At 37.7% G+C, this 144,179-nt stretch overlaps 2 protein-coding genes and 1 pseudogene across 16 annotated transcripts in view; 1 reads left to right on the forward strand and 2 right to left on the reverse strand.

The window, feature by feature from the left end:
- Nucleotides 1–1,663, forward strand: part of ST3GAL6 (ST3 beta-galactoside alpha-2,3-sialyltransferase 6) — a 102,741-nt gene extending 101,078 nt beyond the window's left edge. For 11 of the 15 annotated variants that reach the window (XM_029214041.1, XM_029214034.1, XM_029214035.1 and 8 more), the window contains one exon: nt 1–1,663. This exon is cut by the window's left edge. The gene's annotated coding sequence lies outside the window, so the exon portion shown is untranslated. The other 4 variants (XM_029214030.1, XM_029214027.1, XM_029214028.1 and 1 more) reach the window with 4 other exon arrangements.
- Nucleotides 1,664–3,113: 1,450 nt separating this feature from the next.
- DCBLD2 (discoidin, CUB and LCCL domain containing 2) lies at nt 3,114–90,211 on the reverse strand. Its single transcript, XM_029214023.1, has 16 exons — nt 89,664–90,211; nt 71,528–71,755; nt 39,040–39,177; nt 26,804–26,855; nt 24,444–24,516; nt 23,989–24,122; nt 22,298–22,338; nt 21,198–21,413; nt 20,290–20,414; nt 15,557–15,707; nt 14,665–14,751; nt 14,393–14,518; nt 10,961–11,054; nt 7,169–7,218; nt 5,093–5,230; nt 3,114–4,383 (listed from the first exon to the last, which is right to left on the reverse strand). The coding sequence occupies exons 1-16, from the start codon at nt 89,881–89,883 to the stop codon at nt 3,914–3,916; spliced, it is 2,343 nt and encodes a 780-aa protein (XP_029069856.1). The 5' UTR covers nt 89,884–90,211; the 3' UTR covers nt 3,114–3,913.
- LOC114890509 lies at nt 40,374–41,536 on the reverse strand (annotated as a pseudogene).
- Nucleotides 90,212–144,179: the final 53,968 nt, after the last annotated feature.

A 144,179-nucleotide genomic window follows, 5' to 3' on the forward strand; every position in this document is an offset into this window, starting at 1 on the left:
CGGTAGGCACTTCCCTGGTGGTGCAGTGCGTAAGAATCCGCCTGCCAATGCAGGCAACACGGGTTCGAGCCCTGGTCCGGGAAGGATCCCAGAAGACGCAGAGCAACTAGGCCCATGTGCCACAACTGCTGAGCCTGCGTGCCACAACTACTGAAGCCCACGCGCCTAGAGTCCGTGCTCTGCAACAAGAGAAGCCACCGCAATTAGAAGCCCGCGCACCGCATCCAAGACTAGCCCCCGCTCACTGCAACTAGAGAAAAGCCCCCGTGCAGCAACGAAGACCTAACGCAGCCAAAAATAAATAAATGAATTTATAAAAACAACAACAAAAGAAACCAAACCCCCCAATGGTGGCATTTTCAAATGTTACTGTAAGTACTATAATATTGGCCATAAAAACCTGATCTTAAAATTGAGGGATCTGGCATTTTGCATGGTATGAGAAAGGTTACAAACCTCAAGGTTGTTTTATTTAAGCAAAAAACAAAAAACCTGAACAAGACATATATACAATTTATTAAAGACACATGAACACATTAAAATCTCACTATTTATACAGTCTAAATTCTAGCAACATATACAAATACTGAGTGACTACAGTACATGCCGAGGTAAGAAAAGTACATTCTGGGAGAATATCACTGACACTCAAGCCATTTTTATTTCCAATACGTATTTCAATACATGTTTTGTTTCTACCTTTCCCAGTGCCAAAAAAGAGGAGGAGGAGATGAGAAGAAACTAGTCAGTCACAAGTTGGATTAAATGAGAACTGGTGCCACAATTGACCTAAAAGTATCCAACTCTTCCTTAGATTTTGCAGTTTAGGGACTTCAAGTTCAGAACTGAAAGGCAGAGCCAGTAGGTAATTTTTTTTTTTTTTAATAAGCAGAGCTTCATTGATTTAAGAGGGGCTGAAAAGCTTTTATTGTCCCACCTAATCTATTCATTCTTTCGAATTGTATTATCTGACATGGTGTTTCTGTAACCCTCTTGCTCTCCAGGTAACAATGTGGAGCCCAGGGAAAGAAGTTCAAGCTTTATCACATTCCATAGAATTACAGCCACATTCATATTTAAACGAGCTCATTTTCTGCTCCCTCCAGTGCGAGGGTGGGGGGGAGGTGTGTTGGGGGGGAGGGCAAGTGTATACGTAACATCCTAATTTCAGTTACTGAATAAATCCTCTGCTCGAACCATTTCAACAGCGAATAAACCCATTGTTCAATACAAAGTGCAAACAGTGAAACGTGAACTTAAATAACTGGGCTAGACCCTGCATACGCAATAGGATCTATTTAGATTTACAGCTTTCAATAAAATATAAATCAGCATTCACAATATCTTCCCTTTAACTGTGCCGGTTCCCAAGATCAAGTAACAGCGAAGCCAGTGTAATTTTATGAAACCTTAAGGGCCACATTTCCTGCACCACTGTCTGATTCTACTTTTGTAACTGCATTAACGGGAAAGAATTTAATCCAATAAGCCACAGTGAGTTAAATCTTTTACATGTTTCAAGCAAAGAATAAAAATTCCAAGGGAATTTTGTAAAAAATGGTTACTTTCACATTTTCAGTTGTTACTTGATTGTCTCCAAAGCTGTATATATAGCAGACATAGTAACATTAGGAAAAAAAAAAAAAAACACCCCAAAACAAAACTCTAACATGAAAACATACGAATTAAAAGAAAAAGTTCAAACCAGTACAACCCTTTGTATCAGGCTCAGCTCTTCATTTGGAAAGTAAAATATATAATAGTAGTAAAAACTAAGTATTTTATAAAAATTATTGGTAGTTCAAAAACAGCACAGTGGCAATATATGAATCAAGTCTTAAAACATGCATTACTTAAGAAAACATTTGCTTCTCAAAAAAGAAGTTCTACGGGAAAACAATCAGGTACACACAAACAAAAATAGCAAGCATCTTTGGAAAAATGAAATAGTTACTGAAATCATTTCTCTTAAAGCTTCGAACAGGCATATGATTTGAGAAAAAGTATATTTTTGTATACTAAGGACGAATAAAAAAATAAAGCAATTGGTTTACTCTCTTCCCACCTGAAAGGGGATGACTGCATTAATACATGTGCTTCACACATTCATAGGTTTTAATAAAAGTTCAACATCTGTGCTTTTTGTTTCAAATATTTTGAAACAAAATGTGTATTGGTTTTTCAGTGAATAAAATTATGCCTCAAAAGTCTGTTGGAAAAAAGGAAACGCCACTGAAAATAAGACCAAGAAAATCATACAACTAGAAGGCAGGGAGGCCGTAGAAATAGGCAGTTCTGTTTTGAAGCAACGTTTTACAATACTGATAGACTCATGGAAGCAAGCAAAATGAACACTGTACATCATTAGTCAAATTTAGCATATTCTGCTATCATCTGGTGGCACAGGCTAAAAGAAACAACTAGAACCTGATGGGGAAGTATATTTCAATATTAAGTCTGCAAACTAAGGTTTATATTGATTGACAGAAGAGGGGATGCCAAGTTTCTATATTTTAATCATATGGTCAGCTTCCATATCATCTGACCAGTCTAAAGACTTTTAAAGATGGTTTCTACACTAACGCTAATAAACTGCACATGGTTTCTATTTCAGTCATTTAAACTAGTTCTGGGCAAATGGTGACTAAGAAGTTGCCCAGAGGTATCAAAAACAAGACAGGAATTTTCCCTTGCTAGGATGCTGAAACATTTGTTCCCTAGGTATAATATGAAGGACTGCACCCCCTACCACATAGATGGCATAATCACACAGAGCTGAAGAATACATGCTGGGTTTACATTTCTTATAGTAGTTTACTGTGGAAAACAAGTATTTCTTTATTCGACTAAAAACAACAAATTACCTTGAGATTCAAAGAATAACCTGTATACGTAAAACCAAAGAGGACAAATTCGGTTACTTTTTTTGGCGGCGGGGGGTGGTAATTTATATGACTCCCGAGGAGTCATGATTTTGCCTTTCACCGTGATAAATATAAGTGGGTATTGTTTAGCGTTCACTTTTAGAAACCCTCAACTTTTCACAACCCTCCTAGGAAAAATTCCATTGCAAGTAAAGTTCGGGGCGGGAGAATCTCCTTTACAGCTTTTTTAATTTATAAAGTTGTTCTGTTTCCACATGGAAACATTAGGGGATCTGAAATAATGAGGTTGATAAAGCAAGCATCACCCACTGAAAAAACTCAAGCATTTATAAACACAAAGAACGGGGCTGGCCACCAAGGGCCCCAGGTGGAACAAGCAGGGATGAGGCCAAGTTACGTACTATGAAATGTTAAAGCTCGTTAGTGTCAGAAAGTGAAAAATCACTCTGCTCACTACAGGTCAGTTTCCCAGCTATAGCTCTTCCTAAGGAAAGATGTATAAGTATATATGACTGCAATCAAAACAAGGATTATGTCACTATTTTTTTAAAAAATTCAGAAAGCAATATAGGAATAGAAGAGGAAGAAGTCATGATAGTACCCACCTTTCACAAAGAGCAGAATTTCAAGCCATCAGACATTTTATAACAGTACCGTGCGTTATTGCCAGAAAGGCTTACAGAGCCATCTCGAGTTCATCAATGTAACTGCAGCATTGGTAATAAATACTCTCAGTGATTTTTAATTTCTTTGAAGTGCATAGTAGGGAGCTTTTTCTGTATAAAATAGTGTTTTACAGTAGTAACAAACAGGATATTTGAAATTTAATAGGCAAGCAGTAACTGTGCTACAGTAACACTTTTAAAGCAAGATGGCAAGACTAGTAGTTTCCTGTACCTCGGTCATCACATTTCCCCCAACCACGTCCGTGACAGATATGTAATACGTTCTATATATTACTACCACTAATACAATTTAAAAAAGGCCATGTGCTTTAAAATGATGCTTTGTAAAAGGCAGCATCACCTTCAAAGGGTTTCTTTAGAAACACCACACTCGCCAGCCCTCCCTGCTCCTGATACCCCCTGTGCGCTCTGTGGCACTTGGTATACCAACTCGTCTGGGGCACTTGGAGCCGGCTTCCCACCTTTCGGTGTATCATACTGGGCCTGGGCTGAGGAGCAGCTGTCAGTCCTGGAGAGAAGAGTGTTGTATGTTCCCACCAGAGGGGGAGGTTGGTTCCCTGCAGCTTTGAAAGTGGACGCTGAGGGCAGGCCAACCGAAGCTGCGGGGTGCCCGGACATATCCACGACAATTGGGGTTGCGTACTCGGGCCCAGTAACCGGGAGTGGTTCAGCATAGGCATGATAGACTTCCTGCACAGGGGAGCTGTAAGGGTCTAGGTCAGCATAGCCTGCTTCTTTGCCTTCCTCTGGTTTAAAGGTAGATCTCTGATGGAGTGTGCCAACAATTCCTCCCACAAGTGGCTGTGCATACTCTGTGGGTATCGCAAGACACAAGACAACAGAAAAGTTACCTCATTAAGGCAGGGATCCTATAATTCAGGTTGGCAGCTGCAGGCTTGCACCGAAAACAAACACCTCTTTATGGCACATTTGTTATCAACGGAGACTGATGGATCTTCCTGCAACAACTAACTTCAAAAATTAAAACTAAAGACGTTACCCTATATCTCATGGTAATAAGTCGATGTGCCAGAAAGCTTCATTCATGGAAGTCTGCATAAAGAGTGTATATGTTCTTCAGATTTATAGACAGTACTTCATTGGAAAATAAATATTCCATTACTGAAATAATATTCGTCTTGGAAAATAATTTCATAGATTTTTCTTTTTCAAATATTAGGAAATGTTTAAAATATATTCTAGGTTAATAGGATAAATACTGTGAGGCCACTGTGTCTTTCCTGCTCTCCTTTTAAAACCCCCAAACGCCCAATAAAACCAAATGGAATTTCAGGTAAGCAGACAAAATGCCCAAAGTTTTTAGAAATGAGTACCCCAGTTTTATGGATAGAACATCTAAGACACAGAAATGACTCTCTTGAGGTCTTTTTAAAAAGTGGTTCTATATTTGGAAACTAGTTCATCTCCTATACATGAAACAGATAAAGGGTACTGCAAATCTCACAGCACTTTACAGTGAGCGCGGCAGCTTCTCCTTCCCATGGTGGCTGCACTAGTTACCTGCAGAGTCAGCCTGCAGCACCGTGGTGACTTCTCTAGGACTCAAGTGATTCACTTCACTACTGCTGTAGCGAACTGGGGTTTCCTCGTGCTCCACTGATTTGGCAGGAAGAAACTGCTTCATTCCTTTCCACCAACCTTCATTGTGATCGTAAGTAAAAGAGACCATTACATAGAAAGCTATGTTTGAAATGATAACAGTATATGAAGGGAGAAATCCTGTTGCATTTAAGCCATTTCTATAACAAATATTTATACAAACCAGCCTTTGTGTTCAAGGTTTTTTTGGTTTCTTTGGTAGTTGTTCTGGTGGTAAAATACACACAACATAAAATTTCCTATCTTAATCATTTTTTTTGGCCACGCTGCACGGCTTGCAGGATCTCAGTTCCCCGACCGGGGATGGAACCGGGGCCACAGCAGTGAAAGCCTGGAGTCCTAACCACTAGGCCGCCGGGGAACGCCCTGAACCATTTTCAGTTGAACAGCTCAGTGTTATTAAACACATATTCACATTGTTGTGCAACCCTCCCCACCATCCATCTCCAGAACTTTCTTCATCTTGTGAAACTGAAATTCCATACCTAGTAAACCGTAATTCCTGATTCTTCCCCTCAGCCCCTGGCAAGCACCACTCTACTTTCTGTCTTTATAATTTTGAGTACTCTAAGTACCTCGTATGAATGGAATCATATGCTATTTTTCTTTTTGCGACTGGCTTATTTCATTTAGCATAATTGCCTCAAGGTTCATCCACGATGTAGTATATATTGCAGAATTTCCTTCCTTTTTAAGGCTTAATATTCCATTTTATGTGTATAACCACATTTTGCTTATCCATTTATTTTGGTGGATAGATACCCGGATTGCTTCCATGTTTTAACTATTCTGAATAACGCTGCTATGAACACGGATGTAAATATATCTTTTCAAGACTCTGCTTTCAATGCTTTTGGGTATATACCTAGAAGTGGAATTGCTGGTTCATATGGTAATTCTATTTTTAATTTTTTGAGGAACTGACAAAAAATTCTGTTTTCCACAGAAGCTGTACCATTTTACATTCCTGCCAACAGTGCACAAGGGTTCCAGTTTCTCCACATTCTTGCCAACACTTGCTGTTTTCTGTTTCTTCCTATTCTCTATTTTGTTCCTCTCTTCTCTAATCTTTATTATTTCCTTCTTCCCTATAGCTTTGGGTTTAGTTTGTTCTTCTTTTTCTAGTTCCTTAAGTTGTTCAAACTTATTTTTTGCTTTGATAAGACTATCCAGTGCAAAGCAGAACATGGTAGAAATCTCTATCAAAAGCATATACTGAAGCAAATCACGGCTATTATAGTGCAGCCAGATATAGTTTGTTATAGCAGTGGTCTTTAATAAGTTTTAATAAGCTTAAAAAATTCGAAGATCAACCCTGCGGGGGGCGGGGGGACGACGGTGAGAAGTAGCAGCCCAAGACCTGCCCCCATCACTGCTCTTTTCTACCCTCGTCACAGTGAATTCTTTTGACCCCTAACAGTCATTCCAGTGGTGAGACTGGGAAGTGGGAGACCCGCCCGCAGAAGGCCCCTGGTGTCACCTGCAGCAACCTGCCACCTGCCACAGAGAGTAGTTATTCGGAAGATGACAACTCATGGCAGAGATAGCAGACTTCACTGACTCGTAAAACGCTGAACTCCACTGCGGTAAATATCCACAGCAGAGTGACACACACATACACACACACACACTGTGTCACCAGGACTGCAGTCCTCTGCTTCTTACCTAGTGTTCACGTACACCACACAGAAAGCTGGTCTCCTCAAGACCGATACATACATGGGACAAACCAGACAAATTTTCCAAAAGGAAAAGAACAGAGCATGTGTTATGAGAAATTCTTACTTCCCATTTCATTACTTACAGACTAGAGACTTTATAGAAAAGTAAAAATGATCAGAACAGAAGAGGAATGCCATTTTTCTAACAGTGCTAGGGAGTTTACGTGGGCCTGAAAATGGCTTTCCTCTTTCACTGCTGCCAGCTGGTGGGCAGAGGCTTCCCTCTGATGGAAAGAGATGTAAAGCCACAAATTACCTGCCCGGTCCCAGTAAGGTAAGTCATAGGTGCCTTCAGCTTTTTTCTTTCTGGAAAAATACAGAAAAAAAAAAGTTACCAAATAGAGTTAATTCACTAGTAAGAAAGCTCTGAAACTGCAGGATAAACACCAAAGTTAATAATTAGTCAAGAGTACACATTTCTACTTGCTGATTTCCCTGGGAGACCTCTTTCACTCGACTTCTGAAGTTGCCACTGCTGAGGCTCATGAATTCTGGACTCTCAATAAATATTAAACTATCTCCTGAGACAGTTATCTTGTTACCCAACTATTTTCCACTCAAATGGATAAAGGGATAAAAAAAAAAAAGACTATGTAGATAAAAACCTTGAATCAAATCAAAGACCCAACCCTGACACGTGGATTATTCTGGGGAAATCATGTTAGGTTTGTTGTGGTTTCAAATACAAATTTCACAAATCAGTCAATTCACAAAGTTCACAGGACACAACAAGAGCAACAAAACCCCCATATTTTCTTCTACATTGTTACTTTTTTTTCAACTTACTTTTTTTCTACAGTCCTTTGCCCCTGAGAAGTTTAAAGTGTCACACACCCTTAACTGCATAGACCTGATTCCTCCACCCTGTGCAAGATAAGCCAACGCTGTCACTAACAGTGAGGGGACCGAGGGCCACGTGTGCAACGAAGAACATTCTCCCCCAGCCTGCTCCTCAGAATTCTGACACATCCTCCCCTGGAGAAACTTCTGTCCCTCCCCAACATTAAGAATTGCTATCTACTGTGAGCTTTTTAAAAAGAAAAAAATCAAGCACGCAAAAGGACATTTTCTGATGTACACCTAATTAAAATAATGCACTGCAAGCTAAAGAGAAAGTTGTTCTAGTGTTGTCAACGAGGAAAAGAGGGTTATGTGACTTGCTGAAGATCACAAGTGGGGCTTTCTCAAAGAGCCCAAGCTATGTGCTTTTCCTGCTTCGAAACATTCTTCTCTAGTATAAGACTATGTTTTTATTATTGATACTAAAAGCTCCCTCATTTTAAAGTCTGGCTGTATTTAAAATATAATACTTCATTATTTCAAAGTAAGGTATAGCGTAAAATTTGTGGACGAGATGGTAGGTGCTGAAGCTGTCCAAGGGTTGTACTATAAAGGATTTCATATTCTTGATCTCCAGTGACAAAGCTGCAGGTGATTTATTCGTTACATGTAAAGTACTTAGAACAGTGCCCTGCATAGGTTAGGGATTCAGTAACTTGCAGCTGTTTTTATTATTACTTTTCTCCTGGCTATTTTCCATAAGCCCCTTAACGGCGCTTCCTCTTTACTCCTTGTCACAAAGCCAGTCGTCAGCAATTTCATCCACTACGTTTGTAGAAGTAACCTCAATTCTGCAGCTCAGACCTTTTGTCCTGAACAGGCTCGTGTTCTATCTTGCCTCTTGGGAGTCTGAATGTCCAGAGTCCTTTAAACGTCATCCCACACTGACCTCAGGACTTGCCTCCTGCCTCTCAACAGCTCTACTCCCCTGTCCTCACCCCCACGCCCTGGGGCTTTAACCGCAGAGTAGTTAGACTTGAACTGCCGATTGATCAGAGGCTGCAGCGGCTAACAGCACGGCTCTGAAGCCTGGACCAAATCTCCACCCTGCCATGTGCTGACCAGGTGACCTCGGACAAGTTACCTGTGCTCTCTCAGTCTCACTTTCCTCTTCTATAAAATGGGATTTATAACAACACCTGCTTCACAGGTTGTTTTAAGGATTAAAACATGTAAGGCATTTAGAAAAACGTGTAAAACCAGCATTTCATTTTATTTTCTATGAAACTGCCGTTGCTACTGTTCTCACCACTACTACTGTTGCTGTCCGGTTCCCTGAAAGCATCGTGAACTTTCCTTCCTGGACTCTCCCAGAGCCTTGTTCCCTCCTCCCCCGCCTCATGCCCTCATGCTAAGTTGTCAGTTCTGTACAGACAGCCCCCCAACACCAGGAATCCGGGACCCACGCCTCCTCCAGCTTACTTCCACCCGTGGAACAAACTGTGGTTGGCACGGTTATGATTCCTACTCATCTTGGGTGAAACTTAGAGGATTTAAGCTATTTAAGACATGTTACGTAGTTCAAAATGGAGTCCCAGTGGCCAACACGAACTTGCCTATGAGTTGTTTTGAAACATCCACTGTAGGACTGCCAGTGTCCTCGAATGATAAACTGAGAATATTACTTTAGACAAGAAGTTTGATGGGCCATGTATGGCACGGGAACAGACAGCAACTGAAGGAGTCCAGACTCTTCCCCTGGGGTAACAGTTATTCCTTAAGAGGAGACCATTGAACAGAGTGACCTGAAGGATCTTGGCTGGAGGCCCCCATGCTGCTGAGAGCTGTTCCAGGTGGAGGCCGCCTGCGGCCCTGCTGGAGCCGGGGTGATTTCCCACTCTCACTTGTCATGTGCTGCTGTTGGTGCTGAGATGCCTCCTTCAAGGCTTCTCCTTGGAGTGGTTCGTTTACATCCTCCTCCCCTGCCCCCACCCCAACACTTTGCCTAACCTGTGTTGTGCGCTAATTATGTGTAGTAAACCGAGTGAGTCGTGAGTTGAATATTGGCTACTGTTTTATCTCCAATCCCGTGATCCCTACCTGCCCATACTGCTGGGCCCTGCAACAAACAGATTCCACGGTGGAAGGTTTTCTGCAGAGTATCCTCTCCCATCCATAGACTCTGGGGTTCACCACTGGACTCCCAGCACACGGCTCAATACTTGGCAGGGAGTAGGAGGCTCAAATATGTGTTGGATGGCTAGACAAATGAAGTCCCTCCAAAGCTGTCAGTCACCAACTCTGTCCCTCCTACTCTGTTACCTCTACTCACGACATCTCTACCGGTCAACTGCACAAGCCAGAAACGTGAGAGAAACTTAGATCCTCCTGTTCCTTAGCAAGTGGCCAGTCAAGCCCCGCACTGACGCCTCTAGGAAACCTCTCCCCCTTCAAGTCTCTCCCTTTCCTAGAATTGCTGTATCATGTTCCTGTGTGGCCTTAATAGTTTCCTAACTCATCTCTCTGCCTCTTCTAGTCTCTCTCTCCTCTTCAATCCACCCTCCTGCCACCATTTTTCTACAATCATCTGATAATATCACCTGTCTGCTGAACCCTGCTCAAGGATTTCCCCATCTACAGAAAGTCCTTCCTGGTCCCAGGCCCAGGCTGCATTTCTATGGGTCTCCTAGCGCTCCCGCACGCCAAGCCCCTGTGGGATGACTCACTGTTCTGCCTACATTCCACAACTCTGTGCCTTCCTGCAAGCCATCCCATCCATCTGGGCCATTCTCTCTTCCTCTATCTCGCCAAATGTAATCCCTCCTTTAAGGCAAACCATGCCAAATTTGAGGAACTCTTTTCTGAAAAAAAGGTTTCAGGTAATTCTCATGGTTCTTACGTCTGTGTTCCCCAGCACTTCATATACAACTCATCATGCCAAAGTATAGTGGTCAACCCTGCTAAACAATCTGGAGATAATAATTGTGTCTCATTCTTTCAAAGTGCTACTAAGTATCTATTATATCTTACTGATGTGTGTAACCCGTTGTATAATACAAAATTTGATACAATAAAGGTACTTAGTAACTGATTATGGAATTGAACTTACTCATTTTTTACAGGAATAAAGGAGAACTATATATATTTTTATTCTAATGACTATCTTAACTCTCCCTCTCAAAAAAGTTCATCTTCTATATTTAGTTTCTATTTCACATTTGGAAACATCCCCTCTAGGACCAGTTAGGTGAACTAGTTTCGTACGAACCTGTTTCTCCAATGCCAAGCACACACTAGTATGAGAATGAGAGTGGTAAGGACCATGACCAGCACAGGGACAAGGACGGCGGCCAAGGCTACATCTGAAAAACAAAAACAAACAAAAACACACATTAATACCAAAGGCATCATTAAGGAGAAGAGTACATATTAACCATATCACCATTCAAAGCTTTTCTATCTTAAAAAAATACCATAAACATAATTTATGCAATGAGAGTGGGCACGAGTGGTAATTGCAGAGGCCTTCATGGATACATGGAAGTGCATCACATTATTTGCTCCACCTTTGCAGTTTTTAAATCACCAAGACAAATTAAAAGACAAATGATAAACTGGGAAAACGTATTTTCTGCATACGTGATAAAAGGTTAATATAGTTAATCTATTACAGAATTTACAAGTAAAAAATAAACAACAGAAAAATCAACAGAGATGAAAGAGCAACACATTAAGAGCACAAGTGACCATTAAGAGTGTTCACCTCACTAGTAATCAGAAAGATGCTATTTTTGCTTATCAAATTGGCAAATATTTAAAAGAACAACTAATTGTTGAAGAGGGTATCAGGAAACAGGGATTCTGATGGGACTCTAAATTGAAACTACCTTTCTGATTGGCATTTTGGGACAATATCTATAAAAACCTACTACTTGGCAATTCTCTATGTAGAATTTATTCTTAGGAAAAAATTAAGATGGGATTCAAAGATGTATCTTTAAATATGTTTGCTTCTGTATCTGCAGAAGACTGTAAAACTGGAAGTAATCCAAATGCCCAACAATGAAAGGGAATAAGTAAATCATGGTCTCCTCCTTATAATAAAATATTATCCTTATAATATAATATTAAAATGTCATCCAGCAATTGGTAGTGATGGCAAAATACTCATAGATGCAGGAAGATAATAATATAGTATTAAGTATAGAAACCAAATGTGTGTACTAACAAGGCAGAAACCAACACAATGCTGGAGCCTGCAGGGACTTGGAGATCACTTAATCCCCTTATCTCACTCCATAGATAAAGAATCCTGGGCAGAAATGGTCTGCTTAAGGTCAGTTGGGACACTAGTTTCTTCCTCCACCTCTCAACCTCCTCCTGGCCATGAGGGTGATAACAGCAACAACTGCTGCTATTTACTGGGTGCTAAGCGCCAGACCTGCATCTTATTTACTCCTTATAATCCCACCCAAAGAGAGAAAGAAGCTGAAGATACAGGGAGGGAGAGGATAATCAGTAACACCAGGCCTCTGAGAAGCTGTATGGATGGGAACTAGGTGAGTATGCAGGCTCCACAAAAAGGAAGTGCCCTTCGAATGGCTTCTACTTTGGGAAGCTGAAGATGTAATTGAGAGTGACTGAGGATCTCTGGGTCAAGGGTTTGAAAAATACAGAGAATGTTTCAAACAGCTACTGTTGAGAACAGACAAAAGAGCTAACCAGGGAAACAGAAAGACCACCAGCTGCTACTGAGGGCTCCACTGAAGGAGGATCTGTACATTACAGTGGCACAAATCTGACCATGACATGACTTGCACCAGCATCACTCTCAGCCTGGATGTAAAAATGGAGAAAGGAGAAGTGAATAAAACAGAAATCATGACTCAGGATAGAAAGGACTAAGAAATTAGAAAAGCAAATGCGCTTTATCCCTAAAATTTGTGAAATCGTAGAGAGAATAATCAGGTTCAGATGGATACAGTCTGACTTAATCAGAGGCATTAAAATATATGCTTAGGTTCAAAAAAACAATAAAAAGTTTACATACTACTGTTCCAAAGAAAAGGAGACAGGAGGTCTCCAACCAAAAAGACCTAGATGTTCTTTGTTATTTTAAAGATTACAGGGATCCTAGTTCTGGAAGAAAATGCTTTAAGAACCCTTTTAGTCCTCAGATTTTAAAATTCTATAATCAGATTTTAAGATGAACAACACTTTTAAATGACTGTTTTTCCATCCGGGTATGTGGTCTGGGATTCCACCTGAATGCATGCTTTCTGTAAATGGATAAGAAGCTCTTTGTGGGATGCTGAAATTTCTTGTCTCTGTCAACTCTTGCTTCTCTCTAGACTGGACAAAATAAATGTTGCCCCTGCCATTTCAAAGAGTTGCCACCAAGTCCTCAGCCACTACTCCCACCCCATGACTGTGCGCCCTGAGGGGAATTCAGGATAGAGAAAAACAGAATACTGGCTCTAAACAGTTAAGATACATATCAATGAATAATTTCTATGAGCTCAGACTCTTGCATCTTCTCACACATAGAAAAGCACTAAAATCATTAACTTGAGACGTCTGGTTTTTGTGATTAGCGGTAATTTTTTGATGTGTGACTACATTTTTTCCAGCATAAACCCCTATAAATCCTGGCTCCTCCCTCTTTGGAACAGTTTCTCAGAACTATCTGAGAGGCTGTATCCCAGGCTACTGTCCCCAGTAAGAACCTGAATAAAACATAATTCTCAACTTTTAGGTTGTGAGGTTTTTTTTGTTTTTCAGTCAATACTAGCTTTTCCTGCAGCATGAGAAAGAAATTGGTCTCTTTGGGAATACTTCAGAAGATAGGAAGGAAACTGACATGTAGGAAGTTGTAGAAAGTTATCTGAATCCAGGCAAATTTTCAGAAAATGAGAATGATTAAGTGCTATGTGGCACAAGTTACTCTGAATGAACTGCTTTCCCTTCTCTGCACTGTCCTGAAAATTAGTGTGCTTTTTATCTGTCAACACTGAAATTAATTCCTCCATGCCACTGATGCTTTTTGTTCCCGAATTCAACAGAAATTTTGTTTTCAAACTAGTAAAATAAAAAAACTACTATGTTTTATATATGTTAACACCTTATATACTAATAATTAAAAGCAAAATTTGAAAGTAAATTGAAAAACACACTATTTATAATCTGAAAAACTGTAAACATTTAAAAAACAGAGACCAAATTTTTAAAATAAATGTTAACAGAGTATCTTTTTTTAAAAAAAAGTATGTATTTTCACCAAAACTTTTTTTCTCCTTCTTCCCTTTATCCTACCAAGTTCCCTATCCAGCAAATTAATGTATAATCAGAAAAAAAGTTTGTTTCCTGCTATGGTTTTAGTTATTTCTAGAAAAATTATCTTCCTAAGCCTGAGACTCCACATATTTAGCTATAGAGGGAAAAAAATCATAAGAGGAAGCTTGGAATACAGCAGCCATCTCTAAATATTTAAAGAACCATTTTACATAGTACCAGATAATAGAACTTAGAGCAATGCAGCCAGCTTTTTCTATAAGGTATGGAATCAAATTTTTTGCTATACTTAAAAAACAGAGGGAAAAAATCCTGAGCGTTTAAAAGCTGGAAATGTTTCTGAAAACTTAAGTTAAAAACAGAAAAAACTCACTACTATGAACAGGTATTAATTTTTGGGTTTGCATACCTTTGGTCACATTTGGAGTTATGGTGGTATTTTTGATTTCAGGAGTGGCAGTTGTTTGCTCTGTGTGTGCAGGAAATTCATTGCTACTTCGAGGTTGTAGTGGTTGAGTAAATTTGGGGGCACGACCTTGAAAAAAGTTTTAAAAACTTTTTATTCTTTAATCTATACCAGCTTGATTAAAATAGTTACTTTATAATGCTTTTAATATGTTTATGGAAAATTATACCACAAATCCAGGGAACATCAAATTCTCACATTTAAAGTAGGCATACCTTTGGCTATTTTTGGAGGGGCTGTAGTGTTTTTGAGGTCACTGCTGCTCCGAGGAGGTGGAGGCTGAGTAAGTTTTGGAGGACGACCTTGAAAAATGGTTTAGAAAAGTTTATACATTTTGCTTATAAAAATCATAGTTATAGTAATTTTAAATGTCTTTAACATTTCCCAGAATACTTAATTCTGCACAGTAATTTTAGATCTCAGAGAGAAATACGTTAGAAGGATAAATATACTCTGCATGAAATGCACAAATATATTGGGATTTCTGAGTTTTTAAATAATTAAATTGTCCGAAAAGAATCTTCTTAAGAAGGAGAATAACAGGGAGTCAGATGATGTTGAATGATAAAGCTGTAAAAATGTCGTCACAGTATAATATACTACTCATTCAATTCATTTAATAGATACTTATGGAGGGCCCACTATGTGTCAGGCACTATGGTAGTTTGGGGGGATATAACAGCAAACAAAATATTAAAATATTATATAATTTTGAAGGAAGTTATTCTCATTTTTAATTTATTCAAAGTAAAAGGCACTTAGGCTAAGGTGACTTACAATCACCAGTGCTTATATGATACAAATATTCTACTACATGAGACCTGATTAAAAATTATTAAGGTTGAGACTACATTTGGAAAGCAATCTCATTGCATTATGTCATCAGTGACACCCTCTCTTTCTTCTTCCACTTGTAATTTTGGAAACCAGTTTGATATCTAATATGATATTTAACAGGGATAACTATTTCTTTTTAAAAATCCCTTTAAGAACATACTGTAGAGTATAAACACTTACATTATTATTAATTAATTTCTCAGAGAACAGCACAGTCATTTTTAATTAATCCAGTGAAAACCACATGCCTTAAACATACTGTTGCTTTACCTTTAGGAATAAACTGACATCCAAGCAGTTCCACTTTCATGGCAATTTTCTGCTGCCATTGGGTAGGATTCACTCTAATAAAACGTGCAATAATTGGTGGCAAAAAGTTATTACGCACATCCTGGTGATAATCTTTGTTTCCTTGAAATATCTTTAAAAAACAACAAAAATTGGTACTTTACGTCAACAGAGGCCAGGGCTAAACTGCTCCACTGAAACATGTTTTTGGTTTTTGCTCTGGGCCTTAAATGAGTTCTGTAAAATGTGACATTAAACATTAATTTCTAAGAAAATAAATTAATCGTAATTTGGTATAACTATTAAGAAGCTGCACACTTCATAAAAATTTCATAGGAGGAAAATACTGAATATAGAAATGATTTTAAGATGACTTAAACATAACAAAAGTTCTAACTTGGCAATTTGGGAAGAAGGTTTCGATTGCAGTGCACAGTACCTTGTATTAATAAATTAGTAACTCTAGTCCTGTGGAATCACCAACTATTTAAATATATTAATTTTATTTTCAAAGTAAAGCATAATTGAACATTTGAGGTCTTAGAGGAAATGCTGTACTGTGTACCTTTCATAATTTTTCTCTCAATAAATAGACTGAAAGTGAACATACACTAACAAACACATAACAGATACATAGCTCCGCCTACTGGAGAAACTATATAAACACAGTTCCCATATCATACATTTTCATTTCCTGCTATTTGAACCAGAAAAGTGACGCTGCTCACTGCCTAATTTAATAATCATAACTAAATAGCCACAAATGCATCATATGAATAATCCTTAGGTAAAAATATAATTTCAGGTGACTATTTCATTCCTCAACTATTTCAAGCAAATAATAATAGTATCTCACACTGGAACAGCTCTTAATTATTTACAAAGCATCTTCATATAATTAACTCAGATGTTCTTCATGACAAGCCTACAAAATAGGTAGAACCCAGAACACTGCGGTTTATACAATGTAAGTGGACTACATAGCCAGTCAGTTTACAGCAGTGATTTGAATCTGTGTCTTCTGACTTAACCATAGGGCTCCACTAAGCAAAAAAGAGCCCTCCTCATTTCTTCAGGCCAAATTACCTAGGCAGTTACTAAAGACCATCAATAAACAGATACCTGCCTAAAATCCAAGTGGTTTTTTCTCAGTTAATGTGAGAACAAGTAAATGTTTAACTCCTCAATCAAGTTATTTCCAAATATAGCTATTTTCTTCCTGGCTGATTCAAATGGCATTCGACTATAACCTTCTAAGATGATTTAATATCCTTCATTTTTAAAGAGGTCTGAAGTTACAATAATCTCTGAACTAGTAAGCTTCCATTATTTCCTCAGATATTACTCTCAAGTAAAATGAAGGCGATTCCTTGCAGTCTATTATATTAGTGGAACAGGAACAATAACTAAACATCATCATCTTAGGACATAAAAACTATCCCTGAAATTTTACTCCATACTGCCATCTCATCTTCATAAAAAACTTAAAGGAAAAAGATTTCATAAAAACTAAGTAAAAAGGATTTACATTTAATGTACAAGCATTTATTATGACCCCCCGTGTAATGTGGAGGCTCACAAGGTGCCACGAGGGTGAAATGGAAATGGAAGTCAAAGTTTTCACCCTCAAGGAACTTACATTTTATTGGATATTACCAAACACAAAAATGGCATACTATTAAAAAGCAATATATTATGAAAACAACTTGTATATACATTCCCATTTTCTGAAAACAAAACCAAAAGCAGCCTGAATCTTTGTGTATGTGCTCATGTATGTGTGCGTGCTTAGAAAGGGTATGAAAATGAATACATCAATTATCCCTGAGTTGGGAGTAGATGAGAGAGCAGATGGACAAACATAAGTGAGGCAAAAAATACTGTTATTTCATATAATTCAATGTAAGGACTTCCACTTCTACCCACGACAGACTAACAGGGACTGGATTTATCCTTCTGCCTTAAAGATCTGAAAAATCAGATAAAATATATGAAACAATGGTTTTCAGAGGCTGGACAACAGGCAGCATAGGGCAATACTCCCCAAGTGGAGGAAAACAAATGAGGTGAGCCCTTCTATTGCACCAGTATTGCCTGGAAAGAGCGTGGTGGTCTCCCTGAATTGAGGGAGAGTTCAGAGATGGAGAGGCTAAGGCAGCTAGAATTTGCAGGGCAGAGTGTGGGAGAGACAAGAATTACACAGAGACTTCTAGGGTCTGTTGGGGTTTCCCCTTACACCTTTAACTAAACTATCTGTGGATGGAAAAAAAACCACTAGAAAGGAACAGGAGAACAATTCTCAGGGCCATACAGGGCTGGGCCAGCTTATGTTGCCAACAGAGACTGGAGAAACCTCATATACATGGGACATTGGATTGAGTTCTTAGAACAGTATTGTCTCAGTAGTGGGGAAAAATTAGAACTAAAACTGCTCAGGTGCTGCCTAACAAACCTAAAATGTAAGCTTTGAAAAGATCACATGATTTCCAAGGAACCTAACTGCATCCCAGAATAAAGCTCAAAAATATTTAAAGGAGTAATAATAAAAAAAAAGAAATCGAACACCAAGCAATATGAAGTTCACAATGTCTGGTAACCAATCAAAAATTACCAGGCATGTAAAATAGGACCCATAATATCTAACAATATATAAAGGCCCAGATATGACACGTTAGTATATAGTATTAGTAGACAAGGGCATTAAAAGGGTTATTACATACTCCGTATGTTTTAGAGGTAAAGAAAAGCATGAGCATGTTAAGGAGAGACATGGAAGAAATTTTAAAAGCCAAAAACTGAATATCTAGAAGTGAAAAATACAATGTTGGAGATAAAATACACCAGATAGGATTAATAGCAGATCAGACGCTGAAGAGGAATAGATTAGTGAACTTAAAGATAAAACAATACAAATTTTCCAAACTGGAACATGGAAAGAAAAAGACTGGGAAAAAATAAACAGAGCATCAGTGAACTGATACATCTTCAAGATTCATAATCTTCACGTAGTTAGAATTGAGGAGGCAACATATTCAAGAAAAAAGGGCCTATAATTTTCCAAATCTGATAGAAATTATAACCCACAGATCCAAGAAGCTCAAAGAAATCCAAGCAGAAGAAACATGAAGACAACTACACAAAGGTACATCATAATCAAATTGCTTAAAATAGGGCTTCCCTGGTGGCGCAGTGGTTGAGAGTCTGCCTGCCAATGCAGGGGACACGGGTTCGTGCCCTGGTCCGGGAAGATCCTACATGACGCGGAGCGGCTGGGCCCGTGAGCCATGGCCGCTGAGCCTGCGCGTCCAGAGCCTGTGCTCCGCAACGGGAGAGGCCACAACAGTGAGAGGCCCTCATATCGCAAAAAAAAAAAAAAAAAATTGCTTAAAATAAATTCTTGCTGAAAACAATGCAGACTAGAAAGCAATGGACCAGCATATTTAAAGTATTGAAAGAAAAAAACTGTCAACCTAGTATTCTATACCCAGTGAAATTATCTTTCAAAAAGGAAGCCAAAAAAAGTTTTTCAGAAATATGATTCAGTGTTGTTAGATGTTTTAATAATATAAGCATGGATAATACTTATAATTTCAAAAAATTAACTATATTCTACAAGTATAACAAATATTATTGTACAAATAAATATGTATGTGCTAATAGTAAAAAGTAAGTTTGGGGGCATTAGGCAGAAGTAAGTTAGATTCAGAGACAATATTTTTATCTGCTTCAAGGGGTGGAGGCTCACCAAAGATTGAAGTTCATGTGATATCAAGCAGAAGAGAGGAAAGAAGGCCTTGAGTAACAGCTGAAGAGTTTAGATCCATACGAAAGATTAAAGGGAATCCCTGGAGTTTTTTGAACAGAGAGATGAGAAAAGTGGCAAGTGAAAATATTAGCATATCATGTATATGATAGAGAACTGATAGTATCATAAAACTGAAACAAAACTCACAGGGAGGTTTCATTGAAAAAAATGTGCTCATAATTTCAATTCTAGATGAGAGGCATCCACCTTCCTTGGGGACAGGGACCCCTTGTGGTGGGTGGATCAAGGTCCAGGAGCCCAGGTGAAAGTAACAAACCTCTAGTTGATAGCCACCTCTACCTACTTGCTCTCTACCCCTAAGCATTGTCATTTTTTGCTAACTAGAACAACAGTTCATTATTACCACAGAAGTTAAGGAAATTCTTCAGGTGGAAAAAAAGTTGTTTTCTACGACAAAAGTTGGTGAGGTGATCTTGACATGACCTTTCTATAATATCCTACAATTTAATGCCCTTCTACCTTTAGCTCTTTTGTCCCCACCCCTGCTGGCCTAGAGTAGAAATCTAGGAACAAGTTAGGCTCTACATCATTCTGTGGATTGATAAGAAAAGCTTTTTAAGGACAAGAAATTAAAGTTCCTTTTTATTATTTCTTAATGAATTAGTTAAACAAGTGAATTAAAATGTACTGGAAAAAAAAAATCAGGCAAGTACTTACCCTTACAATCATCAAAAGGGACCTAGAAGTACTGAGAATTTCCTAACCACAGGTAGAAAGGTAAGGCCAATAACTAACACTACCTAAAATAACCAGAAGAGGGCAGAGTAAGACCAAATGATATTTAATTTTTATATCACACAGGAAGAGCTTCTGTGGCTTTTGGCAAAGGCCACCTACCCCCCATCCCCCTTTTTAATGTTCTTTAAAAATACTCTGGTAATCATTTTACCTTATCCTGCTCCACACCAGGCTCTCTGTACACAGTCCATCTCTGCCCATCATCACTGTACAGAATTCTGTAGGCTGACACATAGTAATTGTGCTCCACCATGGTGGAGCCGGTGGTTACAATGCCTGGGAATGGAGAGGTCCTTTTGTTAGTGCTCACGGTCTGATCTTTGAAGTTTGTTCATCATTGAAGCATTAACACCTAAAATGTACTGCTGAAACATTTTTGTCTCTGGCACGTTACCATATCTAAGTGCACGTTTTCATCCTAATGGTAACTAAATCCTTGGCTTTGCTCCCTTGTAGAGATAAGAAGAATGATAGGCACACGTAAGGAAAGGACTATTGTATTTTGGCAGCTTGTGTTCACGACACTGCAAAATATAGTTCACCTACTGAGAAAGAATGACTTCCTGGGAATGAATAGATTAAAGAAGATTACTGGTATTATTTTTAGAACCAAAGCAAAATAAATCTTTAACAAAATTATCTAAACCAATCCTAACCAATTATTCTGACCATTTGTTAAGTTGCTCTAAATAATTAAATTTATACTTGGCACATGTGGAATATTATTTGTAGCACTTAAAATGGACTCCTTGAACACAAATTTCTCTTAATGACTATAGGAGATGGTTATTTCAGATGTCGCAAGATCCCTTTACTGAAACATGACCTTAAAAGAATCTCTTTACAATGAAAAGAAACACTAGTAAGAATCAAATACCAACTCCTCTCCTTTGCCATGCTTTATAAAACCAACTTCGGTCATATTAACACCAGTACACTAAACTTAAAACCATATAATTAAATTTGCAGTGACCTAATTTTCTATGAAATTCTTAGATGTCACTAGGTTTCCAAATGAAATTAGTATTATAAATCATCTAGAAAATTGTGTCTCTTAACCTGTGATCTTCTTTTCCTTATTCAGATCTATTTGCAACCACTGATATTCATCAGTGGCAAAAGCGGCCCAAGGAGGTCCAGGTTTTTTCAGCCTGGCCTTTTCGGGTTTCCAGCTGTTCTCCTGCCCTGTGTGGTCCGTCCACTCCAGCACAGATGATGCCGTTATCTGAGCATCGGCGATCACGCCAGATTCCATGCCCAGTGTTCCATAACAACCTGAAACAAAGAAGAAAGTAATTTGGCTTCCAGATGTAAACTCAAAAATCTCTAAACACTTGCTCATTGGAAACTCTAATCGTTCCTTTAATTAACATACACTATGCTGACAATATACTGTACTAGAGGGCTTCAAAAGTATGCAAATATTCCTTGGGTCTATGTCTTCGTGTCTCATCAGAGAACGTACAGACATATTTATTCACAGCAGTAATCACTAGCTGAATGGCAACACATTACCCTCTCCCTGGGATACTCTCCCCAGAGGGCAACTCACTCCCTTACCTCCTCCAGGTGGTTTGCTCAGATGTCACATTCTCCATGAGGCCTGCCCCAACCCACATTAAACTTCGAACCTGTCCCTTCTGAACTGCCTGTCCTCTTTCCTTGCCTTATTTTCTACATCTTTTATAATATTGTAAACAGGACGTTATAAACATTCATTTACTTATCCGCTGTTTATTGTCAATCTCTCACTTCCAGAATGTAAGCTCCAGGAAAGCACAATTTTGTTTATTCTGCTCACTTTTGTTTCACTAGCACCAGAACAGTGCCTGACAAATGAAAAAAGGCACTCAATATTTTCTGTTGATTGAGTTAATTACTTCAGACATATTCAAAATTCCCTTTTTCTAAGGTAACTTCCATGCTTACATGATCATTTCCCTATTAATATAAAACCTCCAGTTTATTCCATTCCTTAAATTATTAAGCACGTATTTTACCTCATAGAGTTATTCGTGATAACTAAATGAGAAAGTGCAAAAAAACCCCAAAACCCAAAACCCAACCTAGCAATTGGCAAAGTGCCTGATGTACAGTGTTCAAAAAATACTGGCTATTATACAAATTATGATAAGTTATAAAGTCCATGAGAGGCTTACCACTTGTCTTAAATGTAAAAAGACTTGTAGATAAGTGTCCCCTGAAAGAGAGAAAGACTTTTTTGGTGACACTCATATAACCACATGATTTCCTCATATTTGTCTTAGCAAAGCTTTCTTTTGTTTTTATTTCACTAAGCACCATCTATGGCTATCTATTAGACAGCATAATCAATTTTCTCTACAAGTATCTAGTGCCTAGTTTCATATATGATTATGCAAGTGCATCCATGCAACCTTCAATATGTACTTATTTTATTTCTTTTTCATGAAATAAATTGATTCCTAAAGTGTTTCTGTGGCAATTGCTTTTTGGGAATATATAATGAAAAGTGTAATTCTCATAGAAAGAGGCTCAAGCTTCCTGGGGCAAACAGAAGAAAAGCTGGCTACTACTAAGAGAGACTGCATTTGTTACAGGAAATCACTGTATCTAAGAAAAAGTTTCAGTGTTACAATGTAGCACTGCATTTGAATTTCAAAGTAACCGGCAGAATAGGTGCTTAGGGAGAGTGGAGGGGTGGGATTATTATTAGTTCACCATATGGCAGGTCAAAGGGCCCTAAGGACCTTGGAGGGATAAAATCATCAAAGTCATCAGTGTATGCTCCTGCCTTTAGCACAACGCTCAAACCATCACAAATGGATGCAACCTGTCCGTTTTTTTAAATATGAAAGAGAGAACACATGAAAAAAATTCTTTCTAAAGGTATAACAGTGGAAAGGAATGAAACGATCTGCATAAAATCGTCCAGAAGAAACCAGAGGAAGGAAAGGTAGCTGACTCTAGAGCAGGGATGAGCAAATGACAGCCCATGCATGGCCTGTTTTGTATGGCCAGAAAGCTTAGAACAGTTTTTACATAGTTAAAAAGTTGTAAGTAAAACAAAAAAGAATGAGTGACAGGCATGTGGCCCATAAAGTCTGAAATATTTGTTAGCTGGCTCTCTACAGAAAAAGTTTGCTGCCTCCTGCTTTATACTGTCTTGAGTATGGATCACACTCTTGGCCTTCTGAATGAAACTGGCCTAGGACCTGAAGAGAAGCTGGCTTCAATTACGCTTATTGTCTGCAGGACCGAGCATGTCTAAGATGCAAGATTTACAAACAGATCACTCATACTATGTTTCTATTCAATGTTTCAATTTCTCCTGCTTTTGATGCCTAGTCTATGTTTTGTAATACAGTAGATCATAAATACCATGAAAATACATTCTTAAAATATTCTCTTGGGATGAGAGGGATTCATAATACTATCTGATTTATGTCAAAATTTGATTTATATTCAAAGCGTTTCAATTATCCTAATCCATCATGGGCCACACAGGCTATAAGGAACAGAGTAGTTAGTTATGCCCTCTGATCTTTAAAACGAAGTAAGGATTTGGCAATATACTTCTAGACTCACTCTGGGCTCTTTCAACACTTAGAAAAGAAGAAACAAATCACTCTTGCAAATGACTACCAACCTTTCTGACAGAGAACAAGCCAAGATAGCAAGACCTTGCCTGCACTCGTCAATACACTCAGATATCAAGCACACAAAGGTTATTTCATGAACACCATCAACGTCTGTCCTTATCACACAAAGGTTATTTCATGAACACCATCAACAGTGATACTGCTCAGGTCTAACTCATCCCTATCCCACCCCGTGCAACACGCTTATTATAAACAGCATATATACTTACACCACAGACGTTACGTTGTTAGCCAAAGAACTTTCATAGTACGGGATGCCTTTACTAATTACGACACTAATCCGGCCACCCAAAATGTTTGACACTACGCCTGCATGCACACCAGCCATGCATAATGGTGAGGACTTCAGGGAGGAAAGATAAAAGATTAGTTTTAAATTTTGTTTTGATAATTCATAAACAAGACACTTATACTTCTTCCTCTAGAAATTAATTGATCTGGGCAGTTTTCTTAATAAACATGGGATAGATTATTGATAATACAACACAGAACAGGTTTTTAGCAGAAGAAAGACAACAAAATGTTACATATTACTAAAAAGAAGTAATTCCTAGAAAATAAAAATGAAGATAAAGATACACAATAGATTACACATCTATCTATGAAGGAGTTTAAAAAAATGAAGTTTTATCATCACTTTAACATAAGTCTATATCCAACTTACATCTCTATATCCATGAGGGATTGTTCCAGATATCTCAGCAAAAGGAAGCAGACAACCAGCGGGGCAGTATTTGCTGTGAAATAAAAACAAGTTAAAGGGTATATAGTGCTGTACTTTCTGGGGAAAAAGACCAAAAAATGTCACTTACCCAGTTTTCAGTTCAATGTAAATACCATAATCTCACCACTCTGAGAGAACCACCACTTCTAAAAAGCTCTTAAGATTTTCTTCCAACCATTTACACGTCTTCACATACATATGTACAAAAATTATTTCATATTCTACATACTGCTTTATTTTGCTTCATAATGAATGGCAGACATATTTCTACTGTAAGAGCTATTCATAATATTTAATAGCTACATTTGACTTTGTGGATGAGCCTCAATTTATTTCACCAGCTCTCTACTGATCAAATTTAAGTCGATTTAAAAAAAATGTTTGGCATTCATTTATTTACTCACTCACTCATCCACCTACCCACTTAACACATTTACATGAATGTCTATTACATTGTCTGTTAAGTGCTGGGCTGTGCTAGGTACCGGGTTTACAAAGGTCAACCAAGCAAATATGGTGCCATTCTCACTGGGTTTACATTCCCGTGGTGGGAGAATACATTAAATGGATACTTTAGATTAATTAGATTATGATTAATTAGATTTAGATTATGATTATGCTATAAAGAAAAGGCACTCTATGAAATAACCGGGAGGAATCTAACAATAAAAGTAATACAAACATTCAGCAAACTTACTATGTCCCAGGCAACATTCTAAGTACACTTCAAGTCATCCACATAAGAACCCTACGTGGTAGGTATTATTATTATCCTCATTTTACAGATGAGGAAACTGATGAGCTGTGTGCCCAGGTCACACAGTTGTGTCGTGGTAGATGGGCTCCAGAGTTTGTGTTCATATGCAGGGCTCTGCACTGCCTCGGTCAGTGGACGGGGCTCTGACGAAGGGAAGCCTCAGCAGAGAACCACCAGCTGTCACTGGAACAGTGCAGGGATATGCACCGCAACCAGAAGGAAAAGCATGTCCCTGAGGCAGGATGGCCTGTGTGTGTCTGGAACCGAGGACAACCAGTGTAGGTAGAGTGCAGTGAGAAAGGTAAGGTTAGTCTGAGAGAAGCTTGGAAGAGGGGACAGGGATCAGATCATGCAGAAGCCAGGGGGGCTGTGGTGAGGAGTCTTGGAGTATATTTCTAAGTAAAAAGAGGACGTCAACAAAGGATTTTGATGGTCTATACATATCATCTGATTTTTATTTTCTTTAAAAAGTTATTCTGGCTCCTGGAAAGAAAAGAGACTGTAAGGACCATGAGTGGAGGATAAGACACAGTTAGGCAGTCCAGGCGAGAAAGGACGGCAGCTTGCATGTGGGTGGTGATGACGGAGCTGGAGAGTGGAGGGTCCAAGACAGCTGATCCTCTGGCAGGGCCGTGTGACATACACCGATGCCAGGGTTACCTCTGCTGGCCACAACCCCCGATGAGGGCTGAAGAGCCCCACCAGCCCAAAGAGAGAGAACCATTCCTGAAGACAAAATGAAGGTTCTTTGGGGAGCAGTAGCAAGTTGGGGGAGGTGAGTGAGATGGGTCTTCAAAGATGAGAATGAATTTGCTAAACAGAGAAGAATAAAGTGATTCCAGACAAAAGTTCTGAGAGCTCAGAGCAGTATAAATAATCCAGGGACGTTTCAACATGAGTACGTTAACGTGAGACTAGAAAAATGGCCCAAAGACTACTTGTGAAGGACCCTGAAAACCAGGCTAATGAATAGGGATGGCATTTTGTCATAATAAGTAGCTCCTGAAGATTTCAAAGCAGGGGAGTGATCGAATACAGATTTTAGAAAATAACTTGGCAGAATGTGAATGGCAGAAAAAAGCCAGCAAAGGTTAGAAAAGGGAAACCAATTACAAGTTAATCCTAGTCCAAGCAAGAGACAAGGGTGTAAAGCAGGAAAATGGCAGTATTAATAAAAATGCCACCTGGGTAAGAACAGCGAGGAATTCTCTAACAGCCTAAACCATCCTGTTACTTCTTTTTGAGCAAAGATAAATGGATCTTCTACCTTTATTAGGAGTTTTGCCAGATTTTGAAGAGTGACTAGTCCTACTTTTAAAGTATATCCAAATTATACTTCCATTGTGGAGAAGATTCAAATGCTAAAAGTTAAGGCAAAATTTAAACATGGCAACTCAGTGGTTTTACATAAGCTCTGGTTTACTGATGTCTCAGAACAATGATTATGAGTCACACCATGTACATTAATCTTAGGTACATAAGATGAGGATGAAGTAGATGAAGAGTAACATTTAAGAAAAAAAAGTCACAAATATGGTCATACCTGAACTCAGGTTCCAAAAAACTGGATGCAGTGTCTAAACAAGTAATTAGATCTAGGAAAAAAACAAAAACAAAAACGGATTCAATAATAATAGGTTTATTCTTGCTGAAACACCAACTGTTTCCAAACCCATATCATATTGTTCTAAATTTCAAAATCTTAACAGCTATCAAGGTAGCACTTTAACTTTTTATAAGGTTTTGGCAATCACAATTTCTTTAAGTATCTGGACTTCTGGGGCTATGTCTGCCCAATATTGAATACACCACATCGCCTCATAGAATCACGTATCACACACATGGACGGCACACAGATAAGTATAATTTATAGCCCTGAAGTAGCTTCTATAAAATATATTGATAGCTTCTGAAGCAAATATTTCTTGTTACTATATGACTAAAAATGATCCTTTGCTGGTTACGCATGAGGAAAACAATAACAAATGAAAGGTGAGTTAATTCTGTGGCTCTAACTAACTGCAACTCAAAATCTAGTCCAGGAGTAGGACCAGCAGCGGCAGTATCTTCTGGGAAGTTACTAGAAATTCAAAAGTTTGAACACCATCTAGACCTACAGCATCTCTTGGCAGTGGGGCCCAGAAAGCTATTTTAACAAGTCCTCCAGGTAATTCTAAAGCACACTCTGCATAAGACAGAACTTTAAAGTTTTAACATTTCCTATCTCAAAATCAAATCTGTGTAAGAGCTAACCTTGTCTAATTAAGACCTAGGTCACAGGCTTGTGTAAAAAGGTGGCTTCTGGTTCAAACATTTCAGTGGTTTCCTTCTGCTCTTAGGACAAAGGGCAAAGTCTTCAACACAGCCCCCAAGGTCCGACCTCAGTCTGGTTTTGCCCGTCTTGGCCTCTTTTCATACTAGCTTTCTTCCTCTTCCTCTGTGCTCTCGGCCAGGAAGGCGCTTCCACTATCCCTTCACCTGGCTCACTCCTCTCTAGATCTCAGCTTAACTGTAGCATCCCCTCAGAAGCTGTTCCTGATCTTCGCAAGTCAAACTGTGCTAGCACACAGTAGGCGCTTAGGGCTTTTTGGTTTAACGAATGGATGACTATTAGATGTTCTCATAGTACCATGTGTCACATAAGAGTGATCTGTTGCAATCATTTTAGTGTTGATAAGCAACATCATTTTATGATGCCTAGCCCATGGGTAGTGACTGAGGCTGTCAGTCTTCACCTTTGTATCGCCAGCAGCAATCACAGCATATGGCATAACAGGAGGCTTTCTATCAACATTTATTGAATAAATGGATGAATAAAAGCTTCTGATTGTTAGCATGTTTGGCTAAGTCCAATCATGGACTAACCTGTAGGGGGAAAACCTGGAAGAAGGTCCTAAGCCAATCACAAAGGTGAGTGATTTCACGTATAAATGCTAGCCAAACACTGTGCCGAGGGTTCCCAATACACTGACAGAGGTAACACCTTGCATTCTCTCCAGCACACTGAAGGTGTACAAATATTTGTTAAATCAATGGCAAGCACAGAATAATTGATTATTCTATTTTACAATTCTGAAGACAAATTATGTGTTTATTATCCAACTGGTATGTGTCTTGAAAGAACTAGAGCATAATAACTGTTAAACTAATAGGAAAGTGGTATTTTGAGAGAGATTACATGGATGAATATCTACATAGTACAGGTATGATTAAGTTAAATCTGTATTTTAGGAGTTTAAGAGGATACATGCCTGGATAGAGGTTCACTATCACCTGGTTAACTGACTAGGAAAAGCAGACAAACTGAATTACCTGTATATTCTATAGATATTCCTGGCAATCTTTACACAGCATCAATAAGAACTGATTTTCCACTTTCCTGTTCCACCAAAAGAGTTTCCAACTTCTAAGATTAGAAACTGAACTTCTAAGATTAATAGCCTGGGATGAAAAGGTACCTGTGTGGTCCAACATGGCATTCAAGCCATAAGAAGACTGCCAGCTGGCCCTATTACCTTCAGGCTACATGCCAGAATCTCCTAGTCAACTATGGATATACTTGATTAGAAGAGGGCTTTATTATAATAAAGCCCATGCAGTGCTGAAACTCCAGATTTTGCACAAATGTATGCAACTCACTTGACCTTGCTCTCAAATTCCATGGGGGCTCAAAACAGCTCCCTAAGAGGAAAATATGAATTCCAAATGGAAAGCTATAAGGAGAGCCAAGAAGACAAAAGAAAAAGAAAGAAAGTCACGATTAGAGATTTTGACCTTTACAACTCCATGAAGGCAAAGAAAACATCAATTAAGCAGGTAATTGAGAAACTTTAAAACGTGTCTTTCTAGAAAGCTTCTCCCAAGTAAACAGCCTTCCAGAAAATCACTATTACTATAAGGCGCCCAGTTAACAAGAACACAGCCTAGGCAAGATGAATGCAACTCAAAGGGAACCATCTGACTCAAACTTCTCACAGCAATGTATAAGTTATCATAATGAATGGAATAGAACTGAGAGTCCAGAAATAAATCCTCAAATTTACAGTCATTGATTTCAACAAGGGTGCCAAGACAATTTAATGGGGGTAAAAATAGTCTTTTTAACAAATGATGCTGGGACAACTGGATATCCACATGCAAAAGAAAGAAACCGAACCCCTACCTCAGATCATATATAAAAGTTAACTCAGGGCTTCCCTGGTGGCGCAGCAGTTGAGAGTCCGCCTGCCGATGCAGGGGACACGGGTTTGCGCCCCAGTCTGGGAAGATCCCACATGCTGCGGAGCGGCTGGGCCCGTGAGCCATGGCCGCTGAGCCTGCGCGTCCGGAGCCCGTGCTCCGCAACGGGAGAGGCCACAACAGTGAGAGGCCCGCGTACCGCAAAAAAAGCGCAAAGAATCAAAAAAATAAACAAACAAACAAAAGTTAACTCAAGGTGGATCTAAATTCAAGAGCTAAAACTATAAAACACTTAGAAGAAAATATAGGTATAAATCTTGACTCTGGATTAAGCAATAGTTTCTTAGATATGACACCAAAAGCATAAGCAAATACATAAAAACACATAAACTGATTTCATCAAAATTTGAAATTGCTGTGCTTCAAAGAATGCTATCATGAAAAAGAAAGATAAGCCAAAGAATGACAGAAAATATTTGCAGAGCATATATCTGATAAGGATCTAGTATTCAGAATACATAAGGAATTATTACAACTAGACATTAAAAAGACAACCCAATTTTTAAAAAAATATTTATTTATTTGGCTGTGCCAAATCTTTAGTTGTGGCATGTGGGATCTAGTCCCTGACCAGGGATCGAACCCAGGCCCCCTGCATTGGGAGCTCGGAGTCTTAACCACTGCCGGCGAAGTCCCTAACCCAATTTTAAAAGGAGCAAAGGATCTGAATAGACAGTTCTCCAATGAAGATATACAAATGGCTAATAAGCACATGAAAAGATACTCAACATGATTAAGTATCAGGGAAATAATAATAAAAATTACAGTGAGATACCACTTTATACCCACTAGGATGACTAGACTCAAAAAAACAGGTAACAAGTGTTGGCAAGTATGTGGAGAAACTGGAACCCTCATATATTGCTAGTGGAATTGTGAAATGGTGCAACTGCTTTGGAAAATGGTCTGTCAGTGCCTTAAAAGGGTAAATACAGAGGTACCATATGACCCAGCAATTCCACTACCAGGTATATACCCATGAAAATTTAGAACATGTGTCCATACAACACGTGTACACAAATGTTCATCAACTGATGAATGGGTAAACAAAATGTGAAAGAAGTGGTATATTCATAAAATGAAATATTACCTGGCAATAAAAAGTAAGTGCTCATACATGCTACAACATGGATCAACTTCAAAAACATGCTAAGTGAAAGAAGCCAGTCACAAAAGAGCACATATTACATGATTTCATTTATATGAAATATCCAGAATAGGCAAATCTAGAGAAATAAAAGTAGATTAGTGGTAACCTAGGACTGGAGGGGGTTAAAGATTAGCAAATGGGTAGTGATTATTACTTGATTATTCCTGACTACAGGGTTTCTTTTGTGGTGATGAAAACTGTCTAAAACTGACTGTGGTGATAACTGCACAACCCTAAATATACTGAAAATCAATGAACTGTATATTTTAAGTAGATGAATTGTACGGTATGCGAATTATCTCAATAAAACTATTATTAAAATCTTAAAAACAAGAAAGAAAAAGAAGCTATCATAGAAGTAGTAATAATTTCCTTTCATATACAGCATATTTGCATTGATGGATGAAATAAGCTTAGTAAAAGACAGAGCCAGGATTGGCAGTTTGTTTATTTATTCATTTGTTCATGCATTCAACAGTTTTTAATAAGTATGTATTATGATCAGGTGTTCTTCTAGGTGCTATAGATGGAGCAAAGAACAATCAGACAAAAATCCCTGCATATATGAAGTGTACCTCCTGTGGGGGTAAGAAAAAATAAACAATGTAAATTAGAAAAATATATAGTGTATTAGTTGATAATAAATACACAAGAAAAATAAAGGAAGGAAGTTAGGGAAAGTTAAGGGGTTGCAATTTTAAGTAGAGTGGTCAGGGTAGGCCTTACTGAGAAGGAAGCATTTGAATAAAACTCTAAAATAGGTGAGGGAGTGAGGTATCAGGTATGTGGATAACAGAGAACAGTCAAAGGGAATCACAAAGGCCCTCAGAAGGAAGTGTGCCCAGCATTGTTGAGGCCAGAGTGAACAAGGGGAAGACAAGTAAGAGATGAAGCCAAACGAGTCATGAGAAGCCATATCCTAATGGCGTCTTGGAGGTAAGGACACTGGGCAGAATGAGATGGGACCTTCGATTTAATAGGATCACACTGATCACTGGGTTGAGAATAGACTGAAGGGGAGAAGGGGCAGAAACAAAGGTCAGGGAGGAATCTCTTGCCATAACTGAGGTAAAAGTTGATGGTAACGTGAACTAGTGTAGCAGTGGAGGCCAAGAGATGTAGTCAAATTCTGATATACGTACATATATATTCAGAGAGGTGGTGATGGATGTGAAGTTTGAGACAGAGTCAAAGATAACCTGAAGGTTTCTGACCTGCGGTAATTAAAAGTATGCATTCCACGTAAAGTGCTTAGGGCAGTGATTATAATAGTAAGTACTGATAAAGTACTCATTGTCAGCTCAATTATCAAGCTGGATCCACTCTAACACAATACTAGCACACAATACTAGAAAATCAGTGATATATGTTCACAGTGAAGAGCAGTATTTAATTCACTCAGTTCTCAACTAAGAGCTTCTGGATGGGAATTTTTTTTTTTTTGGTAATTTTACTCCAATATTTAATACATACAAAAGAATCCTTATAACATATACATTACTACACGAAACACCAAATATACTGTGAACTTCATTTGGGTGCTCTGGACAGCAGGGAATGGCAGCAGTAGTAGTACGCAGAACGCCCTCAGGGATTCTGCTGAAGCTCACAGCACTCTATTCCCTCATTTCCCCCGCACGGCCCAAAGAAGAGGTGGCATCTACAGTGCACATTCTACACTAGCTTTAGCAGCAGATTCTAACCCAAAGTGAGTGTGATCATAATCCCTATAAAAAGAGCTGCTCTAACATCTGCTTTCCTTAACCTCAGAAGGCTTTAAAGAGGAGGCAGGCCTCCATTGGGTTTTGAAGGCAGGATTATGTGACCATGAGGAAGAGCACAAGAAAAATACGAAAACAAAGATGAGCCAATAATCAACAACAGGATGACAGATTTCAGGGTTTTCTTAATGAAGACATCAACATCAGATTTTCTAAGACAGCTCTAACTTAGTTAGCAATATTACTATGAGGCATAATTGATATCCTATACACAGGGTTTTATTTAAAGTACAATTAAAATTTTTTCTAATATATAGTAACTGCATAGGCTTGGGAACTTCCTAGTTATTCCATGAAATATTTTTTAAAACATGATATCTAATGTTAACCCACATGTAATACCATGAAAATATGATATTTTATAAGTTCACAAATAATAAAAAATATCAGCATATTGGCTACTAACTTAGAAATATTTTTGATTGACAGCACTGTCTATTCCTGAGATTAAAGGATTGTGAAAGAGATTTAGATTTTCCCCCAGTTAATACTCTGTTTTGTGCTCTTGAATAAATTGAAAAGACTCTCAGCAGTGTCAGTACCCATCACTTACGAGAGTATATCACCAACTATATTAGCTGCAGGGTATAATTTTTGTCCAGCTGAAGCCATTTACTTCTGAGGGAAAGGATGCTTGAGTGCCTTTATTTATTCTAACTCAAGGAAGCATAAAGCACTGTAACTAAGTAATTATATTTACCAGAAAGAAGAAAATACACAAAGCAAGACAATGTATACTACAAATTCTTCTCCTTTATTTGCTCTGAAATTCTTTTAAATAACAAATTCCCCAGAAACTGAAGGGACCCGAGGCCATTCTTTCCCAATTCTCACTTTGTCAGCAACCTTGCATTGCAGGTGTACAGATAGCTACTTTGTTCAAGAGCTAGAGGATGTGGGACAAGGCTCATCTTTCTGCTAAATTCTTGTGGCAATATTATTGTGTGACCTTGGGAATAATTCCTTGTTTCCACGATAGGAACCTGGCACTGATTTGTACCATATGCAATCTAGTGAAGGGAAATTTACATATATAATAAAACATAATTTACCGTGATTCAGCATCAACTAACATTTACTAAGTGGCAGATAATTTATGTGGTATTTTACATCTAATCTCCTTTTACATACTGAGAATAGAGAATAAATCTTGTTTCTCTTAGAAATATTACAATGCCATCTATGGAAGCTGAGTCCACAACAGGAGCTCAGGGAAAATTTTCTCAGATGAGAACAGTCAATTTTTTTTTTTTCACAGATGAGGTAGGCATGGCTCAGTTGCCTAAGCAATAAGTCAAATAGGCTACAAGCTACATATGGATAGATCAAACCCTCTCCACACCTAAATTCCTATATACTAAAAAATGAATATAAGACATATTAAAGACATTATAAGACATATTGAAATAACATAAGACATCTTATATTAAAATATAAGAGACATTAAAAATATTAAAGATTGTAAGACACATTAAAATTCTTTTGTAACCTAGTATCGAGGACACTAATAATATCTTAGTAAGAGTAGCAGTGAATGAATTTGTCCCCCGGATAGCACAAACACATACTTAGCCCCTTAAAAGAATTGCTAACTTACTAAAAAAAACAAAAAAATCAAAACACATAGAAAACACTTAAAATCATTAAGGTGCTCTTGAGGTTATCTGTCAGTCTGAAATAAACTCTATCTCATAAAGGTGAATTGCCTCTTTGGGTTATACCACCTTAACAAATTAATTCTGTTTATAAATTTCTCTGCAAAATTGGTAACACTTTATTCATCAGCACCTTTGTTGTACAAGTTGACATCAAAATACAGATTTTTTTCTGCATGTATACACACAAACACTATACATATTCATTTGTGTATAAATAAGGACAAATCTAAAAATATGCATGTAAACTGAGACTTCATTAATAAAATCTTACTAAATAGTTTAAAAGTTTTAAAACGTTTGCCAGACACAACAACAAAAATTAGGAACACAACAGAAAAACTAAAAATAGAAACATAGCTAAGTGTAGCACTCAAAACAGAAAGGATGCTATAAAATTACTGTACAATTAAGGTAGCAAAAAATCTAAGGAATTCATGCTCTATTTTCAAAACCAAAAACATCCCATGTAGGAACAAAACAACCAGTTACAGAAATCTGGACTCTATTAGAAAGGAGTTCTCTATTCCGCCCCTATGTTTCATTTACAAGTTAATATAATCCGATGGAAGATGGAAGAAATGGAAAATATTTGCAAAAAAATGTGGTTAAAGAATGTAGCAATTAAAACCTTTTATACTATCGGTGTTAAGTCTAAAAATAACCCAGCATATAGCAATAATAACCCTGTCAAATGGGAATATTTGTCAGGCTCAGCTGTCCCCAAGTCCTAAGCACATTGTCAGGAGGCAATGAATAAACAAGTGTTTATGAGTTCCAATTAGGCAGCATGTTAATACATCTACATTGGATCATTTTATTTCACATGTAATTTTAAACTAGCTCCTGTTTTTCCTAAAAAAATAAAGGCAAACTTTAGAGTGACCAATACAAAATTCTGGATTGGTAAAATTTGAAGTAATGTTAACATTACTTTTTAAGTGATAATTCATGTTCTAAAAAGGAATATCAGACTATCACTTTTCAGCTGGTCATATACATATATATGTGTACACACACACAGATACACACCCCGCCCCAAATTGATGGCACATAACAAACAGAGGCTGCCTTAAAAGACCTGAAGCTATCAATGCAAATGCAGACATGCCTTCTGAGCTCATTGTTCCGTAACTAAAATTACCTAAAAAATTATTGCCCAGAGTCATCCTAGAAATGTTGAGCTTTTCTTAGAAAGTGGTTAATGTTGAACAGATTCAAAACCAGGAATTTAGAGCAAATCACCTATAAAATTTATTTTATTTTTCAAGTCCAGTGGTAACTACTGTTTTTTACATTTACATTTTAGAATGAAAATGTCGGTATCATTTATTATTATTCTGGATTAAAAGATCTGAGTTACTGAGTCTGGACCTGTGAGTGGCTGGCTTTGCCTCTCTCAGTAAGACCAGCAGTAACTAAGGAGTTTCTCTCTACAGAACTTCTAAACAGTGGTTGCTAATATGTTGCCCAGGATATGTCTAGGATCCACGTACATCTTCATTTTCAGATGAAAATTTCAATTTCAGAAAGTCTAGTTCGAATCTGATGGAATTATACCAACTCAGAGTAAATTACTAATCCTCTAATTATTACTGAAGTGTTGATTAATATTTTTATCTGTCTTTCTTTGCTACTCAATAGAAACAGGAAAACTTCCTTTCACTGGTGGATAAAATCTTTCAAAAATGAGGTTTCCAGGTGAAAATTAAAAGCGGTAATTGTCAATGTAAAAGACTGGAAACTACTGCTCAAAGATCATTAAAAATAACAGAGAGGAATAAAACCATTAAAGTTATAAAAACTAGACCCTAAAGTGAAGAGCACACCAGGTACAGTGCTCCAGACATCACCGAGGCACTGTAGCAGCTCAGCACCTCATCCAAGAGGCTTCTTTGTGTCTGAAGCCTCTTACTTCAACATAAACTCAGGTAGAATGAATATTAATCCTTTGAAATGTTTCCCTGTAGAAGATATGTCTGGTTCAAAAGTCTTTAAAAAGAATTAAATTAGAATCTGGCCTAATTCTGGAGCTACTTTTATAGCAAGATCTCTTAATTTGGTCATCTCTGATCCAGTCCCCTCTAAACAGCCTCTTACCTGGCCTCCCTACAATTCTTCCTCTCTCTCTTGGGCCCGTTCTTCACAGATCAGGGAATCGTAAAAACAAAAACATAAATCCAGTCACATCACTACCCTGCTCTAACAGCTTCCATGCACTTTTTTTGGGATAAAACTCCAACCCTTACATTTTCTGCAAGGCCCTGAATAATGTGACTTACTACTCATTCATTTCACCCCAGCTGTGCTGGTTATTTTTCCAGTTCCTCCAAAGCTCCTTCCCACCCTAAGGCCTTCGCACCTGCTGCTCTCTTCCCTACAATGTTCTTCCCTGTATGTCTGGAACCTCCAACTAATCCTTTGGTTCTGGGCTCAGAAGTGGTTTCTTCAGGAGAGCTTTGCTCTTCACCAATCTTCTACTCCCTGCACCCTTCTGGCCTCCCATTATTTGAATGTTTCCTTCATCATACTTATTATAACTGCAATTAAGTAACCATGTGTTTAATGCCTTTTTCCAACCCTGTACTGTAAGCCCTGTGAAGGTGTGATTGCGTCTGTCTCATTTACTGCTGTTTTCCTGGTGCCAGGCCTATTGCAGGAAATAAGGCACTGAAGGGAATATAATTTTGCAATGGGCTCTTGTAAGAAGTAATGAAAATTAGTCTATCTTACACAAAATCATGGCTGTATCAACCACACATCACACTATAACGTTAACAAGTCTTTGTGACAGTTTAACAAACGACGAAGCCAGTGAAGCAAGATTTTTCACAACTTTTTCATTCCCAAATACTCTAAACCGTTAACTAGGTTATTAAGCTGGGGACATGTAGTGATGTTCCTTGAAAATATTCATGGAATTCAGTGTGGCAGCTAAGTTTCCTGGATGGAAACAAACTGAGACTCTCAACCAAAGTGCACCAGCCTTCAAATGAATGAGCCATTACAAGAAATTATGTCTGAAAGGCCACCCAAGAAGAAGTAATATGAAATTCAACCAGTGTTCTCTTGAACTTAGCCAATTCACTTCAAATGAAACAAATGCTTGAAGGATGGGTAAGAACGCACAAAAACATTAAGAAAAAATTCAGGAGCAAGCTGTGAGATGAGGATTTCCCAAGATGATTATGACTTTGTAAAGTGTTACTATAAAGAAGTTCCTGATTAAGGTGGATATTTCGAAAAAATCTTTGGAAGCTAAGAGTCATCTAAAATAGTGACATAGCCATTTTAAATCTGGCATAGATGTATATAAGTCTACAATATACTGATTGTGGTATCTGAGATGATTGTCAATTCTTAAGAAACTCTAATAAGGGCATTTAGGTTTCCGTGGATCAAAAGCTCCATAATTTAAATATCCAAAGTAAGAAACTTTTTTTTGTAAAGAGGAGATACTTATTTTCCAGAAACCTTTAACTCAATAAATAACAAACAGAGAAAGGGGAAAATATGAAAACACAAAATAAATAATATAACCTGATACTGCGACCAAGAAACTTAAGAAGAATAAGAAGCAAAGTAATTATCTTCTATCCTCTCACCCATCAACCCAAGACTTTCACAAAGTAAAACCGAAAGGATGGAAAGCTATCATTTCACTCTGTGTTTTCTACCTTACTCTTCTGATGGTGGAGGGCGGGGCAGGAGTGGGGAAAGTGAGATGTGTGTGTGTACAGTAGTCAAAGGGGGGAAACTAACATTTGTCTTCTGCCTACTATGTTACGTGCCTACAGACACTAAACATGTATTATTAGATCTAGTCCTCACAACTAACCCATTTACAGATGAAACTGACAGAGGTGAAATGACTGGTCAGAGGTCACTTGCTTAGTACACGGCAATGGCAGGCTTTGATTCCAGGGCTACCTAGTGCCCCTTCTACAACACCACACTGCCTTAGTTTTCCTCGTTCTGTCAAATATATTAATTGTTCATTTAGCATAACATTTCCAGTTCTTTTCTTTCCATTATTCCATTCAAATGAGTTTTCTTTTTCACTCTGAGGGATTTTATTAGTCTTCAAACATTGTTCCATAGCTTAGAAATTAAGGGAAAGTAGACCTTTTTCACATAGAACAGCTCTCCTCTCTCACACTCTTAATGAAACTTTAATGAGACAGATAGTGTGTATCTATTTCACTTAATAGCCTTGCTTTTAATTCCCCCCTTCAGATTCTAAATATTAACAACCTAGAAAATATCTCATGTTTATCTTGTAGTGTCTCAGAGAGCACTCCCCAGGTTATTCCTGGTGCTATGCAAGTCTCTTCTTTGAAAAGAATGGTAATATGGTTTTTAACACAGTAAGATGAAGTGGTAAACTGTGGATAATAAAGCTTTAAATTGATACATTTCAGTAACTGATAGATTTTTTTTTTTTTTTTGTGGTACGTGGGCCTCTCACCGCCGTGGCCTCTCACTGTTGTGGCCTCTCCTGTTGCGGAGCACAGGCTCCGGACGCGCAGGCCCAGCAGCCATGGCTCACGGGCCCAGCCGCTCCGCGGCATGTGGGATCTTCCCGGACCGGAGCACGAACCCGTGTCCCCTGCCTCGGCCGGCAGACTCTCAACCACTGTGCAACCAGGGAAGCCCCACTGATAGATATTTTAAAGTTATTATCATTTGTGTTCCAATCTTATAAAGGTGGAAAACTTAATATTTCTTCTACTAAGGAAAGGTAAGTATATAAAAAGACTTTATATAAAGTTAATATACTTAATTTTTAAAATTCTGAAACCGATCTAATTTTGTCAGATTTATGTATGTGGTATTAACTGTTCAGTCTTCCTACTGTATTCCAAACTCAGGTAACAGGTACTCAAAGAAAACATTGCATTTTTGTTTTCAGAAACTGTAAAATGTGGGAATCATGATATAAAGTGAAAATTACCTTGCTTATCTATAACCGAGTACGAAGCCAAAAATCCTCGTCCATTAACATGAATTCCACTCATGAACAGCACTGTAATTTCATTGCTTTTTGACTCAATTGAATGGTTCATTTGCAACCCCAGACCACAGTACTTGCCTAGGAATCAAAGAAAAGCAGATATTTGGTGTGATTCATGAAGTCAATAATATTTACAATGCAGGTAAAAGAATCATAATAATATACCAAACTGGGCATTAAATTAATCTAAAATGACTAGAATGTTTAATGATGAAAAACTCACATTACTCTGGAGAGAAAAAAAATTCCAACTAGTAACTGTTCAAATGATTCAAAAGGAAAAACAGTGTATACAGGCATCACTGACCTTATAATGACTCAGTTTCCTGTGAAATATATTTATACTCTTTAAAACTGTGACAAGGAATTTAAAAAATTAACTTAAAGCATTTCATGCAGGCAGGTGGCTCATAAGTGAATTGACAGTCAAGCAGTAGTATTCTTAACATGTTCCCCAAGGGGGAACAGATTCTTGAGCTCCGGGCACCCCTTAAACCTTTTACAGACCTTCTCAAGTTTTCTTCCAAGAATTGTTGGACTTCTGTCAACCCCTTTAGGCGATCATATCTAGTCCTACAGCTTTAACTATGATATGACAATTCACATTTATACCTCTACATAGCCTCTTCCTTGAACTTCAGATGCATGTATCTAACTGCCTACCAACTTTTATCCTTTAATGTCTAACAGACATGTAAAAAATAACATATCCTCCCTCAGTACAGATCTAAGTTTATTAAGATAAAAGGGCAGAAAAAAAATTAGAGCAAGATATCCACCAATAACTAATAAAAATGGGTTTTTCTTTTTTTTATTCCCAAATTTCAGCCATTTATTTTTTTTCATCTTTTAATTCCTATGGGGTTCATCAATTCTTTATCAGTTAACATTCTCATTGACAAAGACCAATTTATATTAACTATAGTTATATATAACATATCAAGGGAGTACATGGGAAAATCAGAACACAAGACTTCATCAGCTAAATAGAGTTCAACTCAGTTTGCTGTTATGGAGACAAACAAGATAAATACATTGAAGCATAAACAAAATATTACGCTCAGAATAACAGCATTCCAGAAGGAAATGGAAAGCTGAAGATACAATAAACGTCTCTAATTTACAATATGTATAATTATATAATTTATTAAAATCAACACAATTCATGTACAAAATATTAACATGGCAGCCATTAAGTTTGTTAAGCACTTCAAATACTGAAATGTTAAAACAGTAAAACTACACTAAGCACCTTTTGCATCAAGGGATCTAATCTAACTCACTAGTTCAGGTTGAACATTCACTCTCCGAAGTATTTCTTCAGGCATGCAAAAAACAGGGCTAACAGGTTTAATCTGTTCTTCTCCCAAAAGTGACAATCCAGCAATTCCAAATAGAGTGTGAAAAGGATCTACCACATCTCCTGGCCTGTCCACAAATCCTCCCGTTTCTTCATCTTGACATGCTAAAATGAAACTGCGCAGTTTCTCTCTGTCAATCCAATGAAGACTTCCAATTATCTTTAGGGAAGCCAACACCCACCAAGAATAGCATACATCTGGTAACTTCTCTGGCCTTCCATTGAGTCCACCTGATGGAAGCTGTCGTTCACAAAGCCACCAACCAAGTAAATCAGAATTTACTCGATGCAACTGACTAGTAATAGCCAGGAATCCTGCCCAGCATGGGATTCAGAACCTGGCCTGCAACCAAATCCACCATCAAAGTTCATACATGATAAATTCGATTGCCTTTTCCACATTAATAGCATCCAGCTTCCCCAATAGGGCCAAAGTTGCCACCGCACAAAAAGAGAATCTTGTGTTGATTTCTCCCTATTATATAAAAGTAGATTTTCACATCCCATGAAACAGCTGGACTCTCCTGCCTGCACTGCATTCAGCCCTTATCTTTTAGACTGGCCCCCTCTGTTCCAGTACTCCTGTATGCTGATATAACTAGCACAGTGCATGCTGGAACTTCCAGCAGACGATGAACTCCAGTTAGACCAGCTGCTTAGTGGGACCCCAAATATCTCCAGTGAAAGAACCATCTTCTTTCTGTAGACTCTGAACATATTCCACAACTTTATTTACATCAATAACATTAATACTATCATAGAGAGTAAGAATCTGGACAGCACTAAGAGTGTACAAAAGATGAGGATCATGTCCAATACTAGCACTTATTCCACCACACTCGTGTTGACAAGACTTAATAAATGTCAGAATTTCTTCTCTATTCATGCGATGTAGCTGTCCCATGAGATCCATTACAGTCAGACCCCAATAGATGCCACTCATTCTCAAATATTCAGACATACAGTATTCGTAATCATCTTTGAGCCACAGGATGCTATATAATCTGCAAGCTTCTCCACTAATACGGTGTCGGGTGCATCTGACTTGATAATAACATCCTTCTGTGGTGTGCCCATGTCTGAGACCGAAAAAAGCAAAAATGGGTTTTTCTTATGTGCCTGGTAACTTTAACAAATTCTGAATAAAAAGTTCTAAAAATATTTTAAGTTGAACAACATCACTTGAATTAGAGTAATGTGAACTTCCATAGATATCATTTTCAAGGACTATACATTTTCATGTGAGTAGAAAATGCTAAATAATCAACCAAAACCCCCCATCAGAACTGGTAAGGGAGATAAGGTCACAAGGTTGATATACAAGTCAATTGTAAACAATAACCTAATCAAAATGGGCAGAAGACCTAAATAGACATTTCTCCAAAGAAGACATACAGATGGCCAACAGGCACACGAAAAGATGCTCAACACTACTAATTACTAGAGAAATGCAAATCAAAACTACAATGAGGTATCACCTCACACCTGTCAGAATGATATCATCAAAAAATCTACAAATAATAAATGCTGGAGAGGGTGTGAAGAAAAGGGAACCCTCCTACACTGCTGGTGGGAATGTAAATTGGTGCAGCCACTATGGAAAACTGTAAAATAGAGCTACCATATGATTCAGCAATCTCACTCCTGGTAACATATCCAGAAAAGATGAAAACTGTAATTTGAAAAGATACATGCACCTCCCTCCCCCCGCCAACGTTCATAATATAGCAGCACTATTTACAATAGCCAAGACACAGAAGCAACCTAAGCATCTGTCAACAAATGAATGGATAAAGAAGATGTGGTATGGGACTTCGCTTGTGGTCCAGTGGTAAAGAATCCACCTTCCAATGCAGGGGACGCGGGTTCCATCCCTGGTCGGGGAACTAAGGTCCCAAATGCCACAGGGCAACTAAGCCCGCGTGCCTCAACGATTGAGCCTGCGTGCTGCAAACTACAGAGCCCAGGCACTCTGGAGCCCAAGCACTCTGGAGTCCATGTGCCCTGGAGCCCACACACCACAACTAGAGACAGAAAACCCACAGGCCACTAGAGAGAGAAGCCCACACGCTGCAACAAAGACCCGACACAGCCAGGAAAAAAAAGACAAAAAAAGAGACGTGGGTGGTATGTATGTGTATGTGTATACACACACACACACACACACACACACACACACACACACACACAATGGAATATTACTCAGCCAAAAAAGAATGAAATATTGCCACCTGCAGCAACCTAGAGAATATCATACTAACTGAAGTCAGAAAGACAAATACATGATATCACTTATATGAGGAATCTAAAAAATAATACAAATGAATTCATTATAAAACAGAAACAGACTCACAGACACAGTAAACAAACTTATGGTTACCAAAGGGGAGAGAGAGGTGGGGAGGGAAAAATTAGGAGTATGGGATTAACAAATACAAACTACTACTGTATATAAAGTAGATAAGCAACAAAGATTTACTGTGTAGCACACGGAATTATACTCAAAATCTTGTAACAGCCTATAATGGAATATAATTTGCAAAAAAAAAAACCTGTGAATCACTATGCTGTACACCTGGAAACTAACATAATATTGTAAATCAACTATACTTCAATTTTAAAAAATCAATTTTATTTCCATAAACTAGTGACAATCTGAAATGAAACTTTTAAAGCTTAATTTATAATAGCAACAAAAAGATTAACTATTTAGATACATTTAAAAAAAAGAAATTCAAAACCTGTACATTAAAATATGCAAAGCTGCTGAAAAAAATTAAAGAACTAAATAAATCAGGAGATATACCAAGTTCATGGACTAGAAGATTCAATATTGTTAAGATGTCAGTTCTCCCCAAATTGATCTACTGATTCAATGCAATCCATATCAAAATCTTAGGTTTTTTTTTTTTTAGAAATTAACAAGTTGAACCTAAAATGTATATGGAAATGCAAAGGACATAGAATAGCCAAAATAATTTTAGTAAAGAAGACAGTAGAGAGACTTACATTACCTGCTTTTAAACTTACTATATAAAACTACAGTAATCAAGAAGAGTGTGGCATCATTGTAAGGGCAAATATCTACATTAATCTGAATGGAGCAGAAGAGAGTCCAGAAATGAACCTACTTACAACTATCAACTGATTTCTGACAAAAGTGTCAACAGGGAAAGAACAGTCGTTTCAACAAATGTACTAAGCCAGTTGGATATCAATATGAAAAAACAACTTAGAACTTCACAATATACACAAAAATTAAGTCAAAATGGATCACAGATTTAACTCTAAGAGCTAACCTTATAAAACTCTTACAAGAAGACATAAAAGAAAACTTTGTGACTTTGGGTTAGGCAAGGATTTCTTAGATTCAAAACCGAAAGCATAATCCATTGAAGAAAAATATTAATAATTAGGATTTTATCAAAATTTTAAATGTTAGCTCTTTAAAAGACACCATTAAGAAAATGAAAAAAACGACAGGTTAAGAAAAATATTTGCAAAACATTAATCTGATAAAGACCTCACATCTGAAATGTGTAAAAAACTCCTGTAACTCAATCAATCCAATTTTTTTAAATGGGCAAAAGATTTAAACAGACACTTTAACAAAGAAGACACACTCAAGGCAAATAAGCACATGAAAAGGTGCTCAACAGTATTAGCCATTAAAGAAATGCATTATTAAAACTAATGAGGAGATACCACTACATACCCACTAGATTAGCTATAATCAAAAAGACTGACAAAACCAAATATTGGCAAGAATGTGGAGAAACTGAAACCTTCATACACTGATGATGGTATCATAAAGGGCACAGCCATTTTTGGAAAACAATTTTGGCAGTTTCTTAACATGTTAAACATAAAATATACATATCATACATTTCATACAACCCAACAATTCCACTTCTAGTTATCTTTTATTTGCCCAAAACAAAAATGATGAACCTCAAAAACATTATGCTAAATAGAAGAAGCCATTTATGATATTTCTAGAAAAGGCAAAAAAAAAGATAAAACATAGGATCAGTGGCTGCTTGGGACCAGGGGTGAAGTGGGAACTGACTCTAAATGGGCACAAGGGAACTTTTTGGTGTGATGGAAATTTCTAAACCTGCATTTTAGTGATGTTCACCCAGCTATATAAATATACTAAAACTCATCAAACTATACATTTAAAATAGGTGAAATTTATGGTATATAAATTGTATCTCGATAAAGCTTTCAAAATAAATGCAAACATTAAAACAATTTTTATTGTGAGGTGTTTTGCACAAAGAAAAACTAGGTCACAGAATCAGACACAGCAGAACAAGAACTTCAGAGATCTATTCCATGCCCCTTCTGACAGCTGAAAAAACTGAATACCAAACATCAAGGTGTGCATACACGCACGCGTGTACACACGTACACACACACACACACACACACACACACAGGTCTTAGGTGTTTGCTATGGTGTTCAATATAAAATATATGTCTTGCCCATCCTTTCTTTCTTTATTATTTTTTTTAAATATTTATTTATTCAGCTGTGCCGGGTCTCAGTTGCAGCACTCCGGCTCTTTGTTGCCGAGTGCCGGATCTTTATTTGCAGCATGCAAACTCCTAGTTGCGGCATGTGGGATCTAGTTTCCTACCAGGGATTGAACCCGGGTCCCACGCATTGGTAGCGTGGAGTCTTAGCCACTGTACCACCAGGGAAGTCCTTGCTCATTCTTTCTTTAAAAACACCTACTGTGCAAAAAAAAAAAAAAAAAAAGCCTTCTATTGCTAAATATGGAATGCAATTTAAATATAGCTATCAATATTTTTAACTTTCAAGTAAAACAACAAAGAACCCTATAACAGTTATTATCTGAATATGCAAGAAGAAAAGATGATTAAGTCTTTAGATTGTTTAATACTAAATAACTTAGAAACAGTCTGGTAAATAGGACAAATATTAAATACTGTATTTTTTTGAATATTAAAAAATGACCTAATATTAAAACAGAGCAATATAATATGTACTTCATGTTATTCCAAATATTATCTCAAATACTAAAAATATTAGACATTGTATAATTTGTTAGCAAAACCAAATGTGTGCAGAGCCAGGGCCCATCACATTAAATCTTAAGGCCCAGCGGGAATAGGTAAAAGGAAGAAAAATTGTATCAGCTAGAATCTTTACATAAACCAGTTAACTCTTGTAAAAATGAACAATAGGTTCAGCTGGGCTTACCAGCACTAGCTGTTCTTTGCCATTTAAGGATTTTATTACAAGGCTCATAAAGGTGCTCAGTACAAATACTGACTTTTCAGATACTTTTAGATACAAACAAAAAAGGTCATATTTAAATGATCATAAAGAATATGATCATGACACACAGAAGTATCCTTACTTTATAAAAATTATACCATGTATACGAATACTAGGAAATTCCAAGTTATTAGATTTAAAAGTGAAAGTGCTCTATGAAAATAAATAATTGACAAAAATATATTCTTGAAGTGAAACAAAAAAATTTTTAACCCTTTTATAATATAGACATAATCATAAAAGTATTTTCTATTAGCATTGCAGTTTTACCTCTTGTTTGTTTATTTAGAGTTCTCTTGTCATCTGAAATGTGTATAAATTCAATCTGTGGTAGAAACAGAACATTTTTTTAAAACCCCTCTTTTTCTGTGAAACTCAATAGGCAGTCATAAAGAATCCCAATTTAAAAAAATAACAAGAAGAAAAGAAAAGTACAACAGCTCTCCTTGCTTAAGTGAGATCAATATATACCAGATAAACACCTATTTTCACCTCTTATTCCCAGCCAGGATGATGGTATCTCTCCTCACTTGGCTTGCCTTTGATCACAGGTTTTACCCATTATACAAGTAATACAAGCACTTGGCAAAATACTCTGGGAAAGAAAGAAGAAAATTCATCCTTAATCTGGGCCAATATACTCGTTAATTCTCTAACTGCTTTCCCCAATTGGTTATTCAAAGGTACTCCTGAATCAACAAGAAGCATTTAACTGCCAACAATTATAGGTTCTGCTGATGGCTCTCAAAGCCAGCCAAATTTGTTAGAAGTTTCTCATGGATAAATAAGAGAAGAATTTCAAAAAACAGTATATGGATATAGAAAAATATAATTATAAAAGCTAATCAAATATTAATCACCATAAAACCCATGACACACTGGTTTATAGTCTAAAAGCATCCATGTTCTGGGCAAATAAAAATGTTTGAAAAATCATTAGCCCTTAGGAAACTAGAAAAAAAAAGCAAATTAAATCCAAAGTAAGCAGAAGAAAAGAATTAGAACAGAAATCGATCAACATGAAAACAGGAAAACAATGGAGAAATTAACGAAACTAAAAGCTGCCTCTTTAAAAAGAAAGTCAGTAAGCCTCTAACTAAGAAAAAGAGGACACAAATCACTAATATCAGAAATGAAAGTGGGGACATCATAATATTAAAAAGGATAATAAAAGAATACTATTAACAACTCTATGTCCACAAATTTGATAACCTAGACGAAATGTACAGGTCCTTGAAACACACAACTTGCCAAACTCATACAAGAAGTAAACAATCTGAATAGGCCTATATCTATTTAAGAAATTGAATCAATAATTAACAGTCTTTCAAAAGAGAGAACACCAGGCACATATGGGTTCACTGGTGAATTCCATCAAACATTTAAGAAAGACATCACACTAAATCTCTACAATCTCTTTTCAGAGGACAGAAGCAGTGGAAATATTTCCTAACTCATTCTATGAGGCCAGCATTACCCTAAAACCAAAACCAAAGACATTACAAGAAAACTACAGACCAATACCTCTCATAAAAATAGATGTAAAAATACTCAACAAAATATTAACAAATACAATTCAACAATGTACAAAAGAATTACACACCATGATCAAGTGTGATTTATCCCAGGCATGCAAAATTTGAAAATCTTGCACGCCTGGTTCAACATTTGAAAATCAATGCAATTCATCACATCAAGAGGCTAAAAAAGAAAAACCACATGATCAAATCAATAGATGCAGAAAAAGCATTCGAGAAAATCCAACATTCATTCATGATTAAAAAAACTAGGAATTGAGGAGAACTTCAACTTGATAAAGAACATTCCCCAAAAAAACCTACAGCTAACATCACACTTAATAGTAAAAAATTAAAAGTTTTCCCAATATCAAGAGCAAGGCAAAAAATGTCCCTTTTCACCACTCCTGTTTAACATTATACTGGAAGTACTAGCTAACATAATAGGACAAGAAAAGAGGAAAAAAGATCATACAGATTGGGAAGAAAGAAATAAAACTCTCTTTGTTCATAGATGACACAATCATCTGTGTAGATAATCTAGAAGAAATAACAAAAACTCCTTTAATTAATAAGTGATTACAGCAAGGTTAATATACAAAAATCATTTGCTTTCTTATATATCGACAACGAACAAGTGGAATTTAAAATTAAAAACACAATACCATTTACATTAGCACCCCCCAAAATGGAATACTTAGGTATAAATCTAACAAAATATGTATAAGATCTACATGAGGAAAATTACTAAACTCTGAAGAACAAAATCAAAGAACTAAATAAATGGAGAGATGTTCCATGTTAATGGACAGGAAGGCTAAATGTTGTCCAGATGTCAGTTCTTCCCAACTTAATTTATAGATTCAATCTGAATAAAAGTGCCAGCAAGTTGGGATGATTAGATATTCTTCTGTAAAAGAATGAAACTGAATTCTTATCTTATACCACTCACAAAAATTAACTCAAAGTGGACTAAAGACTTAAATGTGAGGGACTTCCCTGGTGGTCCAGCAGTTAAGACTCTGTGCTCCCAATGCAGGGGGCTCGGGTTCCATCCCTGATCAGGGAACTAGATTCCGCATGCCACAACTAAAGATCTCGCATGACACAATGAAGATCCCGCATGCGGCAATGAAGATCCCGTGTGCCACAACTAAGACCTGGCACAGCCAAATAAATAAATATTTTTTAAAGACTTAAATGTGAGACCTGAAACCATGAAACTTCTAGAAGAAAAAACAAAGGCATAAAAAGTTCCTTGAGGGGCTTCCCTGGTGGCGCAGTGCTTAAGAATCCACCTGCCAATGCAGGGGACACAGGTTCGAACCCTGGTCCATGAAGATCCCACATGCTGCAGAGCAACTAATCCCTTGCACCACAACTACTAAGCCTGAGCTCTAAAGCCCGTGAGCCACAACTACCGAAGCCCATGTGCCTAGAGCCCAGTGCTCCGCAACAAGAGAAGCCACTGCAATGAGAAGCCTGCACACTGCAATGAAGAGTAGCCCCCACTTGCCGCAACTAGAGAAAGCCCGTGCGCAGCAATGAAGACAGCCAAAAATTAAAAAAAACAAAAAGTTAATTGACATGGGTCTTGGAAATGATCTTTTGGACATGACACTTAAAGCACAAGCAGCAAAATAAAAAATAAACAAGTGGGACTATATCAAACTAAAAAGCTTCCCTAGAGCAAAAGAAACCAGCAACAAAGTGAAAAGACAACCTGTGGAATGGGAAAAATATCTGCAAACCATGTATCTGATAAGGGGTTAATATCCAAAATATATAAAGAACTCACACAACTCAATAGTAAAACAAAAAAAAACACCTCAATTAAAAAATGGGCAAAGGGGACTTCCCTGGTGGTCCACTGGTTAAGACTCCATGCTTCCACTGCAGGGGGCATGGGTTCAATCCCTGGTCAGGGAACTAAAATCCCGCATGCCGCCCTGTGCGGCCAAAAAAAAGGCAATAAAAAAAATGGGCAAAGGACCTGAATAGACTTTTCCAAAGAAGATATGTGAAAGGCCAAAAAGTACATGAGAAGATGCTCAACATAACTAGTTATTAGGGAAATGCAAATGAAAACTACAAAAAGATATCACCTCACACCTGTTAGAATGGCGATCATCAAAAAGACAAGAGATAACAAATGCTGGTGTGGATGTGGAGAAAAGAGAATCCTTGTGCACTGTTGGTGGGACTGTAAACTGGTAGTGCCATTATGGAAAACAGTATGGAGGATCCTCCAAGAATTAAAAACAGAACTACCATATGATCCAGCAATTCCACTTCTGTGAATATATCCAAAGGAAACAAAAACACTAACTTAAAAAGGTATCTGCACTGCCATGTTCACAGCAGCATTATTAACAATAGCTAAGACATGGAAACAAACTAAGTGCCCAAAGATGGATGAATGAATAAAGAAGTTGTGGTACATATACACACAAAAGAATATTACCCAGCCATAAAAGATGAGGAAATCCTACCATGTGCAACAACACTGATGGACCTTGAGGGCATTATGCTTAGTGAAATAAGTCAGACGGAGAAAGACAAATGCTATATGATCTCACCTATATGTGGAATCGAAAACAAAAACAAACGCATAGAAAAAGAGATCAGACTTGTGGTTACCTGAGGTGGAGGGTGGGGGGAGGGGAAATTTGAAGAAGGTAGTCAAAAGGTACAAACTTCCAGTGATGAGATAAATTAAGTACTATGGATGTAATGCACAACATGATGGCTATAGTTAACATTGCTGCATGATATATAGGAAAGGTGCTAAGAGAGTAAATCCTAAGGGTTCTCATCACAAGGAGAATTTTTTTTCTTTTCTTCTTTTTTATTATATATACATATATAAACACACACACATGAGAAGATGGATGTTAGCTGAACCTATTGTGGTCATCATTTCACAATGTGTGCAAGTCAAACCATCAGGCTGTATGCCTTAAACTTACACAGTGATACATATCAATTATTTCTCAATAAATCTGGAAAAATATCCCAGCAAGTTACTGGATATCTACAAACAGATTCTAAAGTATATATAAAGACAAAAGAGCCAGAATGGAGAACGCAATATTGAAGGAGAACAACAAAGTTGGAGAACTGACACCTCTTGTCTTCGAGACTTACTATAAAGCTACAGTAATCAAGACAGTGTGCTACCGGTCAAAGAATAGACAAACAGATCAATGGAAAAGAATAGAGAGCCCAGAAGATCCACATAAATACAGTCAACTGATAAAGGAGCAAAGGCAATACAATGGAGCAAAGATAGTCTTTTCAATAAATTGTGCTGGAACAACTGGACATCCACATGCAAAAAAAAAGAATCTAGACACAGACCTTATACTCTTCACAGAAATTAATTCAAAATGGATCACAGACCTAAAGGTAACATGCAAAACTACCAGACTCCTAGAAGATGACCTAGGAGAAAATCTGGATAATCTTGGGTATGGTTTTGACTTTTTAGATAAAACAGAAAATGCAGGATCCATGATAGAAATATTTGGTAAGCTGGATTTCATTAAAATTAAAAACTTTGGCTCTGCAAAAGGCAATGTCTAGAGATTGAGAAGACAGGCCGGAGACTGGAAGAAAATATTTGCAAAAGACGTATCTGGTAAAGGACACATCTGATAGAGAACTCCTATCCAAAATATATAAAGAACACTTAAAACTCCACAATAAGAAAACAACCTAATTTAAAAATGGGCCAAAGAAGATATACAGATGGCAAATAGGCATATGAAAAGATGCTCTACATTATCTATCATCAGGGAAATGCAAATTAAAAACACAATTGAGATATCACTGTACACCTATCAGAATGGTCAAAATCCAGAACACTGACAACACCAAATGCTGGTGAAAATGTGGAGCAACAAGAACTCTCATTCACTGCTTATGGGAAAGCGAAATGGTACATCCACTTTGGAAGACAGTTTGTGGATTTCTAACAAAACTAAACAGTCTAACCATCCAATCCAGCAATCACACTCCTGGGTATTTACCCAAAGGAGTTGAAAATTTATGTCCACACAGAAAACTGCACATGGATGTTTATAGCAGCTTTATTCATAATTGTCTGAACTTGGAAGCAACCAAGATGTCCATTAGTAGGTGAATGGATAAACTGTGGTACATCTAGACCATGGAACATTACTCAGTACTAAAAAGAAATGAGCTATCAAGCCATGAAGAGACATGAAGGAACTTTAAATGACTAACACTAGTGAAAGAAGGTAATCTGAAGAGGCTACATATTGCTTGATTCCAACCATACGCCATTCAAGAAAGGCAAAACTATAGCGACAATAAAAAGATCAATGGTTGCCAGAGGTTGTGGAAGAGGGATGAATAAGCAGAGCACAGAAGACTTCTAGGGCAGTGAAAATACTCTGTATGATACCACAATCATGGACAAATGTCACTGTGCAACACCAAAAAAAAAAAAAACATTAGCCACTAAGGAAATGCAAATCAAACCCACAATGAGATACCACTTTACACCTACTAAGATGGCTAGAATAAAAAAAGATAACAAGTGTTGACAAGCATATAGAAAAATTGGAACCCTCATACACTGCTGGTAAATGGTACAGTCACTTCAGAAAAAAGCCTGTCAGTTCTTCAAATGGTTAAACACAGAGTTACCATATGACTCAACAATTCTACTTCTAGGCATATACCCAAAAGAAATGCAAACATATGTCCACATAAAAACTTGTACAGGATAGCTCATGGCAGCATTATTCATAATGGCTAAAAGGTGCAAACATCCTAGGGTAAACTGGCACGGAGAGATGGTGATAAATCTGAAAGAAAGAATGGTGTGATCCTTTGGAAACAGAAGGAGCTGTGAGAATTGAGATGACCTATCTAGAGTCTACTACGGGAGAGAAGAAATCTCTTGCCTTCTGGGAGAAGGAAAGGCTGTATCTCTGAATGGGGAGAGATGTTAGATGTTAAGTGGATCATCTATGTGAAGGCCTGGATGCTGGAGGGGGTTGGGTGCATGGCTGTCAACACCACAGGAAACTTAAACAGCAGTAGAGTGGGAAGAAGCCTTTGAGGAGAAAGTGGCTAAGAAGTCCATGAAAGCTCCAAAGGAAATAGAGTTCAGGGGCCCAGGAAAATGTGGCAGGAGCTAGAACCAATAATCTCTTTGTAATAATTCTAAGTGGAAAAGTCATTGTTTATATAACTAATTCCTTTACCATAGAAATTCAGGTTTCTATTTTTTCCCATATTTTAGATAATGATGCAATAGGTTTGTTCATATGCACAGCCTTTTTTTCCCCATATTTAAAATGATTATTGAGGCCAGATTTTTTTAAATTACAGGGTCATGTTGCCTTCCAAAAGAGTTACACTGATTTACATCACTACCTCCAATATAGGTTGAGAGTTTATTTCAAGGCAGCCTTATTACCACTTTTTTTCCTGTTTATAAGTGCTTTTAAAAATTCTATAAACTTTATAAAAATTTTGAATATAAGGAGAAAAAAAATCATTCTTATATAATCCTATTACACCAAGATAACCACTAGTAACACTCTAAAGGGTACCTCTCAATGCCTTGGCTCTCACCATCTGTTAAATGAAAATTATAGTACTATTTATCTCATAGGGTTACAGCCATCATTAAATGAACACACATGTGTATGTGTATATATACACACACAAGCACAGTATTCTCTCTTTATTCATCAATTCATATACTTGCTCTTATTTAACATAAACCACACCTACATAACTGCTTTTCAGAAAGGCTGTATCAATTTATTCTGCCCCCAGTAGTATTAGAGATAAAAGAAACTTCGTAATTTTCTATTTTCTTGATTAACTAGTGAAGCTAAATTTTTCCAATGTGCACTGACTTTTAGAATTTCCTCTGGTATGTGATCCTTTTATGCTACCCCTGACCCCTGGCTTTAAAAAAAAATTAACTACTTCTATATTACAAATATGGCAAGAGGGAGATTTTCTTGGGTGGGCCTCACCTAGTCAGGTAGGCCCTTTAAAAGTGAGTGTTTTCTCTGGTTAGTCACAGAACTGGAAATTCAAGAGACACATGCCAGCTGGCCTAAAAGAAAGCAAACATCTAGGTGGTGAGCTGGCACTCCAGACGGCCTCTAGGAACTGAAAGCAGTCCCTGGCCGATCGGCAGCAGGAAAATGAGGACCAGAGTCTTATAACTGCAGGGAAGTGAATTCTGCCAACAACCAGTGAACTTGGAAGAGAAGCCTCAGGCCTAGATGAGAACCGCATCTCCAGCTGATATCTTGATTTCAGCCAGGCAAAACCCTGAGCAGAGAATCGAGTCATGCCAAGCCCAGGCTTCTGACCTACAGAAACTGAGATAAGAAATTTTGTTGTTTTTTTCCCCTCCATTCAAGATTGGCTTTTATTTTGCATAACTAAATATCCAAATACAAACAGTTTCTATGTACTAGACCCCAAAAGGTTATTTTCCAAAGAATCAATAAAAACAAAAATACATTTCCAAGTTTAATGTCTTTTTCCCCACTTTAATAGAACTTTTTTTTTTTACAATATATCTAAGAATTTAGTCTGTTCAGAATATTTTTTGGCAAAAAAATCAGTCATAAAATACATGTAAACTTTGTCTATAGCCTTTTCTGAGTTTTCAACACCCATGTCCCTGATAGTATAACACACAAATGAGTCAGTTATACAGAGACTTGATCAATTTAGTATTTTCTAAGTCATTTCATGTTTAATGTAGTTCAGATCCAAATTTCCACTCACCCTCTCGTCTTCCCAAGGATGGCATATAGGTTAGAACTACGTGAATTCCATATATCAGTGGGGAAGGAGTGTCTGACCCAAAGCCATCCCTGGTCATTGATCCACATGAGCTCTTCCATTTCCTTATCTTGTTACATCTGTTGGTGCTTTTCTTAGTCATTCTCCACCCTTCTGGGAACGTTTAGATGCTCTCTCATACTTTTCTCTGGAGTTTTGACTGCATGTGTTCCTCTTCCACTGGGTCATGGAACCAACAGCAAACCAATGTTTCTTCTATTGCTCTTCTTTCAGGATCTGCTTCATCTGCAGGGCTAAAATCAAGGTATCAGCAGGGCTGATTTCTTCTGGAGGCTCTAGGGGAGAATCCACTTTCTTGCTCCTTCCAGCTTCTAGAAGATGCTGGCATTTCTTGGTTCCTGGCCACATCACTCCAGAAATTTTGACGTTTTAAGCTGCTCAATTTGTGGTAATGTTATAAAACAGAAAACTAATACAATGTGAAATTTACTTTGGTGTATAGTAAGAATACCTTGCTTTTGGATGATCAAATCTGAGATAAGTACTATAGTATGCAAATTGGAGTGTATATATGGCTTAGGCCCTCAATTAGCAGACAGATGTACTTTACTTGCCCTTTTGGCCTGTATAGTTTTGAGCCTAAACTATTTCAAAAATGTTTGAAGTACTTGCCAAGATTTAAAAAATCTGGAAACTCCACATAAATTCTGAATTTCTGGCTTCTCTTAAAACACCACAAGAAAAAAAAAGAAGGAAACCTGGGCTAGTTTTCCAAGTGGTTGTACCTAAGTAATGGACATCCCTTTTGAAAGGGAAAAGTCACACTCCAGTTTGCCATAGCATCCACCATTCCCTAATGTCCCCAGTCCTGAAGCTCAGTTATCACTTATCATTGTGGCAATGCTGTTATTATAACCTAGTCCATTTCACTCGTTTATTTTACCTGTCTGGTCTCTGTTGGCAGTATATACGTATCCACCTGAATAGAGCTTAGAGATCTTAAGGATATCATGCCTCTTCTAATACCCATACCAACTACACTTTAGGTAGATGATGAACAGCAACAAATTAAGCTCTGGAAGATGGTAAATAAAATACTCTATTCAAAAGAGAGGAGAGATCCATCTGATTTCAGATTGACTAGAGGTGGGGTTAATATTGTCATAAAGTTTAAGAAACCTGATTTATGTTCTCAACTAAGTGGAAGATCATTTAACCTATTGAGAGGTGTGCCATGGAACAATGCTCCTTTTAGGAACTTGCAACTTAGAAAGATAAGGTGAAGAATGGGGAATTATTTGAGAAAGCAAAAGCACCATCAACTGTCCACCTCTAATAGAAATGGAACTTGCTTAGAGAACATCACTCAATTTACAAACAGACTTGGGGACAGCTTTTTAGGGCCCATGTACAGAAGCACCTCTAATCTCAAAAACAAAACTTAGAATTCCCAAAGGAACTAATTTACTGAATATCCAGGCACTGAGCTAGGTATGTGCTAGGGATTCAGTGATGAAACCAGATAGGCACAGTGCTGCCCTCAGAAAACTTAGTGCAGTGGGACTGGGCAAGTGCACAGCTGAAGCCTCTAAAGTACAGAAGCCACTGCAGTCCCCAGAAAATGTTTAGAGAAGATTCTATCATTAAATAACATCCATCAGTACAGTTTCTTTAAAAAGTCGGGCTTCAAGGATCACTGCTTTGTGCTTGGTGGGCCAGAGTGAGTTTGAGTTGTAAAATTTAGCTGCCCGGCTTCAAGTGATTTTGTGTTCTCGTTTTGAATGACTAGGATGTCTTCTCATAATGATTCCTCTTATGCTGTGACTAACAATAAGTTGTTTTTGGCTGGATTTAGTATTAGCTTTGGCTGCTTCAACAAAAATTCACCTGCAGAGGAAAACGATAGAAGGGTACAGATCTAATTTCCCTTTAAACAATTCAACTATTGGGTATATATTTAAAAGGACAAGTAACAATATTTACTGTGTTTAAAAGGAATTCAGTAATATCTCTAAGAATGGATTTGCCTCTCCTTCTATAAGATAGTGGTGACTACTTTAAGAGTATGTTTTTCTACAACACCATAAAGTCATTGTGCATCTTGATTTCAGGGAAGGTGGCTACTTCAGTGTTATTTTTTTCATGAATAAATGACAGATCCAGTATTTGCACGTTTTAAAATGAATACAGTCCATGTGGAAAAATGTACCTTGACACTTTTACTCCTACTTCACACATCCTACACAAAGATCAATTCTGGATGGATTGAGGATATAAATGTACAGGAGGGAACACAATAAAGCATTAGAAGAAAACCTTGAGAACATCTTCATGACCTGCAAGTGGGCAAAGATTTAAGAAGATAATACAAAAAGTACTAACCATAAAAAAAAAATTACTGTGAACATTAAAATTAAGTTAATGTCTGCTTAGCAAAAGATACCAATAAAGGAGTAAAAAGGAAGGCTATATAAAGGGAGAATATTTGTAATAAATATATCTAAAAAGAATCCATAACCAGAATATATAAAAGAACCCCTACAAATAAGAAAATAATCATCTGATAGAAAATAATGTATAAAAAACTTCAAGATTCTTCACAAAAGAAGATATTCAATGGCTAATAAATAAATGAAAAGAGAACAATACCATTAGCCATCAGGTAAATTCAAGGCAAAGCTACAATGTGATATCAGTACACACAAACTAGAAGGGTGAAAAAAGAAAAAACAGAGAATAATAACTGGTACTCTCATACACTGGTGGTGGGCATGGAGTGGCACTACCACAGATGCATTTGGCAGTATCTAATAAAGCTGACCATAGGCAAGCCCAGGGACCCAGCAATTCTTCTTCTCGATATAGAAATGTGCACTCATGTTCACCAAGACAGGTAACAGAATGTTCATAGCAAACAGTGACAGCCAAGAAGTGGCTATATGGTGGATATCCCTTAACTTTAAGTAAGTTTCCTTACTGTTAGAAATTTAGTTTGCTTCCAATTTTTCTACATAGTGAATAATGTTGCAACAAACATCTTCCTAACACATCTTCTTCTATCTTTTGAAATATTTCCTTAGGAGTGATTTTTAATATATACTTCCATACAGCTACCCAAGTGAGTTATACCAATGAATACAGCCTCAATATTAAAAAAGGACCAATTTTATCACACCCATACCAAAATATTAAAACTTAAATGTTTTTCACTAATCTAAAAGTCAGGGAGGCAATATACTTAGCTTTACAATTTTTGCATTTCTTTGACTCTAAGAATAATTGCCTCCTCTAATATCCTCTTTCATAATGGTGTCATGGACAAAAGAGCATCTAAGTTTTTATTACTATCCATGATGGTGACCAAAGGGTCTTGATAGAAAATTTTATTGCGATCACAAGAACCAAAATATCCACAAAGCAATACCAATCTTCCCCATCAAATTTAGTAGGCTTTCCTTCTCTCTTGTGAAACTTCTACTTTAATTGAGAACTCTAACACTTTTCCTCTGGAAAACCAGCAAACTTCTGGATAGAAGAAAGCTCCATACTCTGCTTCTGTTTCTCCATAAAAATTCTAGAAAAGGTAATGACTCAAGGCCCTGGCTCTTATTAAGTTGACAGCTTCTTTCAGGACAGCTGGCAGAGTTTTCTCATACCAAGTACCCTAATGTAAAAAGCAATGAGTCATAACAGTGTATAGACTTCAGCAAAACCAGATGTGTTGCCAAACATCACAGGTGAGACATATACAGCATACCAAGAAATTTCTTTCAAAGATTTTCTGGAAAAGTAAACTTTTCACCACTTGGGAGATGTCAAAGACTTTTTAATATTTCCTATAAGGGCTCACAAATAGGAATTCTTGGATAGGGTCAGCATCGTGTAGATTACTTTCATCCAGTTGAATGCTGATGAGAAACGGGACAGCTGTCAATTCCTCATTAACCTGCCTCAAAACATTAGAGGAAACATTTTGAAGTAATGACATCATTTATAGAGACAAAGCTTTAGCATTTCTTTTCTGTTCTAGGCCACAAACCAGATTGACCATTCCAGGGTACAAAGATTCACTAAGGTCTTTCAAAATGTATATGGCTTCTATACTTTCCAACGCAACAAGCAACCTCATAGGATGCTTCTGCATTAGGGACAAGTCCACGTTAAATATAAGTATCCATCAAGCCTTCTAATGAAAAAAATTCAAGGTAATCAATGTATTTTCATGATAAACAGATATGAGGTGCCTTTAGCCTTCCCGAGTTCATGCTTTCACAGGCCAGGATTTTATCTCACATGAAATTCTGTGGCTCTCACATCTACCAGGCAAAATACTTATAATCATTAAGATTAGATATCACTTCTTTAATTCCTGCCCAAGGAAAACTACTCTAAATGTAAACTGTTAACAATGATGATCATATTGTAATAACACTTCTTTCAAGTGAAATAATACTTCACACTTTAATTTGACATAAAATAATTATTATTATTTTTTTTACAAAGACAACTTTAAAAGAAACAGTAAGAAACTTCAAGAACAAAATTTATTTATTTTTACTAGGGTCACAGGTCCCTAAAGCATATTAATAGATTCCATGGAGTCTAAAAATAAAGTGGTAAAGGTTAATGAAAGACCCATTAGGTGAGACAAAGACAATTAAGATATCCTATGCACAGCCAGAAAATACTGAAAAAAAAAAAATCCACTGGTAGGTAAGAGCACTGACTTCAGAGAAGGAACTTAAGAGCAAAGAAATCCTGAATAGGGCAATTTTGGAAAGGAAATACTTTGGTGGGAGAAGTAGGTTAAAAGTAACAGAAATGGAAACTGTATGGTAAAGGTGGGGGGCAGGGGGAAAAACAAGAGGAGGAAATTTAGGATCCTGCAAGATTTAAAAAAAAAAAAAGAAGGATACATAACTCCTCCCCTTCTATAGCCTCTTCTCTTCAGGAAAAAAAAGAGAAAAAGAAAAATTTACTGCACTAGCAGAAGAGGGCTATCATGAACCTACCATAAACTACAAAGCTAGTAAACCATTGCAAACCACCAGCACTGTCCACAGAAATACTAAGGCAGTCTTTATCTACTTAAAAAACATAGTATAAAAAGAAAACAAAAAATGAGAATCTCAACAATTCAGTTTTATGGAAACCCTCTCATCCCCCCAAACAATGGTAAAACAGAAGGAAACTGGAACACAACACTAAACTTAATTAAATGTCCTCAAACAAGCAACTGGGGATATGACAAAACACCTCGAAACAGAAACTCAAAAACTAAGAACAGAAATGGACAAAAGGTAGAAAAAAAAGTAAGAGTTGACTGATCTCAGAAAAGAAATACAAAAAAGTGACAAAATTATGTCAGAAATGAAGACCATATTACAAGGTGCACAAGAAATAATAGATTCTAATGAAAACATGATAACGAATGTTGAAGGAGAAAACAAATACAATGAAAAGGAAATTTTAAAAAGTAAAAAGGATCAGTGAGAATGTGGTTGAAATGAATGTGGTTGAAATGGCAAACAAGGTCCAGTTTTCTTACAATTAAGCATCTAAAAAAGATACACAAGACAATGGAAGAGAAATAATATTAAAACTATAATCTAAGAAAACTTTCTAGACTCTACATACTGAAAGAGCTCATTAGATACAATGAACACTAACTCACAGTGATAAATTTCAATACATATCCTTGTAAAACTATTTGACTTTAAAGATAAATAAGGAAATTTTACAGCCTTGATACAAAGAACAAATACCTTATAAAGGCAAGAGAATTCAACTAGTATCAAACCTCTCAAAAAACAATATAAAAAGCCAGGCAATAATGGAAGAGGACTTTTTTTTTAAACTCAAAGAATGAACACATGAACCAAGAACTTATATATCAAATCAAGCTGACTCTCAAGGTTAAGAAAAAATTTTAAATTAAGCAGTTTTAAACATGCAAGATACTCTGTACCCATAAGCCTTTCTTAAGGAATCAATCTATTCAAAGATGAACTTCATCTATTCAAGATATAACTGAGAGAACTTAAAGCAAAAAGACTGGCAGTGAACATTTAATATGTTTAAACACTGATCGAGAAAAGGTAGAGATGGGTTGAAGAATAAGATATTATATGATATAGGCTATATGTTATGAATTTATGTTCTGTCAGAGTAAAAATGGGGAAAGAAGAGACAGGAAAAGAGGAAAGTAGAATAGTTCATTGAATGTTATATGAATAATAGATAGGAGTTACAGGCAACTGGTAGGAATTAAAAGACACCATTAAAAATAGACAAATCAGATAGTAAAAGATGAAGACAAGAGGGGATTAGAGGTATTTAAGAAAGTAGAATTGGAAGGTTAACACTTAAACTACAAAGCTTATTAAACTCCAAAAGAAGTTTAAATATAGAAGAAAATAATGTAAAGAAATAAACACAGCAAATATAATACACACAATTATAACTTAAACTAATATGATAGAGTTAAGACAAAAAAGCTTTCAGTTTTACAAACAGATGCAAACGGGCTTAACTCAGTTATTTAAAAAATTTTTTTCAATTTAGTTCACAAAATGAGACCCCCAAATATGTTATATATAAGAAACACATGGGCTTCCCTGGTGGCGCAGTGGTTGAGAGTCCACCTGCCGATGCAGGGTACGTGGGTTCGTGTCCCGGTCCGGGAGGATCCCACGTGCCGCGGAGCGGCTGGGCCCGTGAGCCGTGGCCGCTGGGCCCGCGCGTCCGGAGCCCGTGCTCCACAACGGGAGAGGCCACAACAGTGAGAGGCCCGCGTACCGCAAAAAAAAAAAAAAAAAAATAACGCACCCAAAACAAAATGATTCAGCAAGGCTAAAAATAAAGGAATGAGCAGACAGGTATACCAAGCAAATGAATATAATAAGAGATAAGGAGGACAGTGTGTATGTGATACTAATGTCAGACACAGAAGAATGCAAACTAAAAAGAACTAAATATGACAAAGGAGAAACTTTTTAATGCTAGAAGACAGGATTTAAAATGAAGGCATTATAATTATGAATAGCTATGCAATAACACTGCAATCATCTTTATAAAAGAACCCAAAGAAATACAGAAAGAAAAAAAGAAAAAAGATACACTAATAAGAGATCAAGTGGATAAAAATAAGGATATAGAAAACCTAAACAGCATAATAAGACATATTTTGGATACGTATTAAACTTTATATCTTAATATTACAGAATAAACCTTCCTCTCAAGCATACATGGGACATTCACAAAAAAGATTATATCTTAGGTTATACATAAGATATAAGCAAGTTCCATAAAGTAGAAATATTACAATGTTTTCCAACTACAATGCAATAAAACTAAAAATTATTAACAAAGAAGGGTACCTCCAATTGAAGTAAATCTATTTATCTATTATTTATCCAATAATAAACAATTAAAATTATTAGTGGTTAAAAGGGAAATACAAAACACAATTAAAGAATTCCTAAAAAATAATAATACTATAAATCAATCTGTGGTGTATCAGTCTTAAATATGTGACCAAAGTAAAATCCACAGCTTTAGATAATTTTATCAATAAAAATGAAAGAATAAATATAAATTAAATTCCTGGTTCAAAGCTAGGAAGAAGTAACAAAAATAAGCCAAAAGCAAGCATAATGAGGAAAATAATAGAAGAAAATGAAATAATAATGGAACTAGAAACAGAGATTAGTAAGGCAGAAAACAGAAAAAGAACAGATCTAACTATAATTAATAGATCAAAATCTATTTTTTGAAAAATATCAACAAAATACACAAACCACTAGCTAACAAAGTGGTAAAAAAAAAAAAAAAAGAGCGAAAGCACAAATATACAAAACAAGAAATGATGGGGGGAAATATCCAGTGAAAAAACACTGAAATAACTATTAGGAAAAAAATCATAAGAATCTATTTTGTAGACACTGCTACAAATAAATTTGAAGACCTAGGTGAAACTGGTAACTTGCCTGGCAAATAGTTTACTGAAACTGAACTACTTAGAGACAGAATATTGAAACAGATCATTCTCCTCTAAAGAAAGCTATTAAGGACCTACCCTACCAAAAAAGCACCAGGTCCAGATGGTTTCACAGAGTGAAATCTTCAAAAACTAGCTTGTTAAAATGCTCTCTAAATTTTTCCAGATAAGTGAAAAGGAGGAAAACTTTTTATTTAATATGTAACATCGATACGTAAACCTGATAAAGACAATGCAAAACAAACGGTGCATTAATTATCACTTATCAATATTTATGTAAAAATACTAAACAGAATATTAGGAAACAGAATCCAATACCATATTAAAAGAATGACACATCATAATCAAGTGATATTTATTTCAGGAATACAAAGTTGGCTCAATATTAATGAATCCATTAATATAACACATATACTAAAAGATTCTAAGGAGAAAATTATATAATCATCTTCATAAAGGCTAAAAAAAGCTTTCCAATAAAATTCAACACTCTTTCCTAATGAAAAACACTCAAGAAAACAGAAATCAAGGGATATTTCCTGTTATGAACTGAATGTATTTCTCCAAATTCATACATTGAAGTCTCAACCCCTAGTGTGACTGTGTTTAGAGACAAGGCCTTTATGGAGGTAGTTAAGGTTAAATGAGGTCTTAAGAGTAGGGTCCTAATCTGATAAGACTAGTGTCCTTATAAGAAGAGACATGAGAGAATAAGGCTCTTTCTATCTCTCTCCTCTGGGACCTCTAGCCTCCAGATACCGAGAATAAATTTCTCTTGTTGAAGCCACCTGGTCTGTGGTATTTTGTTATGGCAGTCTAAGCTGACTAAGACACTTAACATTTCCACTAAGACCAGGAACAAGTAAAAGATGCCCATCATCTCCACTACTGTTTAACATAGTATTGATTGGTGGTATTAGCCAATGTAATTAGATAAGATAAATCAATCATAGGCATAAGAATTGGAAAAGAAGTAGTAAAACTCTATTTGCAGATGTGATTGTGTACCCAGAAATCCCTAGGAAGTGAGTGATAAAACTAACTGAAACAATAAAATAAAAAAAAACCTCAGTAAAGTGGCAGGATATAAAGTCAACATATAGAAATCAACAGTCTTCATGTAATTAGAAACTCGAGGACATAGTGGCAAAATAAAACAAAACAAAAACACCTCCACTTACAATAGCAACAAAGAAGATAAAATATTTAGGAATAATTTTAGCAAAAAATATGTAAAACCTACATGAGAAAAAGTTTTAAACACTCCTGAAAGACAACAAAATTAGATTTGAACAATGGAAAAAAAGCAGCTTATTCTTAAACAGGATGACTCAACCATCATAAAGACAATTTACAAACAATATAATCCCAATTAAAAAAATACCAACAACCATTTTTATGAAGTTGGACAGTTGACAGATAAATTAACAGGCAAGAATAGCCAGGAATATGCCAGAAGTGAATATCTATAATGGGAGACTACCCATATGAGACATTAAGACACGCTATAAAGCCTCTATAATTAAAACTCTGAGGTTCTGGTATATGACTAAATAGACAAGTGGAACACAACAGAAAGTCCAGAAACAGATCCCAAGTACACACAGAATTTGAGTATATGATAAAGGTAGTATTTCAAACCACTGGGGCAAAGGCAGACTTTTAAATGCCTGATGCTAGGACAAGGGGTTAGTCGTCTGGAAAAAATACAATTAGATCTACACTTCATACCGTAAAAGAGAATATCTCCAAGTGGACCAGGGATCTAAATATAAAAAAAGAAACCACATAAATGTACCAAAAGAAAACATGGGTAAATTTACGTTTAACAGGGATATAGGGAGAGGCTTTCCAAATATGACTCAGAATCCAGATGCAAAAGACTGATGAATTTACTACATTTAAAAAATTTTACATGGCAAAAACCCCCACTATAAATAAGCTTCATAAACAAAGTCAAAAGACAACTGACAAACTAGGAGAAAGTGTTTGCATCATATATCACACAGAGGCTAATATCACTAAAAGATAAAAGAATTCCTAATACCTAAGAGAAACAAAGACCAAAAAACCTGAAAGAGTGGGCAAACAATGTTTGTTTTTTAAAAAAATGGTCCTTCAACATATAAATAAAAGGTTCAGGATGGATAAACAACAAGGTCCTATTGTAAAGCACAGGCAACTATATTCAATATCCTCTGATAAACCATAATGGCAAATAACATGAAAAAGAATATATATGTATAACTGAGTCACGCTGCTGTAGAGCAGAAATTAAACACAACATTGTAATTCAACTATACTTCAGTAAAAATTTTAAAAAATAAATAAAAGGTCCAACCTTCCTCATAGTAAGAGAAATGCAAATTACAACTATACTGGGATATCATTTCTCACCTATCAGTGGGCAAAACTTACCAAGCATGACAACACACTCTGTTGGCAAGGCTGTGGAAAAGCAGGCATTTTTATGCACTGCTGGTGGAAATGTAAATTGGCACAATCCTTGTAGAGGGGAGTTTGGCAATAGCTAACAAATCTATGTATACACTTACCTTTTGAACCAATAACTACACTTCAGAAACTTATTCTGAAGGTACACCTCCAAGAATACAAAAACACATATGCATTAAGTTATCTATTGCAGCAGTGTTTGTAACCATAGAATACCAGAAGCAATCTATATATCCAGATATAAATGAGTGGTTGAACCACAGTACATTCACAATATGGAGTTCTCTGTGGCTGTAAAAAGAATAAGGACTATCTTTATGAACTGATGTGGAATGATTTCCAGGATACATTGTTAAGTGGGAGAAAAAACAAAGTAGGAAAGAATATCAATAGTATATTAGGGTTTTTTTATAAGGGGAAATAAAATCTAAATATATCATTTGTATAAAAAAGGAAGCAGAAAAGATAAAACAAAGACTAATACAACTGGTTAGCTACAGGGGGTGGGTGGAGATGAGGTGGAAAGGACAGAAAATATGGAGTGAAGTAGGAAGGACTGTCACTCATCTAAGTATATCTTTTTGTACAGTTCTAACTTTGAGAACCATGTAAATGTTTCACATTCTCAACAAAATAAAAAGAAAACTAACTAGAGAAAAAGCCTACAATGGAATATGAACAGAAGTCAATGAACCAAACCGTACTACAAATGGATAATAACATAACCACACTGGAGGGCAGGAGGTGGTGGGGGAAATCTAGCCCAGGCAGTACTGAACACAGTATTTAAAGGTCCTCAGGTTAAGACTAAGCAAGTATGGATTCTAGGTAGCAGGCTTCTTTGATTTAGAAGCATGGATTAGTAATTCTGAAACTATTTTCAGTGTATTATAGCACTAAACAAATAAGTGAACTAAGTACATATACTGTAGACAACAGGAGCTAGATACCTCACTGTCAGAGAAGTGATTACCAGTATGAAAAGGGAAGGAACAGAATGAACCTAGTGAAGCTGGATTAGGATTAAAGGTATCAGTATGAACTCATGCTTTTTAATCAATATAGGTAGATAAATATAAAAAGATATAATGTGCGTACCTGTATATACATAAGTACATATATACATATATTTATCTACTAAATCTATCTGCTAATAGGGCATGGCAGCCAACTGGCCTGAAGTTACAGACTAGATATTGATTTCTAATACCATTTTCCACTAAAAAGAAACAGGATTCCTTGAAGAAATGGATGATTTCAGGGTTGAGACAGGACAAGTACAAGACAAATCTAGAAAATCCTGTGCCAGACCAGAAGGAAGTACTTAAAAAATGATGAGGACATCACAAAAGGAGACAGGAGCTAGTTTGAAGAGGCTCTCAATGGAAATTTGGGACAATTTGAGAATCAAAACAAATGATAGTAAAGGATGATAAACAACGGACTAACACAAGAATCCATGAGTCCACACTGGTACAAACAAATAGGAGAGAAGGAAAAGCTCATTTTTTCAGTAGGGAAGAAAAACCTAATCAACATAAAAGGAATGATGACATAAGAAAACCACCGTTGACAATTACCATAATAACAACTGATTCAGAAAAGAATCATTAATGGAGTATTTACATCATTTCAAAGAGTCTCCCCACGATATGCATATTGATTGTGAAGGGAAACATAGCTACAGTGTAGAAATCTGGGAGATATCACCTTAGTCAATAGATCAAAGTTAACATCACCAGTAATGAGACAAATCAAAATTGTGAGCCTCCTGATTGGAAGTACTGAGAACACATCTGTGGCATTCCTGCTAAAGTCTGTAATCTGAATCTAATCATGAAGAAACATCAGACAATCCAAATTAAGAAATATCCTACAAAATAACTGGCCTATCTATTTCAAAAATGTCAACGTAACAAAACACAAGGAGTGACCAAGGAACTGTCCACTCCTTTCATCTCCAAAGTAATGGAGACTAAGAAGATGTGACAACTGAATGCAATACATAGTCTGAGAATTTCTTTTGCTACAAAGGACATTATTTGTACAACTGGAGAAATTTCAGCAGCTCCTGTAGCTCAGTCCTACATCAATGTTAATTTCCTTAATTGTGACAACTGTTTTGTGGTCATGTAAAGAGAATGTCCTAGTTTTTAGGAAATAAACACAATATACAGGGGTAAAGGAACATCATGCTTGAAAGTACTCTCAGTTTAGAAAAAGAGTGTATGCTTGTGGGGGAAAGGGATAAAGCAAATGTGATAAAATGGTAACATTTGGAAAATCTGGGTGAAATGTTTATGGAAATTATCCCATTTTTGCAACTTCTCTATTAAGTCTAAAATTATGTCAAAATAGGCAGTTCCCTGGTGACCTAGTGTTCAGGATTCTGGGGTTTTAACTGTCATAGCCCGGGTTCAATCCCTGGTCCCGCAAGCCGTCACGTGGTCAAAAAAAAAAAAAAAAGTATGCCAAAATAAATAGCTAAAAGGAAAAAGTTAATGTTTATTAAAAAGTTGCTATTTTCAACAGTTTGCAGTAAGGAGACCATGTAGTAAAAGATTAAGGAGTAATAGCTGGTATCTATTACTCTATAGCCTAGTAGTTGAGATTATGGACTTTGCTATTAGCCACACCTTAGTTCAAGTCCCAATTCTGCTTATATGACTTTGGGCGAGTTGCTTACCTTCTCTGATCTTCTATTTATCTGTTTTATGGGAATAATGTACAGGATTCTTGTAGGATTCAATGGTATCAAGTGTGTCAAGGGCTTACAGTAAAAGACACCAATTCTGGAGCCAGACTGCTTAGGTTTGAATCCCACTTAGCAAGTTGCTAGCTATGTGACCTTGCGGAAGTTATTCAACCTCTCTGTGCCTCAGTTCTCTCATCAGTAGTAAATGGGGGTGATAAAAGTATCTATCTCAAGGGTTCTTGTGAGGACTAAATAAGTTAATTGATAAAAGTAATTTGAATAGTACCTGGCACATAGCAAGCACTGCATGCATGGTAGTTATTTTCACGATTAGCCTGAGCCTCTACAGAATAGGAATTCAAAAAATATTAGCAATCATTATCATCATTAAATACCTAATATTATCATCACTATAGCTTTTTCAAGAGGTTTGGTGGTAAAGAGAAAGAAAATTTATTTTTTCTCTTAAACTAGGAAGACCTAAGCATATTAGAGAGAAAGGGGACAAACAATACAGAAAGAGAAACTTTTCTGAAAACACAAGAGACACGGAATCATTTACCAGATGAAGCCCTGAGGACCTCAGTTTCCCTCTTTGTAAATGTCACCTGAAGATTTAAGAGACAACTTTAAAAGGTACTTTGATGAAGGTGTAAGACAGAATGTACATCTTTAAATATAAGTTTGAACACACGGACACATTTACATTTCTTCTACAGAATGCATTTTCCTTTAATAGCTATTAGGTTTTAAAATATTTAGCTCCTCTTTTAGAGATCCATCCACAATATCCCTTATCCCCAAAAAAGTTCATCTAAAATGGAAATTTTAAGCAAAATCTAGGAAGAAAATACATACAATAGAGTGGGAAAAGGTTACACATAAGCAAAGATTTTTCTTTTTAATATGGTTTTAAATTTCATTTTTGGACTACTTATCAACAATATCCATCAGGGAAATGATGCTAGTAGATGTCTATGGACCAATATGAAAAGATGTCTAAGTATTAAAAGAGAAAAAAACAAGTTGCAGAATAGTTTGGAGATATATATTTATATATGTACAGAAAAAGTTAAGATTAATAATGAATGATTTTACTTTAATTTTCACCTTTACAGAGCAACCACTATGTCTCAGACACCGGGGATTAAAGAATAATCAAAATGGAAAAGTAAAATTCAAGGCACAATGGAACTTTCTCATTCCAATACAATCTGCCTAAAAAAGGGACAGACCTAGAGAGCCAATCTTAACTCTATCATTAAACACATCCTGTTTGTCAGTGAAATGAGTACGACTACACTAATTTCACAAAGATTTCTGGACAGTCTAGCTATTTAGAAAGTTGTTATATAAAATCATAATAAACTCATATATTTAAATAATATTACATATTATTGCTCAATCCAAAAAAATAGAAAATAACTGTCCAAAAGTGCTTTATCAGTTAAAACACATTCTAATGAATTTATGATTTAAAAAGTGATTCCTTGAGAAACGATTCTTCCTTTCATTTTCTTTTCTTGATTATTCCATAATACCATCTCTCAGGGGAGAAGAGTCCCTAAAATTAACACCTATAGAGAAAAAAACCAAAAATCTAAGCTTTATACCAAAACAGGAAACTTTTTTTTATAGGAAAATGCAGCTCATTTGAACCTGCTTCTGTTCAGAAGGGACCCTGAAAAAAGACAATACAGAAAAAAGAGGATTCTTTTTTTTTTGCGGTACGTGGGCCTCTCTCACTGCTGTGGCCTCTCCCGTTGTGGAACACAGGCTCCGGACGCGCAAGCTCAGTGGCCATGGCTCACGAGCCCAGCCGCTCCGCGGCATGTGGGATCTTCCCAGACTGGGGCACGAACCCGTGTCCCCTGCATCGGCAGGCGGACTCTCAAACACTGAGCCAAGAGGGAAGCCCAAAAAAGAGGATTCTTTACCATAATCACTGGAATCTTGATACCCACATGTATTTGTTTCTATTCTGTAATTCCTGGCATATCTACTTTAACCAGAACAGTTATTCTTGAATGACCTTTATTTCTCTGCGATGTCAGGAAAGTTACTTTTCTACCACTAACCACAAACTGCTCCCCAAATGGAGGACCAGTGGATATACGGTAGGTGGTGATGGTGGGGGGAGGAGCAGAACTAAAGCTCAACAGGAACCATCATCACTCGGTCCCCTTGACCTTTCTACAGCTTTCCATTCACCTGTATGAAGAGAGAATAAGGAAAAACAAAACCAATGGAAATAAGGGAGAGCTGAGTAGTGGACACCTACTACACCCCAAGCACTGCAAAATATTATTTCATTTACTCTTCCTACAGTACTGATGATGACTTTGAAGTCTGGGCTGATGACTTGTAGAAAGAATTCTCAGCAAGTAAGTCCTGGAGCTATGATGAGAAGAACCCAGTGAGTGATTTAAAACCTGTGCTCAATTTTTTTCCCATGCCACTCTTCCTGCCTAGCAACATGACACTACTTATTGTCCAAATACATAATCCTATGGTTTTCCTTTTTAACAAAAAGCACTTTCAATATGGAAATTTTCAAAACTACATCAAAGCAGAGAGATGTACTCCCATGTGACCATGGCTCAGCTTCACCCATGTGCCATTCTGGTTTCACCTGCCCTCTTCTTACCATTTTTTCTCTGAAATATTTAAAAACAAATCAGAGACGTTTTGTTTGAACTTCAAAGTGTCTCTAACAAATCAGATATTGAATACACAAAATATAACATTACCACAGAATTTGAGATTCTGCTTTTCTCAAAAATGTCCTCTCTCAGTTAGTTAGTTTGAATCAAGACCTAAACAAGGTCACAAGGTCCACACACTGCTTTTGGAAGATGTATCTCTAAATGAACGACAGTTCCCTCGACCTCCTCTCCTTTACATATAAGTGGCATTTTTTTAAAAAGGAGTCTTTATGGTTGATAAAGTGTGTTTCTCTAGCTCCTTTATTTCATGTAAACTGCTAGAGGCATGATCAGATTGTGGTTCACTTTTTTTATTATTGTTTCAAGACTGCTGAGGTGGTACCATTTACTCCCTACTGCATCTCCTCAGGAGGCACTTAATATGCAACTGTCTTCTATCAGTATTATAGTAATAGTGTTTTCTAGATCCTCAGGCGATTCGAGTTTCTAAAAGCTTATCCGAGACCATATATTTGTGGCAATCGTCGTAATCAAGCACCCAGGTTAATCAAGAGTTGATTGGGAGACAACAGAGGTTATCAATCAGCAGCCAGGTAAGCAGGCCAGGAATTGTTCCTCTCATAGATAAGAGGCTAAAAAGTGGAGAAGAGATGAAGGGTTTGACTAGAGACAGAGAGGAGGCCAGAAGATGAACATGATGCTTAAAGAACAAGATAGTGGGCTCCAATTATAGTTCTGAAAGACATTTTACACACCTGTATCAGTAAGTCTTTCCAAATAAACTCACAGAGAATTTTAGAGTTCTTTATGTTATAATGTTATCTCACCAAGACAGCCTTACAAATTTTGCTGTTTCCTGCTTCAGAGAAAGGTGCTGATCTCTAAGCCAAAGGTTCTCAACTTGACCTCAAAGTATATTCTCCTGGGTAGCTTTAAAAACACTGAGGTGTGGATCCCACCGAATAAATTCTGATTGAACTGCTCTAGAATGGGGACAGGTATATAGTATTATTTAAAAGTCTTCCCAAATGGCTCTAATATGCAGCCATAATTGAGAACCAGCTGCTCTTAGCTAAGAATAAAGACAACAGCAGCTAATATTTACTAAGCATATATTATATGTCAGGTACAGTTCTAAGCACTTTACATGTACTAGTTCATGCCCTATTTTACAAGTGAGGAAACAGAGATAAGGTAACTTGCCCGAGGTCACACAGCAAGCTAATAGCAGAAGTATTTAATATCAGGAAGTTTGGATCCAAAACCCATGCTCTTAATTACCATGATATACTGACTCCTAAGCATGAATTACACTTACATTCTTTAACTGCAAGTAAAATGATCAAAGAAAAACAAAATGAACAAAAAAAGATAATTAACTTCCTCCTCCTCAGAAGCAGTAGAGTGGCATCTTGTTGCAAATGTACCAACACAGGCTTATTAGAAAAGTGAATAAACAGATAAGAATCTTCTCTTCCCAAAAGAAGATTCAACTTTGAGATTTCCACACATTTCAATAATTTCCTACATATCCTATACAGCATAGTTATTCAATGTTAAGTATCAAACACTGCTTCAGTTTTAAAACTTGGGGCAATGATGTATTGAAAATTTCCTACCTATTTCGGTTCTGCTAACTCCAATTCCATTATAAATTCTCAAGTAATTAAAGTGACAAGAATCAGAATCTTCAATGTCAAAGTCACCAAATTTGATGCGCACTCGCTCTCCCATCTTTACACGGATCTCCCATTCGCAAACAGTGCTGTTAGGATAGGTCTGTGGGTAGTTTATGGACGTCAGGGTTCCACTTTCAGGGCCTAGTACAGTATGTCCACATCCATCACCTTTAAAAAAAAAAAAGTTAAAAGGATGATAAATTATTCTTTACATCTTTAACTTACACTACAAATAATCAGGATTTTTTGTGAAGATTTTAAAATATGTATGACGTCAGATAGTTTGCACCACCAATACATTCCTTACACAAGATAAAACAGATAACATAGTTCTTAGGTCTACTCACAGGAGCCAGGAGAAGCCAGGTTAGGTTAAAATAATCAATGATTACTGGTATAATTTATGAGTTCAAAGAACTTTCCAATCAAAATAAATAGAAGTAAACATAACTTAGCAATAATTATATATATATGTCATAATAAATCCAGTCTTTAAAAGAGTATCAATTCATAGTAATTGTTCAAAATAAATGTCAACTATAAAAATAAATGTATATGATCAGCTTCATCTATTTAGTTACAAATAGCACAAACCCCTTCAAAAATCCCTGTGAGAAGTCAAATGATTTCTAAAAACACTTAAACTATACTAAAGATTATGCAGATTTCTGAACATATTACACGATGCAAGGCATTCCTTCTTGAAGGCATTAAAGCAATATTTCATAGTTTAATTTTATGTTCTATTGAAATTTGACTTTTCAGTTGTCCCTCCCCAAAAGCCTCATTTTCCCCTATAGAATGACGACAAAAAAACAGTTTATTAGACTTATTAAAGATTAGTAAAATGACCTTCATATCTTGGTAGCAGCATTATTTGCTCCAGAAATTTCTTCAGCAACTGAATATGGAAACAGTTAACACATTGTTTGTAAAAATCAAATATCTGCATTCTTCCCTTTATCATAAAATTTGTTATTTTACTGAGCGCCTGGAAGGAGGTGTTAATACTGATTAAGAAGTTTTAGCTGCTGCTCCAATTGCACTGCTTAGCGTTCCTAACGATGAGATTCAAATGGATGTCTTTTTAATAGGAAAATGAATACATCCTTTCAAAATAATAGTATTTTCTCTTTCAAAAGAGCTATTTATAATCACCTTTTGGAAGAGTTCAGAACTTAAAACAAAGAAAACTATATTAGAAGTGACACTTCTGAGTTTTAACCTCAATATGGATACACATGGGTGTAACAGAATTTTATACTGATTTTTTAAGAACAGTGTAGTGCTGATATCATTTACTAGAACAGATGAAAGCTTTAAAAGCCTATGAATAAGAATACAGTATCTACAAGTAGTTGCAAAATAAATGTTTATTAATTGAATGAATAAGGAAACTGTACATTAACCTATGAAAAAGTTATCTCAAACTAGTCTCAAAACTAGCTTTAAGGAAGGAACAACAACTCTGTACCTAGATTCTGATGACAATACTTCATATCTTTTGCTGATAAAGAAATTTTACTGCCAAATCCACACTAGTACTGTTACTTAGTCTGCTTTCACAGGTCAACCAGCAATCTGGCTTCTTAAACAAATCTCTCTCACATAAAGCTTAGCTTTTAACCAACATTAAACTTCACCTATCTTCTACACTTGCCTTCACTCCACACACAAGAACTAGGCATAGCAGTTCAATAACATCATAATACAAAAAGCCACCATTAAATAAACCTGTGAGCTTTTGTGTGACATAGCCACTGATCTTTTGCAAATATAAAACTTAGAATGTTATACAACTCAGAGGAAAAGAAAAATAACCACAAATTTCCCCTGAAACTACCATGAAAATACCTTGAATATCTCTATTGGGTATTATCTAAATTAAAAACATAAGGATATAAAAACCTCCCTTGTGAAAATAAATGAATTGTAATATAAAAAACTTTTGAATAATCATTAACATTTTTCCTTAGAGAAAAAGACAACCATCCTAAGACAGATCTTCTAAAAATATGAAACTAGTCAAAAATGTTCTGCTACTACTGAAAAGATGAAAACGAGCTTTCTGGAAGTGTTTCAATCTTTAAAAAGTAGCCCTGAATAAATGAAGTAACTCAAACTATAAATGTATTTTCTTTAGTAAGTATGAAACTAAGGCAGCTTCTTAAGTGATTAGAAGTGTTGATGGATTTCAGAAAGCCAAGAATATTGCTATTAACAGCTGAAGTCAGGACTTAGTAATGGCAGATTGTCGCATTTAATGTATTCCCCACAGGCTATTATTTAACTTAAAGTTGTCATGTTAAAATGAATTTTACAAAAAGATAACAAGCAGAGTGTTAGGAGCAATTCTTAAATATCTTTATGCTCATATTTATGTTTGATTCTCAATAAATGCACAAAATGTTTTCTGCCATTTCCTCCATACAGCACAGTTCCTACAAAAGTTAACAAAATAAATACTAACTGATGAAAAACAGGACTTTTGCATGCATGGTGATGAAGAAAACAATTAAAATGGAGCTGTCTTTTTTCAGCATCTTGTGTAGGGGGAGGGTATGAACAGTCCACAAGTAACGTGCCAAGAATGTTCTAAAATATGTGATGGAGTTCAGAGCTTCCTCCTCTCGCAAACAAGACGATACTCACCAGAAACTAAAGTTAAAAGAAAGTCTCCAATCTACTGCAATGCACAAATTTGAATGTTCCAAATTTCCAAGACTACTTGATAAGTGTAATCTGACTAGATAAATAGCTTAGGCTGGCCTGGCCCAATACCTACTGCTATGAAGTATATGTTTCGAATATTACAGTTGGAAAGGGACACTAGGCCGGCAGTTTTCAAATGTTTTTCTCTGTTATTCCAAAGTAAGAAATGTATTTTACACCTTGATTCAATAGTGTCTTAAATATATCTTCCTGACCCACTAAAGGGTCCCCACCTGTGCAATGAACAACACTGTACTAGGCATCCAAAGGTGACAATGTTGAATTCTCAAATCAGAAAAAGATCTTGTCCTCACTTTTACCCCCAATTTAGAACATGTGCTTCCAGTTTATTTTTACAGTTCTTAAAAGCGAAGCCTATTCTACACCAAAATACTTAAAATAGGACAAAATATTTAAAAGTAACACTAAAATCTAGAAAATATTATCAACAAATCACCTAATATACTGAGAGCAGGGTTTCTCAAATGTGGGTGGAGGACACTGGAACAATTCTGGGGTGGGGGGGTGCCACAGGCATCTAGTGGGTAGAGGTCAGGAATGCTGCTAAAGTATCTTACAATGCCCACGACAGCTCCCCAGAGTAAAGGGTGATGGATCCTAAAAGTCAAATAGTGTGGAGGTTGAGATGGGCTGACGTAGAGCAAAGGCTAGGACATCTCCAACAGAAGATCTGGGTTTTAGTTCTTTTTCCTTTGGCTCAAAGGGTAATGCTGTTCTACTTGCTGAGGGTACAACCCAGGGAACAGTTTTCCCCATAAGGTCAAAGAAGTAAACAGAATGCTTTATTTTTCTTTAAGTTAAAGGGAAAAAAAGGTCCTTCTTATTAGTCTACAGCCCTCAAGTATTTTTCTTGGTCAGGGGCCCTCATTTAACATTGGGGTTTGAAAAAGGATGGTAATAGGGTCAGGAAGTAAGTCTCCAGATTTTCTGCTAAGCTTTGTAACTGGAAAGAATAATAATCTGTGACCAGGCTAATACCACCTACTACTACTCATTTTTACAAGGCAGAATTGACAAAGAGAGTGTAACCACTACTGGAAAAATAATTTTCAAAATGCGTATTGTAGGACCAATCCATACACTCACTCTCACGAACAACACCACATCGACAACTCTTTCTCCTTCTCCAACTCCATCATCACCACCATCACTGTCAGCTTCTTCTTCTCCTCCCCTGCCCCCCGCCCGCCGCTGCCGCAGATGGTCTCCACCAGACTGTAACTGACCATAAGGGGTAGAAGCCTGTAAATGTAATTTTTGAATTTTAATTTTATTTCAGTGGAGAAAAAACACTGGAATTTGATCTCACTGCCCCGTTGTTTGGCTGCAGATTTATCTAGGGGATTACTCATAGAACATGTGTTCGCTTCCTCTGAAGACTGTCAGGTCAGATGTGTTAAGCCAGATACAAATTTTGATACTGTTCCAGGAAAATAGCTGAGTAATTTTTTTAAACTACTTTTCCCTAGAGAAAACACAAAGAACATTAATTTAAATAATAATGAATTAATACAACAAAGTACACATGCTTATTTTAGGTTGCTTTCTAAACTTCAAACCAAGTGTGTTTTTTGGATAAATATGTGCTCATGATGCTGATTTTATGCGACTCTCCAGCTAACCCCATATTTTAGTCACATTACTATTAAAAATAATAAGTTATCTTAATTATTTAATTTTATTAACATGAACACTGTATGACTTCTAAAAATACTTTCTTTAATAAGAACAAAGACAAAAGCAGGAAGCTTGCACAAATATTCCAAAAATGTAGAGCAATGTAACTTTCATTACAATTCTTAGAAACTAGGAAAGGTTTATACTTTTCCAATAAGCTTTCAAGGATTTTCGTCACTGTGAACAGGTGAGTTTGACTATATACTTCCTCTAAATAAGTGTCATTCTGTCACATCTTGTAACACATCTGTGCGATCTTATAATAAACTGAAAAAAAAGGCATTTAGAGAGTGTTAGAAAAGTGTTCAAAAGAATAACTTGCAAGCGTTAACAAGGATATCCTATTTCATTTGACTACAATGAAGATTTTTAATCTCTTATTTAGCACTACGAATTTTTAGACTAAAAAGTACTATACCAGTCCTGTTACTTTAAGATTTTAAAGTTGCATCACAACAATCTCGAAAAGATAATTCAAGGTCCTATTTTAATTCACTCATTTTTTTTAATACTGCCTAAGATGGATATGCACTGAGAGCCTAAAGAGGGTTACTGTGGCAATTTAAAGGAAAAGAAATAGCTCTCAGCTCAAGCTTTTTTAAGCCCACACTCATCTCTGCATGTGTGATAATTTACAAAACTGAATCACATGAAGGAATGTGAGATGTATAAATCCTCTTCGATCCCCACCAAGCACACACTCTATGTAGTACATAATGGTTAAGCAAATTGGTTCTGGAGTCATGTGATGAATTTAAATGCCCTACCTACCACTCACTGTGACCTTGAGAAGGTTGTTTACTGATGCTAAAGCTGAGTTTTGTAAAATGGGTATACTAACATCTCAAATCACAGAGGGTAAGAATTTAAAGAGATACTGTATGAAAACACCTACTATCGAGGGCCTAACCCATACTAATGTGCTCAATAAACGTTTGAGGGTAATTATGGTCATAAAAGACCAGAAAGGCTTTTGCTCATCACATGTAGGTCCGGTGCATTTGGCCACAACCTAGCTAAGGTATCAGAACAATGGCTCATTACTTTAGAAGATTTATATCAGCTTTAAAGCTTCAAGTACAGTGTCCTGTGAAAAGTGTAAATCATGAGAAAGTAATTCTCACTAATCTTCTCCCCAATGACCTCTACTTCACTTCGGTAACTCATGAAACCACAACCTAGACTGTTTTTGCCATTACCGGAGATTACTCCCACCTGTGAAATCTCAACAACTTTAATGTCTCACTCTTTCGGTCAGTCTCCTGACCCTTCTGCTCTCTTACACCCACTGCACACTTTCTGTGAACTTCTCTTTTCTCCCCATCTACTATCTTGCCCTAGCCTCATTTCTTTCCCTACCCAGCCTGGACTTCAAGTCCAGTGTGTGAACTACACTCTTCCTGGTACCTTCACTTCCTTGCCACTATGTCCTTGAGGATCTGCCTGGCAAGCCCTCCACCCTGGATCATATGATCTCTCTTTGCCCAGGAGCTGAGCACTACTGGGAAAAAAATCACACAATCCAGGGAATAGTTGTCATTAGAGTAATAGGTTCTGATCTCAGATGGGCACCGAAAGCCACTCGGTATTCTCTTACTCAGTGGTTCTCAAAATTTAGTCAACATTAGAACCACCTAAGGGCTATTTAACGTAAAGGTTCTCAGGCCCCATCTCTGTCTCCATAGATTCTAATAAATATGTCAGAAACATTACCTGAAACTTGGAAATAGGTTAAAAAAATAAAGGTGAGCAGCAGATCCTTTAAATGTCATAGAGGCCAAAAGCTAGGGCAAAATACTTAATTGGATTTGTTGTTTATCATTGATTAAAGGTCCCAGTCTTGGCTACACATAAACTTGTAGACTGTTGTCTTGTAGAGATGCATATAATTTCTGTATAGTTGAAAAAAATAATCCCACATGTTAGAGTTTATGGCCCTATTGGCCATTAAACAGTTTTAGCCATCCAATCTAGCAATCACAGCCTAAAACTACCTACCTAAACATCTAGTTTCTCAAATATTCTTTGGACATGTTTCAACTTCTTACTGGTTCCTTCATTAATTAATAAGTTGAATAAAATCTTTGACATGTGTTAATTTTATATTTGCATGACATGTATAATTTTGCCTTTTTTTGCAAATTATATACTGGAAAGTAGCTCTGCAGTGGAGCCTAGGAAGGATCTGCACTTTAACAAATTTCAAAAACTAAGAGCAACAACAACCAAAAATAAAAAAACACACACAAAAAAAATCTTTCTCCAGCCAGTGTTCCCCAACATCTACCACTTTCTTTCTCACTTTTTCTTTTTCTTTTACAGAGAGATTTTTTTCAGTTCTCTACATTCGATGTCTTACTTCTTTGCTTCCCGTTCTAGGCTCAAAATACTGCAATTCAGCTTCCAAAGGGTTGTGGTTGGATTGTACTCTCCCCCCCGCCCACCTCCGTCCCAACAACCAAATTATATGTTCCTAATTGCTGGTACCTGTGAATGTAACCTTATTTGGAAACAGGGTCTTAGCAGATGTGATCAATTTAAAATGAGGCCATACTGGATTAGGACAGACCCTAATCCAATGTCTGGTGTCCTTACAAAAAGAGGAAAATCTAGACACGGATACAGACACAGGGAAAACACCACATAACTACAGAGACAGAGACTGGAATGATGCAAAGGGATTCCAAAGACTGCAATTGCCAGAAACTAGGAAGGGGTAAGGAAGGACCCTGGTCTAGAGCCTTCAGAGAGAGCGCATTGCCCTGCCAATACCCTACTTTCAGAATTTTATCCTGCAGAACTATAAGACAATACATTTCTGTTGTCTGAAGCCATCTAAATTTGTGGCAATCTGTTACGGCAGCCCTAGGAAAGGCAGACCTACCTCTCCAATGTACCCTTCACTAAAGCGGTCTGTTTCTGAGCTGCCAAAAGTCAATACTTTCCCATCTTTATCATTTGTGACCTTTCTACAGCATGTGGCATCGCTGTCCCTTCCTTCCCTCCCATCTTCCTTCCTTCCTTCCTTATCTTTCCTCCCTCCTTTTTAAAACTCTTCTTCCCCATCTTAGTTCTTCTTTTGACTCTCTAACTGCAACTTCTCCAGCACCTTAGCTGACTTATCTTCCAACTACTGACTGCTGATGCTGCTGTTCTCCAGAGCTCCTTCCCCGCCCTCTGTGCTGCCTGGGCCATCTCCCCACCCTACAACTTCAGCTACCACCAAAAGGGAGAATGCTCCGTAGTCTCCAGCCTTTCCCCTAACCCTCAAACGTGTCATCTACTTCTGTACTGAGCTCCTCTGCTCAGAAATTCCACAGCACTTCAAACTCAACGTGCCCCAAGCATTCAGGGAACATCCTCCATGTGCCAAGCATTGAACCAGGTGCTAGGGACAAGAGAAATGACAGACAAGGCCCCTGTCCTTACAGAGTTTACAGAATAGTATGACAGATGTAGCAAATAATTTCAGGGACAATGAGTGTTGCAGGGAAGTAATGGATATGATAGGGTGTGTGTGTGTGCGCACGTGCGTGTGCGTGCGTGCGTGTGTGTGCGTGCGTGTGTAGGATAAATAACAGTTAACTAGGCAGGAATACTGGTGGAAGAGGGAGGTGGAAAGCAGGGAGAAGAGGATTCCAGAAAGAAAAAAACCCAACATTTTAAAATGACCTTTGCTCTCTCAAATTTAACTGGTCATTAAGTTTTATACATTGTTTCCTTAATATCTCTAAATTTCGTCCCTCTTAAGGAGTGCAGGCCCTTGTAATAGTTCTCTGACAGGTTTCCCCACTTCCTTTCTTTGCTCTAATCCACTGCCCACACTCTTGCCAGTTTCTTAAACACCAACTGGGTCACACAGGTCCCTTATTTAAAAATCCTTTAACTGTTCTTCACCGGTGATACAATAAAACCTCAAACTCTTCAGTAAGGATACAAAGTCCATAATAATCTGTCGCTGGACTCCCTTTCCCGTCTCATCTCTTGACTCTTCCCACAACCTCTCTGCTCCAGCTCTGGAACTGTGGGTGACGCCCTCTATGCTCCACGCTCTCTCTCCTCCGCCGCTGCACCTGCTACTCTGCTCTGCCGAGAATAAGGTCCTTCCTCCTCATATCCACCTGGCAAATACCTACCCAACGTTGTCTCTTTTGGGAAACCTTTCTGAAAGCCCTGGTCTTTCTCTCCCTTTCCATCATCAAAGTCTCTTTACTGTACCGAATATGCTTAATTATGCATACTTATGTCGCTTTGCCACACCAGCTGTAAAGCTCTGTCACAGACAGGCAATGCATTCTGTTCGCCTTGGTAGCCGCAGACATAGAAATAGGGCATACCAGCCTCTTAACACATGCTGCTGAATTTAGAAAATAATAAACCCAAACAAGCCAGTGGTAGGCACTTGGTAGCTAAGTGATAACAGTAGAAAAGTACATAGGCTTGGGAATCAGACAGACTTTCTGATCTAAATTCTAGCTATGCCAACTTTTGAGATGATCCTGGCACTTAACCTCTATATCCTCAACTATACATGGGAATAATACCACCCATCTCCCAAGGTAATTGTGAGGGTTTGGTAATAACTTATCTAAAAAGCACTGGATTCTATAAATGTGAACACTCTCTTTGAAGATGATGCCTCTATGTATCTAGTACCCCCCTTTCCTTCTGGGAACTAATCTGCAGTTTGCAACAGTTTTCATATGACTTCATGCCCCCTGGTTAGTTGACTGGTTCAAGGGTGAGTACTGACTCACACTGGGCCAACATGAGGCCAACTTACCCTGCCCTCTCATTTCTGGACCTTGTATGTTAGGGAAACCCCAGAATCTCTCCAGTGTTGAAGCTACAAGCCTTGAGGATTGCCAGCAGCCATTATTTGTTCCATGCAGAGAAAGCGAGACTGTAACAAGACAGAATTAAGCTGAGTCCTTGGTGTCTGAGGTCCAGCTGCATCCCTGCTTTTCCCTGGGCTTAGGTTGGCTCAGTTCTTAGGAAGATTCCACAAGTTACCTCAGAATGGTCCCAATACTTTTCCCTTCTACTTTAAGCAGATTTAATTTTCTGTTCCCTATAACCTCACTAACCAAAACACTCTTCCTCCACCCATGCAACAGAATGTCTGTCTCATATCCAGACCTATAAAGTTAGCATCTAGGACAAAAGAGTAACCAGAAACAGGGCATGCCAAGAAGAAAGGAATAAACCATGAACCTGAAAATGATCTGAGGGTGGAGAGCAAAGAAAGCTAAAATCTATCAGCAGGTAGGAAGCTGGAGAGAGAAAGTAGAGGTCAAAAGAGAGGGGACAAAACCAGTATTACGGTCTGGGTGGGTTGGAGGCCAGGTAAGGACATATGTGAACAACCACGCCCTGCTGTCACACTCCTCCACTGCGCGGTCTGACCCCTCTCACTAAGTAAGCTAGGGGTGAACTTTCCTACACAGTAAGTGGGATGGGGAAAAGGGGCAGAAGGATGGAGAAGCACTGGATCTCAGTAGAAAGCAAACACGTGAAAATGGAAATTTTAACTGAAGAGTAGGGAAAGAGAAACAAAATTTTCATTCACATGTTGTTTCACTCATTGAACCAAAATTTATCAACTACCCAACAGATTTGATCGCAGCCCTCATACGTTCTAGAGAGGTGAGTTATACATTTCAAAACACTGAGAGTGACATGCCTAGTATTTAAATCCAAGTATGTCTGACTCCAATATCTCCATACTTTCAAAGTCCACCCACGTAAAAAATAGTGAAGACAAAGAAAGCTCTCAGGTTTAAAAGAAAAAAAACTCACAGTTCAAGCGACAGTTTCAGAAGAGCAGAAGCTAGACTGCGAGGGAATCATCATTTAACAAATATCTTTTACGTGCTAGACACTAAGAAAATGTACAGCACAGATGTAGTCTACTTGTCAGAAAGCTGATCATTGAAAAAAGCAGAGATATAAGGTACCTGGAAAGCAACCAGTTGACAGATGTATATACAAGCCAGTGGCATCCTGAGCATGTTTCCAGGTACAAGGTAAGAAGCACCACAGAAGTTTAAATTATACTAAAACACAACTTGTATTCCCTGATGAAGCAGTGTTTCGGATAAGGTGTAAGAGATGATTTCAGGAAGAAGAAAAGGCAAGGCAGGAGGCAAAGTTTTACTGTGCTGAGAAGAAATCCCCACGTGAGGGTTGATTAGTCATCCTTATTGAGGCAGATCTAGTCACAAAGGCCACATGCCTTTCTCCTGCAACCTTGAGCTGTCCAGAACCAGAGAAAGAGGACAGTGGGGACTGGCACATGGGCCAGGTTTGGGATCTGTCAAGGACAAGGGGAAAAGCATCAATGAGATGACTGACCTGGGCTGAGACAAGTGAACCTAGAGATGGACTGGGTAGAAGCAGAGATACCTAAGGATGATGTCATTGCTAACATCACAGGTACAAACTCTTCAGTCTGCCCCACAAGGAACGTTCTCCACAATCTTGTCCCCACTGACCTTTTCAGTCTGCTTCTCATTACTTTCCTGACACCAAATTATTGTAGCTACCTGAATGTTACCCAGGAATTTCGGCTGGCAAAGAAAAAGGAGGTAGGCAACTACTAGAACCAAAACTAGGGGGACTTTTATAAGGCTGGAGGTGGCTATTCAAATCAGAATCTGAAAGAGAGAGCAAAGGAGTGCACCCCACTTGCTGACACTGACTTAGGCTAGCACAGTTCTTAAAGACCACCTATTTGACAGGGGAGCACAGCAGTGTTTTCTAAGTAGAAACCATGGCTCTGTTCAGAGTTGCAGTTGAAGGGGGACTCCTCTCATTACAAAAGCAAAGGGGTCTAGCTCCTGGGAAGAGGGAGGCTGGGAAAACACTGGGCAGAATGTTAGGCCCTGTGCAAGTAGGTTAAGGTTCAAGAAAGGGTTCTATTTTCATGGAACTGAGAAGCCCAGGCTCTGACTGCTAACTGAGGGAATCAGACAAAGGACAACAGTGTGAAGGGCATGCAGGTGCCCAGAGACTAACACCAAATAATGTGCTTGGGGCAGCAGATTCACTGCAGAAATGAGTTCTAAATTCTTTTGTTTTGTTTTTTTTTTTGGCACCGCCGAGTAGCTTGTGAGATCTTAGTTCCCGACCAGGGACTGAACCCGGGCCCTCAGTAGTGAAAGTGCCAGATTCTAACCACTGGACCATCAGGGATTTCCCCTAAATTCATATTTTTGAATGATGGACATCATGATAAGTATTAGAAATAAGAAAATGAATAAAACTCTCTGCCAGAAACAAATATTTAATATACATTGTGATTAATGACTGAACAGAGAAAACAGGAAATTACTATTGGAGATGAGTGTGTGTGGTGACAGAGAACTCTTCCCAGAGGGTATGATACCCAAGAAGGGTTTTGAAGGATGATAAGGAGGTTACCAAGCACACAAGGAAAGGGGCTCTTTCTCTTCAAGTGGAGAAAATGACACATGTAAAGAGATCAGTATCAGGAACAAGGCAAAACAGGATGAAATTATATATTAGAGGAATAAAAATCTCAGTCTTATACCTGAGCTGTATACAAAGGGTGAGGGATGCTGGCATGAGATTAAGTCAGAGAGAAAGGGAGGGGCCAGACTCTGAAAAAATTACATATATAATATGCAAAGGAGTTTGGATTGTATCTTATAAAGGGGCTGCTGGCCACACTATGGAAGTATTAACATAGCTCCAAGAGGGCAGTACCCCAGTGCACAGAACCCTGGTCCTTAGAAAGCAACGATATTTGCCCAAATATGGGGCAAGTCTGCAGGGTATGGGGCTCAAGGAGGAAGCAATGGGCCAGGAGCAGAGGCAGAGGCATGCTACTCATTGCAGCAAGGATGGCTTTGACACTCACATGCTTTCCTGACTCCCTGCTGTTCTGATGCTGTGATCTTAACTCCTGAAATGTCTGCCATCCCTGTGAACTAGAAACCTACCAGTCCTAAAAGCTTACCTGCTTAAAATCATTTTATCAGCAAGGTTTTTCCTACTTCCCAGGCATTGTGAGCTCTCTCTCCCTTACAAACTCATAGCACTGTGCAACTTCCCTTGGTTATTTATCCATATACTCCAACATGAAGATAATTATTTCCCCAACTAGCCTGTAGGACCTCTGAAGACAATGACAATATTTTACTCTATTGTAACTGTCTCAGGACTCTATTGACCGATGTGCACACATCCCTAGGAGCGTATAGTTGGTACTCTTCCATGCTGAGAGTTTTTAATGAGAGAATGATAAAGAGTACCAGCATTTTCTCTCTTATCCCAAGCAATTAAGTTTGCACACTTAAACTGCAAACTCACATGCACTGTACTCCACAAAGGAAAGGAACTCCTGGCCTACTCTCCTTAGAAAGCAGTTGAGGGAGCTTGCATCTGTGGTCTTCCCCATGATTCAAGCAGCTAACCAAAGTTCTTCTTTCAACTACATATCCTTTAGAGTGCAGGTGGATCTAGTAGGTGATGTTCTGGCAACCTTTTAAGATCACCCCGTTACACCATCTGCCTCAGTGGACACTGGCATTCATTAAATTCTAGTTTATTTGAATATCTGTATTTTTTGTCCTCACAGGAGTATATTGATTTAATCCACATAAGGACCTGGAAAATTAGCATTATGTGTTTCTAAACTAATACTTTGAACTGACATACTTTCTCAAAGGTACTTTCTCAAAGGTCCTATCCTGAATGAAGAATTTAATCAAATAAAGAAAATAATGTAATAGCAGTTCTAAACAATATAATAATTACTTCACAAATAATGAATGTCCTGTGAAAAATTTTTAGATTTTGAAATTTTTGTCTTGCTGTATTTTCAAAGTATGCTTCTGTGTGCTAAATCAGCCTACAAATTAATTTTAACATGATATATCTACAGAACTTAACACCACACTATTAAAATTACAACCACATAAGATTATGTAGGTATGTGAATATGCACTAGAAAGGAAGACAAAAATTATAAATGGATAGATAAGGGGGTAGGACTGTGGATAATTATTAGTTAAGTTTTTGGTTCTGAGTAATTGTTATATAATTGTTATCTGTACAATATTTTTAAAATAAATAAAGTGCTAAGGCCATAAGGTTGTTATAAAGTAAACTGAATCCATGAGCAACACAAGAAAAACTGCCAAGCTGTCTCACTTCATATTTCAACAATCACATTTAGCAAATATCACTATTTACATTTAGCAAATATCACTATCTCTACAAAGCTTTTCCTGATCCTTATAATTTTATGTCATCATTCCACATCTTTCCAACTAGTCAAGAAGTGGAAGTGGAAACTACTTGCATGCATTCAATTAATACCCAGTATTACCTGAGCTTTCACACCCCAGGTTCATTTTGTAAAGTATAGTCCTAAATTTAAAATCTAACTCTATGTAAATCTAGCCTTTCCTCATCATACTATCTGATTCATTCTTTTTGGAAATTAATTAATTCATTTGTGTTTTAGTTCTGGTACTTTAACTCATACCCATTTCACTATTTTAAGTTTTTTTTTTTTTTAATGTTGGTCTTCTAGAATGAAGCTTAGATGTTCAAATAGAACTATTAACTATTTCCAGAGGGAAATAAAGTTTTCTCTCTGCTGATAACATTGGGAAATCTACCTAAAAATCATTAACATGTAATTTTACAATTAATTTTTCATTTACAAGTTTTTAAAATGTGGATTTAAAATCTGATCATTAACACATATGGAATACGTGCTATATTTCTAACTTTCACTATGTAAAATTAATCAGAAATATAGCAGAAAAAGGATGCTCTGATTTTTGCCTCTGAACAGTAAGTACATATAAGAGCCCTAATGTTTTATCAGACCTAAAAAAAGATAACGGAAAATTCTAAATTAACAATGTCAATATTACTAATAATCACAAACGTTCTTTGCAGAGGGACATGTTCTTCATTTCTGACAATTCACAAATAGTGTTCAAAAACTATTTCCCCACATCACAAGCAAATAAAGGCACTACTTGACAGGCTGTATATTTTTTTCACACATTAGTTCAAATATCATTGTGAAATTGAATGATTCTTTTTAAGAAAGAAACTGATTTGTTTGATAGATAAATTAGCCAACAAAAATCACTACCTTCACAAACATTTCATGTTAATAGGCATAAAGTCAGTCTCAATGGATTTTTAAAATTAATCCCTCTGATATTTTACCACATTCAAATAATACTCTAACCCAGAAGGTAGGCAAACCCTCCATGACACAAATGAGGAAGCTGAACTCCTAAGATGAGGTGACACAAATTCCTACAGTCATAATGTAAACCAGAGACTTAAATTCATTCACAGTAGACTCTCAACTTCCTATTAAGTTAATTTATTATGGTAACAAATAGGCAATCAGCATAATAAGTTCCACAAATTTAAGTTTTTTAGAAAGACATACATTCTACCGGAAAAAATGCTTTCAATAAAAAAGAAAAAGACTTTGAAGGTAAATTTAATATCAAACTTAGAACTCAAAATACACAAATACAAGCCATGCCTAAAACACCATCATAGTTAAACAGATGTGAATAAACAGAATTTATACATATATTAATGAAATAAGGTTGGTTAAAATACATCTCTGTTGTGAAAGGTTGACAAGTTTTCAGACCAACGATAAATTTTATTCTGGGCCAAATAAAAAGAAAAAACACTTGGTCAGCAGAAAATCTGCTGAGGAATAGCTATGTATGTATGGCATTAATTGGAATGAGTGTAGTATCTTCTGCTACTTCAAAATGATGTCTGAAAGATTAAAAAAAAAATCCTGAAGCACAGTTCTACCTCAGCATACACATTCAATGCATTTCTACCTAGGCTGGCTAAGGGAAAAAAGAAATCTATACATCACAAAACATTCTTTCACAGTTTATTTTTTATTGTGACTATATGTAAATTGCACAACATTTGGAAAAGCATAAAGAAATTATCTACAACTCTACCATCAAAAGACAACTGTTATCTTTTTTTAAAATTATTTCCTTCCAGGCTTCTTACCAAGACTTCTTATAAAGGAGAGTAAAAACTCCAGCTTGTAACTTAACATTACAATATTGTAGACATTCCCATTATTAAAAATTCTATAGGCTTTTTAAAGCACTGCTTCTCATTTTGAAATTAGACTTCTTTTTAGGTTATGTGAAGAATCCCAGTGGACCCTAAAGCACATCTGTTAGACTAGTAACACTGACTGCAGTTCCACCACAGACCGCATCAGGGTTCTTTGGGTAAGAAATATAATTTTTAAAAATTAGGGAATTCAAATCCCATACAATTCCTGAGTTTTCAGGCAATGTATACCTAAATGGCCCTTACTTTATCAATTTAGTAAGCTCAAGATTAACAATGATAGGGTCTTCCTTGGTGGTGCAGTGGTTAAGAATTCGCCTGCCAACGCAGGGGACACGGGTTCAAGCCCTGGTCCGGGAAGATCTCACATGCCGCGGAGCAACTAAGCCCGTGCGCCACAACTACTGAGCCTGCACTGTAGAGCCCACGAGCTACAACTAGTGAGCCCACGTGTCACAACTACTGAAGCCCGCGCACCTAGAGCCCATGCTCCACAACAAGAAAAGCCACCGCAATGAGAAGCCCGCGTACTGCAACGAAGAGTAGCCCCCGCTCGCCGCAACTAGAGAAAGCCCACGCGCAGCAACGAAGATCCAACGCAGCCAAAAATTTTTTAAAAACTAAAAAAAAAGATTAACAATGATAATCAGTTATAGCTATTTGTACTTTACCCTTTTCAAAACTCCTGTGTACTAGCATTTCATTTTCATCAAGCTAGGAAATAGGTATGTATTCTCTTATCACTGATGTAGAAAACTGAGGTACAAAGAAATTAAATGATTTTTAGAAATTTACCCAATAAACAAGTGGACTAGAAATCAGGTCTTTTAAATTACCAGCATCATTTCTATTTGTGTTCATCTACATTGATGTTTATATAACATGACACTGTGAAAGAGAACCATGTTAAAATGCTTTGGTAAAAACTGAAATTAAACTTAAAAAAATAAGGTAATGTTGCATGTTTAATTAGACCAGGTTTAAGAAATTCTAAAAGCAAGGCAATTATCTCATTTGGAGGGGAGACATTTAACTGGTTCTATACTGCTCAAAGATTTTTTTAAAAACATGATATAAACAGTTTCAGATCTTGAAATAAGCAAAATGGTCAGAATATTCTTGTTATGTAGTTAGAGTTCTGTATCAAGGTACCTTATTTTTTGTGTGTCTTAGTTTCCTTATATTTGAAATGGAATAACAATACTTATCGCAGATGGCTATGGTGAGGATTAAGTGAGTTAATAGACATAAATTACTTAGGGCTGTGCCTGCCACAAAGTAAGACCCAATCAATCAGTGTTAGCCATATATAAGCCCGTTTTGCTTTTTCTACTAGGAGAAAAATAGAAGCACAGGTTCTAAAACTTAAATGGAGGAAAGGATTTCACGCTAATTTATTAAGTGCTGATGTTCAAGAATTCGTTTAAGGAGATGATCTAACTGAAACCTGAATGCTGCCTAGATCTGAAAGAGGTCAGTTTACCAAATACATTTTTCCCATTTACATTTTATTTCCACATGCCTGTCAAAGTTTCAGCATCTTCACAATGACAGGCTTATGGCCATGATTCCATACTTTACTGAAAACCATATGAGAGCAACATTAAGCTGGACTTAAATGTGGAGATCAACCCAAACCCAAAACCCAAAAACCAAAACCCTTCCCAGCGATAATCCAATCCTTATCCCTCTCACTGCAATAAAATGCAGTGAAATGCAATGGAAAAACGTGTTCAATAACTGATGCCAAACTGTTTCAAAAATTGTTTTTCGCTGCCTGAAAAAAGTACTTAAGAAGGGGAGGAAATCAGCCTGGCATTCTCTTTCCATTATGATTATTCAGTAAAGTTTTTTTTCAAGGATTGTTAACGGAAAAAAGTTTTGTCACTTTCTGTAAGGGCTTGCCCTTTTAACACGGAACGCTCCATTTGGGCAAGAGTACGCTGCTTTGGGTCCCAGACCCAGTGTCTGACCCAGGCAATCTAGACCACCATCCTGAATAGGCAGGGACTGCAAAGAGCATGTTCTAAATCCAACACTCAAAGATAACCAGAATAAACTTCATTCGATTTTGAACCTGAGCACATTGACAAAAGATGATAATTATCATCACTTGCCTTCAATGGATTTAAATGCTATTTAATTAGCTTGCATTTCTACTCTGTCCATCCATCCATTTAGCTTAACATTAGGGGTCGCATCTCCAAAACTTCTTTTCCTCTCCAAGACTTTCCCCAGTAGAATACAATACCCAAAAGGAGGCCTTCACAGCAAGGTCTCAATTCCCTCTTTTCAGAAAAATGAATGGGATTCCCCAAAAGTAAAGCCGCGCCAACCTGGCGGACAACAGACAGCCCATCTCAGCAACTCAGCCCAGCGAGTGCGGGGCCAGGTCTGGCCACGCACCGAAGCGCACCGCACCTACCCCGCGCATCTGCAGATTCATTAACGGCCCGGACACCCGGCGCCCAGGAGGCTCCCCCGGCGCCCCCCCCCCCGCCCCCAACACGGGGCTCCGCGCGCCGCGCACTCCTCGAGAACCACTCACCTTGCTGGGCTCCGGCGTCCTCGAGCAGCAGGAGCAAGATAAGTAAGAGGAGGAGGAACAGAGGCATGGGGAAGGAGGAGGGGGAGGAGGAGTTGGAGCGGGGAGGGAGGGGGTAGGAGCGGGAGAGGGGGATCGCGGCCCGGGCGGGGGCGGCGGCCGCGGCCCGGACTAGGAAACGATGAGGGCTGTGCCCGGCTCTCACCACCGCCCGGCTCGCCATCGCGGCGGCCGGCAGTCCCCCTGCATAGTGCGGGCGCCCCGGGGCCGCGGCACCGGGCGAGGAGGCAAAGGCAGCGGCAGGAGAGTGAGAGGCAGCGCGCGCTTCGCCCCGCTCCGGGACCCCCTCCGCCCCTCACTCCGCGAAACCTCCTCCTCCTTCGTCCCTTCCCTCCGCTCCCCGCCCGGAGACCCCAGGCCGGAGCGCAAGGGAGGGGAGGGAAGGAAGTGGGGTGCTCAAGCCGCGGAGGGCAGCTGGGGGACGTGCCTCCCGCGCCGCGTTCCTCAACCCGACCCCTGCCCGCCGCGCTCGCCCCGGACTCCGGCTAGCTGGCAGGGCGGTCGCCCGCTCCCTCGCGCTCCCTCTCGCGCGCGCTGGCCACGCCTTCACAGCCCGCCACGGCCAATCCTCGGTCGGCTCTGGTCCGTCTCCCTCTGCGTCACCCAATCAACACGCTCTCTCCTCGGTCGACCCGTTAGCTCCGCGGCCCACTCCTCGAGCTCCACCGCCCCTCATCTCTCTCCTCCAATCCCTGCGGCCTTGGGAAGCGTCCCCCCCCCCCCCCCAATCCGGGTTCCGCCCCCAAACTCGGGCCCCCGGCAGCCCTCGCCCGGCCCGCGCTCCTGTTATTGTTGGGACCACAGCCCAAGCCGATCCGGCTGAGGCGGCTGCTTGCTCTGGTCAATGACTTCCGGGACTTCCCCCAGCTCGCTCTTCCCTGCTCCTCGGGCCCAGCTTGCTCATTGCTCCTCCCCCGCCGCACATCAGGCCACTGGAAGGGGTGGGAAACCGGGCTCCTGGCTGGTTTCAGCTGGGAGCTGACTCTAAGGGACTTTTTTTTTTTCAATAGCAGAGCGTGTTTTTTTATTAAAACTACAGCCAGTGGTTGCAGCAACTCCAGATACAGTGTTCAATTTTAAAAATATATGTATTTCCTGCTTCCTATGCCTTTTACTATATTTACTATTGGGGGGGGGACAAAAACGTATATAACAAGATACATGCCCCTAAAGCAATTTAAACCTAACATCCTAACATGCATTGAGCGATTCTACCAAGACTTGTTGAACACCTGCTATCTACCTGCAAACTCTTTGCTAAGAGTTGTGGGATTTGCAGTCATAATACAGAAATCTTCCAGGATCTTGTATTGGGACAGAGATGGAAATACATCATGAAAGTCAGAATAAAATAAATACTAATCAGAGTCACAGGTAATCTGATGGAGACTGTAAGAAGATGGAGTAACAAAAAACTGGTTTGGGGAAAGGGGAATCCACAGGACTAGGTGGAGATTAGTTTTAGGAGAAAGGTGCCATCTGGATGTTCTTAACATGGGCCTCTAGGAGGAGGATGGTGTCATTAATAAACAGGAAAGGTGGGTCAGATTGTGTGAGCAAGTGAGTTAATTTTGGACATACTGAAATGTATTTGAGATATCCACTAGCTTGTGTGTGAAGTTACATAACAGGCAGGTGGACTTTTTAGTCTAAAGCTCAGGTTGAGAAGTACCTCGAAGTCATGGGTGAGGGTCATAAGTAGATGTGATTTCAAAACTATGGAAGGGACTAATATCCTCAAATGAAAATCCGAGAATTCGAAAGGACTTTGAAGGTCATCTTTTTCAGTTCTCCTGCTGACCCCTCATACACTGAACCCTTCTACCAAATTTCTTAAATAAGCATTTATTGGATGCCTATTAAACCCTATTATGCTTAAGACCTAAAGTAGACAGCGGGCAAACAAAGTTCAATCAGAGGAGCCTACGTTCTGCGGGGGGAGGCGAACATATAAACAAATCAATTGCTATCAGTGCCACGCTGGAGGTGTGGACTGATGCCACAGTACCACAGTGGAAGGAGTTCAAGGGACCCATCACAGTGAGTGAAACTGCAGCAGAGTCTTGAATGCGACGACAAAGTGAGGAAGGTGATCTCAGGCCAGAGGCAAAGTAGGCTGGCTTACAGGCACCACGTGAATGGTGTTGATGGAGCGGAATGGGGTGAACAATTGCTGACTTAATGGGAGTAACTGAAGACTAGTGTGTAAAAGTGGGTAGGGGCAAGACCTAAGACAGGCTACGAAGTCAGGATTTTATTTCGTAACATTAAGAAACAACTAAAGGGCTCTAAGAAAGAGTGACATTATCAAATTTTTATTTTAGGAAGCTCAACCAGACAGGTAGATGAGGAATGGACTGGAGGAAGAGCAATTCTGGAGGCCAGGAAGAGCCAGTCTGGAGACTGGCCCAGTGATTTTGTACAGCTAAAGGGAGTGACGGTGAGTCTGAACTGCAGTAGCAGTGGGCTTGGAAAGGGGAGACTTTCCAAGGAATATTTATGAATGTCGTACTGATTAGATGTGGGGAGTAAGGAGGAGTTGAGGAAGATGCTCAGGTTTCTAGGTAGAAGGCAGTGCCTATCATACAACAAGGGAATGCGAGAAGGGAAACTGGTTGGAGGAGGAAGTAGAAGACAAGATCATGAGTTCAGTACTGGGCCTGATGAACATGATGTACTAATGTGGCGGGCCGTCAGTCATGTGCTAGGACTTCTGCAGATAGATAGTCTCTCTGAGACAACCCATCTTGTTTGTTGGACAATTCCTTTCATCAGGCATTGAGTGATAACCTTGAGGTCACAGAGGTGGTAGACAGAACAAGATATTATGAATCTCAGTATGGCATTCTATTGACTACATAGAACTGCACCAGAGGGAGAGGATTCACCTGTGAGCTAACAGGTTATAGAAGGCTTCCTGGACCAGGCAAAACTGGGCCATAGGCGCCTCTATTCCTTGTTAACAGAGGATGAAAAGATCCTGACTAGGTTTACCTACATATACCTAAAACAAGAGGTAGGAACACTTATATTTTTTTCATCCCTTTTTTCCATTCCTGTTTTATTGACCCTTTGGTATCTTAAAGGGTTATTAAAAGTGGAGAATAGATAGGTGAAGAGGTTCTAAATGAGGTCAGTGGTAGGAAGGGGATGAGAAAGAGACAAATTAAAGTTATACAGAGGTGAAATCAGACATTCTTGGTGACTGATACCATTTGACAATTTTGATATGTATTCTTATGCTTCAGTTTCCTGGGTTTTGCTTTGGAAATACAGAGAACAGAACTCTGGCTAGAGAACATCTGTGGAGGCCCTATTGCTGTCTGTATGAGGGAATTATAGGTATAGCACAGATGTGGGAAGGCACTGAAGCTCTTTCTGCCTCTATTCTCTCCCCACTTCTGGTCATTGTCATTCTACTAAGTTGCAAAAATGATGACAGAAGACTGCTCTGCGAAGACCAAAATCTTGTAAGACTTCACACCAGTGGAATATAACAGGCACTCATTTCTAGGATAATGCCTGGGTAGAGTGGAATTCTAGTTTATGTGAACTTTCTCACTGCCTACATGCTGCTCTGGCCAATTTTGTCACCTTCCTTGCCTCTGGGACTTGGTATGTTTAGGGGCTGACGTCTGCTGAAACAGGGGGAGCAGTACTTGTCCAGGACCATTAACCCACATGACTCAGATGCCTGGGCCAGGTCAGAACTGAGGATTCTTATCAGGACCCAAAGTGGATAGGTCTAGAGGAGGCCATCATTATAGCAGCCAGAGACCCCCAGAAGCTAAAGTGCTTCCACAAAGGAGACCCAGGTCCCAGCTCCTTCCTACAGAGTCTTAGAAAGATATGTGCTTTAGAGGTTTCCTTGGGGACAAGACCAACAAAGAAAACACAAACTGAGCAGTGTCTTCACTGCACAGGAGTTCATTGACGTGCACTATAACTTGTACGAGTCATGGTGGACTCTATTCGTTGACTGGTAAATGAATTAATGCTTTGGATGAAGGCTCTGGGGAAGACTAAGGCTTTAGGAAAGCCTTAGTGGGGTAGTTATATGTGAAATTCAAGAAAATTAAAATGTGTATTATTTTCATGTATTTGTTTAGTTCATGTTAAGAAATTTAAAAATAAGTATAGATTCTCAGCTTAAATTAATTCCCAGACTGTCCTCCCCTTTTTGTCCTCTCTCTCTTCCTCTTTCTCTCATTCTTTCTTTCTTCTCTCAATTGATAATGAGTGGTGGGATAGAGAAAATGGAATTGATCTGTAGAGAAAAGGAGAAATATGAAAAGAAAGGTTACATCCCACTCTTTCTGCTTCCAAATGAATCCCAGCTTTGCCACTGCTAAGGCAATAAGATGGAGGAAAAGAACCTGGGGGCTGGTGTCTTTGCTTCTGTCTGTACAGAAACATCTGGGTTTCAATGATATGATACAGTAAGAATCATTGGCACCATCATTGCTATTAAATGTCTGTTATGCATTAATAAAACAGAAGAGGCTCATTTAATATGGCATTTATAGTGGAAACCTTGGGATGATGGTATGTAATGAATCACTGATGGGCTTTATCAGTGAGTGTGTATTTTTGGCAGGATAACAGAAAGAGGGAACAAAAGATAATTTACTTTTGTGATCTTTTAGAGGAATAGGAGAAAGAAGAATGTGGCAGTTCTGGGGAAATATTTCAAACTTCAAAGACCAGAGCCCTAAGATCTGGTTACTGTTTTCACAGGAGCATTTTCTTTGTCCTGTTGACTGTTTGGATAAATGTTTACAACCAAGATTGTTACTAAATGTCTGAATTGTGCTGAGGAGACTTTCTTCTCTTCCCTGAAGGGAAGTGCTTTGGATACATTTTTCTATCTTGTAAGCTTCTTTCAGTGAGTCATATCAGTCAAATGTAGCTCTCAGGTTTATTACTCCTATTTCCTTAATATTTATAAATTATTTCTTTAGGTATCTGTTATGGCAAATTTAAGACAGAAGTGTTAGAACCTAATTTATAGAAGATATTGAATTTCTACTAGTGGATAATGCTGTTAAATAGTTTTTCTTGGCATATTTCAGCGACATGGCTGGCTGTGATCATTTTCCATTTGCCTCTTCCTCCATTACAAGCATTTCTCTCTCTTTCTACCTCTCCTTCCCCAACCCACCCTCCTTGGTTTTTCTAGGAACATAAGAAATTTAACCAGTTCACTTTCTTCTGGGTCAGAACAAGGAGGCTTCAGCTTGACATTTTATCTCTGATGGAAGCTGCAAAGGATTTAAGTGAAAAGTGCCTTCCGTAAGATCAACATCATGCCGAGAAATTAGAGGATTAATTACACATGAATGGTTACCAGAGAACTGAAAATTGAAGAGTGAACATACCAAGAGTATTTGCAATAATATGATTTAGGTGTGCAGTAGCTGCGTGCCTACCCTGCTCTATATGCCTGTATTCTTTCCTCTGGGACCTTTGCTGGCAGTACAGTCTAGAATTAAACATATAGAGATGAAATGTTGTTTGGCTTCTGAGAAATTGAGTTGTTTCATGAGCTCATGGAAACAGTTCTGGACCAGACAGTTGTATACAATTTGAAAGTGCTATATAACCTCCAGTAAGGCTCCTGACCTCTTTAGGTCTCAGTTTCCTTGTCTGGAGCAGAAGATGTTTAGGTCTCGTTATATGCATAAAGGTTGACAATTCTTCCAAATTCTCATTGTCTGCTGCTCACTCTCATCTCACAGCCAAATTCTAAGTCCTTAATCCCTAAATCACTTCCTATTATAGGGGGGAGAGGAAATTGATGACTACAGAATTCCTGTCTGGGGCAGCACTGTCTGTGCTGAGCAGGAGTGTGGTTTAAAGGGTATGCCTCACACCCGCTTATCCTGCCCAGCAATGCCTCTATGAACTGGGGCTGGGTGAAGAGCTCCAGTTCTGTTCTGTGAAAGGAGCTAATGGGACCTTGGTGGGGGAGGGTGATCTTACCAGGAAGGAGATGGGGGAGGCCAGAGGAGATAAAACTGGCCAGTGATTTGAACAGAAGCTGGAGCTGAGGAGAGGCAAGAAATAGTGCAAATTCCCCAGTGGTTGGAATGCAAAGATGCTTTGAAAGATAGTTTGATAAATAATTCTAGTTGTTTGAGGCATATGCCACCCCCATACCACCTTCCTCCCAAATTCTTCATTAAGTTTGCTATAGTCACAGCATAGATCGGGTGAAACTTTGGGAAAAGGGGAGTTGCACACAAGTTGGACAGGGCACAATCAGGTTGTAGAGCTTACTGATCCTGTATGGAAAAGGGCTGCCTCCTCAGGAGGTGAAATGAGAGCGGAGGTCAAAAATTCAGAGAAAGAAGGAGACTCCTAGAACCAGAGATTTGGTGAAACCTAAATCGCTACGCCACTCCCCATTTCTTGACAAGAGACTAGAATTCCGTCCCTAGGTAAGTCAGGATATTTGAACAATTTTATTGAAGTATTAAAGGACCAGGTGATTGTAGCAAGCTAGAAGATTTGGAATCATCCAGGTAGCTGACATCTATTATACTAGGACAAGTGAATAATAATACAATAATTCTACTTTTTATTTTCTAGGATCCAAGAGAATAGAATTAGGGATTTTTTTTTAACATCTTTATTGGAGTGTAATTGCTTTACAATGGTGTGTTAGTTTCTGCTTTATAACAAAGTGAGTCATCTATACATATACATACATCCCTATATCTCCTTCCTCTTGCGTCTCCCTCCCTCCCTCCCTATCCCACCCCTCTAGGTGGTCACAAAGCACCGAGCTGATCTCCCTGTGCTATGCTCCCTGTGCTATGCGGCTGCTTCCCAATAGCTATCTATTTTACGTTTGGGAGTGTATATATGTCCATGCCACTCTCTCACTTCGTCCCAGCTTACCCTTCCCCTCCCCGTGTCCTCAAGTCCATTCTCTACATCTGCGTCTTTATTCCTGTCCTGCCCCTAGGTTCTTCAGAACCCTTTTTTTTAGATTCCATATATATGTGTTAGCATACGGTATTTGTTTTTCTCTTTCTGACTTACTTCACTCTGTATGACAGACTCTAAGTCCATCCACCTCACTACAAATAACTCAATTTCATTTATTTTTATGGCTGAGTAATATTCCATTGTATATATGTGCCACACCTTCTTTATTAGGGATTGTTTTTAATGTGCATATTCTTTCAACGATTCCTTTTGGATCCTTTAATTAAATTCTAATTTAGATTCTTTAAATGCAATAAGTCAGTAAAATAGGAACTAATATTTTAAATAATTGCAAGCCTTTGGAAATTTAGTGTTTAAAAGGAATACCTAAGTCTTCTAAAACAAGTATATCATCTCCTTCATATCCTATTCACAGACTAGCTAATGTTAGCCTACCTTTCAACACAATAAGATATAAATGAGATGCAGAATATATCATACATTTTCATTTAAACAGATCTTTTTATTTGGGGCATTCTATTAACCATGGTTTGTGAAGTGACAGATTGTGGACTAAAAGGAAATAATATATTGCTCAGATTAACCTGATTTGCCATGAGCTTCTGCATTAATCATCAGGTTTTAATACCAAGAGAAGTAATGCTTTACATTTGACTGACATACACTATCATTTTGCTCATAGTTAACATACTGCACAAAAGTGAAAATGTGAGGGATTTTTCTGAAGGATTGATTGCAGACCAAGATAACTCCTAGGAGAGAAACAAAGCAGAATGTAATCTCCCTGACCTAGCTAATTTTATTTTTTTTAATCTGAAGGACAGTACATGCCTAGTGCTCATACAATTTTGAATAAATAAAACTATTTTCTCACCATATATATGGCATTATTTACTGGTGATCCCTTTAAATCAAAGCTTAGTTCCTATTTGTAGATCTGAGAATATGTAGATTCATTTTGGATAAATATAATCATTGTATTTGCTACTACTAACTTGACTAAAATGGAGAGTGAGAGAAGGCCTTGGTAAAATATATAAATTATTAAGTTACAAAAAGTCATAAGTAACAAAATATCATGAATTTCCTATTTACCTAGATCTCATTTGGAAGATGCTCAGATATTAACAGCCCCATCTAATGATAAAGTTTAACTATTTGTTTAGCTGTTTGATTTGAAACAGTAAAAGTGATTTTATTTCCCCCAAATCAAATAGCAGACATAAGGTAATTCAGTATTCAATTTGGTCTTTTTGTCATGTACGATTATTCACATATATAAAAATAATATTAACAAAGTAATTCCTATCACAATATAAGTATATCCACTCGCTCTAGAAACTGTTAGATAGTCACATATGCATGGAATTAATTAAATCACCAACAAAATAATATCCCCAACAGAGAGCCATGCAATACTGTATATAATTAAATTGAAATTCTCTCCTAATGAACAAACTCTTAACAGCCATTCATACATGCTTATGGCAGCTGTCCATTTAGAGAAATTAAACATGGCCCAGAATGAAATTTTTTAACACCATCTGTGTCCTAATGGAAAACAAAATGAAACAAACAAGGCATGTTTAAAGATCTGTTAAAATATTCCACTCAAATCCCATCTGTAATCACATATTCTCTCCTGAAAGTTACTTCCCAACATGTATGTCTATATATTCTGTGTGTAGAGAATTTAAGCCCTTCTTTACCTGTCAAGATTTTTTTTCACGGTCCTAGAATCATCTTCATAGTTGTGAATCTCATTCCATTCTATCATATGAAATAAATCCCACCTTTATTTTCCCAAACCAAATCAGTACAAGAGGCGGCTAACATTCATGAAAGGTAAAGTGAGTAATCTCTAAATATCTTTCTTTAAAAATTATCTTCATGGGGCTTCCCCGGTGGTGCAGTGGTTGAGAGTCCGCCTGACGATGCAGGGGACACGGGTTCGTGCCCTGGTCCAGGAAGATCCCACATGCCATGGAGCGGCTAGGCCCGTGAGCCATGGCCGCTGGGCCTGCACGTCCGGAGCCTGTGTTCCACAACGGGAGAGGCCACAACAGTGAGAGGCTCGCGTACCGCAAAAAAAAAAAAAAAAAAAATTATCTTCGTGGACTTGAGGTAGCTAATAAATAAGAAAACTGTATTTAGGAGAAGACAGTATGAATTGTCATTGATAATATCTTGAGAATGTAAAATATCCTTGAAAAAAATGTAAAAAAACTCGGAATTCTACAGCTTACCAATGAATGTTAATTTTTTCTCCATCAGGTTTCCAAATTGATTTAAAAACAAGCTGCATAAAAATTATGACACAATTTCCTGGACTGTGGAATAAATGAGCTACTCTACTGAGATGGTGAGTTCCAACAGAATCACCTGATGGGGCTTCACAAGTTCTGAGAGCCCCCTTATGTAAACCTGTGGACTCCTTTGAGTAGTGGTGGGGAAAATATTGAGAACCATTGGGCCAGAAGATTTAATTCTGACAACCAGGCAGTGTGAGTTCATTAGGGTCTTTGGCTTTTTCAGATTTACGCTGAAAAATCCTTATATGTCTGTTTCTGCCAAGTTTGTGTCCACTCTAAGCTGTATATCTTCCATCTTCTATCTGCTTTGCTGTTAAGAGTCTAAAAGAAAACACTTTGATCCGTTAATGGAATGTAGTTGACCCAGTGCCCTCTCTGTCACAATGTTGATTCACAGCCGCCAGGAGCAATGGGCAGCAAGCCAGGCTGCAGGGCAGTGTCTAAAACCCCGGCAACAGGTCAGATGCAGTGCTTGCTTAATGGGCCCCTCGGTCTCCAGCAAGCAGCTTGCCTGTCACAGTGGGTACAGCTTTCTCATGGTAGGAATTAGTTGCACACAATTTCCTGTCACCAGGATTCATCATAAGGCTGTTTGTGATCAGGAACTGAAGAATCACGTACTCTAATACTGGGTCACCTCCCATGATCAGGGACCTCAGCCAGAAGAGGAAGAGAAGGGGACTCACATTTCGTGAGCATCTACCTCTACTAGGCATTTTACATGTTATTGATGTTTCATGGCATCTCAGTGAACTATAATTATTCACACATGGACACACTGGTTCAGTGTGATTAGGCCAGGACTCAGCTGGGTTGAGATTCCAAGCCTGCCTCATGTGAGCGATCGTGTTTTTTCCGCTTGACCACACTGCCTTCATATTATTCTGAGAATTTTGCTTATATCACTCAGTGACCTAGATATTTTCTAAAGCCTGCTACCAACAGGCAACAAGTACCTAATAAAAGTGCATTTTAATTTTTTTGTTACAAAATTGTCATTTGATACAGATGGTTATTTTGAAAACTGTGCTCATAAATGTCCATTTTATCTCTTGTATTTTCTGAAAGTTCATAAAAAATTTGTCTTGAATATTTTGAAAGGTGCACAAGCCCAGGTCCTGGAGTTGTATAGCATTGAATTTAGTGTTCAGAGAATGTATTGGCATTCCTTATCTTTGCCGAACGGAGTCCCACAAGGGATTAAAGATTCTGAGAGATTAATTTCCAGTTAAAAATGGTGGATTGGACATCCCTGGTGGCGCAGTAGTTGAGAGTCCGCCTGCCGATGCAGGGGACACGGGTTCGTGCCCCGGTCCAGGAGGATCGCACATGCCGCGAAGGGGCTGGGCCCGTGAGCCATGGCCGCTGAGCCTGCGCGTCCGGAGCCTGTGCTCCGCAACGGGAGAGGCCACAACAGTGAGAGGCCCGCGTACAGCAAAACAAGCAAACAAACAAAAAAAAGTGGTGGATTGACCACAAATGTTTATTCCCGCCTCAAAATGATATTAAAATGACATTAGAAGAATTAGGAAAGTATATGCCAATAAGGACAAGGGCTAGAGTTTTGTAAATTGAGGGACTATCAGGCACAAGGGCTGGAATTTAAGAATCAGAGCTGAAAATGGGGGGAGAGGCGGTAAATAAATGAAAGTCTACATATTGAACTACAGGACTCTAGTGCCCTTTCACCATCCTGCTTTCACAATTCCAAAGACCAAGCCACAATGTGTATCTAAAAAATAAATGAGGGCTTCCCTGGTGGCGCAGTGGTTGGGAGTCTGCCTGCCGATGCAGGGGACACAGGTTCGTGCCCCGGTCCGGGAGGATCCCACATGCCGCGGAGCGGCTGGGCCCGTGAGCCATGGCCGCTGGGCCTGCGCGTCCGGAGCCTGGGCTCCGCAACGGGAGAGGCCACAGCAGTGAGAGGCCCGCGTACCACAAAAATAAATAAATAAATAAATAAATAAAAATAAATGAAATGTTCTGAAACTTTCTGAGATTCTGGAACATTCTCCCATGCCAGTACTATGCTACTTAAATTTTGTCTTGGGCCTGATGAGGATCTCAGTGATGCAGGCTTGGTCAGTGGATACTTTCATCCCATATCCCTGGAGTCCCAATGCTCTGTTTGCATTTTAACAGCTACTTACTAGGTGGGCGAGAGCATGTACTGACTTGGTGCCAACCTAAGTGGCAGGCTCTTTTCCACTGAGTCAGTTTGACAACAAAACTGTGAAATTTTCTAATGAAACATATGAGAATTCTGTGATAAAATAAAGTAGGTCCTGATGGCATTTCTTTTCAACTACCAGTAGATCTTAGAATAACCCTTCACTACCATAACCCCAAAAGGAACAATTTCTCTGTCAAAAGTCATGCTTGTGTCTCTCCTTTGCCCCACCTCCTTCCCTCCTCCATGCTTTCAGCTGCTTTGCTACATCCAATTGTGTGAAGTCCACCTACACCTCCCCACAGTGTGAATAAATGGCATGGTACAAACTATGAAAAGTTACTGGAAATCACAAATATCACTTTACACTGTTGGCTTCTCTTAGCCTAGGTTAAAGGTTTTCGAGAATCCCTTCTGGGAGCTTCATGTTTTTTCCTTAAACCTTACTGTGAAGTGATCCATAGACCATTGCTTTAAGATCACAGGGATCTTAAGATCCAGGCTTAACTGTGATTGTCATTCTACACACATGCTTACATTCTAAGTTACTAAATTCTTGTTGCTAGAGATCATGGACTATTTTATACTAATTTTAGTGTCTCTTGCCAGTAGACAGCACCATAGTAGGTTTTCAATAAAAGTTTGGTGAATTAATAATGTATCAATGAAAGAATCGTGACTCTTTTGACTCAGAAAAATTGTCTTCGTTTTTAGATTCTAGGTACCACCCTTCTATTTCCAGGTTTTGCCACTAGTTTCTGTCCTAAAGCCCATGTTACAGGATAAAAATAAAAAATAAACCCCTATTTAGTAAAGTCTACATATTCAGGTTCCTGTTATTTGCAACCAAATGCAATCCTAATTGATGTGTATGTGTGTGGGGAGGGAAGAACCACAACCCTGCCGAAACAAAACATAAGGCAGGTCCACAGTGAACATATTCTAAGATGACTGTGTATTGAAAAGATTTTTTTGTAAATTGGCATAAGAGTTGCTTTCATGAATGCTGAATATAGAATTAAAGACTGCTATTCCCTGTTTCCTAATCTGATTAAATGAATATTAAGTCATTTATAATATGTTTAAGCATATTCCTCTCAATACTATAGTAAGATACAAATATGAATAAAGAATGGCTCTCTCATAAGTTTGGGAAGTTTATTAGAGATGACTGGACAGCCATACAAATATATGTGATACAAAGTGGAGTCCTGTGCATACCATGAAATAGGTGTAGATGTAGTGGTTGGAGACATTGCATTTTGTTGGAGGAATCTGGAAAGCTTCAGAGAAGAGGCCTTGAAGATTAACAGGATTTCAGCAGGTTGAAAGGTTAGGACATGATCAGAGAAGAGAATGGTGTAGACAAAGGCATGAAGGTGGGAACATGCGAAGTATGATCTTAAGAGTTACTAGCTACCATACAAACTATACTGTTTTTTTTCCACCTCCTGACAACTGTCAAAATATCATTTTAGGGCTTCCCTGGTGGCGCAGTGGTTGGGAGTCCGCCTGCCGATGCAGGGGACGCGGGTTCGTGCCCCCGTCCGGGAGGATCCCACATGCCGCAGAGTGGCTGGGCCCGTGAGCCATGGCCGCTGGGCCTGCGCGTCCGGAGCCTGTGCTCCGCGGTGGGAGAGGCCACAACAGTGAGAGGCCCGCGTACCGCAAAAAAAAAAAAAAAAAAAAATCATTTTAGATCATTAAGATCCCTCATTTACATTTTAATTCAGCCACCCCTGACCCTTTTGTCAAAGAAAATTTTATTTCTCCATTTAGTTCTAGCAACAAAAGGAGGGGCTTGAAGACATTGTAATTTGTGGGTATTAATGTAAATGAATTCCTGCTGTCTGTGAGAGAGTTTGGAATATACTAGTACTATATTTATTTTCCATGATGATTTGAAAGAAGCCTGTTTTAACGATATCAGGATTATAATAAATGCAATCTCCTTGACTATCCTTGCCCACCATATAACATGTGATGGTCTTTAATTGCACTCCTTGTCAAGCAAAAGAATATTATACAAAGGCAGTGATAGGGCCTGTGAACTGATAAGAATGTATTTTATGAATTTTCCCACAGTGTGGGAGAATCCCTAATGAATCTTTTTTCACCACTTTATCTTATTTGTTTTTTTATTTAATTTGTTTTTTTTTTTAATTTAACTTTATTTCTGGCTGCATTGCACGTTCATTGCTGCACACGGGCTTTCTCTAGTTATGGTGAGTGAGGACTACTCTTCACGGCGGTGCACAGGCTTCTCGTTGCAGTGGCTTCTCTTATTGCAAAGCACGGGCTCCAGGCGCGCAGGTTTCAGTAGTTGCGGTGCGCGGGCTCAGTAGTTGTGGCTCGCAGGCTCTAGAGCACAGGCTCAGTAGTTGTGGTGCACGGGCTTAGATGCTCCGCGGCATGTGGGATCTTCCCAGACCAGGGATTGAACCTGTGTCCTCTGAATTGGCAGGCAGATTCTTAAACACTGTGCCACCAGGGAAGGCCCTTCCTTATTTTTTAAATGCAGTCTATGATATACTTTGTTCCTTGATGGTGGGATGGAGAGATTACCTTTCTTCAAGGCTGCCAAGTAATGAATACCATGGACTTCTTGGCACATAACCTGAATAAACCATATGAATGATTGAACAGACTGTAGGGATTTCAGAAAAGAAATGTAATTAATTAAAAGTGTGCATATCAAAAATTATATTCTCTGTGGGCACAGAGAAGCTGGAATAATGCTACTCTTGAGGCTGCCACATGTAGATTGTGTATTGTTCAACTCTAGAGAGTGGCATTCTCATCGTAGTCTGTGGGATGGCACTCTTGTCGCTGGGTGGTGCACAGCCTCCAAGGCCATACAAAGCAGCCCAAGCCATTCTTTGGGTTGTCTTTTGTTTTGCTTATTGTAGCTGAAGGAGTCTTTTGCCAAGTTTCCCTGTGTATTTTGCCTTTCCTCCAGCTCTTACTTTTCCTGGAGCTTTGGCAGTGGCATCTGTTGGCAGCCCTGTTATCCTGGGCTGTCTTTGGCTGTGTCCTTGAGTCCCTAGATTACCTTGAAAACTGACATTCATATACCCACAGTCTTTGCTGGGCGATTAGTAGGGATATTTTCTCTGTTACCATTTTTTTCTCTGTTCGGATGCCAAGGTCTTCCCCTGCCTGTGACTTCTTGCTTCAAAGAGAACCATAATTTGTCTTTGTGTCCTTTTATTAGGGTGACCGTATCATATACTGTCCAATCGAGGACACTTTAAAATATATCATATGGTCATCCTAATACAAGGACACAAAGACCAAACATGATTCTCTAAGAAGGAGCTATTGATAATGACACTGGAATAACAAGTACAAACTGGACTGTCCTGGGTACTCTCGGGTATCTGATCACCTACCTTTCTCTTTCTCCAGGCTGGTGTGTAGCAGGTTCACACCTTTGAGGGTAGAAGCTCTGTATGGGATATTTCTATTCAGTAAATAAGTAGCCAATGCACCCTCACTATCATGGCACTTCCCCCAGGACTCTCCAGACCGCTCCCTACCCCTTCTATTCTCCAGCATCTAAACAGGATGGCCTTGGCATGGCTGGAGGCCCTCTAGGGCCAGTACGAGGCCTAAGGTTTGCATCTGCTCTGATAGGGGCCTGTATCATACCATACTTTTGATATTACCCCAGTCCTTTTACTATCTACCTACAGAGTCTCCTTTTGTCTTACATTGTCATTCTATCAACCTAGTCTCAGGACTGTGAAGATACCCAAGCTTCAGTTTTCTCTTTTATCCTTACATGCATGTGTGTCATATTCAATTTTGTAGCTGTTATTTATATACATCATAAATAGCAAGATATTTTTTCTGACTCAAGGAGAGGAGGGTATTTGATTTGGTTATCAACATCACAGAACCGCAGTGTGATTATGGTTACTTCAAGCAAGGGGCTTTGAAAGGAGAGCTCTGTCTCTCTTCATAATCACAGCATTTTAGAAAGATTGTTTCTGTCTGTGAATCCACTCCCCTGACTGGAATGTGGAGAAGACGATTGGTCTCCATGAATAAGATTAGGAAAACTAAAGGAGAGTTTCAGAGAGTTAGGGCTAAAAGGAGGGAAGAAAACAACTGTGGTTTTTTTGCTCAAAAATCACATGCCAAATATTTCAGATTACTAGGTCAAACTAAGACCTTCTGAGAAGAAGTAGAGAAAAAGAAAAAATTGAAATGTTGTGATTGGTGAAAAAAAATTCCCTTTTTTGAGAGCATCAGTTATGAAACTAGGATAAAATTCCCCACACAGCCGTTGTGAATTGAAGGATGAGCTCTGGATCAAGAACTGATATATTCATGGCTTTATATAAATATGAGACCTGAAATATTTAACATGCTAAGAGGTATTTAGCAAAGACTTCTTTGGAAATTTGGTGTCTTTTTTGTCATGCCCAGAACTGAGGTTGAGACAGGCATAAGGGGAGCATAGAAAGTCTAGGAATGTGGTGATGCTGCGGAAAGAGCACATGACCTAGAGTCAAATGAAAATCTGGGTTCAAATCCCAGCTCTGCCCCTTGCTAACTAACCTCTCTGTACAGCAACTTCCTCGCCTTAGAACAAAGCAAATAATACTTTTTCTATGAAGTTGTCAAGATTTTACAACTTAATGTACACAAAATGCCTACTAGCATGCCTGTTCCACAGTAAATGCTTAATAAATTTGTACTTTAGAATGTGGGATATTTTGATGCAGAATGTAGGTACTAAGGAAATAAATTTTAAGAAAGAATTTAAGGCAAAGAGAAAGGAAGGATAAATGTGATCTGAAAACTGAATGGGCATCCATGCACGGGGGTCTATGGAGCATGTGGAGAGGTGAAGAAAAGCACAGAATGAAGGAAGGAGAAAGAATGAAGCTGGCACTCCTGGAGGAGTTGATTTCATATATCACGTTAAGACCAAAGAGCATCCTGGCATATACATGATGCCCTCGCTTCTCTGAAGATGAAAGGGAGAACTGTGGCAATTTCTGGCCCTAGAGAGAGAAGAAAGGCGTAATGTTAGAATGACTGCACCCCAGGTTCAGTGTTTAGATGAGAAGTTTATAACCTTGAGGTCTATGGACCCTTAGAGAAGGTGTTAAGTGCCCTTCAGGAGCTCCTGTGAACCCCCTGAAATTGTATGAAAACTTTGGTATATATTTGTGTTTTCTGGGAACAGGCTCCATTGTGTTCCTCAGATTCAACAAGAGCAGTCCTGGTAGTTAACCCCCTCATTCTATGGCTCTCCACTGTGTAGCAGCAATATAGTTTTGGGAAATAATATCTGCTCTAGGGACCTAAGGATAACCCTGCACCTCTTTGCAATAATTGGTTTAAATTAGAGAGAATAGAAAAATAAGCTTGATGTACCCATCGCTGAGCATTTTTCCTAACTCTTGAGAGAGAAAAACTGTTCTTCAACTAAAGGCACATTCTGAGGAAGCATGTGGCCCAGCCTGGAAACCAGCCTACAACTATGAAAGGATGAGTCTGAGACTGTGGATCGAAGGGCAGAGGGATGCAAAGAACTGGCATCCTCATGACATTGTTGAGCCCCTGGTTCAACCATGTCCTGAAGCCTGACCTCCATCTGGACTTCCCCTCCTGTGACTGATAAATGTTATGTAAACGAACTTGGATAGGGTTTTCTGTTACTTTTAAACAATCATATCTGAATGGATATAGTGACCCCCAAAGTTGAGAGCCAGTGGCTTATACCACATTAAAAGGAGAAGTATCATAGGGAATGTTTAAATGAACTGTTTCATGGTTAAAGCCATTTCAGTATAACTGGATAATGATGTATTTGTGTACTTTACCTCATCTACAGTGGTTAAATAATTTGTGCTTTTCACTTTAATACAAGGAATGCCCTTGAACCCTTTTATAGTGGTATCGCATAAAAAGAGGTGGTGGTGGGAAACTTAGGGAGTGGGCACGGTGGGGGGGGTCTTTAATTATGCAGTGTATGCATTTATGGTTTCACAATTGTTCAGAAAAAGTCATGTATACAAGAAATGTAATCAGGAATGTCTATGAGGCAACTGCCTCAAGACATCACTGGGTAGGGAGCTATCTGCTTTTAGGTCTTGATCTAAGTGGTCCTTACTAGCCTTTTGCTCTAGAGGTAACTCTTCTGATTTGATGCCATTGGCAATTGGATGGTCTGTAGGCAACAACCCAGCTTGAGTTCTGCCCCTGCCTTTACAATCTACAGACACAGCTAAATCCTAATCTTAGTGGAGGACTATCCACCCTGTATCTTTCTGATACCCACCCCTCGTTCACACTGAAGAACGCTGGAAAGGCACATCATCTTGCTTTCTCTCTAGTGCATGCTCACCTAAACCCCACATTCTACTCAGAGCCCATGGAAACTTTTGATTGCTCTCTATACTAATTTAGGTCATGGAAGACTTGGGAAGTTGAGGAGGATTATTTTTGACCCTCTCATGGATAGATCTGCTGTGCTGCTATCTCTATAGCCTTCTCCCTAATTCTGTGAAACCGCCTCTTCCAACATTCTAGACAGAAAGCTAGGCAACTGTCTCCTCTACCCTTAGAACTCAAACTTAAAGGGAAATCTGAGGGGAATTCTGTGGGTCTGTCCTTACTGCTATCCTATTTGCATTTTTATCAATGACTTGGATTAATGAATAGAAATCACAGTATTCTAGTCTACAGATGATACAATGCTGGGAGAAACAGCTGAACATAAAATAATAGCTGCAAACCCTTGTCTAGTGCTTACTATATCCATTCTTCTACATACTTTACACACATTAGCCCATTTAATTCATATTTCATAGACAGGGAACTTCAAGTCACTTGCCCAAGGCCACTCGGCAAGGAAAGGATAGAGTTAAGGTTTGAATCCAAGTAGACTGGCTGTAAAGTACATGCTCTTAGTCATTCTGCTTTGATGCCCTCATCATGGTGTAATAGTTAAGCCAATAGAATGGATATTTTAGATTTGCTAAAACAAATGGCAGAATACAGTAGGTAAGGAAAGGACTGATTTTATAACAGTTTATATGAAAAAGGACAAGGGTTTTTAGTTGGTCATAAACTGGATTTGAATCGGAATAAGCTGCTTCTAAAAAGGTTATCACAACCCCAGACTTCTGGTAAAGAACAATATGATTCAGCAGAGAGGAGGTAAGTGTTCCACTGTATTCTAACTACTCTGGCCAGTAGATTATGCTGGAATATTTCATCTATCTGGTGTCAGAGTTCACGGGCGATATTATCAGACTCAAGATGTCTAGGATATTAGCGAAAATGATGTTTGATCCAGTGACCACTCAATATGAAATGAGACAGAAGCTTGTCAAAGAGGACATACAATAGCAGTTTTCATATATTCTAAGAATATTCACAAGGAAGAGGTATGGTGTATGGTATGGTTAATATCTCAGCTCAAGACCAAAAGGAATCATCTAAATATTCAAAGTCTTCTGCAATAGTCAGGGCTGCCTTATTAAGCAGTGGGCTTCTAGGCAATAGAAGGTTCAAGAAGTGTCTGGATGACCATTTGTTGAACATCTCATTCGTGGGAAAATAATGTTAATTGGAATACTGTTCCCACAAAGTTGTTTTAGGAATCTGGCTTTTCAAATGTAGTTTTTAGCCAAAAACCAGTTTTCCACACAATTGTTAACTGGAAAATATCAAATTAGCAAAGCTTTTCAAAACTCATATTAAGCATATAATAATGAGCAATATTACCATGACATTTGAAAGAATAATACTTAAAATGAAACTCCTAAATTCCTTACCATATGTTTTACAAAAATATATGGATGTTTTCCTGCCACTTCAGTGTTTTTAAGTGCTTTGTCTTTGAGAAAATGCTGCAATAAATAAAAGTAGTAAAGTTAAGTGGCTGAATACCCTGTCAAGATGCCCTGTACAGCGAGTGCATATGTGATAACTGAGGAAGGGAGAAAAGGTTAATGTAATTAGAGAAATGAATTCGGGACAACCCCAAAGAACATATCTGTGAGTCATCTATGTTCACATTTCTTTGAACTTTGTCTACCCCAAGGGAGATGAAGCAATTACATAGACATAATGTGTTACCCTTTCAGTACAATGCAACCTGCGTTCCTCCATCCATTCATCAACATCAGTGGTATCTGTGTTCAGTGCTGTCATACAAGCTAGTTGCAAACAATTATTAAAAAGAAAACCCGAAAGGTTATGCATTTAGGAGATAAAGCAAAACCAATTTTCACAATGTGCTATGAAGATGTCAATCCATCAAGCGGAAAAATCACTAAGGAACTCCTCAAAGATACTCTCACATCAAGAACTATCTCCAGAGACCTAAGAAGTAAATGAAGTGGTTATCTGTCACTCACAATTTCTCTTCTCTGAAATGGAATCCACAGTGTCTGTGATGTAGGGGCATAGCAGTTTTCCCTCTCCATTTGCTATTTTATCTACATTCTCATTCATTAATTGTGAAAGTCTTTTTCTCTGGACTTGTCCTCATTACCTGCTTTTTTTCTTCAAAAACAAACAAAAATACTCTGTATTTCATTACCATTTCGTACCATTCTACATTTCATGTAGAAAACATCCTGTCTGGCACAGTGTTAATACTATCCATCCCAACTTCTTAGAAAAATAAAGGGAATATTTAAAATATATATATTTCTTCCTCTTAATCTCCTTTTCTCTTCTCTTCTCTCCTTTTTTTCTCTCTTCTCTTCCTCCTTTCCCTCCACTCCCTTCCTCTTACTTCTCCTTCTCCTCCCCCCCTTCCTCCTCCTCTTCCTTTCCCCTCTGCCTCTGGAATTCATGTTTCCCTTCAAAATGAATTTTCTTCTACCCCAATTAATTTCTCAAACTACTAATAAAATGGCACTAATATAGTGCTTGCTATGTGCTAGGGAGTGCACTAAACACATTACATATATTGGCTCATTTAATCTCCTCAACAACCTGAGGAGGTATGCAGTATTGTTACATCATTCACAGAAAGAAAACCAAGGCATGGAGAGGTTGTATAATTTTCCAACAGTCACATGGTAATGAGATCTGAAAACAGGCACCATGGTTCAAAAGTTCATGCTTGAACCAGTGACATATACCATTTTTCTAACTTTAGGGTTTTCCAGAGCATGACTTCCTTAGACACTGATGAAGGGAACTCACATATGCTGGGCCCCTAATTTGTGCCAGGCACTCAACATATGTTATCTAGTTAGATCTCTGCAACAACACTACGAGTTAGGCATTATGATCCCTGCTTTGTAGACAAGGTTAAAAAAATGCAAACTTACCTAATGTCACACTGTAAGTCACAGAGACAGATTTCTATCTAGCTAATTCTGTACATTACCCTCTTTAGGACATACTAGATTGTCACCTGTAACTCAAAATGGAGCAAGCAGCCTTTATCTGAGACCTTATCTTTGGCATTGTCTTCTCATTCTGATACCTTGACTTCTTGGACACTCTAGAAAAGACTTGAGTTAGCCAGTCAAGGCTTTATCTTTCTCTTTCAATTAGCTCTCAAGAATTTACTCTCTTATCTGGGAGACTTAGGGGACCTATGACCTCAGCTGGTTCTGAGTCATGCTGCTGACTCTGATCTACATCACACAGTTTTTTTTCTTTGTTATCCTGAATCCTGAAATGGGATATTGAGAGGCAATGATTAAAGAAGGACTGTATGCATCACATTATGAGAATTATTAGGTTGAACTACATGAAACAAAGTTTCATATTTTTTTCATATAAAAAAACTAATGTTTTTGTAGGGAAAATAAGTCAAATAGTGAAATTAATGTAGGTCAACATTTTTTTTTTTTTTTTTTTATGGTACGTGGGCCTCTCACTGTTGTGGCCTCTCCCATTGCAGAGCACAGGCTCTGGATGCGCAGGCTCAGCGGCCATGGCTCACGGGCCTAGCCGCTCCGCGGCATGTGGGATCTTCCTGGACCGGGGCACAACCCCGCGTCCCCTGCATTGGCAGGTGGACTCTCAACCACTGCGCCACCAGGGAAGCCCAGGTCAACATCTTATGCATTTTATAATATGCATTTTTACTTTTATAATTTGTATACAAATAATTACAGAAAGTAGACCAATTTTTAAGGAAAGCATAATACTATTTTGAAAATATAATTGTCAGTATGTTTTATATAATTTTATTTCTTGTCTAAATCATTATTGGTGAACCAAGCAACCCTGGCAGCCTAGCATTTTCCATGCTGCTAAATCTCAAAGAAATTTAAAAAATACATTGAGTTTCATGAAAAATAAAATACAGCATATGTCAATTTGTGGGATCTAGTTAAAGCAGTGCTGAGAGGAAATTTGTAGCACTGGATACCTTAGAAAAGAAGAAAAGTCTCAAATCAATAATATAACTTCCTATCTTAAGAAATTAGAAAAAGAATTGTAAGATAACTGCAAAGTAAGCATAAGAAGAAAATAATAAATAAGGACACAAATAGATTTGTTCAAGATGGTGGAGTAGAAGGACGTGTGTTCACTCCCTCTTGAGAGAGCACCGGAATCACAACTAACTGCTGAACAATCATAGACAGGAAGACACTGGAACTCACCAAAAAAGATACCCACATCCAAAGACAAAGGAGAAGCCACAATGAGATGGTAGAAGGGGCGCAATCACAATAAAATCAAATCGCATAACTGCTGGGTGGGTGAGTCACAAACTGGAGAACACTTACACCATGGAAGTCTACCCACTGGAGTGACGGATCTCAGCCCCAAGTCAGGCTTCCCAACCTGGGGGTCTGGCAATGGGAGGAGGAATTCCTAGAGGATCAGACTTTGAAGCTAGTGGGATTTGACTGCAGGACTTTGACAGGACTGGGGGAAACAGAGACTCCACTCTTGGAGGGCACATACAAAATAGTGTGTGCATTGGGACCCAGGGGAAGGAACAGTGACCCCATAGGAGACTGAACCAGACCTACCTGCTAGTGTTGGAGGGTCGCCTGCAGAGGCAGGGTGTGGCTGTGGCTCACCATGAGGACAAGGACACTGGCAGCAGAAGTTCTGGGAAGTACTCCTTGGCGTGAATCCTCCCAGAGTCTGCCATTAGCCCCACCAAAGAGCAGGGTAGGCTCCAGTGCTGGGTCGCCTCAAGCCAAACAAACAACAGGGAGGAAACTCAGACCCACCCATCAGCAGACAAGTGGACTAAAGTTTCACTGATCTCTGCCCACCAGAGCAACAGCCAGCTTTACCCACCACCAGTCCCTCCCATGAGGAAATTTGCACAAGCCTCATAGATAGCCTCATCCAACAGAGGGCAGACAGCAGAAGCAGGAAGAACTACAATCCTGCAGCCTGTGGAACAAAAACCACATTCACAGAAAGATACACAAGATGAAAAGGCAGAGGGCTATGTACCAGATGAAGGAACAAGATAAAACCCCAGAAAAACAACTATATGAAGTGGAGACAGGGAACCTTCCAGAAAAAGAATTCAGAATAATGATAGTGAAAATGATCCAGGACCTCGGAAAAAGAATGGAGGCAAAGATAGAGAAGATGCAAGAAATGTTTAACAAAGACCTAGAAGAATTAAAGAAAAACACCTAGAAGAACTAAAGAACAAACAGAGATGAACAATACAGTAACTGAGATGAAAAATACACTAGAAGGAATCAACAGCAGAATAACTGAGGCAGAAGAACGGATAAGTGACCTGGAAGACAGAAAGGTGGAATTCACTGCCACGGAACAGAATAAAGAAAAAAGAATGAAAACAAATGAAGACAGCCTAAGAGAACTCTGGGACAACATTAAAAACAACAACATTCGCATTATAGGGGTCCCAGAAGGAGAAGAGAGAAAGAACGGATCCAAGAAAATATTTGAAGAGATTATAGTCAAAAACTTCCCTAACGTGGGAAAGGAAATAGTCACCCAAGTCCAGGAAGTGCAGAGAATCCCAGGCAGGATAAACCCAAGGAGAAACATGCCAAGACACATAGTAATCAAATTGACAAAAATTAAAGACAAAGAAAAATTATTGAAAGCAACAAGGGAAAAACACCAAATAACATACAAGGCACCTTGCATAAGGTTAACATCTGATTTCTCAGCAGAAACTCTACAAGCCAGAAGGGATTGGCATGATATATTTAAAGTGATGAAAGGGAAGAACGTACAACCAAGATTACTCTACCCGGCAAGGATCTCATTCAGATTTGATGGAGAAATCAAAAGCTTTACAGACAAGCAAAAGCTAAGAGTATTCAGCACCACCAAACCAGCTCTACAACAAATGCTAAAGAAACTTCTCTAAGTGGAAACACAAGAGAAGAAAAAAACCTACAAAAACAAACCCATAACAATTAAGAAAATGGTAATAGGAACATTAGATATCGATAATTACCTTAAACATGAATGGATTAAATGCTCCAGCCAAAAGACACAGGCTTGCTGAATGTATACAAAAACATGACCCATATATATACTGCCTACAAGAGACCACCTCAGACCTAGGGACACGTACAGACTAAAAGTGAGGAGATGGGAAAAGATATGCCATGCAAATGGAAATCAAAGTAAAGCTGGAGTAGCAATACTCATATCAGATAAAATAGACTTTAAAATAAAGAAAGTTACAAGAGACAAGGAGGGACACTACATAATGATCAAGGGATCAATCCAAGAATAAGACATAACAATTATAAATATATATGCAGCCAACATAGGAGCACCTCAATACATAATACAACTGCTAACAGCTATAAAGAGGAAATTGACAGTAACACAAAAATAGTGGGGGAGTTTAACACCTCACTTACACCAATGGACAGATCATCCAAACAGAAAATTAGTAAGGAACCACAGGCTTTAAATGACACAATAGACCAGATAGATTTAATTGATATTTATAGAACATTTCATCCCAAAATAGCAGATTTTACTTTCTTTTCAGGTGCACGTGGAATATTCTCCAGGATAGATCACATCTTGGTCAAAAATCAAGCCTCAGTAAATTTAAGAAAACTGAAATCATATCCAGCATCTTTTCTGACCAAAAGGCTATGAGATTAGAAATCAATTACAGGGAAAAAAACTTAAAAAACACAAACACATGGAGGCTAAACAATACGTTACTAAATAACCAAGAGATCACTGAAGAAACCAAAGGGGAAATCAAAAAATACCTAGAGACAAATGATGATGAAAACACGACAGTCCAAAACTGATGGGATGCAGCAAAAGTAGTTCTAAGAGGGAAGTTTATAGCAATACAAGCCTACCTCAAGAAACAAGAAAAATCTCAAATAAACAATCTAATCTTAGGCCTAAAGGAACTAGAGAAAGAAGAACAAACAAAACCCAAAGTTAGCAGAAGGAAAGAAATCATAAAGATAAAAGCAGAAATAAATGAAATAGAAACTAAGAAAACAATAGCAAAGATCAATAAAACTAAAAGCTGGTTCTTTGAGAAGATAAACAAGATTCATAAACCATTAACCAGATTCATCAAGAAAAAGAGGGAGAGGACTCAAATCAATAAAATTAGAAATAAAAAAGGAGAAGTTACAACAGACACTGCAGAAATACAAAGCATACTAACAGACTAGTACAAGCAACTCTATGCCAATAAAATGGACAACCTGGGAGAAATGGACAAATTCTTAGAAAGGTATAACCTTCCAAGACTGAACCAGGAAGAAATAGAAAATATGAACAGACCAATCACAAGTAATGAAATTGAAACTGTGATTAAAAATCTTCCAACAAACAAAAGTCCAGGACCAGATGGCTTCACAGGTGAATTCTATCAAACATTTAGAGAAGAGCTAACACCCTCCTTCTCAACCTCATCCAAAATATTGCAGAGGAAGGAACACTCCCAAACTCATTCTATGAGGCCACCATCACCATGATACCAAAACCAGACAAAGATACTACAAAAAAAGAAAATTACAGACCAATATCACTGATGAATATAGATGCAAAAATCCTCAACAAAATACTAGCAAACAGAATCTAACAACACACTAAAGGGATGATACACCATGATCAAGTGGGATTTATCCCAGGGATGCAAGGATTCTTCAATATATGCAAATCAATCAATGTGATACACCATATTAACAAATTGAAGAAGGAAAACCATATGATCATCTCAATAGATGCAGAAAAAGCTTTTAACAAAATTCAACACCCATTTATGATAAAAACTTTCCAGAAAGTGGGCATAGAGGGAACCTACCTCAACATAATAAAGGCCATATATGACAAACCCACAGCAAACATCAGTCTCAATGATGAAAAACTGAAAGCATTTCCTCTAAGATCAGGAACAAGACAAGGATGTCCACTCTCACCACTATTATTCAACATAGTTTTGGAAGTCCTAGCCATGGCAATCAGAGAAGAAAAAGAAATAAAAGGAATCCAAATCAGAAAAGAAGAAGTAAAGCTGTCACTGTTTGCAGATGACATGATACTATACATAGATAATTCTAAAGATGCCACCAGAAAACTACTAGAGCTAATCAATGAATTTGGTAAAGTTGCAGGATACAAAATTAATGCACAGAAATCTCTTGCATTCCTATACACTAATGATGAAAAATCTGAAAGAGAAATTAAGGAAAAACTCCCATTTACCATTGCAACAAAAAGAATAAAATACCTAGGTGACAAAAGACTTGTATGCAGAAAACTATAAGACACTGATGAAAGAAATTAAAGATGATACCAACAGATGGAGAGATATACCATGTTCTTGGATTGGAAGAATCAACACTGTGAAAGTGACTATACTACTCAAAGCAGTCTACAGATTCCATACAATCCCTGTCAAATTACAAATGGCATTTTTTACAGAACTAGAACAAAAAATCGTAAAGTTTGTACGGAGACACAAAAGACCCCAAATAGCCAAAGCAGTCTTGAGGGAAAAAAACGGAGCTGAAGGAATCAGATGCCGTGACTTCAGACTATACTTCAAAGCTACAGTAATCATGACAGTATGGTACTGGCACAAAACAGAAATATACATGAATGGAACAGGATAAAAAACCCAGAGATTAAACCCATTCACGTATGGTCAACTAATCTGTGACAAAGGAGGCAAGGATATACAAAGGAGAAAAGACAGACTCTTCAATAAGTGGTGCTGGGGGACTTCCCTGGTGGCGCAGTGGTTAAGAATCCACCTGCCAAAGCAGGAGACACGGGTTCGAGCCCTGGTCTGGGAAGATCCCACATGCCATGGAGCAACTAAGCCTGTGGGTCACAGCTACTGAGCCTGCGCACCTAGAGCCTGTGCTCTGCAGCAAAAGAAGCCACAGCAATGAGAGGCCCGCACACCTCAACGAAGAGTAGCCCCCACTCGCCGCAGCTAGAGAAAGTCCGCACGCAGCAAATAAGACCCAATGCAGCCAAAAATTAATTAATTAAAAATAAATAAATAAATAAGTGGTGCTGGGAAAACTGGACAGCTACAAGTAAAAGAATGAAATTAGAACACTCCCTAATGCCATACACAAAAATAAACTCAAAATAGATTAGAGACCTCAATGTAAGACTGGACACTATAAAACTCTTAGAGGAAAACATAGGAAGAACACTCTTTGACATAAATCACAGCAAGATCTTTTTTGATCCACCTTCTAGAGAAATGGAAATAAAAACAAAAATAAACAAATGGGACCTAATGAAACATTAAAGCTTTTGCAAAGCAAAGGAAACTGCAAACAAGACGAAAAGACAGCCCTCAGAATGGTAGAAAATATTTGCAAATGAATCAACGGACAAAGGATTAATCTCCAAAATATATAAACAGCTCATGCAGCTCAATATTAAAAAAACAAACAACCCAATCCAAAAATGGGCAGAAGACCTAAATAGACATTTATGCAAAGAAGACATACAGATGGCCAAGAAGCACATGAAAAGCTGTTCAACATCACTAATTATTAGAGAAATGAAAATCAAAACTACAATGAGGTATCACTTCACACCAGTCAGAATGGGCATCATGAGAAAATCTACAGACAACAAATTCTGGAGAGGGTGTGGAGAAAAGGGAACCATCTTGCGCTGTTGGTGGGAATGTAAATTGATACAGCCTCTATGGAAGACAGTATGGAGGTTCCTTACTGGGTCATATGGTAATTCTAAAAATAGAATTACCATGTGACCCAGCAATCCCACTACTGGGTATATACCCAGAGAAAACCATAATTCAAAAAGATACATGCATCCCAATGTTCCTTGCAGCACTATTTACAATAGCCAGGTCATGGAAGCAACCTAAATGCCCATCGACAGATGAATGGATAAAGAAGATGTGGTACATATATACAATGGGATATTACTCAGCCAGAAAAGGAATGAAATTGGGTCATTTTAGAGATGTGGATGGATCTAGAGACTGTCATACAGAGTGAAGTAAGTCAGAAAGAGAAAAACAAATATCGTATATTAATGCATATATGTGGGACCTAGAAAAATGGTACAGATGAACCAGTTTGCAGGGCAGAAATAGAGACACAGATGTAGAGAACAAATGTATGGACACCAAGGGGAGAAAGTGGCAGGGGGGTGGTGGTGTGATGAATTGGGAGATTGGGATTGACATTTGTACACTAATATGTATAAAATGGAAAAGTAGTAGAACCTGCTGTATGAAATAATAAAATAAAATTCAAAAACAGGACATGAATAAATGAACTTGAATACAGAAAAAGAGAAAAAATCAGTGAAACAAAGAACTGATTCTTTGAAAAGATTAATGAAATTAATAAACCTCTAATAAGATTAACAACAATAAAAAATAAAAAGAAGACACAAGTTACATAAACCAGGAATGAATCAGGAGATATCACTACAGACCCTGCAGACATCAAAAGGATAACAAGGGAATACTGCAAAGAACTCTACACACATAAATTAGATAGCTTAGTTGAAATGGACCAATTCTTCAAAAAGCACAAACTACCACAACTCACCCAATATGAAATAGATCAATTGAATAATCCTATAACTATTAAAGATATCAAATTCATAATTTAGACTATCCCCCCATCCCCAGGCCCAGATGTTTTCATTGATGAATTCTTCCAAACATTTAAGGAAGAAAGATGATCAGTTCTACACAATCTTTTCCAGAAAATAGAAGAGGAGCCTTTTCCAGTTCACTTTATGTGGTCAGCACTAACCTAATAGTAAAACATGGCAAAGGCATTACAAGATTAACAAGAACAATGATAATAACAATACTAGTACCATATGACTTCTATGCTTAGATCAGCTTCAGCTTCCTATGAGAATGCTTTTCATAAGTCGAGGTCATAAGTAGAGGCTTATTTTATGCAATTCTTTGTGAGTCTTTGTTATTGTTGTAGCAATGTATTTTCCCATCAATAAGTAGTAAGAGCAAAAACTGTGCTCTTAAAATCATTATGGTTAAAAAAATAATCAGTATGGTATGTGTCCATGTTCATAGCAGCATTATTCACAATAGCCAAAAGGGAGACATAACTCAAGTGCCCACTGATGGATAAAAGGATAAACAAAATGTAGCATATATATACAGTGGAGTATTATTTAGCCTTAAAAAGTAAAGGAAATTCTGATACATGCTACAACATGCATGAACCATAAGTACCTTATGTTGAGTGAAATAAACAGATACAAAAGGACAAATATTGTATCTTTCCACTTACATGAGATACCTAGAGTCGTCAAATTCACGGAGACAGAAAGTAGAATGGTCTGGGAGCAGTAAAGGGACTGGGAGCAGAGTAGAGGGAAAGGGGAAGGAGGGAATGAGTAGTTGTTTAATGGGTATTGAGTTTTAGTTTTGCAAAATGAAAAGCATTCTGGAGATTGGTTGCACAACAGTGTGAAATTAGTTAACCCTAATGAACTGTACACTTAAGAATGATTAAGATAGTAAATTTTATGTTTATTTTACCACAACTGGGAAAAAACACTATTTTAAGTATTATAGTAACATATCCTTTTTAAAATAAATTTAGGATAACTTCTTTAAAGTGTTGGGGTCATATTTGAAAGTGTTTGATGCATATTTCCAAATTGTTCATAGAAACGTGGCACCAATTTATACTCTTATCAGCAATATTTTTTTTAAAAGCCTATTTCCCCACACTTTTGCCAGCACTGGATATTACCACTGGTGACAGAGTCTCAATAGCCATCTTCCTTAGTTTTTTTTTCCTTTTAGCTGGACACAAGACGGCTTAGAATAAAGAGTTCTTCTTCCAGCATCTCTTGCAGCTAGATGTGGCAATATAACTAAGGTCTAATGATGGGAGCTAAAAATAATGGTATGTATAAATAAAAATAATGGGACCTAAAAGTAATGGTATGTGCAGTTTCTGGAATGTTTTCTTTAAGTAAAGGGCATGTCTTCTTTCCCCTTTGTACCTGCTGCTCAGAATGTAGATATGGCTGATGGATCAGCCACCATTTTGGACACTGATTTCCACATGAAAGCCACACATGGCACAGCAACAAGATAGAAAGGGTATGAGTCTCTGACACCTGGGACTGCACCGTGGGCTCTGGATTGCCTGCCTCCAGACTGTTACATTGGAGACAAATACATTTCTAAATTGTTTAATCTATTTGCAGCTGAATTTATCCTTCAGCTTTAGTCTTCTTTATCATATAGGTGAAAAAATAAGATCTTAGTTTTGTTATACATAGCTCTTTGTCCACTAAGAGATAAAATTCCTGGAGTTATTGCTACTTTTAGCTAAGCAAAGGAGAGAACACAGGGAGAGATTTTTCTTCCTTTCATATCTGTGATGGCATATTGCTAGGGTTCTTCTCAATATTAAAGAGTAAATTCATTATCATCACCTTTCTCTTTAATTCAGAGATTGTCTGGAAGATAAAGTTGGTAAGATCAACAGATGTTTATTGAAATACTCTATTCATTTGATACTTGGAAAGAATGCTTAGATTTTAATAGTGATGCTTTAGAGGATTTTAATAAGGATAAAAAACCAAGGTGTCAGATCTTTCTGATTCTTTTAGTAAAACTGAACAGAAATTAGAAACTGGATCTAATATCTCTAGTCATTTTAAGCCTTGTTACTCTTGTGGGGTGGGTATGGGGAGGAAGCATGGTGAAACTATGAAATCTGTGTTGATGTTTTGAAACTTGAGTGTGTATTACAATCACATGGGGAGCTTTTTTAAAACACAGATTGCTAGGCCCCATGCCTCCAGGATTGGCTGGCCACATTCATTTTGTACAGGAAGAACAGCAAAATGAACAATTCTGGTGTACAGCTGCCTCATTCCAGGCATTTTGCCACCATTTTATGGTACCTCTGCCAACTCAAGGGGCCAGGCAAAATATTTAGAAGGAAACAGGAATGGCAAGAAGCATAGTGCATTGTACTTATTCAAGGTCACTGCTTAGTTTTCTTCAGGACTTTGGACTGATTTTCATCAGACTGATTTATGTCAAATTTAAACTTCTGCTTATTCCCACAGTAAAAGCATCATGTAATACCCAATCTCTGCTTCAGTGCATCCAGAGAATGTTCTCCTTTTGGTACTAGAGAGTGGAGCCACATGTCCTCATCTAATCTCTTTATAGATTAAATGACGCAACTGAATTTATGTCACACTGTCCTGGAGAACACTTAACCACTATAGCAGATATTCTTGGCTACATTTCAGCAACATGAAAATTGCTTTAACTACTATTCCTGACTCCACCAATCTCTTCCTCTTTACTGTCTTTAGCATTAACTCTGAATTAGGATGTATGTTGTTGAAAATAAATTTCCAGCCACAGGATGAATTTATAGATGAGGTCTCTTAACAGTTGTTTCCTTTAAAGAGGGCATTGCACATCATCAATATTTAACTTGGTGCTTACCCACTCTGAGTATTTTATTTACAATTATCAAGTTATTATACTGGTTGTCATTTCTATCGTAAATTTTTATCAAATAAAATACCTCCAAGTGGAAAGTTTTCATTCTCTCACCTCAAACTCTGCAGTCAGGGCAACAGCAGAAGGATAGATGAGACATAACTGAAATTTACTGATGTGATTTATTTTCTTATATGGGTTGGAGAACTTATCCCATGAAAAAAACAGGGAAATAAATTTAGAAGGCAGTTTAAAAATTGTTCGATTTAGCGATTTTGTTGTATAGATTTAAAAAAAAAATCTGAGATTCAAAAAGCTTAGGTAATTTGCTCAAGATCAGATGACTAGACTGGTACTGACTCGGTACTAGAAATGGGCCTCCTAGTGCTTTGTAAAATCAATATTACGTGAAGTGAACTGAATCCTAACATTTCAAAGGATGTACAAATCATTATAATTCTCTTAGGTCTATTTGATGCGAATTTTTTAAAAAAAACTGATAATTCAGATACACTTTGGAAAAATGCACCAGAGGATTTAGATACTGATGTCCTTCCAAACAGTTCACTAAAATGTTTGATTTAAAACAAGTAAAACCTATCATTAATGATGTATTCCTGCTGACTTATGAGGAACCATAAGTAAGTGATAGAGGGAGAACCTTCGATAAGTAAGTGATAGAGGGAGAACCTTGGAGAAGCGATGAAGATGAAGAGAAGCCATAGGGGAGATAAATGGCCCAGTTGGAATGGTTTGGAGTAAACCTTTTCCTTAATAACTTTCTCAACATTCAGCATTCTTATATTTCAGCAACTACATTTATTGTTCAGACTTATTTTCTGTTCACTCCATATTGTTTCCGTGGTTACTTAAGACACATATGGATAAATGTTAGCACTGATGACAATAATACATTTTCATGGCAAATTAGTATTCGTTTAACTGAATATAGTTAATAAAAATGATTGTGATTTCAAAAACACTTTAAATATTAAATTTTTATTAGTTAAGGAGTTATAAAGAATAATTAGGTTGCTAAGACAAGGGAAATTTTGAATGAAATTTGGCTTTAAATGACCAATTTTCATCTTGACAAGTTCTGTGGGCATACAACGATATGGCTGAATGAACTTAGGACAAAAGCAACCAATCAATTGTGCCAAATTCATTAACTTCAGCTAACCCACATGGCAGTTTAGTTAGATAAAACACAATCAAGTCAGATGACTGGAGTGAGAAATACTGATGTTTTATTTACTCAAGGCTTTAAGTGTAGGCTTGAACACATCACCGAAAGGGGAGCCTCCAAAAGAATGTCAGAAAACCATTTCTCTGCTTTCACCTTGTCTTTTTGGCCTTGCCCCCTTGTCTCTGCACTCTGAAACCATGTGGATGAAGTGAATTCACTTCCTTCCCTTTCTGTGACTGAGGGAAGAATCAGGTTCATTATCATTAGTCTGCTTCAAAGTTGTGAATTAGGTCAGACTATGGAAAATATTGGTAGCAGCTGACTGTTCTAGAAAAAGAATTACATCAAAATCTATATGTTGTCTCCATGTTTGGCTCTTAGCCTACAGAGAAATGATTGATAAAAATAAGATCTAACATGTATTTTGTGTTTACTATAATTACTATAATTACTGCTTAATGCATATGTTATTTAGTCCTTAACACCACCTAATAAGGTAGATCCACTTATTATTAATATTTACATTTTACAGATGAAGAAATAAAGGCAAAATAAGTTTAAGCTACTTGCTTAAGATATGCAACTCATCGTTGGTAGAGTTAGAATTTAAAGCCAGAGATTTAAACCCAAATCTTAATCATTCTACTCTTCTTCTTCTTGATCAGAGCTCAGGTTAGAAGTATTTGAAAAGAAAACAATTTGTGTGAATCAAATTACTCATGGAAATTAAAAACCCATGCAAAATAAGACATATAGCAGATGCATTGAGATAATAGTCCATCTGGTTATTTGGAAACATGAATTGTAATTATAACTTCCATAAATAAAACCCTGAAAGTCTAGTATCTGAGAAATACAGGGATAGAAAATATTTTATGAGATATTCTAACCCATTATTTGTCTTAACCCAAGGATGACTAGACAACAATCTTGAAAGTCATTTGAATTTCTGGGTTCTTTTTTCAACAAGTATTTACTTGTTAGTATTATGAACAGTTTAAAGAATTTTAAGATACAGTTCTTATCTTCCTGGAACCTACTGTTAGAAAAACTGGTCATTCACATTACACATTAGATGACCGTATGTAACAACATAGGGCAATTCTATTTAGTTAAGTATCACAATGAATACTACAGACAACATACCCTTGCAATCCCTTTGCTAGATGTATTCAAATAGGGGTAGAGGAATGTGGACCAGTTATGAGAAGTTTGTGAAGGAAGTGAGCTTGAGCTAGGACCTGAATGTTGGGTAAGATTAAGAGAGTGGCGAAGTGGGCATAATAAGTGGGAGGTAGGATCAGCTTGGTATGTTCTGGAGAGAGTGAGGAGACAGCTGTGGCTGGAACAAAGGAGTGTAGAAGGTACTCTTAGGCTTAGGAGTTTGGAGTAGACCTTAAAACAGCATGGAATCATGGAAGGCTTTAAGGAGATATTGAAGTGTTTTAGGATGATAATAGCAAAGATATGGAGAAAAGATTGAAAAGGGACAACCTCAAGTTAGGAGAATGGTTAAGGGGCTAGAACACAAATTCTGGTATGGTGCAGGAGATGTGAAATAGGATGAATTGTTTCTGCCTCCTAAAGGTTTGTCAGTCAAGCCGACTGATGTCAGGGCTATTTCCTGGGAAGATAAGGTGGAGCCACAACAAACTGTGTCAGGAAAGATAAGATCCATAACTCAAAATTCAAGAGGGCAGATCTATTCTTCAGGTTATAGGGGCAAGCATGGGGCTGAGAACTAGAGATGAAGCCAAAAGGAGTTGGGTAAAGGCAAGATCTGACCAGGAGGTGAGGAGATAGTATGGGGCAAAGTGAGAAGGTTGTGAGAAGGTGAGAGTTTTCATGTAGGAAGTCGTCTAAAGCTCTTTGAAGGGGGTGCCAGTACCATGACCGCTAACAGTCATTCTAAGCAGAGAATGAACAGACAACCATCACCATAGCTTATGAAACATTAGTGTATTGCAGTTGACAATAGTCTTGTTGGACATCGACCAGTCACAGTTTTAGGACCTTGTGAAACCTAAATCAGTTCTAGGAGCTTTCTCAGAGTTTTGTTTTTCTCTGAAATGACAGAATATTTTGGATGACCACAGGTTTTGCATGATCCAAGTTCCGAACCTTAGAGAAGGTTGCAAGATGGGAATGAATTCAAGAAACTTGCAAAGCTGACTCAAAAATTTAAAAAATGGAGTAAAATCTAAAATTACAATCATATAATTTTAGATCAGAAAGAGACTTTAGAAATTTTTTATAGTTTTAATTTCTAAATTTTAAATTTAGAAATTAAAAAATTATTTAAATTTAGAAATTTTTATAGTTTTAAGCTGGATTCTCAAAAATAACATTCACTATTGTCCTTTAAAAGTGTTTTTATATCATCAAGAATATTTCTGTATACTTTACAGTATTTAAATTTCTGTCTTTTATAACAATAGATTCGATTCACAGACAAATGTTAACATTTGCACTATCAAGCACTTTATTATAAATCCTACTGCTGTGATCACATTAATTGAGATAAAATAAATAGGGAGATTTAGATGTAGATGATGCTTTTTAAAAAAAAAATCTAAAATCTATTGCCTAAAAATACAAAAACTTGTTTTAAATGATGTCTTGGAGAATTCCAATGAGAAATTTCTAGCCTAGCTAGTAATACCATCTATAGTTGTACTCGACATATAAGTAGGTGTGAAATATTTAAAGTGTAAAATCTCATCTGTTACTGCCAAGGAGAATAGCTGACAGGGCTACATGAAGTCATAAAGAGCCAGTGATGTCAGCCCCAGTTGGGAGACATTTTCAGGAGGCTTTGAAAAGAAATTTTTTACTTAGAATCTGAATACTGACCATGTGCATAGAAGGACAGGGATATTCTGCTATTATATTTTCTGTCTAGCGTGAGAAAATGAACAACTATAAAAATTAGGATGATGAAAAAAAATGATCCATGAAGGATCAGGATATATTTTCTACAGCAAAACCTGGCTAAGCTTTTTGTCGGATCTCTAGAGACAAAGTGACAATAACACCAGGTTCAAAGGAACCAACTGAATGAGTTCATATACATGTACTTATGTTTATAAATTAATAGAATTATAATCTTATTATTTTACTGTCACTTTAATTGAGAGAGGTAGCATTTTTTGCAGGTCTTTTTTCTCTGCTTTCTTCTTCTTTTGTTCTCCTCTCTTGTGATCTGCTGAGTATCTTTAGAGTTATGTGAGAGAGGTTTTATTATAAGCCAAAGACATTGGATTTGTCTTTGTGACAGGTTTTTCTTCACCAAGTTAAGTACCTCCTGGCTCATTTGCCTCATTATTTCTTCTTACTAGTTTGGGCATGAGGAATATTCTTAAAACCATATTACAGAAGCAATCATAGAGATATATTCTGAAATAAAATCATATTTTTCTCTTCATAGAAAAAGACCACAGCAATTATCAATACATCCTAAACAATCTGTTTTCTCTGGAGAATAAATTTTCTGCTCACAAAATAGCTGTACATCCCATCTTGTTCTAATTATAGTTTAAGTCATATAATGAACTGTGAAAAGAATGTTCCATGCCAGTGTACCCTGGCCCCATACTAAACAGCTTTGCAGTAAAGGTTAGTTTATCATTCCTTCTTTAAAATGTGATTCCCATGGTTCCTTTGGAGGTAGCCAACTACAACCTCAATGTTACTAAATCATTCTTTGCTTCCTCTTTCAGCTACTGTGGGTGTCTTCAAATGTGTGTACCACTTTCCAATATAAGTGGCATTCTTTGATTTTTTATAATAAAAATATGGAAGTAAATTTATGAATTGTCTGCTCAGTGTACAAAACAGCATGATACATTTCAATTATGCTGACATCAGTGACTTGCTAGTAAGGTGCAAAGCTGCTGTAAGAAATTTTCTAAAAAAAAAACCCAAAAAACCTAGAGACAAATGACAATGAAAACACGACGATCGAAAACCGATGGGATGCAGCAAAAGCAGTTCTAAGAGGGAAGTTTATAGCTATACAAGCCTACTTCAAGAAACAAGAAACATCTTAAGTAAACAATCTAACCTTACAACTAAAGGAACTAGAGAAAGAAGAACAAACAAAACCCAAAGTTAGCAGAAGGAAAGAAATCATAAAGATCAGAGCAGACATAAATGAAATAGAAACAAAGAAAACAATAGCAAAGATCAATAAAACTAAAAGCTGGTTCTTTGAGAAGATAAAAAAAATTGATAAACCATTAGCCAGACTCATCAAGAAAAAGAGGGAGAATACTCAAATCAATATAATTAGAAATGAAAAAGGAGAAGTAACAACTGACACTGCAGAAATACAAAACATCATGAGAGATTACTACAAGCAACTCTATGCCAATAAAATGGACAACCTGGAAGAACAGGACAAATTCTTAGAAATGCACAACCTGCCAAGACTGAATCAGGAAGAAATAGAAAGTATGAACAGACCAGGCTTCCCTGGTGGCGCAGTGGTTGAGAGTCCACCTGCTAATGCAGGGGACACGGGTTCGTGCCCCGCTCCAGGAGGATCCCACATGCCGCAGAGCGACTGGGCCCGTGAGTCATGGCCGCTGAGCCCGCGCATCTGGAGCCTATGCTCCACAACGGGAGAGGCCACAACAGTGAGGGGTCCACATACTGCAAAAACAAAAACAAACAAAAGAAAATGAACAGACCAGTCACAAGCACTGAAATTGAAACTGTGATTAAAAATCTTCCAACAAACAAAAGCCCAGGACCAGATGGCTTCACAGGAGAATTCTATCAAGCATTTAGAGAAGAGATAACACCAATCCTTCTCAAACTCTTCCAAAATATAGCAGAGGGAGGAACACTCCCAAACTCATTGTACGAGGCCACCATCACCTTGATACCAAAACCAGACAAGGATGTCACAAAGAAAGAAAACTATAGGCCAATATCACTGATGAACATAGATGCAAAAATCCTCAACAAAATGCTAGCAAACAGAATCCAACAGCACATTAAAAAGATCATACAACATGATCAAATGGGGTTTATTCCAGGAATGCAAGGATTCTTCAATATACGCAAATCAATCAACGTGATACACCATATTAACAAATTGAAGGAGAAAAACCATATGATCATCTCAATAGATGCAGAGAAAGCTTTCGACAAAATTCAACACCCATTTATGATAAAAACCCTGCAGAAAGTAGGCATAGAGGGAACATTCCTCAACATAATAAAGGCCATATATGACAAACCCACAGCCAACATCGTCCTCAATGGTGAAAAACTGAAAGCATTTCCACTATAATCAGGAACAAGACAAGGTTGCCTACTCTCACCACTCTTATTCAACATAGTTTTGGAAGTTTTAGCCACAGGAATCAGAGAAGCAAAGGAAATAAAATGAATCCAAATCAAAAAAGAAGTAAAGCTGTCACTGTTTGCAGATGACATGATACTATACATAGAGAATCCTAAAGATGTTACCAGAAAACTACTAGAGCTAATCAATGAATGCACTCTGGCATTCCTATACACTAATGATGAAAAATCTGAAAGTGAAATCAAGAAAACATTCCCATTTACCATTGCAACAAAAGAATAAAATATCTAGGAATAAACCTACCTAAGGAGACAAAAGGCCTGTATACAGAAAATTATAAGACACTGATGAAAGAAATTAAAGATGATACAAATAGATGGAGAGATATACCATGTTCTTGGATTGGAAGAATCAACATTGTGAAAATGACTCTACTACCCAAAGCAATCTACAGATTCAATGCAATCCCTATCAAACTACCACTGGCATTTTTCACAGAACTAGAACAAAGAATTTCACAATTTGTGTGGAAACACAAAAGACCCCGAATTGCCAAAGCAATCTTGAGAAAGAAAACCCGAGCTGGAGGAATCAGGCTTCCTGACTTCAGACTATACTACAAAGCTACAGTAATCAAGACAGTATGGTACTGGCACAAAAACAGAAAGATAGATCAAGGGAACAGGATAGAAAGCCCAGAGATAAACCCACGCACATATGGTCACCTTATCTTTGATAAAGGAGGCAGGAATGTACAGTGGAGAAGGGACAGCCTCTTCAATAATTGGTGCTGGGAAAACTGGACAGGTACATGTAAAAGTATGAGATTAGGTCACTCCCTAACACCATACACAAAAATAAGCTCAAAATGGATTAAAGACCTAAATATAAGGCCAGAAACTATCAAACTCTTAGAGGAAAACATAGGCAGAACACTCTATGACATAAATCACAGCAAGATCCTTTTTGACACACCTCCTAGAGAAATGGAAATAAAAACAAAAATAAACAAATGGGACGTAAGGAAACTTCAAAGCTTTTGCACAGCAAAGGAAACCATAAACAAGACCAAAAGACAACCCTCAGAATGGGAGAAAATATTTGCAAATGAAGCAACTGACAAAGGATTAATCTCCAAAATTTTTAAGCAGCTTATGCAGCTCAATAACAAAAAAACAAACAACCCAATTCAAAAATGGGCAGAAGACCTAAATAGACATTTCTCCAAAGAAGATATACAGACTGCCAACAAACACATGAAAGAATACTCAACATCATTAATCATTAGAGAAATGCAAATCTAAACTACAATGAGATATCATCTCACACCAGTCAGAATGGCCATCATCAAAAAATCTAAACAATAAATGCTGGAGAGGGTGTGGAGAAAAGGGAACACTCTTGCACTGCTGGTGGGAATGTGAATTGGTACAGCCATTATGGAGAACAGTATGGAGGTTCCTTAAAAAACTACAAACAGGACTACCATGTGACCCAGCAATCCCTCTACTGGGCATATACCCTGAGAAAACTATAATTCAAAAAGAGTCATGTACCAAAATGTTCATTGCAGCTCTATTTACAATAGCCCGGAGATGGAAGCAACCTAAGTGTCCACCATCAGATGAATGGATAAAGAAGATGTGGCACATATATACAATGGAATATTACTCAGCCATAAAAAGAAATGAAATTGAGCTATTTGTAATGAGGTGGATAGACCTAGAGTCTGTCATACAGAGTGAAGTATGTCAGAAAGAGAAAAACAAATACCGTATGCTAACACATATATATGGAATTTAAGAACAAAAAATGTCATGAAGGACCTAGGGGTAAGACAGGAATAAAGACACAGACCTACTAGAGAATGGACTTGAGGATATGGGATGGGGGAAGGATAAGCTGTGACAAAGCGAGAGAGAGGCATGGACATATATACACTACGAAACGTAAGGTAGATAGCTAGTGGGAAGCAGCCGCATAGCACAGGGAGATCAGGTCAGTGCTTTGTGACCGCCTGGAGGGGTGGGATAGGGAGGGTGGGAGGGAGGGAGACGCAAGAGGCAAGAGATATGGGAACATATATATATGTATAACTGATTCACTTTGTTATAAAGCAGAAACTAACACACCATTGTAAAGCAATTATAGTCCAAAAAAGATGTTAAAAAAAAAAAAAAAGAGGGAGAAGACTCAAATCAACAAAATGAGAAATGAAAAAGGAGAAGTTCCAACAGACACCCCAGAAATACAAAGCATCCTAAGAGACTACTACAAGCAACTCTATGCCAATAAAATGGACAACCTGGGAGAAATGGACAAATTCTTAGAAATGCACAAGCTGCCAAGACTGAAGCAGGAAGAAATAGAAAATATGAACAGACCAATCATAAGTAATGAAATTGAAACTGTGATTAAAAATCTTCCAACAAACAAAAGTCCAGGATCAGATGGCTTCACAGGTGAATTCTATCAAATATTTAGAAAAGAGCTAACGCCCATCCTTCTCAAACTCCTAGAAAAAATTGCGGAGGAAGGAACACTCCCAAACTCATTCTATGAGGCCACCACCACCCTGATACCAAAACCAGACAAAGGTACTACAGAAAAAGAAAATTACAGATCACTGTATCTGTATCACTGATGAATATAGATGCAAAAATCGTCAACAAAATACTAGCAAACAGAATTCAACAATACATTAAAAAGATCATACACCATGATCAAGGGGGATTTATCCCAGGGATGCAAGGATTCTTCAATATATGCAACTCAATCAATGTGATACACCATATTAACAAATTGAAGAAGAATAACCATATGATCATCTCAGTAGATGCAGAAAAAACTTTTGACAAAATTCAACACCCATGTATGATAAAAACTTTCCAGAAAGTGGGCATAGAGGGAACCTGCCTCAACATAAGAAGGCCACATATGACAAACCCACAGCAAACATCATTCTCAATGGTGAATAACTGAAAGCATTTCCTCTAAGATCAGGAACAAAACAAGGATGCCCACTCTCACCATTATTATTCAACATAGTTTTGGAAGTCCTAGCCACGGCAATCAGAGAAGAAAAAGAAATAAAAGGAATAAAAATTGGAAAAGAAGAAGTAAAACTGTCACTGTTTGCAGATGACATGATACTATACACAGAGAAACCTAAAGATGCCACCAGAAAACTACTAGAGCTAATCAATGAATTTGGTAAAGTTGCAGGATACAAAATGAATGCACAGAAATCTCTTGCATTCCTATACACTAATGATGAGAAATCTGAAAGAGAATTTAAGGAAACACTCCTATTTACCACTGTAACAAAAAGAATAAAATACCTACGAATAAACCTACCTAGGGAGACAAAAGAGCTGTTGCAGGAAACTATAAGACACTGATGAAAGAAATTTAAGGTGATACGCACAGATGGAGAGATATACCATGTTCTTGGATTGGAAGAGCCAATATTGTGAAAATGAATATACTACCTAAAGCAATCTACAGATTCAATGCAATCCCTATCAAATTACCACTGGCATTTTTTGCAGAACTAGAACAAAAAATCTTAAAATTTGTATGGAAACACAAAAGACCCCAAATAGCCAAAGCAGTCTTGAGGGAAAAAAATGGAACCAGAGGAATCAGACTCCCTGACTTCAGACTATACTACAAAGCTATAGTAATCAAGAGAATATGGTAGTGTCACAAAAACAGAAACATAGGTCAATGGAACAAGATAGAAAGCCCAGAGATAAACCACGCACCCATGGTCAACTAATCTATGACAAAGGAGGCAAAGATATGCAATGGAGAAAAGACAGTCTTCAATAAGTAGTGCTGGGAAATCTGTACAGCTACATGTAAAAGAGTGAAATTAGAACACTCCCTAACACCATACACAAAAATAAACTCCAAATGGATTAGAGACCTAAATGTAAGACCAGACACTATAAAACTCTTAGAGGAATACATAGGAAGAACACTGTTTGACGTAAATCACAGCAAGATCTTTTTTGATCCACCTCCTAGAGTAATGGAAATAAAAACAAAAATAAACAAATGGGACCTAATGAAACGTCAAAGCTTTTGCACAGCAAGGGAAACCATGAACAAGACGAAAAGACAACCCTCAGAATGGGAGAAAATATTTGCAAATGAATCAACAGACAAAGGATTAATCTCCAAAATATATAAACAGCTCATGCAGCTCAATATTAAAAAAACAGACAACCCAATCCAAAAATGGGCAGAAGACCTAAATAGACATTTATGCAAAGAAGACATACAGATGGCCAAGAAGCACATGAAAAGCTGTTCAACATCACTAATTATTAGAGAAATGAAAATCAAAACTACAATGAGGTATCACCTCACACCAGTCAGAATGGGCATCATGAGAAAATGTACAAACTAGAAATTCTGGAGAGGCTGTGGAGAAAAGGGAACCGTCTTGCACTGTTGGTGGGAATGTAAATTGATACAGCCTCTATGGAGGACAGTATGGAGGTTCCTTACTGGGTCATATGGTAATTCTAAAAATAGAATTACCATGTGACCCAGCAATCCCACTACTGGGCATATACCCAGAGAAAACCATAATTCAAAAAGATACATGCATCCCAATGTTCCTTGCAGCACTATTTACAATATAGCCAGGTCATGGAAGCAACCTAAATGCCCACCGACAGAAGAATGGATAAATAAGATGTGGTACATATATACAATAGAATATTACTCAGCCAGAAAAAGGAACGAAATTGTGTCATTTGTTCAGACATGGATGGATCTAGAGACTGTCATACAGAGTGAAGTAAGTCAGAAAGAGAAAAACAAATATCGTATGTTAACACATATGTGTGGAACCTAGAAAAATGGTACAGATGAACCGGTTTGCAGGGCAGAAATTGAGACACTGATGTAGAGAACAAACCTATGGACTTCATGGGGGGAAAGCAGCGGGGTGGTGGTGGTGGTGGTGGCGTGATGAATTGGGCGATTGGGATTGACATGTATACACTGATGTGTATAAAACTGATGACGAATAAGAACCTGCTGTGTAAAAATATAAAATTCAAAAATTGAAAAAAAACAAAATCCTGATCTGGATATGTTTGTATTTATGAATTAGCTAATTTAGGGAAATGGCTCCAAGAAAATCAGGTGAGTAACATGCATGCTCAAGATGACAGAAGTATGTGAATCATTTCTATAAAAGTGGAGCCTGTCCCTCCAGTCTTGCAAATATTCAAGGCTGATTTTTCATGGGATGAAAGACAACATTTGTGCTTCGTTGTTTCAAAGTAAGAGCTGCAGATTGCAATGGCAGGCTTGCTACTACAAGGTTTCCTCATTAGAAATTCTCACTTATTGAAAAATTTAGCTACACACCCAGGCTTGAATTCAACTCCTGGGGGCTGAGCCGCAGGCAATAATTACTCAGGATGAACTCTTATAGGAAATGTCTATGGACCTTTCGGATTTGTAGGAATGAGAAAAGATGACCCAGGCTAAAAATTAGTTGTGAATAAGGGCTATGCAAAGGAAGGTGTCTTCTGGTGAATGAGGGGCATGCAGGGGATATTTGGTCTTCTTGCCTCTGTACTTTATTAAAATTGGTCATTCCACCAATATATGTCAAACCTCTATGAAGAAAATATATTAAGCCTGAAAATTAATCATTCCACCTCTCCAGTCTCCAGCAAGGTGGAATGAACTAATTGACATTGATGGTGCTCACACTTGTCCAGTTGTGAACCCTTGAATTTGTGTGTATACATCTATTATAATGACTGAGATGAGAAAAACTGTTGCCTGAAACACAAACACCAGCAAATGCATAGAAAAAGAGGAAAGGGGAATTTGAAATATTTCTGTACAATCAGAATGAGTGACACTTTATGCTGTGATTATTTTTTTCTAAAACCTTTTTGGTTACAGATGTGAATGTTCTGAAATCCCACACTACATTGACCATCTTTCTTTGCTGTCTAGGAATGCAATAGTTTAGAGTTTATGAGAATTCTGTTTTTGATTTAATGTCATATGGATATTGCTCATAAGAAAATATGATTTTGTATTTTTAAAAAATAAAAAAGTTAATAAATCCTTTGAAAACCAATCAGTGACCAGCAGGTAAATCTAGAAGAGAAGACTGAGTCATCCTTTGGTGAATCTATACAGCATCATATAAAAAAAATTTATCCTTCAGTGGAAATACCCATTAAAATCCCACATGAAGCTATGGTTCAGTAAAAAAATCCCACATGAAGCTATGGTTTCATTATTGGAATTCCACCCCCCACCCGAAGAAGATGAAAATTAGAAAGCAATGGCCTCCTGGGGAAATTCACGTGTGGTAGATAGTTTTTTATTAACTTAAGATATTTTAATAATAGACATCACTAATGGAGTGTTTTCTATGTGCCAGACACAGTGCTAAGTGTTTAACATGCTGTGTACCAGGCTCTGTGCTAAATGCATCTCATTTAATGATCAGAGTAACACTATGGTGTCAGTGCAGTTATTATTATGTCCATTTGTAGGTGAAGAAACTGAGACCATAAATGGTAAATTAACTTGCCTAAGATCACATGGCAATTATTTGTATCTACATTTGCCTAGCTCCGAAGCATATGCATACATCAACATTATAGAAATTAGGGCAATAAAACCCCTTATTTATTAAAAGCAAACAAATTTCTTCAGTAGAATTATTTAAAGGTAGCAAAGTTTGATCCCAGTTCAATACTGCTACATCACTGAACAACATCACTATTCTTGGGAATCACATTCAACCCAGAGTATAGTTACTTATAAATAAGAATTATAAAGTTATTTGTTGTTCCCCCAATTTCTCCTCCTTTCTCTCCTCCTCACACTCATGTCATTATCCTCATCAACATTATACATTCTTGGCTTTAAGAATCATGTAGTTCAACACTTTCCAAAGTTTCAATACTCCTTTCAACCTCCCCACCTAGTGCTTGAATACCTCCCATAAGGGAAAACTTGTTTCTACCGGTGCTGTTGATTCTATTTGTGGACTGATCTGACAATGAAAAAGTTTCTCTTAAAGTTAAAATTATCTTTCTGTGAGTCTCACCCACTATCCCCAGTGTAAGCCCATGGCGTCATAGAATAAGTCATTCTCAAAATGCATTTGCTAAGTAGACCAAGGATCATTCATTTATAGAGTAAGGTGCTTGTTAAATAAATATGGTAAAAATCTCCTAATTTTATACTATTGGCAAATGGGTAGAGGATCAGAGGGGAGGAGAGGAAAGCAAAGGAGAAAGAGTTTAAAAGGTTTTGATATAGACTCTTTTGAAATGAACATAATGCTATTCTTTTATGAAGATTCAGCAAACAGGTGGCTAACAATAGAACCCACAAAATTCCTCAGACACATCAATAAGTCCAAAGTCTTCAACTAGTAGTTTTTTGCAAATGATACTACTATGTGCTTGCATACAGACAACTTTCTCAAGAGGCTGCCGCTTTTCTTGGATTTTTGTTAACATTAATTTGCTTGGCAAACCTTTTTTTCATAGATGTTACACATAGAATATTGGTCAATTTTAGGATTGAATATTCCCAAATTCCGAGTTAATGGGATCTGATATTTCACAGAAAAGTTAAAAATATTCTCATGCTGTTATTAGTCTTTCTAAGGTATATTAATTGTCTACACAATCTAGCTTCAGTTATACTGTCTCAGTTTTTAAAACATGGTATTAATAATGCTCACATTACAGTAACAGTACCTAACAGTTAAGTATATATTAAATATTCACTAATAATTGTTGCATGCAATTAAGTTGAATTAAATCAGGTAATAGATTAATTTTTACTTGGATTAGTTGACCTTATAGGGTTGAAGAAAAATGTTTCAAAGTCTGAATTATATTTTAATTTTAGCTAGGCACCACACAAGGATCTAAAAGGAACACAGACGATTGGAATAGTTCAGTGAATACCACCACTTCAGCAACAAACAAGTCATGTAAAAAGGTAATATGGAAATAGCATTAACTTTTGAACACTGGAAACAATGACAGGAGTTGAGCTGCTAAAAGTCAAACAGGTATTAAGTAACTTAACTTCTCTGAGCCTCCAATTTTTTCATCTATAAAATCATGATGAAAATATTTTAACCCAATGATTCGTGGGCTACTTAATCATGGAAAATTACCAAACAGTATGTGTACCATCATATTATTTTGTGGAATAAATTAAAATAAAATTAAAATAAGAACACAGAAACAGTTGTGGAAGGACCCACAAGACTCCAGAGTAGGTAACAGTGGAGGCCTTTTGTCAGGTGTGTAGTTAGATTATTCCAACATTAAACAAACACTTATTGCATGTATATAATAAGGCTCTTTGGATGCTAGTGTTCCAACTTTCCACTACTAAAATCAGTTTAAAGCAGGAATAATTTTCTGAAAGTCAATTCGAAATTATAAAACAAAAAAGTGAGAACCCCACTGCTTCCCACTCCCGCTGGATTCTGAAAAGCAGACAAAAATGAGTAAAGGAGGGCAAATTCACCATAATTCACAATAAACAAGATGCCAAACACTGAAGATATCCATTCATTTTTTTAAAGTCATTGCTAAGGGTAAATTATAATGTTGACCAACTTGCTTGTACTCAAAATGTTTAAGAAAAAAACCTATTTCTGGCCAAATTATCTAGGGTTCTTTTCAAAAGTTGTCTAGTGTTTATATGTGTAAGACTTCTTGGCCTAAAAGTTTAGAAATCATAAAAACTCTTGGTTAGAGTCTGGAAAAGATGGTCATTGTAATTGCAGGGAATGTAAGAGTCTCCTTAGGGTTGATAACAGACCTTTGAGTCAGAGGCAGCATCGTGCAGAAATAGGCAGAAGCATTTAACACTGCCCACAGGAGATTCTGGGAAATCTCTTTCCCTGGTAAAAATTGTGGCATGCAGAATCTTCTCTTTCCACAGGCAGAAAGATCAGTGCTTATGTAGATGATACTGTGTAGTGCGATGTAGACCTAGTCCTTTGGGAAACGTTGGCATGAGGACTGTTTTATGATCTCACATAACAATGATGTCAAATATGGGGTGTTTTGCAGTCATGTTAGCTTGCTGGTTAATTTTGCTTTATTAGAAATTTATTTTTATTTTTGCTTGAAATTTCCAATTTAATCATTTACATTAACAAGATTAACAGTGCTTATAGAGGGATGGTTTGTTAATGCAGTAGATGTAACAAAGGGGCATTTGATAAACTAGTAGGTATTATTGGTAATAGTCAGATGATATCAAGGAAAAAAGAGAAAGATTTTTTTGAGAAAAGGCAGTATTTATCAGAAGGATCGACTGACAGCAGGACCCCACATTGAAGGGAGAGAGAGAACATGAAGTTGGTAAAGAGAGCAGTGGGGTGTCAGAAATCCTGAGACTGAGGCTAGGCTGTCCCTTACTAGTGCTGTGACCTCAAATGAGTTATTTAACTTCCTAGACCTCAGGTTTTCTTATTTCTTAAGTATGATGAAAAATAACAGCTGTTTCTCCTACCCATAGTAGGACTGGATTTAATAAGATAGGGTTCTCTCAGGATATAAATGTCACTCACTCTGAGACAGGAAATTAGATGGGTATTGGAACACAAAAGAGGGAATTTCTCCACTTTCAGAGTTAGGTTACTGAGGTGGAGAAAGGTGGTGCTGGGCCTTTATAGTGGAGACCTCTTTGGAGTATAGATTAGCAGTAAGGAAGATATCTGTGAGTATTAGTTAAAAGAACTTTGGGAACTAAACTGTTGAAACATTGAGAGTCACAACCTATAGTAGCATCAGTTTTTTTCCATAATACTCAAGAGAGACTTCTTTTACACCAAACATGGAGAATCTATTTCTAAATCACCTGTGTTCTGACAGCAATGGTGGAAAACACCAAAACTCGTCAGTTATCTGATAATAATTTCTGATTTCTCTCCTTTAGATGATAGTAACCAAATTGCTTGACTTCTTAAATTGCAAAATAATCCATCCCTTGGTGCCATCACAAGAAGGAAGACCCTGAGAAAAGGGACATTCTTGCAAGAAGTGGGATGGGAGCTCAGAATCATTTCATTTGAGTATTAAAGTGAGTGGGCTCCATTTTGAAGTTATGAATATATATGTGTCTGAGTGTGTGTGTGTATTTTGTGTGTGTGCACAGATATATTGTGCTTTGGAAACACTGAAGCACACGAAAACCCTTTACACAGTCCTTTGACTACATTATTCCAACAGGTAAACAACTTGGAAGTTGGGAGTAACATATAGAGGATATAAATGATGAAAATGGTGTTGAAGGGTAGGCCAGGAGGAGCGCCTGAAATAGAGGGATTTCATTTCTTTCAAGAAAGAATATTTGGTAGAAGGAAGCTCTTATGAACTGAATTGTGTTCTTCCCCTTTCCAAATTCATATGTTGAAGTCTTAACCCCTCATGTGACTATATTTGGAAATAGGGACTCTAAGGAGGTAATTAAGGGAAAACGAGATCATAAGAGTGGGGCCCTAATTCGATAAGACTGGAGCCCTAATCCTACATGAGAAAGAGATATCAGAGCTCTCTTTCTCTCTGTACCTGCACAAAAGAAAGGCCATAGCAAGAAGGCAGCCATCTACAAGCCAGAAAGAGAGCCCTCATCAGAAACCAACCCTAATGGTCCCTTGATCTTGAACTTTTAGCTTCCAGAACTGGGAGAAAATAAATTTCTGTTGTTTAAGCCACTCAGTCTGTGATATTTTGTTAGGGCAGCCCAAATGGACCAATACAGAGGCCTTCTTGTTTGGGTGGCATTAAGACCAATTTATGATAATCATGGCCAAAGGGGAAGCAGCACACCTGAGAGTCCTTGATTAAGTACCATTGGAGTGATGTATTGACTTGAAGAAGCAGAGCGTGGTAATTCATGGATACAGTGAATTACAGAGGCAGTCATAGCAGCAGAAAAAGTATCACTAGAGTAAAGAGGCTGTCCAGCAGTGTGGGTAAATGTGTGGTGTCTGATGCTAGGTGGTCTGGTTTTCAAAGCCTACCTCTGACACTTGCTCATTGTACGACCTTGGGCAAGTTCCCTGAAGAAACTTTGTTTCTTCGTCTATAAGATGGGATAACTATAATGTACCTACTATGAAGGTTTATCGCAAGGATTAACTGTTTTAACATATGTAAAGTGCTTAAATTAATGCCTGAGTATTATCAGCATTTTTATTAATAAGAATGAAATATTATAATGGACAGCATTTATCAGAGCTAGGTGTTTGTCTCTTCTCTTTCAGAGACCAACCATGAGAGTTAGAAAGCACTTAGTCCCTAAGTCATGTAATTTTCACTTTTATATAATAAACTGGAAATGCTACAACTAGATTTTTATACACCATAAGACACTTTTCACTTTTTTTTCAAATTAAAACCATTAAAGATATATAAACTCATTGTCTTTTTCATAAGAACACAAAATAGAAGATTTTTTCCCTAGATGATCAACAAAAGAACTCCAGTGAAAAACGATGTAATGATTTTTATGTTCCCCGTAAATTAACATTCAGTCTTATTATTTGCATTCTTAAGGATGGATTATTCCCAATATTGCAATTGCTTTTGTCTTAGTGACATAAAACCTGTGTCCTATCTCCAATATTACAATTCTTTTTGTCTCAGTGACATAAAACCTTGTGGCCTTGCCAAACAATAATTTGCATAAATCAATGTCAGGGAAAGAACATTATACAACAACCCCAAACTGGGGTGGGCATAGAAAGGAAATAGTCAGGAGACATGAATCCCATACCAAGGAATTGATTCATGCCTTTTCTCTGGGATTTATTTAGTTCAGTCTCACTACAATCCTTGGTGCTATAATTCCTGAAAAGAGTAATCTAATGGGTATATGTATATGGAGAATGGTGGAATTTGTACACCAATATGTACAGTGTAGGCTTCCAGAAAAATTCAAAGCCAAAGTATTATAATTAGGTTAGAAAGTAGGGCCAAGTGATGGAGAAAGGTTTGCCTCTCTTCATTCAGAAAACTTTTCACGTTAGCACTTGAATTGTTAAGCTTGGTTAGCTTGGTCCCATCTGCTAAACTGTATTCTCCTTTGGGATGGATTTCCTAGTAAAATTGTTCATGTTGATCATTACAGAGTGGAGATGGTTTTTGTACCTTCCTAATATACTTATAAAGAAACCTCTCTCTGACAGCTTGCTGTTGCCAGACTAATGGAACTGCTTGAGTTTATGGTTACAAACGACCCATGGTTAGCCCCCTTGGTTGTTTTTTTTTTTGGCGCTACGTGGGCCTCTCACTGTTGTGGCCTCTCCCGTTGCGAAGCACAGGCTCCAGACGCGCAGGCTCAGCGGCCATGGCTCACGGGCCCAGCCGCTCCGCGGCATGTGGGATCTTCCCGGACCTGGGCACGAACCCGTGTCCCCTGCATCGGCAGGCGGACTCTCTACCACTGCGCCACCAGGGAAGCCCGCCCCCTTGGTTTTGACATGTAAAATCCTCCTGTTAAAAACCCTCTTACTTTTCCTAAGTCTCACTCAGTGGGTTTGGCAAAGATTTGGTTCATGATTCTGTCCTACAACACCTATCCTGTGCCTGGCACTTAGAGGTGTCCAGTGAATAATAATAATAATAATTTAAACAAATAAATAATATTTAAATAAATTATGTATTATTTAAAATATTAGTAATAAAATAAATAATAATAATTTTATTTTAAATAATTTATAGGTTATTTATAATGTAGTCTTACTGTGGGAAAGTGTGATTATTTTTTTTCTTTAGTTGGATAAAAGACATCTTCCCCAGTTGGGCAGTATACCAGAAACATCATTTTGAATATTAGGAAAGGAAATTAACAACGATTTTCTGGAACTTCATTTACACATTAGAATAATACAAAGTGAAAACTTTGACAAACAACCATCGACTTTACATTTTTTATTTCTTAATCTTTGCTCCCTAATATATTTTCAACTACTTATTGTGTTGTTCCATCTGGTTATTCAATATGTCTAAGCAAAACTCAATGCCCCATGTGCTGAATCTGAATTCTCTGCAGTTTTCAGTGAACTGTCATCCTCCTGGTCAGTCATATTTGAAGACTTAGCAATATCTTTGACCAATTTCTCAAGTTTTGTTCAAATTTTCCAAAAATTCAGTGATATCGACTTATTCATACTTTGAATTAACATGTCTATACGTTATGTCCATTCCTGCCTTTCCTTTGCTATATCACAACCCTGGGCCAAGCTGCTCACACTTCACATCTGTCTAAGCCTCTTCTGCTCCCTGCCACCAATCCCCACTCATCTTAAACTGTCACTTTCAGATGCATTTTCCTTAACTCATTTATTATATTATTTTTTCCTCAGTCACCTTCAGTGATACATCCTCTATACTGCAAGCAAGCCTCTTGAACTGAGGAATTACTGTATTTCCATGAGCTTAAGGGCTCATTATTTAATAATATTTGTTTAGGGAAAAAAAGATATAGCTGAAAAGTTAAAATAAATTCTAATTTCAGAAATATTAAAATTTTGGGGAAAACATGCATGTAAGGGCCAAGGAAATATGGTACTTCCTTTACCACTGTAACTATAGAAACTAGCTCAGCGCCTATTATATAGTAGATATCACTATTTGTTTCATTATAACTTTTTGATTGTTACTACTATTACAAGTACTAAGTAAATATTAATTGATGAAAAATAAAACATGATTATTTCAAATTGATATGCAAATTTGGTTCTCAGTTTTATTCTACCACATCTTTAAACCCATTATGCTCTTTAGTTTCTTTACTTTCCTGATCATGTAAATTTCCTCCTCCAAGCCTTTTTTTTCCCTCTTTTTTAGGAGATCTCTGCTTTCCAAACTGGAATAATGTCCCACCTATCCTTCTGGCCTCTCAGTTCTGAAATCTCACATTTGATTATCAGTAGTTTGGCACTTGGTTCTGCTTATGAAGATGTAACCAGATAAAAAACAATTATCCTAACAGCTGGTGCCGGAACTTCACTTAGTGAAGGTAGGTAACTGTATGTGTTTAAGAAAATATCCTAATGAATGTGAAAAGAGGGCTCCTGAGAAGAGTCTGGAAGAAAAGACAAAATAAGAAGAAGGTGGGAATGCCTTGCATTTTTTTTTTTTTTTTTTTTTTGGCTTTGAGAAAGGAGTAAAAGTAGAGAAACGTAGAGCAAATAAGCAAGAAACTGAAGGGAAGGCAAGAGGTTGGAGGCTGAAGCAAAGTTGATAGAAACAGCCAAGGGACTTTAAAAACGCTGGTGTATCTAATATTCAATTATTTTCTTTTAGCACTGCTGTCACCTTAACCCATTAATATATTTGGCAATGTGCACAAAGACATTATGTGTTGGGGTTAATTTTGTGAAAATCACATAGATACGATGTCTGGATTATCTGGTGTGGAATAGAGACAACATATGTAAAACCCCAAGATGGTCCATAAGTTGAAATAGTAGAAAAAGGAGCTTGAAGCAAATGTCACCAGGAGAGCCATCCCACCTGTATGCCCCATGCTACCACAGATATGAGTTACATCTGTCTCCTTTGTGCCCCTGTAAGAGCCTTATTAGCAGACGTCTTGACTTTGTTCATTTTGTACTTCCTGCTTTGCCCATAGAGTATGAAACTCGTAATACATATTCAAAAAAAACCATTGATTTAAACAATGTGGCCATTTTCATTGCTGCAGAAAGACAATTCCAATACACAGAGTGTCTGCGGTTCAGTTTGATTTTTCATATCTGTCCTAACCTCTATCACTAGAGCTTTATTTCTCAGGTACCTGATTTCCTAATGTGTAATGAAAACTTTGTTCACAATTAATATTTCCTGCCACTTTTCATGGAAATGAATAAGATAGCTGTGAGCAATTTGAATAAGAATATAGTTGAGAGAATAGAGTGAGTAATGATCTTGGTGACTTCTGTGGCAGGAAAAAACATTGACCTTGAGAAAAATCCAGATGGGTGTTTTTGCTTAACACTCATTCATGTCGTGTTTAACATAGCTCAATATCATTTGTCACTAGTTTGATACCATCTAACCTCTAGTTACTTTTTTATTTTTGAAGGGATCATGTGGTGTTGTTTCCCTGAGTTTCTCCAATGAGCGGTTTATAAGAAAAGCTATAAGATTAATGAATACGAACTTCCTCCAGTGATGTGAATAGATAGGAACTGTGGGAAACAGATATATAAAGAATGCAGTGCTGGTTAATTTATGCCCAGACTCTCCCAATGCTTACAGCGAGAATTCAAGTGACACATATAAATCTATTGGAGCAATTTAGGCTAGAGTTCCATAAATTCACTCAATAAATACTATTGATCGTCTGCTATATGGAAAGCATGGTGTTGGGCACTGAGTAGAAAGCAAATATGAACAAAACGTGATCCTGTATTTAAGGATTTTATAATCTAAAATTAAAATCTAGTTTATAATCTAGGCATTGAATTAACAATATTACAAGGTGGCCTAAGAGCAGCTGAAATAATGAGTTACCAGGGTGCAAAGGAGGACATGTCATTTTGTTTGGTTTGACATGGGGATATGAGTTTTGAGCTGAACCTTGAAGATAGGTTGGATTTAATAGGTGAGCACAGGGAAGAAGAGAAGTTGGAGTGAATGACATCTGTTTATCTCCAAAATTCTCTCTTCAGTTTGTCTCTAAACATCACTGCCACTGTGCTCATCAATACTCTCGTTACGTCTCACTTGCTCTACGGCAATTGCCTCCTTGATGGGTCTTCCTGTCTCTAGTCTCGCCTCTTCCAATTTATCCTTTGAGATACATTACCACATATGTTACTCTACTACTAAAAAACATTAAATGGTTCTCATTGCACACTTAGAAAATAAGTTCACAGAGAAGGCCCTTTATAATCTGGCACAATTCTACCAGTCATGATTTTGCATCCTCTATGGGACATTTAACAATGTGTGGAGACACTTTTGGTTATCACAATTCAAGGGAGGGTGCTCCTGGCATCTGCTGGGAGAGGTCAGGGATGCTGCTAAATATCCTACAAAGCACAGGATAGTCTTCTACCACAAAGAATTATCTGGCCCCAAATGTCAATAGTTCGAGGTTGAAAATCCCTGGTTTACATAACACTTAATTCAATTGTGTGATTATAATAACAAGTACAACAGATTTGGGAAAGGGGGCCACTGACTCTTAATAAGTGTTAAACTCAACTAGCAGCTATAGAATTCTGTGGGTGAATAGGAGAGAATAATATTAACTTGTAATCATTTAGCCTGTCCTATGCATCAGCCAGTGTTTACACAGGCAAATCAGTGCATTGTTTAATCTCCAGTGTTGTTTTAGTGAACATAAATTAAGGAAGCTTCTACTAAGCTTGCATTTTCTTGAACAAGCTGCCTATCTTCCTATTTGTTAGACCCTTGCATACGTTCTTCTCTATGCCTGGAATTCTCTTTCTTATTCTTCCACCTGGCAAACTTACACTTATCTTTAAAGTCCCAGATTAAGTATCATATTCAAGGGGAAACTTTCCCTAATTCTCCATACAGTTGGTTGGACTAGCAACAT

Source organism: Monodon monoceros, unplaced genomic scaffold (assembly GCF_005190385.1).
Source record: "Monodon monoceros isolate NGI ecotype Baffin Bay Population unplaced genomic scaffold, NGI_Narwhal_1 Super_Scaffold_11, whole genome shotgun sequence".
Taxonomy (NCBI): Eukaryota; Metazoa; Chordata; class Mammalia; order Artiodactyla; family Monodontidae; genus Monodon; species Monodon monoceros.

Coding starts and splice junctions, on each gene's coding strand:
- DCBLD2 (XM_029214023.1), bottom strand. CDS start 89,883: ATGGCGAGCCGGGCGGTGGTGAGAGCCGGGCACAGCCCTCATCGTTTC. Junction 14,519..14,664: donor CCCTCCAAAAATAGCCAAAG/GTATGCCTACTT, acceptor ACTTTTTTCAAG/GTCGTGCCCCCAAATTTACT. Junction 7,219..10,960: donor GCTTGGCATTGGAGAAACAG/GTTCGTACGAAA, acceptor GTATTTTTCCAG/AAAGAAAAAAGCTGAAGGCA.